The sequence below is a fragment of the Plecotus auritus genome (genome assembly GCF_963455305.1).
Source record: "Plecotus auritus genome assembly, chromosome: 8".
NCBI lineage: Eukaryota > Metazoa > Chordata > Mammalia > Chiroptera > Vespertilionidae > Plecotus > Plecotus auritus.
In genome coordinates, this window is record NC_137782.1 from 133214637 (window position 1) to 133336810 (window position 122174).

A 122174-nucleotide genomic window follows, 5' to 3' on the forward strand; every position below is an offset into this window, starting at 1 on the left:
GCTACATTATAATTTAAGTAGGCTTTTGTAGGAGGGCCATTGTTTACAGAACTCTTTGTAAAATGGTTTCTATGGAGAAATGAGTTTCCAAGATGAAATTTAGAATCCTTGGCTCCTACTTCTGCTGCTTAGCAAGAAAGGAAGCAGCCACTACTCTACCATCTCAGGTGTCAAGGAACCTTTTCTCAACCACACCCCGGAGCAGAGGGCTGGCTGGCATTCCTGCTTTCTCCTGGGTACAAAAAAAAAAATAAAGGATTCTGGGAAGAAAAGTAATTTATTTCCCATGCAACCCCGTCAATCTGGGATTCCTGAACTGGTACGTGTATGTTTATGTAGGAGGAGTGATAGTTGTTTCCTCTAAATCCACATTAACAAAAAACAGAGACATTACTTTGGTTTTAAATGACTCTCCATTTTAATTGGCATTTTCTTCCTATGTATCAGAGTATAAAATTAAACACGGTTTCCAGTTGACATTAGTCAATCCTGTATAATAAAAGGCTAATATACAAATCAACAGAAAAGCAGAATGACCGGTCGCTATGACACGCACTGACCACCAGGGGGCAGAAGCTCAATGCAGAAGCTGCCCCTGGTGGTCAGTGCGCTCCCATAGGGGGAACGCTGCTCAGCCAGAAGCCCTGAGCTGGGCTTGCTGCTGGCAAGTGCAGCAGTGGTGGCAAGAGCCTCTCCTGTGGGGAGTGGGCCTAAGCCATCAGTCGGACATCCACCGAGGGCTCCCAGACTGCGAGAGAGCACAGGCCGGGCTGTGGGATCTCACCCCCCCACCCCTACCCCACGCCGAGTGCACGAATTTTGTGCACCGGGCCTCTAGTGTAATTATGAATAAGAATGGATATTTTGAGGTAATTCTGCACTGGAATACCTTAACCTATAGGAATGATAATTTGTTTCTTCTGCCATCCTTAAATATGTGAATAAATGACAGTGGTTAATCCTTCAAGAATAAGGCAGAGTTCTCGATATCACAATAATTGATGTTGTGTAAAATTTCCCGTGACATTTCTAACTTAAAGATAATTGTGGAGACATTAAAGCCCGAGGCTGCTTATAGTCCAATATGACTGCAAACATTTCTTTCATAAAAATTTCTTGCCCTTTTCTTCCTACTTAGCAGCTTTATTACCATCCCTGAATTGTTTCTTTTTCCTAACACTAAATATGGGGAAATTTGAACATTTCACTTTCAATCTTTGTTTGATTCCTTTCTTTTTAATTGAAGTATTGTCCTTAGAAATACAATCCTTTCTAACCTGCACTTCCAGCTTCTACTTGGGTGCTTACACTGGGATAGCTCATCAGTAACTTAAACATAGCATTTTAAAATCATATTCACCTCTTTTCACTCAGCAACCAAACCTCTTCTGATTTCTCTATTTCTTAAAGGGTATCATAGTTTCAGTCATCCAAATAAAACTTTTTATCTTTGGTGTCTCCCTCTCCCGTTCCCCAGGTCCACTAAGTTGCATAGTCAGTCCATTTTTGCTTCATGTCTATTTACTCCTTTCTTTTCTCTGTCATTGCTACTTCTCATTACCTCATGCCTAGCTGTTACTGTAGAAATAAGTATCTCTGTCTTCACTGTCTTTCCCTCCAACTTATCAGACATAATACTTCCCAACAATCATCTTTTGGTTGCTAAAATAATCCACTTATTAGAGTAGGTCTTTTGTCTTTACTTATCTAGTTACTTAAAAACATGTATGCTTTTGGTAGGACATTTGGCACCTGTTTCCTCTCATACCAAGTTTTACACCAAAAGTTAATGGAAAAAAACAAAAAAAGAGAATAACTACTTATCACTCCCCCTCCTTTTGGCCTTAGGGGAAAAATCTGGGTATTAGGTGCATTTTTAAAAATATTTTTTAATTGATTTTAGAGAGAAAGAAAGGGAGATAGAAACATCAATGAGAGAAAAACATCAACATCAATTGGCTGCCTCCTGCACGCCCCATTCTGGAGATGGAGCCCCACAACCTGAAACCCAGGCATGTGTCCTGACCAGGAATAGAACGGGTACCTTTTGGTGCACGGGATGATGCTCAGCCACTGGGCCACACCAGCCGGGCTAACTGTGCATTTTAGATTTACCTATCTCAGCAGAGATGCAAACTGCTACCTGCCTGTATTTTATGTAGTATAACACAAAGCTGAGAGAATGTAAGTGGCAAACTCTGGGAGATTTATAGGATGAAAAGGAACAAGTGGACTGGTCTTCTGTCTCTTGCTTTTGGTCAGTAACAGAGGCTACAATGCCTCCTGAGTTTCTGATTTAATCAAAATAGACACTTGTTGAAGGATTATAGTCTACATTGGCTCAAGTTATGACAAAAGTATGACAAAAGTACAGTAAGATTTACTGTAAATCCACTGCATTCCATACATCTCAAATTCCTTCTTAGTATTTAATCCTTAGCCCAAATGATTTGATTTTCACTGAACATGTTGGACATACATGAACTCAGTTACAGTGATCATCTCTGAGAACTGGAGTTGAGGGAGAGGAAATTTTTTAAGTAGTAGTTTTATAAAAATGAACATGTTTTAATTTTACGATGAAAACGAATTAAAAATAATATACCTAGAAATGTCACACACTTAGCTTAGGGACTTTTCCCTGTTTTGGAACACATCCGTTTCTAAACAACGCCGTATTTAAGTCAAGAAACTTAACTGGTGGAAGCAACAATGTCATTTCTTGGATACACTCACAATGTGATATATTTTGTTATCAGTCTGAGTTACTTCTCTTATTCATCCTGACACAAAAACAAAATAGTTCTTAAAGGGAGAGGGGCCACGAAGGGGGGCGACTAGGGCACATCATTGAGCTTCTATTAGGAAAAACGAGTGATTATCATAAGGAAAAATAATTAGAACAGAAAAAGAATAAAACTCCCATGTAAGGAGCTTGAACAGACTGCTGTAAAAACACTATGGCTTTTTATAAAACGATTCAAAGGAAGGACCTGTCAATAAGGAGTTTCTGACCACTCAAAAAAAATTCGTTCCCTCTCTCCCACTTACACCGGAGACGATCAAGATTTGAAAAGGAATAACTGGTTAAAACGGTTGCGAAGTATTTTCTTCACTATCCTTATCACACTCCTCCCGTCAGCTCTTTTCTTTTCCCTGAACATGACTTTCCCCCTTCCGCTTTTCTGGACTCCATTTCCCATTGTAGTCTGAATTTTCTGGGCATGGCCTTTGGCACCAAAGTGGATACAGCCTTACGAAAGGAACAAGTGGGCGTTTTTAAAAAACAAACACTGCTGCACCCTTCAAAAGGCAGCCCGGGAAGGCTAAGGGGAAATGCCGCGCGGGAGAGAAAGCCTGGGCGGGAGTGGGAAGCAGCCCTGGGCTCGGCTGTCCTGAGGCTCCCACGCCTCAAGCTGCGGCCAGCCTTGGCTTTCCTCCCGGCCTTTCCAGCCCCGCTCCCGGTGTGCCAACCCGCTCCTGCTGGAGCGGAGGCCTGCGAGCGCCGCAGCGGTGACAACGGCGTAGCTGCGCCGAGCCGTGGGTCCACGTCTGCACACCGATGGAAAGATACCCGTCTTCAGGAGCAAAATGACTCCCTCCAGCCCGAGGGTTTGGCTTTTTCTCCCTCTCTGGTGCGGTGTCTGGGTGGTTCTGACACGAAAAGGCCCCTCATCTGCTCCTCCTCCCCCACGAACCTCCCACTCCCGAGGCCAAGCCCCCCTCCGCCCGGGGATCGCGCACCCCGAGCACTTCCTCCCTCCCAGGGAACCCTCGCATTTCCTCCTTCCCCTCTCCGCCCAGCCTCCCCCGCCCCCTCCTCCCCGGACAACCGCCTCCAGCCACATGACAGGAAGGGCTTCGCCACGCAACGTCACCGACGTCCGCGACCCCGCCCCTGCCCTACCCCCGCCCCGCACGCAGGGGGGGCGGTGGCGGAGGGGCAAACGCGTCGGCGCGCTCCGAGCTCCCCAACCAGAGCTCGCAGAGCGCCGCGGCCGCCGCCGCCGAAACGCGCGGGTGCCCGGATGTGCGGCGCTCGCGGAAGCCCCACCCCCGCCGCCGGCTCCGCGTGCCCCCGCCCTCCGCCCCTCTGCGCGCTGCTTTCCCCTCCCTCTCCCGCCCTCCCCCTTTTTCGTGCCTGGAGGTTGCGGGTCAGCGCGAGCCACTGCAGTGAGTCCGTCACGGCTTCGGCGTGAGCTTGAGCGCGAAGCTGCAGCCCGGGAGCCTCCTGGCCCTCGCCTCCATCTCCCGCTTCTCTCCGCCTCGACCGCTGCTCGCCGCCTCCCCTCCCGCTCTTTCGGTTCCTGAATCTCGACCTTAATTTTTCTTCTCCCCCGCCCGCTCCCGCGTGCCCAGTCACCCCGTCGGCGCGGGCCCCGCGGCGCCGCCTCCCCTCCCCCAGCCCGCACCCCCTCCCCCGCGGGTGTCCCGAGGGCCGCAGCAGCCCCAGCTGAACGCAGCTGGGCCGCCACCGCCGCCGCTTCCTGCGGGAGCCCGTCTGAACGCCGACACTCTTCTCCGTCCGAGCCAGCCGCCGACCGCCAGCAAAATGGTGAGACCTTTGCTTCCCCCGTGCACCAGCCCTCCCCCGCGCGCCGCGTCCAGGGGCGGGGGCGGAGGCGAGCCCCGACGCCCCCGGCGGGCTTCCCCCGCTGGAAAATTCGAGAGACCCGGCCGGGCTGGTGCCGCGGCGGGTCCGAGAGCCCTCGGCGGCCCGGGTGCCCCGGGGGCGTAGGGCTGGTGCTCCGCGGCGCCCCTTCCCTCGGGGCCGCCGGGTTCCGCCTCTGCCTCGACCCCCACCCCCTCCGGCTGTCGGCCTGGTGCAGTCCCCTGGCCGGGGCGCCCCGCAGGACTTGGGTCGGACCCTCCTCCATGTGGAGCCCCCTTCCGCCCCCAGACTCTCTCAAGTTCGGGGCTATTCCGAAATCCTGTGGAAATAAAATGTGACAAATGGCTCTTTATATAAGACCCACTTTCTCTCCAGGGCTGCTCTTTCTCCCACTCACACTCCATTTTCAAGCAGTGAGTCTTGGCAGGAATCCTGCCGCTCACTTCCCCCTCTCCTGTCGGTGTTGATTTCGCTGCTGTGTGCAGCCTGACGGGGTTTCTCCCGCTGCTGCTGGTCTCCGCGCTGGCGAGCCGGAAAGGGCCAAGGTGTGGATTCACGAAAACAAACCCGAGCTCCGTCTTTGCTAAATGGGGATGCCTGTCTTTTTTATGCTGTCTTCCTGCCCAGGGTTTTTTCGTTTTCTTTGTTGCCTCGTCAAGTCTCTCTCTCTCTCTCTCTCTCTCTTTCGTGGTGGTTGTTTTTGAATCATGGCGATTTAAATTTGTCTTTCCTTACCCTCACAGTAATCCCTAGGTAGAATTCCCTGCTGTAGTGTTTCAAACCGACGCTAGGGGTGTGTCTCCCCGCCTCTGTCACTGTAGCCAAGAAATCAACGACGCCCTTTTAGCCCGTTACCGGTTCTCTCGCTCCGGGGTGGCCGGTGTAGTTTCCTTTTGTAATCAAGGATTGTGTACAGGGCGGCAAAGGCTCGCAGTGCTTCCCCAGGTGTATCAGAGATTCGAACATGTGATTGGGTTTGCTCATGCTTTTTTCTAAAAGTCTTTCAACAGTTTGGCACAAGGTTTTTAGAAGGATGTGGGGTAATTTCTTGCACCTTTTCATTGTAAATGCATTTCATCCTGTATGTAGAATTTAGGTAGTATTTCAAAATAGAGCGATGGGTTAGTGAAGAAATTCTGTTGATTGCAACGTAAACTCCATTTGGTGTGATTGTGTGTGAAGAAAGTGACATTAAAATATTCAAGTAAGTCAGCTTTTATTTAAAATACAGGTCAAGTGATTTAAGTTCACTCACTAGATAACTTAAAATCCAACCTAGGAGCAGACTTAATAAATGGTTAGTGATTTTGATACGCATAAGTTTTTCCCAGACAACTTGGGAGGCTTCTCAGACAACTTTGGCTCACAAGAATTACAAAAATGTAGGCTTTTCCAGAGTGTTACAGAAAACATCTTAGTTCAGAGTCATTCATATACAACTTCCTTATACATGTATTTTTACTCAAAGGTCAGGATCTTGAAGACCTTTGTGAATTGCAGTGAATGTTTTTACCTGTATTTATAAACAGTAAGTTTTCAGGAACAATCATCTAGCCTTTTGTTGTTTGTACATTATATAGCAGAATGATCTAGTTTGCAAGAATTTTTCTTTCTTGTAGTGTATTCCCCTAACAGCCTCCCTCCCCCCCGACACACACCTTTTTTTTTTTTTTTAACCACAGGCTGAATTTGGGAAATCTTCTTTTAGCTCTTAAAGCTATCTTCCCTGTACCCAGTGTTTCCTCATATTTTAAAAAGATTTTGAGATTTACCATACAATATTGTTTTCTTCCAGATCATCATTTCCCTCTTCTTTCAGATTTTCTTTTCAATATTTATTTTCTGTTTACTTGCCTCTTTTTTCTACCATCCTCTCAGTATTATCTTAGGATCTACATTACTTGTTCTGACAGTGGCTTCCCAACTTTAGTATTACTTTGGTCAGCTGAACATAACACTGGTTTCAGATTGGCAAGGCCAAATATCTATAGCTCAGCTCTGCCATATGGGATATTAACTCAAATGAGTTGGGCTTTGGAGTGATCTGGTTCATTTTTCTAGCATACAATTCACTCCCTTTGGAAAATCTTTATAATTCTCACTGGGTATCATGAACATATTTACATTTATATTTTTGTCAACATTTTAATTTATGAATTTATGAGTATCAGTGATTAATTAAGGGGAAAGTAAAAGGCTTATAAGGTTGGATTGAAACAGTCAAGAATCTTGACAGGTACTAATTTTAGTTGCTGTCTTAAAAGTACTGTACTTATTTTTCTCCTGAAAATTAAACCTCTAATTGAGGGTGTTTTTTTTTATTTTATTATTTTTTAAATCCTTACCTGAGGATATGTTGTGGTGTTTATTTTGTTTTATTTTTATTTTAGAGAGGAAGTGTGCGCGCGAGAGAAAGAGAAACATTAAATGGTTGCCCTGACTGGGAAACAAACCTGCAACCTTTTTTCCTTTAGTGTATGGGACTACACTCCAACCAGCTGAGCCACCCATACAGGGCTCTTGTTGAGTTTTAAACTGCTGAGCATTTGGGGAGGAATAGTGATAGTGTATATGACTACAAAACAATGAGTACTGACCTCGGGAATTTCCCCCAAATCACTAAGGGTCAGTTGCCTTTGATAAAATAAATAGATGCTATTGAAATAAACATATATCTTCACAGTTCTCTAGGTAGGCAGGTATAGTTTTAGGGTACTTAAGTGTTACATGTAAAGAAATGGAAAAAGAATAAAATAAATCAAATAGAAGAATGTTTAGGTTCCTGTGATTAAAAACAGTCTCTGAGTAATTTTTAAAGGAGTAAATTTTAAGAAACCTCCTTTTCATATATCAGAAATAGTTTTTACTATGTGCTTAGTATAATTTAGAAATATGACCAGACTTTTTGTATCTGTTGTTATTAGACTGGGTAATATGAATTTTGTTTTGGATGCATATATGAGCCTCCTAGTACATAAGAAATTTGCTACTTTAAATTTTGTTACGTAGAGCAACCTTGCATATAATAATGATCTTATGACTGTTTTTCAACTTTTTATTAAAATTATTGCCATGATACATAAATAGAATTCAAAACACATTTATTACTGTTTACATGAACTGTAATTGTACACCACATATTCTGTCTAGTTCAGATTCTCTCACAAAGAAAGAATAATCATAAAAAAAATCAAACAACATGTCTTATGGCCAGCAGAATTAAAATTCACATCAATCTTGAAAAAATTTCTCCACTCATTATATTTAATTTTCTCATCATAGTGGATGAGAAAATTAAAAAGGCTCAGAGTTCAAGGTAAAGAAGCTGACTTAAGGGTAGGTCAGTAACCAGGGGGACAGACCACTGTGGGAGGACCAGGCATCTGTCATAGGTAGTAAGGCAAGCGAAAGTACCAAGTAGTATAAGGAAGTCAGCTTAGGCCAGAAGGATTAAGCAAGTCAAACAGACTATGGGCCCAGAATATGGGCAAGCATCAGGGATTCAGTCATCTTATATAATAAAAGGCTAATATGTAAATAGACGGAATGGCAGAACGACTGGTCACTATGATGCACACTGGCCACCAGGGGACATACCGCTCAGCCAGAAGCCTGGCTGAAGGCTGGCAGGAGCCTCTCCCGCCTCCATAGCAGTACTAAGGACCCCTCAGGGAATGTCTGCCTGCCAGCTTAGGGGAGTGAGAGGGTGCAGGCTCCGCTGAGGCCCCCCCCCCCACCCCATGCACAAATGTGGTGCACCGAGCCTCTAGTATTAACAAATACTTGGAGATTTTGTCTGTTGTTCACTGGTTATTGTACTTGGTTGTAGAGGATAGTAAATTGATTAAGGCAGGTTTCCTACCTTCATTTATGTAGAGAACATAAGGCAAATGCCAGTAGATGTGAAAAAAATTAGAATGAGTGATCATATGAATAATATATACAAAGCCCAGTAGAAATTGAGGAAAAAGCAAGATCAGTTTCATTTGGGGTTAAGGAAAGTTTTATGAAGGAGGTGACAATTGAGCTGGGTCTAAAAAGATTATTAGGATTGCAGTAGGCAGAGTTGGAGGCAGCTAGGAAAAGACTTAAAATCTAGGAGATAGGAACAGACAACATATTTGGAACACTGATCCTCAAAATATGGTTCCTGGACCAACAGCATCAGCAGCATCTGGGAACTTGTTAGGCTCTGCACTAGACAACTGAATTTAAAACTTGGAATGGTGCCAAGCAGTCTAGATGTTATAGATCTTTTAGGTAATCCTGATACATGCTAAATTTTGAGAGCCACTATTTAGAGAATAGCAAGGAATGTATTTAAATTTATTTGAGTATCTTTTATGTTTGCACTATGTAAACATAAGACATAATTGTAATTTCCAGGGAACTTAAGTAGAGTAAATAAACTAAACATGGGTGCCATAAAAGCACATGTCAGGGAAGAGACAATGTAAACTGGGGTGGGAATGGGGCAGGGACGTGAACGTCACTCAAAGAAAGCTTCTCTAAAAGAGATGGTGTCTGAGCTGAGTCTTAAAATGATGAGTATTTAGCCAGTGGGAAAGTTGGCTCTAGATGAGAGTTTGATATTTAAAGCTATGAAGGCATAAGATATTCAAGCCTGTTCAGCGTGGCTGGAGAGTAAGGGTTTAGGGTAGAAGGGAGAGAGAGGTGGTCAGGTAGATTGAGTCAAGATCATGGGGGAGAGGTTTGCATGTTCTGTGAAGAAATTCACATTTTTTCCTTTAGGCAGTGGGAAGCTATTATTTTTAAGCAGGAGAATGACATTGTCACATTACAGTAGTTTCTCCCCTTTTCCCAGGGGGATACTTTACAAGATCCCTAGTGGATTCCTGAAACCACAGATAGTACTGAACCCTATATACGTAAGTTATGTGAGTGTGGTCTCTCTCTCACAACCAAGACTGCTACTAAGTGACTAATGTGCCGTAGCGTATATAGTGTGGACACTCTGGGCAAAGGGATGATTCAATCCTAGGAGGGATGGAGTAGGACTGAGCAGGGTGGTGTGACAGTTTATCACCCTACTCAGTATGGTACCCAACTTAAAACTTATGAACTGTTTCTGGAATTTTACATTGAACGTTTTTAGACTTTGGTTCACCACAGGTAACTGAAATCGAGGAAAGAGAAATGTGGATGAGGGGAGACTACTGTACTTTTTTTGAGAGATCAGTTAGTTGGTCATGTGGATAATAAAATAGGATAGATGAATCTGGATATGGGGACTAATTAAGAAATTACGGTAATTCACGTGAGAAATCAGGACTTGAAAGGAGGTAGTAACAGTGCATATGGAGTGGAGATCTAAGAGACATTTAGGAGGTAGAAGAAAGGACTTGGTGACCACTGGATTATGGGGAAGAAGAGGGGTGAATCCTGTTGTGGCTTCTGGCGTGGGTGATTGGATAGATGGTAGTGCCATGCATTCAGCAAATATTTGAGCATTTACTTCCATGGGAAGTGCTATCCCATCCTCAAGAAACTTCCAGTGTGCTGTGATGACTGGATTCATCATCTCTTTTCTTGTATTTTGGTAATTAACGTGTAGAATGCTAAACATTCTAAGTTCAGTGGGACAAGGTGCTGTGAAATATTAACAGTGCCTGCTGCATAGATACAATGGCCCAGGTCACAGCGGTCGGCAAACTGCGGCTCGCAAGCCACATGCGGCTCTTTGGCCCCTTGAGTGTGGCTCTTCCACAAAATACCACGTGCGGGCGCGCATGTACAGTGCGATTGAAACTTCGTGGCCCATGCGCAGAAGTCGGTTTTTGGCTCTCAAAAGAAATTTCAATCGTTGTACTGTTGATATTTGGCTCCGTTGACTATTGAGTTTGCCGACCACTGGCCCAGGAGATAGCAGAAGAAATCTGATAGCCTAGCCATAGGAAGAGGCAACATGTTTGAGCAGTGATTCTCAAAATGTTGATCCTGAGCTGTTGATGCAGCATCAGCAACATCTGGGACTTGTTAGAAATAACACTTTACCTAGAAGATATAGGACAATGAAATTTGGGAGAGTGATGATTTCTGTTTTGGACATGTTGAATCTAAAGTAGTCATAGCTCATCTGAGTAGATATGGCCAACAGGTAACTGGCTCTCTATATCTGAAGCTCAGGAGAGAAATCTGGGCTTGGATTAAGGATTTGAGCATTGTATTAATATTAGATAGTAGTTGAAGCCATGAAATTGGGTGACATCCTATAAAGAATATAAAATGAGAAGAGTTCAAACCTTGAAGAACTTTGCATTAAAGAGTCAGATAGAGGATGAGAAACATGTGAAGGCTGTCTGAGAATAAATAGCTAGAGGGATAGTTGGATAATTAGCAGAGTGATGTCAGATCTGAAGGAGTCAGATATTGCAGAGATCAGGAAAGAGGAGAATTTAAAAGTGTCTTTAGAAGGGATCAGGTAACTTTGGGAACAGTACAAAAAACCCACACCATTTTGTACTGGTAGTAAGAAAAGCCAGGATGCCGTGAGTTGAGGAATGGGTGGTGGCCAGACATTGAGTATAAACTGTTCCTTGAAGTTTTGACTACTAGGAGAGAAGATGAAAGCTACAGTTAGGTTTGAGTAATTATTTTGAGGTTAAGGGAACAAGCCAGGAAAGAAGGTGTAGTTGAAGATTCAGAGGGATAAAGATGGAATTATTGATAGTTTGAGCAAGAAGGTAGGAAGGCATATAACTCTCCTTAGACAAGATTTTTCTCATCTGTTAACATGAGAGGGAAGGAGATAAAAATGAAAGCTATTATAGAGGACATAATCTCTGTTAAGGTTTGGGTATTGAAAATAAGATTTCAAGGGGTTTTAAACAAAATGCAGAGGCCTTGTCTTTGTCTTTTCATTGTTATATTCCAAATACTTGGTATATAATTGGTGGTAAGTAGTGTTTGAAGAAGGAATTGTGAATGAATAAATGAAATAAAAGAGTAAGTGCTGATGAGATAGTGGAGGCAATGAGTATCAGTTTCTGTTTTTGAGACATTTGTGAAAAAAGGAATAAAGAAAAATTAAGTGGTTTACAGTTGGAGTAAGTTTGTTTTGTGTGTGTGTTTCTTTTTTTAGGATAGGCAATATAGGTATTTAAAATTAGAAGAGAAGCCAGGAGAGGGAGCTGTAATAAATGATGATTAATAGAATGAGCCCTAGAAGTGGTAGAAAGAGGGATAAAAGGAAAGGAGGGACTTCAAAAGAGAGGGCAGAAATCAGGGTGAGGAGAGTTGGCCATGGCAACAGATGTTTTAATAATGGAGTTCATACCAGGTGGCCTAAATCACCTCAGTAACTTGAGATAGTTTGAGACAAGATTAACTGCTGAAGTTGAGATTGAGGCTGAGGCAAATGGGGTGAGATTTAGGGTGAGGGGTATGGAAAAGGATTATAATATCAGTTTTGGGGGATTTGGTAGACAGTTAACAGGGTATTAAGTAAATATTATTAAACTAGAGGCCCAGTGCATGAATTTGTGCATGGGTGGGGTCTGATTTTCCTGCCCCGATGGGGGCCCATGGGGCCAGGCCGGCAGGGGGAGGGGCCTTGGGCGGTTGGCTGGCCCCACCCCCAGTCAGGGCCCAGATCAGGCTGGTTGGCTGCTGCAGTGCGTGTCATAGCCACAGGTCATTCTGGTGGTCCTGTCATTCCGGTGGCAGGTCCTTTATACACACACACACACACACACACACACACACACACACACACGTATACACACACGTATACACGCACACACACGTACATACATACTAGAGGCCCGGTGCACGAAATTTGTACACGGGGGCGGGGGGGTGTGTCCTTCAGCCCAGGCTGCACCCTCTCCAATCTGGGACCCCTCGAGGGATGTCCGACTGCCCAGATTGGGCTTAAACGGGCAGTCGGACATCCCTCTCACAATCCGGGACTGCTGGCTCCCAACTGCTCGCCTGCCTGCCTTCCTGATTGTCCCTAACCGCTTCTGCCTGCCAGCCTCATCACCCCCTAACCACTCCCCTGCCAGCCTATTTGCCCCTAACTGCTCTCTCCTGCAGGCCTGGTCACCCTTAACTGCCCTCCCCTGCAGGCCTGGTCACCCCTAACTGCCCTCCCCTGCAGGCCTGGGTCCCCCCCAACTGCCCTCCCCTGCTGGCCTGATCGCCCACAACTGCCCTCCCTTGCAGGCCTGGTCCCTTACAACTGCCCTCCCCTGCTGGCCATCTTGTGGCAGCCATCTTGTGTCCACATGGGGGCAGCCATCTCGTGTGATGGTCAATTTGCATATTACTCTCTTATTAGATAGGATAGAGGCCTGGTGCATGGGTGGGGGCCAGCTGATTTGCCCTGAAGGGTATCCCGGATCAGGGTGGGGGTTCTCTTGGGGCATGGGACAGCCTGGGTGAGGGGCCTGTGGTGGTTTGCAGGCCGGCCATGCCCCCCGGCAACCCAAGAGGAGGCCCTGGGATCTGGGATTTATTTATCTTCTATAATTGAAACTTTGTAGCCTTGAGCGGAGGCCAAGGTAGGCCAGGGCTTTGGAAGCTTGGCTTTCTCTATCGCCGGGGGCAACTCAAGCCTCCTGCTCTCTCCAGCTCCGTGGCTGCTGCCATTTTTGTTGGGATTTATTTATCTTCTATAATTGACACTTTGTAGCCTGGAGGTGAGGCCTGGGCCAGCCAGGGTATGCAGAAAGCTTGGCTTCCTCCATTGCCGGGGAAACTCAAGCCTCCTGCTCGCTCTGTGGCCGCAGCCATCTTGGTTGGGTTAATTTGCATACTTGCTCCTGATTGGCTGGTGGGCTTGGCTTGTAGGTGTAGCAGTGGTTAATTTGCATATTACTCTTTCATTAGATTGGAGATAGATAGATAGGTAGGTAGATAGTAGGTGGACCAAGATGAGGACAACCGTGGGTCAGTACCTAGGAAATGAATCTGGGAAACAAAAGTTTTAACAAGAAAGGAGCTTACTGCCCAGCCAGTGTGGCTTAGTAGTTGAGTGTCAACCTGTGAACCAGGAGGTTGCAATTCGATTCCCCGTCAGGGCATATGTCTGGTTTTGGGCTCGATCCCCAGTGTGGGACGTGTAGGAGGCAGCCAATCGATGATTCTCTCTCATCGATATTTCTCTCTCCCTCTCCCTTCCTCTCTGAAATCAATAAAAATATATTTTTAAAAAGAGCTTACTGCTTTGTCTTTGCTTTAGTAGCTTCTGAGCAAATTACATGGGTCTAAAAGGAACCATTTTCTGAGTTCAGGGGGAAACATAATTGTAGATTGATGTTATTAAGAAAATTTTAAAGTTCTTTAGGCACTATTCATTTGCTTTAAAAATTAAACCACATTGAAAAGTGTAAAATGGAAAGTAAATCTTTTCTGGTCACTCCCTTCCCCTTGTATTGAACACTGTTGTGTTTCTTGTATATTCTTTCCAAAAGGGAGCTGTTGTTTTTCTCTCCACTTTTTTAAACCTATGTCTGTGTGTGGATTTATTAACTTTTTTTATAATTTAGTTTTTATTTAAAAAATTACAAAAGGTCAGACTTGGAGATTTTAATGATGCCGTGCTCTAGTTTACTCATTACAGTCAGTTTATTTCAAGGTTTTTAATTGTATTTCAAATGTAAGCATTAAGTCAACAACAATTGAGCATAATTTTTATAATCAGATAACAGTTTCATAATGATTGAAGTTGTTACTTTAAAAAGGGTCTGTACTGTAATAGTATTCTTATGAAATTACTCATAGGGATAATAATATTTTACTAGAACATTGTACTTTTTTCACTTAAAACCTTACTAAGGCTTAACTACATCAGTAACAGTTTCTGAATATAAAAAGAAAACCTCAGAAGTGTAGTGGATAAAGCATCTATTTTATTTCAAGCTTGTCAGATTAAAACTTCTTCCTCACTTTTAACCTTCCAAATAATTTCTTCAACAGCCTACAGGAGTGGTTGGCAAACTCATTAGTCAACAGAGCCAAATATCAACAGTACAACGATTGAAATTTCTTTTGAGAGCCAAATTTTTTAAACTTAAACTTCTTCTAACATCACTTCTTCAAAATAGACTCGCCCAGGCCGTGGTATTTTGTGGTAGAGCCACACACAAGGGGCCAAAGAGCCGCATGTGGCTCGCGAGCCGCGGTTTGCCGACCACTGGCCTACAGCCACTCTCTCTCTGAGTTTTCTCCTTGGACTTCCTCTTTGTGGTCATGAGTTTGACAATATAATTAAAGCTAATGTATAAATCTGGCACAGGAATAAAATTTTGAAATGAAATGTGACTAAAATATGTTTCTGGGTTTGTCTTTGGTTTTTGTAGTCTTGTACTATAAAAAGATTTAAAACATTTGAAGATTTCTATAGGAAATGCTTTAAAATTTAGCACTGATAATTCAAGTTATAGGTTACTTCCTCAGAGCTTTTTTTTTTTTTTTTTGGTTAGTTACAGCCCTTTCTCAAGAGTATCATAAGGAGGGCCATGCTAATAGTCCTATTGCCATCCCCAAAAAAACCACATTTCTGTAAATGAAATACCACTTTGATTTGCTTTCCTGGTAGTATTATTAAATTCATCTGTGCTCTAGCCAGGTCTTTTGTCTTTTGTAAACAATGCAGAGTATTTTTATTTGTATGTTAGTTTTAGGCATATATTTTAACACCTGGCCACAAGAGAATGAAGCACAGCAACCTATAAAAGGATCAAACCTTTACCACTAGCCTTATTAGAGCTATTAGCATTTAAAAAATATATTGTTAAAATTGATTTTTAGAGGTAGAGGGAGAGAGAAAAGCATTGATGTGAGACCGAGAAATGGCTTGGCTGCCTCCTGGACACCCCCTACTGGGAAATGAGCCTGAAACCAGGCATGTACCCTGACCAGGAATCAAACCAGCAACCTTTCAGTGCACAGGACAACACCCAACTAACTGAGTTACACTGGCCAGGGCATATTAGCATTTTTATCCTTTTTAAAATATATATATATTTTTATTGACTTTTACCGAGAGGAAGGGAGAGGGATAGAGAGTTAGAAACATCCATCAGCTGCCTCCTGCACGTCCCCTATTAGGGATGGAGCCCGCAACCAAGGTACATGCCCTTGACTGGAATCAAACTCGGGATCCTTCAGTCTGCAGCTCAACGATCTATTCACTGAGCCAGACCAATTAGGGCATTTTTATTTATTTTTTAGAAAACTTTTTTTTCTGTCTCTGAGGTTAGTTTTTTTTCTTTGCTTAATCCCTTCACCTTTATCACTCAGCCCTCCAACTCCAATCCCCTTTGACAACTGTCAGTCTGTTCTCTACCTATGAGTCCGTTTCTATTTTGTTAGTTAGGTTCCACATATGTATAAGTGAAATAGTATGTTAATTATCTTTTTATTTATTTTTTATTTATTTATTTATTTATTTTAAATAAATCTTTATTGCTCAGATTATTACAGGTGTTCCTCTTTTTTTCCCCCATAGCTCCCCTCCACCTGATTCCCCACCCCACCCCATGCCCTTACCCCCTGCCACTGTCTTCATCCATAGGTGTAAGCTTTTTGTCCAGTATCTTCCCGCACCCCTCACACCCCTTCCCCCCTGAGAATTGTCAGTCCACTCCCTTTCTATGTCCCTGATTCTATTATATTCACCAGTCCATTCTGTTCTTCAGATTTTTTATTCACTTGATTTTTAGATTCACTTGTTGGTAAGTATGTATTTGATGTCATTTTGTTGTTCATAATTTTTATCTTTACCTTTTTCTTCTTCTTCCTCTTCTTAAAGAACACCCTTCAGCATTTCATGTAATCCTGGTTTGGTGGTGATGAACTCCTTTAGCTTTTTCTTGTCTGTGAAGCTCTTTATCTGACCTTCAACTCTGAATGATAGCTTTGCTGGGTAGAGTAATCTTGGTTGTAGGTTCTTGCTGTTCATCACTTTGAATATTTCTTGCCACTCCCTTCTGGCCTGCATAGTTTCTGCCGAGAAATCAGCTGACAGTCGTATGGGTGCTCCCTTGTAGGTAACTAACCGTTTTTCTCTTGCTGCATTCAAGATTCTCTCTTTGTCTTTTGCTCTTGGCATTTTAATTATGATGTGTCTTGGTGTGGTCCTCTTTGGATTCCTCTTGTATGGGGTTCTGTGTGCTTCCTGAACTTGTAAGTCTATTTCACCAGGTAGGGAAAGTTTTCTGTCATTATTTCTTCTAATAGGTTTTCAATATTTTGCTCTTTCTCTTCTTCTGGCACCCCAAAAAATCGGATGTTGGTACGCTTAAAGTTGTCCCACAGGCTCCTTACACTATCTTCATATTTTTGGATTTTTTCTTTTTGTTTTTCTGGTTGGGTGTTTTTTGTTTCCTCATATTTCAGATCTTTGGTTTGATTCTTGGGGTACGTTGGTCTACAGTTGAGTTTCTCTATATTCTTTATTTCAGACAGTGTATGCTTAATTTCTGACTGGTCCTTTTCCATTTTTTTGGCATTCTCATTAAGGTCCTTGAAGGTCTCATTAAGCTCCTCGGAGGTCTCATCAAGTTTCTTGGCGGTTTTTAGAAGATTCTTGAGTAACCTTATAAATGTGGTTCTGAACTCTATGTCGTCCATTAGTTTGCTTTCCTCCATTTCTCTCATTCGTGACATGTTCCTTTGTCTCCGCATTTTGCTGCTTCCTTGTGTTGATGGAGTGGCTTTGTGTGGTAGGTGACCTATAGGGGCCAGTAGCTCAGCCTCCCCAATCACCTGAGGTGGACGCCTTTGGTACACCCCTTTGTGGGCTGAGTGCAAAGTCTTTGTGTAGTTAAGCCTTGATTGCTGTTGGTACACTGGGAGGAATTGACCTCCAGGCCAATTGGCTGTGAGGACCCGCTGTGTCTATAATGGAAGAACTGCTGCGCTGGAGACACGCTTATGGTGCAGGACTTGTTTCAGTGGGGCTTTGGTGCTCACTGAGTCTGCCTCTTGAATGTGTCACTTATGGATGTGAGGAGTTGAAATCTGGTGTCTCACACTGACCACTAGGTACACTGGCTTCTGGATCTCCACTGGGGTGCAGGTCAGCTACTGTCTGAGGCCACCCAGCAGGCGCTACAGCAAGAACTACAGTTTTCTCCTCTTTGCTTGGGGTTTGGAGGTTTTGGAGCTGTCTGACCCGGGCTGCAAGTTTGCTAGGTTAAGCTGCGATAGGGCAGGCCATTCATATGCTAAAGCCGCTGCTTGGAGCTTGGGTGGGTTCCTAGATTGTGCAGGGCGGAGTCTCAGGGCGTGACTAGGCTAGGGCGTGGCAAACAGCGATGGCTGCCAGTAAGCCCGCTCTGCGGCTCTGCGTCTCCGACCCGTGTCCCCGCGTCCTGTGCCCCAGCACAATAAACAATTGTTCCTGCGTGCAGCCCTGCAAGCAAGCCTCCCTCACTTTCCGACCCCACCGCAGACAGTCCAGCTTCTCCCCGTAGGGGTTTGGGTCCCCCGCGTCTCCCCAGAAACTGGAGTTCGGAGTAATCGGGAGCTTATCTCCCTTCGGGTTGAAAACAGCAGCGCTCCCAGTCACCCGTCGCCAGCCCGATTTGCGCGTCTCCGTACCTCAGCTTTTCAGCGCTTGTGCACCCCTCAATGCTGTTTGCTCTTTCCTTCTAGTTGTAGAACTTCCACTCAGCCAGCTTTCCGGTGGTTCTGGGTGATAGACGTTTTGTCTTTTAGTTGTAGTTTTGAAATTGTTGTGCAAGGCAGCAGTTTAGGTGTTTACCTACGCCGCCATCTTGGATCCTCCTCTAATTATCTTTTTATTACTAGTTTATTTCACTTAGCATAATACTCTCCCATTTTAATTGATTCTTAATCTGCCTAGTTGCAGGGATGATTTTCTTTCATATCCTCCTGAGTTGTGATGCCACAAGTAGAGTTATATTTTAGGCATGCAGTAAGCTGGCATCCTCTAGTATTTATTTGTAAGGCACTCTAATAAAAATAGGAATGTCAGGAAATATAAGTGGTAATAGGTGAAATCTGTCATTCAATGTATGTTTATGTTGCAGCTACTTTCCTAATAAGTAGAATTTTGTAATTACAAACTAACTCATGATAATTTTTATTCAGTAGTCACTAGCTACCTGTGACTTTAAATTAAAATGAATTAAGTGGAATTAAAATGAATGGAAACTAAATAAGATTGGAAGTTCTTCAGTCACAACAGCTACATTGTAAGTGCTCAGTAGCAACTTGTGGCTAGTGGTTATTGCATTAAGGTAGATAGAGAACATTCCCATCTTTGTAGTATGCATCTGCATTTTACTGAAACTTAGCTTATTATGTTGACAGTAATCTTATAAAGCAGCATGAGATTTGGAGTTGGAAAGATTGGACTTTAGATTCTGATTCTGCCATATATTAGGTATGTGACCATGAATAAATATCATAAACTCTCTAGGCATTATTTAGTACATTATAAATGTGAATAGCATCTCAGATTGTGGTGACAGTAGTGTCTGGAAACCCAGTAGGTACTCATTAAATATATTCGGTTCTTTATTCTTCTTACTTGACTTATTTGTAATGTTGGATATCGTTGGAAACACTTGAAATTTTCTCCTCCTAGGCCCTTTTAAATATGATCGTATTATTTTCCCATATATTATAAAACTAAAATACTTGATACAGCCCATAGACTCTAAAGGTTCTACCTGTGGTTTACTTCAGCTCCTTCCACATGTTCCTGCTTTCTCTTTATACTTGAGCCACTATGTATGTTTTTCTGTTTATTCTGCCATCTGAGCCTTTTTTTTCTTAATTATTTTCTTTATTGATTAAGGTATTACATATGTGTCCTTATTCCCCCCATTGCCCTCCATCCCGCCCCCCCACTCATGCCTTCACCCCCCTGGTGTCTGTGTCCATTGGTTAGGCTTATATGCATGCATACAAGTCCTTTGGTTGGTCTCTCCCCCTACCCCCACCCTCCCCTACCTTCCCTCTGAGGCTTGACAGTCTGATCGATGCTTCTCTGTCTGTGGATCTGTTTTTGTTCATAAGTTTATGTTCATTATATTCCACAAATGAGTGAGATCATGTGATATTCATCTTTCTCTGACTGGCTTATTTCGCTTAGCATAATGCTCTCCAGTTCCATTCATGCTGTTGCAAATGGTAAGAATTCCTTCTTTTTACCACAGCATAGTATTCCATTGTGTAGATGTACCACAGTTTTTTAAACCACTCATTGCAAGGGCTATATTGGAGTGCCTCGCAAGTCCCTCATGTTAGGCCATTTTATGTGCCTTTTTATGTCTTGTAGCACATGATTAATCAGTTTGTAGGTGTTTAGTTGTTATCTGTCTTCCCATGATTTAATGTGAGCTCACTGAGAGTGGGCCTTAGTTGTATTGTTCTTTACTCTTACTAGTATATACCCCCTGCTGCCAGCCTAGGCCCCTACATATTATAGTAATTATTTGTTTATTCTCACAGTTTTATCACATCTTCTGTACTGACTAGTGACCCATTGCGTGAAATTGCACGAGACCTGGGACCCCTCCCACTGCGCCCCCTGCTCTCCTCATGCCATGGGACCGCTCTGAGTCCCGGAGTCCCACCCTGCATGGCTGGTGTGCTGCAGGACGGCCCCGAGTCCTAGAGTACCACCCCGATGCCCTGTGCACTCGGGGCCACGGAAACCCCGGCAGAAGTTGCACGAAGCAGATGCTGCCCCCGTTGTGTGCGTCACCATCTTGTGATGGTGTTATGGAGTGAGGGTTAATTTACATACTACCGCCTTATTATATAGGATGGTTCATATTTTGAGACCACATCATTATCTTCTGCTTCAGTCCATGGATCACATTTCTTACTGGATTTTTATCTAAACAAGGTTATCTGTAAGAAACCAAACTCAACATAACTAAAACTATACTCATTATTGTCTCCTTACTAGTGCTTCATTGTTCCCTAGTTCTTCTTAATGGAAACCCTATCTCTCCATTCACTCCTTTCTGGGAACCTGGCATTCCTTTTTCTTCCCTTTACTACTACCTAAGTCTTTTTTTTTTTTTTTTTTTAATATATTTTTATTGATTTCAGAGAGGAAGGGAGAGGGAGAGAGAGAGATAGAAACATCAATGGTGAGAGAGAATCATTGATTGGCTGCCTTCTGCATGCTGAACGGGAATTGAACCATGACCTCCTGCTTAACTACTGAGCCACGCTGGCCGGACACTATTACCTAAGTCATAAGCAGTCATTAGTTGCAGTCTGTACTAAAAGAGTAAAACATAGAAACATGGCCTTCCTGCTGTGAGGGTAGGAAGAAGCTCAGTCATTTACTTCAAGGACTTTTGAGACATTACAGTCTGGCTCACATACTGTTGATGAAGAAGAAAATAAATGTATTTATAATGTTCCCAGCATCTTAGTGCTTTGTGCCATGAATTAGTGGCAGCAGAATCCAAAATATACTAATACAGTTGAAAGCAGTGAACTGAAGAATGCAGTACTGTATTATATCCATACTAGAGGCCTGGTGCATGAAAATTCATGCGCTGGTGGGGGGTGTCCCTCAGCTCAGCCTGCCCCCTCTCACAGTCTGGGAGCCTTCAGGGGTGGTAGGCGACTCGGCGATCAGGGGAAGGCGACACTCCATCACACCTCTGCTGCTGCCATTGCCGACAGTGCAAGCCTCGGCCGGCCCTGGGCGGCTGGGCAGCCGCCATCCGAGGCTTGCCTGCACCTTGGGCAGGCCCTGGGCGGCTGGGGGCTGAGGGGACTGGGAGCCGCCATCTTGTGGCTGTGGGCGCTGCCATCTTTGAGGGCGTGGTGTTAATTAGCATATTCCCTCCTTATTGGCTGTGGGCACCGCCATATTTGCAATGGCGTGAAAGTCAATTAGCATATCCCCTCTTTATTAGATACTAGTGACTCGGTGCACGAAATTCGTGCACATTAAAGGGGGATTAATTAGAGGAAATAATTTAATATTGCTACTTGCCCTTTCTCTATAATAGAAGTGTCAGAGATGAAAGAAAATTTAATATTGCTACTTGCCCTTTCTCTATAATAGAAGTGTCAGAGATGAAAGAAAATTAGTAAAATGTATGTGAATACCTTTCTCCTGTCAGAGTCTGGGGCACACCATGGGACCCAGAGTCAAGTCCCCGCCCACCCACATGCACCTCAAAATCGCCTGAGACCCAGACCCGGCCGGCCTCCCCCCCTTACCCCCCACCCCCGATTGGGCTAGATCCAGACCTTGCCAGGGCGTAGCCTCCCGTCCCCTGGCCCGGTGCCAGGACGGGGGTCATGGCCTGAGGTCCCCCAGCCCAGACCAGGCAGGGGGGCGTGCCTTCAGGTCCTTCATCAAGCCCCACCAGGTGGGGGACACGGCCTGAGATCCCCTGTCAAGCCCCGCTTGGTGGGGGGCATGGCCTGAGGTCCCCCGTCAAGCCCTGCCAGGCGGGGGGGGGGGGGGGCTCAGCCTCAGGTCCCCCGGCCCAGCACCGGGAGAGGGCCACAGCCTCAGGTCCACAGTCAAACCCTGCTGGGCGGGGGCGTGGCCTGAGTTTCCCCAGCCCAGCACTGGGGGTGCACCTTGAGGTTCCCCATCAAGCCCCGCTGGGTGGGGGGCACGGCCTGAGGTCCCCTGGCCCGGTGCTGGGGCAAGGGGCATGGCCTGAGGTCCCCTGTCAAGCCCTGCCGGGCAGGGGGTGTGGTCTGAGGTCCCCCCGGCCTGGCACTGGGGCGGGGGGAGCAGCCTGAGGTCCCCTAGCCCAGCACTAGTACGGGAAGCGCACCTTGAGGTCCCCCATAAAGCACCGCCGGGCGGGTGGTGTGGCCTCAGGTTCCCTGACCTGGCACTGGTGCGGGGGTTGCGGCCTGAGGTCCCCTGTCAAGCCCTGCCGGGTGGGGGCCGCAGCCTGAGGTCCCCTGTCAAGCCCCACGGGGGTGTGGGAGGGTGTAGCCTTAGGTCCCTGCTGATTGCTTGTTAAGGCTCCTTATGGGAACTTGGCCTCAGCTGTGAGTGCAACCATCTTTGTGACGGAGTGATGGTCAGTTAGCATATTCCCTCTTTATTAGATAGGAGGAGGATAGCCTACATTCTTTCTCTACTCAATTTGGCCACGTGTTAGTGTTAGAAAAATTAATTTCACTATTTCCCCAGATGTTTGTGCATTTTTCCTTTTTTTAATAAGTTAACTTGAAATATACCATATTCTTTTTCCTGATACTTCCATTGGTACCTTTAAAAAGTTCCATACTTATTTGGTATATCTTTATGTTAATATGCTTATTAGAGTTTTTGTTGGTTTTGTTAGTACTCTGGTTACTGAGTTGCTTAAGTTTTGAGTGTCTGCTTCCAACTCCTTTCCTTAAGCCATGTTTTTTTTCCCCATTTTTTTTATTAAGGTATTATATGTGTACATATCTTACCAGTGCCCCCCTCTCACCCCACTCCCATACATGCTATGTTATTTTTAATGTTAAGAACATGAAGTTTTTTCAGGAACATAAGTATCATGTTATAGCAAACATGTCCTTACATTTAGATGCCAAATGCCTCTTGAATCAGCTTCTTTATTCTCATTACCACTGGCATTGTTGCAGTTTCATTTACTTCTCATCAGGACTGTTTTCTATAACCTATTTGCTCTTTTTGCCTCCAGTTTTTTCCTTTTTCCTTCTATCCTTAGTATTAGCACCAGAGTTTTTCTTCTGAAGAGGAAATCTAGTGTCACTATTTAAAAGTCAGTGCTACTAGAATTAATATTCTAGAATTAAAAAGTTAAGCTCCTTTCATGGCACTCATGTTCTAATCCTTATTTCTGGCTATCCTTATGCTATATCCAAGTCCTGTCACTTGGTTCTCAGATGCCTCATCCTTTTTCACTTAGTGGTGCCTTTTTTATGTACTTTTTTCCCACCTCCCCCAGGCAACTAATAGCCATTTGTAAGTAACTTATATTATAGTGCATCATATATTTCATTGTGTTTAATCGCCTTTCCTCCTAAACTGTGGGCTCCTTTAGAGCAGGGGATGTGTTTTTATTTATCTTTGTAAAGCCAGTTCCTATTGTAGTGTCTCATGGAATTTAAATGTAAATGATGAATGGGTGAGTAGGCCCTTGTCCTGCTGGTTTGGGAAACCAACAGAGGTGCAACTGAGTTAAGTTATATTTATCATCAGCACTGTAGGCAAAAATGATAAAACTGAAGCTGCCCTACTTCAGGCACATCGTGAGAATGGGGATTCTTTGGAAAAGATAATAATGCTGGGAAAAGTAGAAGGCATCAGGAAAAGAGGAAGACCAAATAAGAGATGAATTTATTCCATAAAAGCAGCCATAGGCCTGAATCTGTATTAGAGGCATTATAAGGTGCTAGATTTATTCTGGTCACTCTGCTTGCCCAGTTTGAACTTAACATGTAGCAGCTATTTGGGCATTTTATAATTCATTGTAATTACTCATCAAATAGAGTTGTGTAATGTCAAACAATTATTTAAGTGCTGAAAGAATACTGATATCATTTTGTTCGTTATGTTGCTTTCAGTGAATTTTTTGATACCATGAGATATAATATGATGTGATGAAACATGTATGAAATATAGAATTGGAAGATCTATATTAGAGTAACCTGCATCTATAAAATGGCCACAAGACTGCCTGATTTAGAGTTCCTGTGGGTATTGGGTAAGATAAAGTGCAAAATTCTGTTTAAATTTCTGAAAATCAAACTACTAAAAAGTAGTATGTAGTATTCTTGGCAGATCTAGGTTTCATATACTTCATTCTAATTTCTGTGTAGCTAACAAAGTAGAAAATATGTCAATGTTTTGGGTGACAAGTAACAGAATACCCACCCAAAAGTGGTCCAAAAATAGGGAATGTATTATTTCTTAAAATGAGAAGCCCATAGCCAGAGGTGGTTCAGCTGTTCATCAGTTTCATCAAGGACATAGGTTTTGGTTTACTTTAAAGCTGGGTATATCAGGAGAGAGTTGATGCAATTTCATATACTAGCATCTGTCTGAAGAGATCACTTCCTCAAGTTTTTCTTGGCTTTACAAAGATGAATGAAAACACATTCTTAATAGCCAAAAAGAAAAGAAAAAAAAGGAAACAGTCTAAATGTCCATCAACTGATGAATGGATAAATAAATATGATATACCCATATGAGGAAATAGTTTTTGGTAGTAAAAGGAAGAATTTTCTTGTCTTATAGCAGGTTTTTTCCTTAGGTCCAATTGTATTCTTCATGTGTTCTTGTATACCAAAAAAAGATAAAATTCCTTATTCTGGTAGTTAAGTTTTTGTTTTGTTTCTCAATTTTATTGAGAAATAATTGACATATATCAGTATAAGTTTAAGGTATACAGCATGATGGTTTGATTACCACAATAGGTTCAGTTAAAATCCATCATTTCATGTAGATACAATAAAAAGAAAAGAAAAAATTTTTTCGTGTGATGAGAACTCCTAGAGTTTACTTTCTTAACTTTCCTTTATGTCATATGGCAGTGTTAACTATAGTCATCATATTGTACATTACATCCTTAGTACTTATTTATCACATAACGGGAAGTTTATACCTACAGGGCAGTTAAGTTCTTAAAAACTGGTTCTAACTTACAAGAGGTTAGGCCTTATAGAAAGTAGTAAAAATAACCTTCAATGTTTTATTTCATACATTGCACAATATTTTATTTGGTACTCTGTTGAGATTGTAGGCAGTGAAAATTACATTTGGCGTCTGATGGTATACTTTATACTGTACCTCTTCCCTCACCAATTCATAACTATTACCCTTGTATTGTCAGTCTTTTCACAAAAAGTATTTTCTGTACCAGGTTAACCATAACCAAAATTCTGCTACCGTTCAAAGGATATCATCTGCCATGCAGCCCCTTTAATTGAGGGAAGTCTGCTCATTTTAAGTTAGGGGTGGGTGGGAGTTGTTGGCATTGTGTTAGATCAGGAGTTGGGAAACTTTTTCTGTAAAGGGCCAGATAACAAATATTTTAGGCTTTGTGGGCCATACAGTCTTGCAAATTCTCACCTCTAGCATTGTAGACAATACATAAACGAACAAGCAGCTATAGACAATACATAAACAAGCTGTGACTGTGTTCCAATAAAACTTAAAATTACAAACACAGGTGGCACATTCTTTCTAAAAGCACAAACAACAAAAGATTAAAGATAAATTGAATATCACCAAAATTCACAACTTAAGTACTTCAAAGGACACCAAAAAAATGAAAAGACACCCACAAAATGGGAGAACATTTTTGACAATCATAGATCTGATAAAGGACTTCTATCTAGAATCTGTAATAATAAAAGCATAATATGCTAATTTCTGAGACGTCCTTCCAGACAACCTTCCAGATGAAGCTGAAGCAGCAGGGGCCGAGACAGAGGCAGCTGCTGTGATGGCAGGGACCGAGCCCCTTTCACGAATTTCATGCATCGGGCTTCTAGTATATAAAGAATTCTTAGGATTCAGGAACAAAGACACACCCAACTAAAAAATGGGTAAAGGATCTAAGTAGACATTTCTTCAGAGAAGATAAACTAATGTTCAATAAGCATGTAGAAAGATGCTCAACATCATTAGTCATTAGGGAAATGCAAATCAAGCCACCTGAGATACCATTTCACACCCATGGCTATAATAAAAGATAAATGTTAGTTAGGATGTAGAGCAGGGGTCCTCAAACTTTTTAAACGGGGGGCCAGTTCACTGTCCCTCAGACCGTTGGAGGGCCGGACTATAGTTGAAAAGAAAAAAACTATGAACAAATTCCTATGTGCACTGCGGGCCCGGGACGAGTTGGCTGCTAAGCAGGACAGGCAGCGGCACCCGGCGGGCTGGATAAATGTCCTTGGTGGGCCGCATGTGGCCCGCAGGCCGTAGTTTGAGGACCCCTGATGTAGAGAAATCAGAGTCCTCATAAGATTACTGTGAAAAATGCAAATGTTGTAGTTCAGTGGTCGGCAAACTCATTAGTCAACAGAGCCAAATATCAGCAGTACAACGATTGAAATTTCTTTTGAGAGCCAAATTTTTGAAACTTAAACTTCTTCTAACGCCACTTATTCAAAATAGACTCGCCCAGGCTGTGGTATTTTATGGAAGAGCCACACTCAAAGGGCCAAAGAGCCACATGTGGCTCGTGAGCCGCGGTTTGCCGACCACTGGCCTAGTATTCCTAAACAATATATACCTGCAAGAAATGAAATGAAAAACTTACACATGAATGTTAATAATAACATTACCTTACTAGCCCCCCCCCCCCAAAGGAAGCAGTCTAAATGCCCATCGGCTGATGAATGGATAAATAAATGTGCTATATCCATACAAGGAAATATTTTTTGGCAGTAAAAGTATTGATTCTTGCTACTATATAGATACACCTTGAAGTTACTCTGCTAAGTAGAACAAGGAGCACACAATGATTATATGTAACTAGAGGCCCGGTGTACAAAATTCGTGCATGGAGGTGTGTGTCCCTCAGCCCAGCCTGCACCCTCTCCAATCTGGGACCTCTCGATGGATGTCTTACTGCCCATTTAGGCCAGATCCCAGTAAGATTGGGCCTAAACGGGCAGTCGGACGTCCCTCTCAACAATCCAGGACTGCTGGCTCCCAACTGCTCGCCTGCCTGCCTTCCTGATTGCCCCTAACTGCTTCTTCCTGCCAGCCTGATCACCCCCTAACCACTCCCCTGCCAGCCTGATTAATGCCTAACTGCTCCCCTGCCAGCCTGTTTGCCCCTAATTGCCCTCCCCTGCCAGCCTGGTCACCCTTAACTGCCCTCCCCTGCAGGCCTGGTCCCCCAACTGCTCTCCCCTGCAGGCCTGGGTCTCCCCCAACTGCTCTCCCCTGCAGGCCTGGACCCCCCCCCCAACTGCCCTTCCCTGAAGGCCCGGTCACCCCCAACTTCCCTCCCCTGCTGGCTTGATCGCCCCCAACTGCCCTCCCTTGCAGGCCTGGTCCTTCCCAATTGCCCTCCCCTGTTGGCCTGATCGCCCACAACTGCCCTCCCCTGGGTCTCCCCCAACTGCTCTCCCCTCCCCATCTTGTGGCGGCCATCTTTGACCACATGGGGGCAGCCATCTTGTGTTGGAGTGATGGTCAATTTGCATATTACTCTTTTATTAGATCGGATAGAGGCCTGGTGCATGTGTGGGGGCCAGCTGATTTGCCCTGAAGGGTGTCCCGGATCAGGGTGGGGGTTCTCTTGGGGCATGGGACAGCCTGGGCGAGGGACCTATGGTGGTTTGCAGGCCGGCCACGATCCCCGGCGACCCAAGCAGAGGCCCTGGGATCTGGGATTTATTTATCTTCTATAATTGAAACTTTGTAGCCTTGAGCGGAGGCCTGGGTCCGCCAGGCAGGTGGAAAGCTTGGCTTCCTCCATTGCCGGGGAAACCCAAGCCTCCTGCTCGCTCCGTGGCTGCAGTCATCTTGGTTGGGTTAATTTGCATATTCGCTCCTGATTGGCTTGTGGGCGTGGCCTGTGGGTGTAGTGGAGTGATGGTTAATTTGCATATTACTCTTTTATTAGATAGGACTAGAGGCCCGATGCATGAAGATTCATGCAAGAACGGACCTTCCTTCCCCTGGCTGCCGGCACCACCTTTGCTCCGCCAGAGTCACCTTTTCGCTTAGGCCTGGAGCCGCCTTTTCACTCTGGCCTGGAGCCACCTTTCCACCGTCTCACGCTGTCCAGAGGCCTGGAGTGGCTGGGGTGGTGCGGAACACCTGTATCGTTGCCATGACAATGACACAAGCGTCCCGCCCTGCCCCAGCCGCTCGGTGCCTGCGTATGCAAATTAAACTTCCATCTTTGTTGGTTTAATTTGCATATTCCTGATTGGCTGGTGGGCGTTGTGAAGGTACGGACAATTTGCATCTTACTCTTTTATTAGTGTAGATGTCCAGAATAGGCAAATGTATATATATATAGAGAGAGAGAGAAAGAGAGAGAGGGGGGGGGGGAGAGAGAGGGGGGGGGAAGAGAGAGAGAGAGAGAGAGAAAGATTATTGGTTGTTTAGGATTGGGGTGAGGCAGGGAAATCAGGAATTACTGCCAGTGGATGCAGGCTTTCTTTTGGGGTGATGAAAATGCCCTAAGTTTGGTTGTGGTAATGGCTGTACAACTCTGGGGGATGTAACACATAGCATGATGACAGTTAATGATAATGTATTGCATATTTGAAAGTTACTAAGAGAGTAGGTCTTAAAAGTTTGCATCATGAGCCGTAGCCGGTTTGGCTTAGTGGACAGAGCATCAGCCTGTGGACTGAAGGGTCCCGGGTTCAATTCTGGTCAAAGGCACATGCCTGGGTTGTGGGCTTGATCCCCAGTGGGGGGCATGCAGAAGGCAGCCAATCAATAATTCTCTCTCTCATCATTGATGTTTCTCTCTCTCCCTCTTCCTTTTTCTCTGAAATTAATCAAAATATATATTTTTTAAAAAGTTTGCATCACGAGAAAAAATATCTTTGTAGATGTATGGTAACAGATGCTAATTATAATTATTGTGATCATTTTGCAATATATACAAATACTGAGTCATGCTGTACACTTGAAACTAATATGATGTCAATTATTATCTCAATTAAAAAAGATACCACACAAAAAAAAAACCCCAAGAGGGTGTAGGCCTGATTTGGCCTGGGGCCATAGTTTGCTGACCCTCTGCAGTCATTTCCTTCTACCTGACTGCACTTTTCTTTATTTCTTCTCATTGCTATCATCTAACATCTTTCTAGATGCTCTAGTTTTTCATTCAGAATTTAGGTTCCTGTGTCACATTTTCCTACTAGGTTCCACCATCACTTTAAGTCGTTATGGTCATCCTTGTTTTAGTGTTACCTGACCTCCATTTTACTAACCTACTTCTGTCTACTTCCACTATTCCTGTGGCCATAGTCAAGATGGTCTCTTACCATTATCCAGCACTGTTCCACTGCTAGGACTTCATTTCCTCTGTTTTGAGATTATTTTCTCAATTATAATGATTTAAAATGCTATGTCTAGAATTTTCTGTTTTGTTTTGGGATTATATGTGTTTTTAAATTAAAATATAGTACCAAATTAGTATTGTCCCTACAGAAAGTTATTGGATGGTTTTCATGTAATAATATTTTATATTTTCCATCCCCTTACTCCTCCTCTTCTCAGTTGTCTCCACCTATCTCATACCCTCTTACTGTCATGTTTCTGTGATTATGACTACTGTGCTAGATATATGAACAATACATTTTAAGTTGCTGTGCCAGTGTGAGTTGGCAGTGACGAACCACTTGAATTTAAGTGTTCTAAGATGAAAAGAAAATGGCTCCAATACCTTACTGCTTTTCCTGTATAATATAGAAAGGGGTGTGGCTATATGATATACTATTGGCAAGAATACTATGGGAATTATATTAGCTTGAATTCAAATTTGGTCTCTGCCACTACCAGCTGTGAGACCTTGTGCAAGCTGCTTACCTGTAACACCCTTGTTTATCCAGAACCGTGGTCGGCAAACTGCGGCTTGCGAGCCACATGTGGCTCTTTGGCCCCTTGAGTGTGACTCTTCCACAAAATACCACGGCCTGGGTGAGTCTATTTTGAAGAAGTGACGTTAGAAGAAGTTTAAGTTTAAAAAATTTGGCTCTCAAAAGAAATTTCAATCGTTGTACTGTTGATATTTGGCTCTGTTGACTAATGAGTTTGTCGACCACTGATCCAGAAGATTGTTTGGAGGGTAAATGAGATCATGTATGTAAAGTCTGTAACAGAGTGTCTAGCACAGAAATGTTTTTTAATTTTCCTGTATTCAGTGAATTTTCGTTCGTTCCATTTGTTTGTATTCACAAAGATAATTTTTAAAGATTACTTTCTAGATCTATCAGTTTTTATCTTTTAAAAAAAACCATTAGAACTAGACAAAGGAACAACACTTATTGTATTACACATTTAGTTTGAACTAAAGTAAAGTAGTTACTGATACTTAAATTAGGCCCTAACCTGTTTGGCTCAGTGGATAGAGCATCAGCCTGAGAACTGAAAGGTCCCAGGTTCGATTCCGGTCAAGGGCATGTACCTGGGTTGCGGACACATCCCCAGTAGGAAGTGTGCAGAAGGCAGCTGATCGATGTTTCTCTCTCATTACTGTTTCTAACTCTATTCCTCTCCCTTCCTCTCTGTAAAAAATTAATAAAATATATATTAAAAAAAGTTTAAATTAGTATATGTGAAATGTCTGAAGAATTTTGGGGCTTTGTGTAAATAATTGTTTTAATTTGAGGAAAAGTAATTTTATTGTTAGAATAAAACCAGATAATGAGAGCTAGCAGGTGTGCTTTTTTTACATTGTTTTTTTTAAGAGCTCTCTGCTTTAATAAAGCTTTTGGCATGTGTCTGTTGCTTCTAGAGAGATATTTTGTACCTTTGGGAATGAAATCTTAAATCATTGGCTTTATTAATTGCTTACAGTGTATAAGTGCGAGTATCCCCCCCCCCTCCCCCCCACGTCCTGCATGGTTCAGGGTTCAGGTTCAGGGTTTGGGCTCTGGAGGAGGCCGCACGCAAATGAAAGAGACTAGACAAGAAAGTATAAATTGGGGAATATTGGGGGCCAGGCAGGAGCCCAACTCAAGGGGAAGGAGTCCACTCTCTCTGGCCTTGCTATCCCTTTTATTCAGATTGTGGGATACACCCATAGCCCTTAGGCAGGCAATTCCAATAATAGCCAATCAGCAAGAATTTACATAAAACTCGCCGAAACCGGTTTGGCTCAGTGGATAGAGCGTCGGCCTGCGGCCTGCGGACTGAAGGGTCCCGGGTTCGATTCCGGTCAAGGGCATGTACCTTGGTTGCGGGCACATCCCCAGTGGGAGGTGTGCAGGAGGCAGCTGATCGATGTTTCTCTCTTATCGATGTTTCTAGCTCTCTATCCCTCTCCCTTCCTCTCTGTAAAATATCAATAAAATATATTAAAAAAAAAAGAATTTACATAAAACTAAAAGTTGCTTTAACTACCTTTGTCTCAACTAGACAGTGGGTGCTTGGCTCTGACCTTTCAGAACTTCAAGGTTGACCAGCCTTCCGGGTTGGGTTCCTTGTCCACACCTCTCTGCTAGTGAGGACAATGGGCGGCTTCCAACATATAAGCACGTTGTAGGATATCATTCTTAACCTTTTTGGACAACTACTCTGTCTTTTAAGAGTTTTCTTAAATGTTGGAAGCCTCATTCCTGGAAAAATTGTGGGTTGGCATAAAGAAGATGGTTAATTGGCAAATGGATTATGTATAAAGTTCATATACCAATTATTTGGAACTCAAAACATTTTTTCAAAGAAATTACAAAGATGGATAATAAAGAGTTACAAAAGCATACTTTGGTGATAATTCAAATATTTTTATATATATATTGTTTATATATAATGTTTTTTATATATTATGCACTGAAGGATAGTGAGAAAAAGTGCTTTGCTCTCATAGAGCTTACAGTGTAGTAAGGTAATCATAATGGGAAACTGATTCTTTAAAAGTAACTCCTCTTTGCTTTTAACTTAAGTCTAGTTAAGGTAGAATCTTGTTCTATCCACAGCCACAGTAGTTGTGTGAATACTCAGAAAATATTTTTTTCTGACAGAGACCCAGAATAATTTGGTCCATCTTTGTGTGTTCATAAAATAAGGAAGTACTTACAACTGTGTGTTAACTAGGCAGATCATTTAAAAAAATGCCATCCCTTAAAGTCATTTTAAAGATAGTTTAGTAGGGTTAGTGTTGGTAATTACTCTTACTCTAGCAATATGCATGACTTAGAGTTATCATTGACCAAATTAAAGTTATACTTTGCTTTTAATATTATTTAATGAGAATAATTATTTTGTTCCCTTTGTGACTCTTAACTCTTTCCCTACTTAAACTTTTTCTTACATGATTTCTAAAACTATATTAGAATATGAAACATAATAGAACCAAAGTAATGTTTCATTATAGTATAAGAAAACTTAAAGAATAATATAGATTATGATAAATTCATAATAGAGGATTAAACTATTAGACTAGAACCATATTCTACTGATTCTCTTCCAGTACTTAGTTATTCACTTGGTATTTGGTGAATTTTTCTTGTATTAGTTTTCTACTATTTTTATTTCATTTTCCATTTTTTATGAATTCGAGTGCTGATCATTTCCAAAGTCATTTTCTAATATGATCTTTTTATTTATTTATTAGTGCGCCGGTGCACAGATTCATGCACATTGAAAGGAAATTAATTAGAAGGTGGCTGGTAGGGTGGGACTGTGTGAGATGGGCTGGACATGCCCTGGAGCCAACCTCCTATGGTCCCTCCCCGGCCGGCTGGCTGCACCTGGGGTGGTGCTGAGGCTCAAAGGCCGTCTGCAGAGTGAGTGGGGTCCCTCGGCCTGGCCTGTAGGGATCGGGCCGAAACTGGCTCTCCACCATCCCCCGAGGGGTCCCGGATTGCAAGAGGGCAGTGCCCAGGTGACGCAACCTGGAATCGGGCTCCCTTCTCTCTGGTTCCTGGGTGCGCATCACCTGAGAACCACTGCTGCCAAGTCACTGCAGCTCCTGCTTTGAGCGTCTGCCCCCTGGTGGTCATTGCGTGTCATAGGTACTGGTTGAACAGTCACTTAGCCTTTTATATATATAGATTGATTTTTAAAAATAATTCTTTATTGTTAACAATATTACATATGTCCCGTTTTCCCCCCAATGACCTCTTCTGGCCCTCCCCTCCCTACCCCAGGCCTTCACCACCCTATTGTCTGTGTCCATAGATTATGCATATATGCATACGAGGTCTTTGGTTGATTGCCTTCCACCCACTCTCCCTCCCCTGCCTTCCCTCTCAGACTCCATTCTCTGTTCCATGCTTCCATGTCTCTGGATTCACTCCGTTCATCAGTTTATTTTGTTATTTAGATTCCACATATGAGTGAGATGATATGATACTTCTCTTTCTCTGACTGACTTATCTCACTTAGTATGATACTCTCAAGGTCCCTCCATGCTGTCTCAAAGGGTAAGAGAGTCTTCTTTGTTACTACTGTGTGGTATTCCATGGTATAAATTGCCACACCTTTTTTATCTACTCATCTGCTGATGGGGGCACTATGTCTACCTGGAAGCCCATGGACCTCTACAGTTGCAAAATTATATGTTTGAGGAACCAGAGAATATGCAGTGTTTATTACTTGGTTATGCCTAGCATATTGCAGTGCACATGGATGGGCATTTCTCCCTCTCCTTCTCACTAATGGTTCTGTAAAAGGGTATAAATAGCAGGCTCTTGCCCTCTTTACATGTAGGAAAATGTTTCAGAATATTAATAAGCAATATAAAGATACAAATTCATATAGTAAAAATTAATTCAGACAGCTCGGTAAAAATAATCAGGTGTGCTCAGAATTAATAATAGTTTAAAATAAGATATGATAAATTAGAGTACATTAAAATTAAGAACTTTTCTTCATCAAGTGATACCACTAGCCATTCTAACTAAAAGGACCTAGGGCTCCTTGGAGAAATAGCTAATTTCAGGACTGGAGCAGAGAAAGCATAATGTCTGCTTGGAACATCTTGTGCCAGGACATAATGAGGTCCCAGAGAATGATGGGGACATGTTAAAAGGACACAGGAACCAGACTGAAGGGAAGGACTCCCAATGGCCAAATGTGGGACAATTTAAGCATCAAATTTGATAATGATAATAAAAGATTATAACCATTAAAATAAAATCCATGAGTCCACAGAAATGGAGGAGAAAAGAAAACCTTTCCCTACAGGAGAAAGCCAAATAATAAATGTTGAAGAAATGAAAGAATTAGAAATCTACCATATGGCAATTGTATGAGCTAATCTATTGCTCCATGACAAATTACCCCAAAGTGTAGTGGCTTAGAAAAGTACACATTTATTATTTCACAGTTCCTGTGGGCTTAATTGGGTTCTCTGCTTCATGGTATGTCAGAGGCTGAAATCAAGGTGACAGCTTGGGTTTGGGGTGTCATATGAAGGTTTGATTGGGGGAAGGATGCACTTCCTCACTCACTGATTGTTGGTGGCATTCAGTTTCTTGTGGGCTGTGGACTGCAGGCCGCCCTCAGTTTCTTGCTGTGTTAGCTTTATTAAAACATGTAAGCTAAGAAAGTGACTCTTGGCAAAATAGTAGTCCATCTTTTGAAACCCAATCACAGAAGTGATACTCCCTTAATAATGTCATATTCAGTTGGTTAAAAGCAAGTTACACAAGAGAAGGGGATTGATTGTACAAGGCTGTGAGTACCAGGAGATGGGGATCATGTTAGAGGCTGGCTATACCAGCAGTCATCATAATGTAATTAACTCAGATAAGAATCATCAATAGATGTTAAAATGAATGGGCAAAAGTTTTAGGAGTAACTTGGATATTTACATAATCTAAAACTAACTTCCCATAGGATGCTTATTAAAAACAAAGGGGAAAAAACAAACAAAAGACATAAACAGAGGGGAAAATTAACTTTACAGTGGAGAAACCTGGCAGACCTTAATTAAATAAAGTTAACATTACCAGTAAGGTGAAAAATCAGCATTTTCTGCTTCCTGATATCAGGAAAGAACATACTACCACCTCTATGATATTTTACCTGAAGGGTATAATCTGAATCTAATCAGGAGGAAGTATCAGGCAAATCTATTGAGGGACAGTCCACAAAATAACTAGGCAGTACTTTCTAAAAAAAAATCAAAGTCATGAAAGACATAAAACAGGATGAGGAGGTAATTGTTTCAATTTACTATTTGGAATTAATGCCAAATAGAGATATGACAATCTATACTAATAAAAGAGTAACATGCTAATTGACTGTACCTTCGTGACACCCACCAGCCAGTCAGGAGTGAGTATGCAAATTAAACCAACAAAGATGGCGAGTTAATTTGCATGCACGGGCGTTCCGCACCACCACAGCCGCTTCGGGCCTCTGGGCAGGGAAGGTGGAAAGGCGGCTCCGGCCAGAGCGAAGGCGGTGCCAGCAAACAGGGGAAGGAAGGCCCATTCTTGCACGAATCTTTGTGCATTGGGCCTCTAGTTGAATATAATACATAATCTAGGATTTTTACTTTTTTGCTATAAAGAATGCTATGGGACATATTTATGTATTATAGGGTAATATAGAGTAGTATTATCGAACCATAATAGAATATTAGCACTATTAGAGTAGATCCATAGTGTACTGGTTCTGTTGCTATATTGTTTTCTTTTTTATTGGTGAACTTCTCTTCCAATTCTTTAAATGTGGATATCCCCTATTCGCAAAATTTAAATCAGATCTTTAAGTTTGATCAGCCGTTTTTCTCAGTAACACTAAAACATCATTTGTTTTATTCACTGTGTTTAAATTTGCACTGATGGTGCAAAACCAGTGGCTGGTAATACCAGTGGTTGGCAACATACTGAATTAGTGGTCCTTGTGTTCTTCACTGCCATGCAATTGCAGTTTTAAAAAACTCCAGCTTCATGTAAGAATATCCTTGGTAAAGCAGTAAAAAGTATGTTATTACATCTAATCATTGTGTGTATACTGTATATCTTAGCATTCCGAATAATAGAATTTCTTTACAAAGCACCACTTCTGAACTTAAGATGATTGTTTTGAGAAAAAACAAGTATGTGATTTTCAAATTGAACTAGCTGTCTTTTTCATAGATGACCAAAACTACTTGAGAACAACTGACAAAATCTGGTTATTCACATTTGAATATTGGCAAACATTATGAGCAGTGAGCCTGTCACTTCAATGAGAACAATTGATAGACATGAAACATAAAAAAATAGAAAATTTTAGCAAATAAATAGAAGATATAAAGAACTGAAAAATATAATAACTGATACAGTGGCTCGGTGAGTGGGCAGAATCGAGCAGCTAGAACAAAAGGAAATGCCTAATCTGAACAACAGAAAGAAAATAGATTGAAAAGAATTATCCACAGAGCCTCAGAAAACTGTGGGATTATAAAAAAGATTTAACGCTTGTGTCATTGGGTTCCCAGGAGAGAAAGAAAGAGGACAAGGTTGAAAAAGTACTCACGGAAATAGTGGCTGAAAATTTCCCAAATTTGGCAAAAAATGTAAATCTGCAATTCAGGAAGCTGGGTGAACATTAAACAAAATAAATCCATTGAAATTTATACCAAGATACTGCAAAGTTAGACTTCTAAAAACTAGAGACAAGTTAATGTTGAAATCAGCACAAGAGAAATGAGATTTTGTATAGATAGGAGAAACAGTTCAGATGACAGATTTCTCATCAGAAACCATGGGAGTCAGAAGGAATTGACACATTTGTCAACTGCTGAAAGAAAAGAACCAGAACCTTCAGCCCCAAACCCTATTTCTAGAGAAAATACTCTTCTGGAATGAAAGGGAAATCAAGACATTCTCAGATGAAAGAATTAAGGGGATATGTCTCCACCATACTTAGCCTAAAAAATTGCTAAAAGAAGTTTTGAAAAAAGAAAAGAAATGATAAAGGGATCTTGGAAAGAACAATTCGAAGTGTAAAAGTTTGGCTGAGTACAATAGATTTTTCTTATTTTGCGTTTTCTAAATTATGTTTGACAGTTAAGCAAAAATTATAACACTTGTGGTTCTAACAGTATGTAGAGGAAATATTTAAGACAGCTATAAGTGGGGAGGGTAAAATGATGACAGTAGTATTCTGTGAAAAGTTAAGTTTATATAATGTAATACTTGGAGCAACCACTAAGAAAACTACATAAGGAGATATACTTAAAAACACTAGGTAAATCAGAAAGGGATTTCCAAAAATATTCAAGTAACCCACAGGAAAGCAGGATAAAGAAACATAGTACAAAAAGGAAACAAATGGCATATTAGCCCTAACATACTCATAACATTAAAAATAAATGGTCTAAATATACCAATTAAAATACAGATATTGCCCAAGTAGATTAAAAACATGACCCACCCCTGTGATGTCTACAAGAAATTTCAAACATAATGATATAAGCATATTTAAATTAAAAGGAAGGAAGATGTACCATGCAAACATGAATCCTAAGAAAGCAGGAATGACTATATTGATATCAGATAAAGTAGACCTCAGAGCAAAGAAAATTACCCAAAACAGTAAATGGCCATTATATAATGACAAAAGGATAAATCCATATAGAAGACATAGCAGTCTTAAATGTGCTTGCATCAAACAATAAAGCTGCAAAATACCAGTATATGATGCAAAAACTGATAAAACTGAATGGAGAAAAAAGACATGTCCAAAATTATAGTTGGAGATTTCAACACCTGTTTCTCAACAAATGATAGAACAATTGAGCAGAAAATCGGCAAAAATATAGAAGCATTCAATAACAATCAACCACTAGTATATAATTGACGCTTATAGGACACTCCACCAAATTATGGTGTATACCACCTTTTCAAATGCCTACAAAACTATGCCAATAAGCTATATACTGGGCCATAAAAACAAACCTTAACAAATATAAAAGAATTGAAATCATTCTGAATGTGTTCTCTGACCACAGCAAAATCAAATCAGTAATAGAAACATAACTAGAAAAATCTCTTAACAGCACAACTAAATAATCCATGGTTCAAAGAGGAAGTCTCAAGGGTAATAAAAATATTTTTAATTGAATGAAAATAAGAATGCATCCAATTGAAGTTTGTGGGAAATGGCTAAAGCCATGCTGAGAGGGAGATTTATAGCACATCTTAGGAAAGAAAAGTATCTCTGGTTATCTGAGCTCCTACCTCAAGAACCTTAAAGCAAAAAGCAGCCTTGGCCAGGTAGCTCAGTTAGTCAGAGAGTCGTCTTGATATGCAAAGGTTGCAGGTTCGTTCTCCGGTCAGGACACACATACAAGAATCAACTAACAAATGCATAAATAAGTGGAACAACAAATTGATGTTGCGCTCTTCCCTCTTTCTCTTCCCCCTTCCCCTCTCACTATCAAATCAAAAAACAAGCAAACAAAAATCAAATTTTACCCAAAGCAAGGAGGAGGAAGGAAATAAAGGGGAAAGCAGAAATCAATAACATTGAAAACAGAAAAATAGAGAAAAGTCAATGAAAGAAAGAGCCAGTTCTTCAAAAATATCATTGAATTGACAAACCTCTAGCAAGATGGAGAGGAATAAAAGAAAGAAATTACAGTATCAGGCAGGAGTGAAATGGAGGATATCACCATAGACCTTGCAGACATGAATACCAATAATAAGGAAATACTAAAAATAACTTTGTACAAATAAATTTAACAACTTTGATGTAGTGAACCAGTTCCTTGAAAAATACAAACCTCAAATATACTACATCTCACCCAATGTGAAATAGATCATTTGAATAGCCCCTATTGCTTTGATGGCAAAAAAAAAGTACCCCCCTCCCCCGTAGATTCATATTCCCATATCATTACAGATGGGTAAATCCTTAACAAAATATAAGCAAATAGAATTAACCAGTATGTAATTTTGTAGAGATGCAGGGCTGGTTTACTATTTTGAAATGCAATATAAATAATCTGCCATATTAACAAGCTAAAGAAGAAAAATCACATGATTACATCAGTTGATGGAGAAAAAGAATTTGATAAAATTCAGTACCCGTTAATGATTAAAAACTCCCCTACTAAGAAACAGTTATACAAAAGGAACTAACTCAGTTGGATAAGGAACATCTATAAATACCTACAGCTAATGTATACTTAATGGCAAAGACCGAATGCAGTAACAAGGCAAAGGTAATATGCTCTTATCACTCTTTAAACATAGTGCTGAAAGTTGTAAGCAGTTCAATAAGGTACGAAAAGAATACAAAAGGTATATAGATTGGAAAATAATAAAAATTGTCCCTATTTTCAAATGACATGATTGCCCATATAAAAAATCCTGAGAAATCTACCCAAAAAAGCCCCCAAAATCCCACACACCATAGAATTAATGAGTTCAATATTTCAGCATACAAGATAAACATTAAAGAATCATAATTAATGTTGAGTAGTAGAGAAAAATAGGATTGGTTAGGTTATTGGATATTTAATAGAGATGTTTTAAACTATAAAGTTGAATAATAGGTATGATTATTTTAGGCCCCATTATGCAATAAGATCTTTAAAATAGTTAACATATACCTTCAAACATTTGTTAGATGAGTTCAAGCAATGGTGTAATTTTGGCAGCATTTATTAAGCTAGAAATTTTTTTCTTTTAATATATTTTATTGATATTTTACAGAGAGAAAGGGAGAGGGATAGAGAGCTAGAAACATCGATGAGAGAGAAACATCTATCAGCTGCCTCCTGCACACCTCCCACTGGGGATGTGCCCGCAACCAAGGTACATGCCCTTGACCAGAATCGAACCCGGGGCCCTTTAGTCCGCAGGCCGACGCTCTATCCACTGAGCCAAACTGGTTTCAGCTAAGCTAGAAATTTTTAGCTTAATTTTTTCCCTCCTAAAATCACGTGAAAAGTACAGTTTTTTACTTTTGTTGTATTGGGAAACTAGTCACTTTTTAAAGTAACATACTGTTTTAATATTCCTGCCATGCAATGAGCATCATAACTAATTCTTATAGAGTCTCCGCAAAAAAAAAACATTGTCTTTTGCCAGATTTGTTGCTCGAAGGTCATGTTTGGTTTATATTTCCAACAACTTGTGCTTCTGAGGTTTATTGCCTTTTCCTTTTTCACACTGACTGTTGTACTGGCCTGTGAAAGAAAATAAAAAATAAAGTATACTCTACAGTATTTGGGAAACTTTTTGTCTCTTGGACCAGCAGGGTCTTTTAAGGAGTTTCTGTGTTCTCTCTCCCTATCTCCCTCCGTCTTACTCCTCCTTCCATATTTAAATATGACTAGCATCTTCTTTAGTAGTAAAACAACTTAATACAGCTAGAAGGACGGACCCCTTGTACTCATCTAGTCTAAGTTTCTTATTTCTTCCACTAGAGGCCCGGTGCACAAAATTCTTGTACCGGGGAAGGGGGGGGGCGTTCCCCAGCCTGGCCTGTGCCCTCTCACAGTGTGGGAGCCTCGTGATCAATCACCCCAAAGAGGTAGGCCCTGCCCACCCATCTGGGGTTCCTCGATGGATTGCCCCAAGGAGGTAGGCCGGAGCTGGGGTCCCGCCTCTGCACCGCACGGAGCCATGGGACCTCCAGCCTCACCGCACAGAGCCGGGAGACTCGCCTCCGTGCCGCGCATGCAGCGTCAAGCCCCTGCCCACCTGCGTGTGCATGCAGCCCTACCCACTGGTGCGCGCCTCCTAGTGATCGCTCATTGCGATGTGAAGGCGTCATGGTGTGAGGGCATGATGACCACATAGGCTTTTATTAATTGGATGGAGAAGTCAGCGCCTAGAGAGATGGGTACTTGTGGACTCCAACGCTTAATAGAGACACGTGTCCACACAATGCTGTTGATATCAGACATTTCTATTTTTTGCTTTTGCCCTTTGATCTTTTCACTTTCCCCCACATTTTCATATAAGCTTTATTGTTAATAGCCCAAATAAGAAACAATCTAAATATCCATCAACTGTCAAATGGACACACAAGCTGTGCTGTCTTTAGATATGGAGTACTACTCAGTAATGAATAGAAAAGACTACTGATACACACAATAACATAAATAAATCTCAAAAGCAATATGCTAAGTGAAAAAAGCCAGATACAAAGGTTACATACTACATGACTGCATTTACAAATACTAGAAAAGGCAAGCTACAGTTATTGAAATACCAGGGGTTGTGTGTGTGATGGGGTGGGAGGGGAGTGTGTTCAATGCAAAGGTTCAATGCACCTATCCACAGTTTCATACTTGGTTTTCTAAGAATAAGGGATATCTGTTCTAGAACAGTTATTAAGGTGGTCATTGAATTTTACCATAGGAAAAAATTGATTTTGATTGATTTCATTATTATGATTCAATGAATTGGGAAGTTGGCAAGCTTTATCTTTCAGCAGATAAAGACATTTGGATATATCTAACTTTTTCTTCAAGTCAATATTGTTCAGTATTTTTAAATTCAGCTTTGGTACATACTAAGTCAGTAAGAATAGAAAAGTATTTTCTAAAGAAAATTTCTGGCAAAGAAATAAATATTTTATCTTATTTTGTTTAGAGTTACTTTGATCTTAGAGTGTCAAGATATAAGAGAATAAAAATAAAATTTATAAGTGCATACTGTAAAGTTTAGAATGTTATCTAAGGCGTGCTGTCAGAATATTTAGATATTTATCTTTATCGAGTAGACTTAAGAGATGACAACATTGTCTTATTTGGTTATAGGCTCTCCTTGTGAACTATAAATATTATTTCACTGTTAAGAGTACTGCTTATTTAAAGTGTATGTAGAACCAAATGCTCAATAGATGCTCATTATGAAAAGTGAGCTTCAAGGAAAGTGAAAATCTAAAGTTCTTTAATAACTAGAATTTTAAGAATTTCTTGAATCTGGCAATAACGCCCTTAATCTAACCACGTTCTTTAACACATTGGTGCTTAAAATGCTAATTAATAAACCAAGTTCCTTAAGGTTATCTAGATTTTTACATGCACCTATAAAATTCTTCCTTGAATAAATTTAGAACATTGTTAAATCTGGCAGGGGATATCAAAAGATAAGACAACTGCTGTCTTCACAGAATTTAAAATCTGAGAAGGGGACTAAGTAAAGGATGAAAGAATCATGGTGGTAAAGATTACTATTACTAAGTTTCTGGTTTCTCATGGTTCTGCAAGAGTAATCTGAAAAATATATATTTGCTACCTTGAAATGTATAGGTATCTTCTTAAAAAATATATTTTTTTGAACTGTAAATAATAGTATGACGGAACTATATTATTATTTTAAAGAAAGTGGTATTTTTATCTTAACTAAAGACTGTGTTATGAAACAATTCCATTATACTTGGGACTCCTTGTTGAGTCTTAAAAAATCAGCTTTGTTGAGATATAGCTTACATATAATAAATTTTAAGTGTACAGTTAAAGTGTCTTAACATATGTATATCATTTTGTAAGCACCACCACAATTAAGATGTAGATAATTTCTTTTACCCTAAAACAGTGGTCGGCAAACTGCGGCTTACGAGCCACATGCGGCTCTTTGGCCCCTTGAGTGTGGCTCTTCCATAAAATACCACGGCCTGGGTGAGTCTATTTTGAAGAAGTGGCGTTAGAAGAAGTTTAAGTTTAAAAAATTTGGCTCTCAAAAGAAATTTCAATCGTTGTACTGTTGATATTTGGCTCTGTTGACTAATGACTTTGCCGACCACTGCAAAAAATATTAACCCGGTACACCTTTGCATTGAACACACTCCCCTCCCACCCCATCACACACACAACCCCTGATATTTCAATAACTGTAGCTTGCCTTTTCTAGTATTTGTAAATGCAGTCATGTAGTATGTAACCTGTGTATCTGGCTTTTTTTCACTTAGCATATTGCTTTTGAGATTTATTTATGTTATTGTGTGTATCAGTAGTCTTTTCTATTCATTACTGAGTAGTACTCCATGTCTAAAGACAGCATAGCTTGTGTGTCCATTTGACAGTTGATGGATATTTAGATTGTTTCTTGTTTGGGCTATTAACAATAAAGCTTATATGAACATATGTGTATAATAAATCTTTGTGTGGACGTGTTTTCATTGCTGAACGTTAGGTTAAACTTAAGAATCCACCACTTTTTTTTTCAAAATTGCTGTACCATTTTGAGTTCCCATCAGCAATGTATAAAAATTACATCTGTACTCCACATTTTCACCAACACTTGGTATGTCAACATTTTTATTTTTAGCTACAAATACTATATGTCTGCGTGTTACTTTGTTTAAAACAATACCTATTATTTCATAGTTCTGTAGGTCCGAGTTCAGCAGGTTCTGTAGGTTCTCTTCAGAGTATCACAAGGCTGAAATCCAGATATCAGACTGAGTTCTCATCTAGAGGTTCTGGATAAAGTTGTTTCCAAGCTCTTTTAGGTTATTGGCGGAATTTAGTTTCTTGCTCTTTGGATTAGGTCTCTGTTTCCTTGTTGGATTAGGTCTGTTTCCTTGTATCACTGTCAGTTGGAGACCACTCTCAGCAGCTCCTAGCCTAGAGACTGCCCGCATTCAATGGCACATAGCCTACTCCATCTCCCTTATGTTGAATTCTCATATTTTGCATCTCTGACTTCGCTCTGATTTTAAGACTCTTATGATTACAACAGACTCACCTGAATAATCTTACCATAAGGTCACCTGACTTGAACCTTAAGTACATATACAAAATTCCTTTGCAACAGTACCTAGATTATTGTTTGAATAACTGGGAGGTGTATACCAGGTGCTAGGAATTTCAGAAGGCCATCTTAGAATTCTGCCCAGCACAAAACCATTTATTTGTTGTACGTTTTCAGCAACACTTCACGTGTTGGCATATTTTAGCCATATACATACTAGTTGCACATATCATGGTAGTTTTAATTTGGATTTCTCTGATGTCTAATGATGTTGAACATCTTTTCACGTGCTTATTTGCTGTGTATAACTATTGTTGTTAAATGTCCAGGTCTTTTGTCTTTTTTATTAATATCCATTTGTTTTAGCATAATTTGTTGTGAGGATTGACTGAGGGTGTCTGGATATGTGACCCTGTGTGGATAATTCTTTAAGTAGATAGTGTAAGTTTTTCAACATTGTTGATTTAAAACATTTTTGGCTTCTTAGTCTTTTGTATTTCCATATACAATCTTAAAATTGATTTGTTGACTTCTTCAAAATATTTTACTGGGATTTTGATTGGGATTGTTGTTGTTTTTTATCAATTGATCAGTATGTAGAGAGCTGTCATCTTAACAGCTAGTCTTCTGATCTGTGAACATGATATAGCTCTGTTTTTTAAGGTAATCTTTGTCAGCTATCTTCAATAGCCTTTATTGTACAGTCATTACATATATTTTATTAACTTTATCTCTAAATATTTTGTATTTTTGATGATTTTCCTAATGGAAGTGATTTCTTTCTTTTCTTTTCTTTTTTTTTTTTAAATATATTTTATTGATTTTTTACAGAGAGGAAGAGAGAGAGAGTTAGAAACATCCATGAGAGAGAGACATCGATTAGCTGCCTCCTGCACGCCCCCTACTGGGGATGTGCCCGCAACCCAGGTACATGCCCTTGACCAGAATCGAACCTGGGACCCTTCAGTCCGTAGGCCGACGCTCTATCCACTGAGCCAAACCAGTTAGGGCTGGAAGTGATTTCTTAATTTCCTTTTTCTGTGTCAGAATTTCTTGCATCTTGTCTTATTGTACTGGTGCAAATATCTTTATCTTGTTTCTGCTCTTAGATAGAAGGCATTTAGTGTTTACCATATTAAGTGTGATGTTAGCTGTAGGCTTTTTGTAGATAGCCTTTATAGATTGAGGAAGATCCTTAGTTTGTTGAGTTACTTTACCATGAGTGGGTGTTGGTATTAGTCAATGCTCTTATTGTATCTGTTAAAATGACTATATAGTGGTGTGTGTTTTTTTATTTTGTAGTGAATTACATTAATTTTGAATATTAAACCAACCTTTCATCGCTGAATAATTCTGAGTTGATCATGATGTTTTCTTTTAATATTTTTTCTGGATTTAATTTGCTCAAATATTTTTAAGGGTTTTTATATTCATGGTCATGAAGAAATATTGGGATATAGTTCATTGGGTTTTCTGTGTTTGTTTTTTGTGAAGTGTCATTTGATTTTGGTATCAGTGTAATGATGTTCATAAAATGAGTTAAGAATTAGTCCCTTCTCTTTTACCTTCTGAAGGGATTTAACGTAGGATTGGTATGTTTTGGAAATTCAAATATATGCTAGAATTGACCAGTGAAGCCATATGGTTTTTTTGAGGGAAGGTTTTTTTTAACTCAAATTCAGTTTAACAGCTATAGAGGTGTACAGTTTTTCTCTTTTTCCTTGACTCAGTTGTAGAATCTTTCAAGAAATTAATCTATTTTATCTAAGTTATAAAATTGATTTTCATATATTTAGAATATATTTTATATATTTAGAAAAACTTATTTAAGTTTTTGGTTTTATTAATTTATCTTTCTGTTTGTTTACTTTCTATTTCATTAATTTATTTTTCCCCCTCTCCCCTTGCTTTGGGTTTAATTAATTAATTTTAACTATTATTTTAGTTTTTTAATGTGGGAACAGATCATTATATTTTAGATTTTCTTTGTAAAATAGTATTTTCTTCAAAGCACTGCTTAACCTGTATCTTGTATTCAAAATATTTTCTGATTTCTCATCATTTCCTTTGTGACTTATAGCTTATTAGAATTTCCAAATACTTTCATAATTCCAAATACCTTTCTACTTTAATTCCATTGTAATGAAAGAATATATTCTGTATATTTCAAACCTTTTTAGTTTATTGAGAGTTTTTTTGAGGCTCAGAATAATGTTGTCTTTGCCAGTGTTCCATGTGAACTGGGAAATAATATTCTGTTGTTTTAGGACCTGTTGATTGATAGTGTGCTCAGATCTTCTGTAACTTTACTGGCTTTTTTTGGGGGAGGGGGCAGGAAATGTCTACTTTTTTCTGTCAGTTACTGTAAGAGAAATGTAAAAATCTAATATGATTATTTTCCTTTCAGTTCTCTGCTTTCATTTATTTGACGCCTTATTAAGCATATATATATATATATATATATATATATATATGTGTATATATATATATATGTGTGTATATATATATATATATGTGTGTGTGTATATATATATATGTGTGTGTGTATGTATGTATATATATATATATATATATATATATATATATATATATATATATATATGGCTCTTGGTACTCAATTACTGTGTGTGTGTGTGTGTGGTTTTTCCTCACACATCCACACAATTCTGAGACACTAATTGGGTGCCCTACAGTTTAACCTCAATTCTGACATTACCTGGAAATCGCACCTTATTCCACAAGTTACTAGCAGGGTCCTCAAACTACCGCCCGTGGGCCACATGCGGCCCGCCAAGGACATTTATCCGACCCGCCGGGTGCCGCTGCCTGTCCTGCTTAGTAGCCGACTCATCCCGGGCCCGCAGTGTGCATAGGAATTTGTTCATAGTTTTTTTTTAAAGTATAGTCTAGCCCTCCCAACGGTCTGAGGGACAGTGAACTGGCCCCCTGTTTAAAAAGTTTGAGGACCCCTGAAGGCTCAGTCCTACAATACTACACCCTTTTCGCCAATTGCAAGTCCAGGTTGTTACCTGGAGTTCTAGATGTTCAACTGGCTATGGATTGAAGGTTTCAAGGACCTCGTCTTTGGGTTTAATTAATTTATTAGAGCAACACTCACAACTCAGAGAAACATTTTATTTACTAAATCGCTGGTTTATTTTAAAGGAGCTAACTCAGGAACAACTAAATGGAAGAGACCCATAGAGCAAGGTACAAGGGAAGGGGTGAGGAACTTCCATGTTCTCTCTAGGTGTTCCACTCCCCCTGCATCTCCACATGTTTACTAACTTGGAAGCTCTCAGAACACTGCCCTTATGGGTTTTCATAGAGGCTTTATTATATAGGCGTGATTGATTGAACATTGGCCATTGGTGATTGATTCAAAATCCAGCCCCTCATGCTCTACTTTTAAATAATGTAATGTTTTTCTCATAGTGTAAGATACTGACAATATACATCACATTTGTTCTGCTGTTGTCAAAGAATTTACTTCTACACATTATATACCAAATAATGCATTGTTAATATGACACAATGTGTTAAATAGTTATGTTTTAAAAACCTTTAAAAGTGAGGAAAATGTCTTTTATATTTACCTGGATAAAGCATTTTACCTTAATATTGGAAAGATATTTTTGCTTGGTATAAAATTAGATAGGTTGAGGTTGAAATAACCTTTTGGATATATGGATTTGAAGCTTAGGAGAGAGAGATGAAGCATTCAGTGATGGTAAAATTCTGAGGAGTCCTAGTCAGGCTATTCCTTGGCTCTTAGTGGATGCTGGCTAGCAGGGAGTGATATAAGATGGATGATATAATTTATAAAGAATTGATGACACTGTAAAGGTCAGGGGGCTAGAGAAATAAGGACCTGGTTTCGAAGTCTTCCCTGAAATTCATATAAGTCTTTTGTCATCACATACAGAACAATTATAGCATTAATTATTTTTTAAAAACTCCCAATGGTAATCCTAAGTATTATTATATTCTTCTTGGAGCCTTGAAAGAAACATAATTTTAGGTTGTGTGTAATAATATTTTTTTTAAAGTGTATTTAAAAATTTTAAGCATGAAAGAGTATGGTAAGAATTTCTTCCAACTTTTGTATATATTTTATATTTAAAGTGACCTAAAATTAAATTAACAGGTTCTGGAAAAATTGCATTTACCTGCTATAATTTTCAGTTATTGGCAAAATGATACAAATTGAAGATACTGATTTGTTGATAAACTCTTTTAGACCCTAAATTACGTAGAATAAGAGATACTTCTCAGAGTGTACAAGCTAGCCAGACAGATTAAATTGTTTTTTCAGAAAGTATTCAATAACTTAGGGTAAATAAGTATATACAGGGGTGGGCACAAGTAGGTTAATAATAATAAATACAATAATCTATATAATAAAGAGGTAATATGCGAATTAACCCTCACGCCCTCACAAGATTGCTGCCTACAACCAGGCCGGAAGTGGGGTTAGTGAGGGACAACCAAATGACTGAACAGCAGGCTGCGTGGGACGACAAGGCCGGCGGGGGGGCTGTGAGGGGTGACCAGGCCAGCGGGGGGGAGGGGCAGTTAGGGGCGACCAGGCAGGTGAGCGATTAGGAGCCAGTGGTCCAGGATTGTGAGAGGGATGTCCTGGATTGAAGAGGGTGCAGGCTGGGCTGAGGGGGACCCCCCCCCCCCATGCACGAATTTCATGCACCGGGCCTCTAGTTACTAAATCCTATCTAATAAAAGAGTAATATGCAAATTAACCGCCACTCTGCCACACCCACAAGCCACGCCCACCAGCCAATCAGGAGCACATATGCAAATAGACCCAACCAAGATGGCTACGGCCACAGAGAGCAGGAGGGAGGCTTGGGTTTCCCTGGCAATGGAGGAAGCCAAGCTTTCCGCCTGCCCTTGCCGGCCTAGGCCTCCACTCAAGGATACAAAGTTTCAATGATAGAAGATACATAAAACCAAACAGAAATGGTGGCAGCCACAGAGCTGGAAAGAGCAGGAGGCTAGGGTTGCCCCCGGCAATGGAGGAAGCCAAGCTTTCCGCACACCCTGGCCGGCCCAGGCCTTGCTTAAGGCTACAAAGTTTCAATTATAGAAGATACATAAATCCCCCAAAAAATGGCTGCCGCCACAGAGCAAGCAGAAGGCTTGGCTCCGCTCCAGGCTACAAAGTTTCAATTGTAGAAGGTAAATAAACCCCAGATACCAGAGCCTCCACTTGGGTCGCCAGGGGGCGTGGCCAGCCTGCATACCACCACAGGCCCCTCACCCAGGCCGCCCCACACCCCAAGGGAACCCCCACCCTGATCCGGGACACCCTTCAGGACAAACAAGCTGGCCCCCACCCGTGCACCAGGCCTCTATCCTAAAGAGTAATACGGATATTGACCATCACTCCCAACACACAAGAAGGCTGCCCCCATGTGGACACAAGATGGCCAGCAAGGGAGGGCAGTTGGGAGGGACCAGGCCTGCAAGGGAGGGCAGTTGGGGGCGATCAAGCCTGCAGGGGAGGGCAGTTGGGGGTGACCAAGACGGCAGAGGAGGGAAGTTGGGGCGACCAGGCCTGCAGGGAAAGGCAGTTGGGAGGGACCCAGGCCTGCAGGGGAGAGCAGTTGGGGGGAACAAGGCCTGCAGGGGAGGGCAGTTAGGGCTGACCAGGCCTGCAGGGGAGAGCAGTTGGGGGGGACCAGGCCTGCAGGGGAGGGCAGTTAGGGCTGACCAGGCCTGCAGGAGAGGGCAGTTAGGGGCAAACAGGCTGGCAGGGGAGCAGTTAGGCATCAAACAGGCTGGCAGGGGAGCAGTTAGGCATCAATCAGGCTGACAGGGGAGTGGTTAGGGGGTGATCAGGCTGGCAGGCAGAAGCGATTAGGGGCAATCAGGAAGGCAGGCAGGCAAGCAGTTGGGAGCCAGCAGTCCTGGATTGTGAGAGGGATGTCCGACTTCCCGTTTAGGCCCGATCCCACTGGGATCGGACTTAAACGGGCAGTCGGACATCTCTCAAGGGGTCCCAGATTGGAGAGGGTGCAGGCTGGGCTGAGGGACACCCCCCCTCCCCCATGCACGAATTTCGTGCACCGGGCCTCTAGTAAATAATAAAAGAATAAACTCTCTTTCACCTACTCACAAATGTAAACCTACTTCTGTCCACCCCTGTATTTAAATGTTAATCCTATTGTACACTTAACATCAGTATTAGATTGATGGTGAGTAGAATGCATGGTATGCAATTTTATCCCTGAACTTTAAAAACTCAATTTGCATTACCTTAAATTCTGTGGACTTTTTAAAAAAGATCTGAATGGCTTTAGTTTGTTTTTTGTTTTTTCCTCACCAAAGGATATATTTTTGTAATGATTTTAGAGATAGGGGAAGAGAGAGACATATGTATAGAGAGAGGAACATTGATAGATTGCTTCCCATAAGCACCCTGGTCTGGGATAGAACCTGTAACCTGGGTATGTGTCCTGACTCAGAATTGAGCCAGCAACCTTTCGGTGTGCGGGATGACTCTCCGACCAACTGAGCAGGGTCATCTTAATGGTTTTTGCTTCATGTGAATATATTATAGTTGGATTTTTGACCATTTTAGATTTAGAACTACTCCTGGTTCCATTACTAATCAACTGGTTTAGTTATCAAGACTTTTTTCAATGTAAGCATTGGCTTTGGTCTGTAGTTTTTCTAGACGCAGGGGTCCTCAAACTTTTTAAACAGGGGGCCAGTTCACTGTCCCTCAGACCGTTGGAGGGCCGGACTATAGTTTAAAAAAAAAAACTATGAACAAATTCCTATGCGCACTGCGGGCCCGGGACGAGTCAGCTGCTAAGCAGGACAGGCAGCGGCACCTGGCGGGCCAGATAAATGTCCTTGGTGGGCCGCATGTGGCCTGCGGGCCGTAGTTTGAGGACCCCTGTGAGCATTTTTCTTCCTAAATAAATTTCATGTAGAATCCTAGTATAAAAAACAAATACTAGTGGTTTTATATTTCTTTATAAGTTAGAGATTCAGATAAATTGTATTAACTTAGACCCTAACCATGAAATAAGATGTCCCATAAAAAGAAAAATGGGAATTGGCTGTCTGACATTGGATCCACTTCCCTGCTAATATAGAAAATTATATTTCAATGCAAATATAAACTTTTTTAAAGAAATTTGTACTAATGTTGTGTAACTAATAACTTTTTTTTTTTCTTCAGGGAAATGAGGCAAGTTATCCTTTGGAAATGTGCTCACACTGTAAGTCAAATATTCTTGTTAATTTGTTTTATACTTACATATTTCTTTATATGTATATATCATACACTTCTATATGTTTGTGTAGCAATGTTAGCCCATGATTATTTAAAATGGGTAGTGAATTTGACTGATAGTCTTAATCAGAATAGAGAAATTTTTTTACAGACTTTTTTATTATTGGGATCTGCATTATGCTATAGTTACAAATCAAACCTCAAATATCAGTGGCTTAACTGAACAATTAACTTATTTATCTTGTGTTGACATAAAATAAAGTACTTGTTGAAGGCAAAACTTCGGTAGTCCAAGTAGCTATTGCAAAAAAATCTTTTTGGGGAGAATGAGGAATTTAAGAAGTATGGGTGGGCTTGTTATTTCTGACTGTATTGGAGAATGTAAAAGCAGAACATGACACTGTTAGATGTCGATTCAAGGATCAGTCACAGGACCAAAAAGTTTTTTGTGTGGAAGGGCATTGATGTGGGAGAGGGAGATCCTGATAATTGGAATGGAGACATTTGGTAAATTTAGATGTCATGAGGAGGTCACAGAACTCGGAATCATTCTAAACCTTCCTTGCCCTTTCCATCCATTTGATGGAGCTGCTCCTGCCTTGTTTGGCGACCTCTTACCTTGCAATGAGGTACCTCTTCCTTTTTTTTTTTTTTTTTTTTTTTTCATTAAAACCACTTTCCTTATTGCTCATTGTTTCATTAGTTTGCTTTCTTTTCCCCAAACACTTGTCAATTTCTTTCATTCTCATCAACACCTTTGCTTGCTTCTGAGCTCTGGGTAGAATGCTCTTGTGTCAAGTTTTTGTTTTGTTTTAACCATTGATAATTTACTAAAAAGGTTGATTTAAATATCTGCAGTGGTGTCTTAAGCCTTGACTCCTGGATCAATACTATTGGAAGTAATATATTTAACAAGCTGTAACAATCTCAGAAGGTTTAAACAAAGTCAATGACTTGCTTGTGGATCCTTATCTGAAATGGATCCCAAGTCTTAGAACATTTCCCACAGGGAGTTTTTCTTGTGGTTCTTAGAGTCTTGGTGGACATCCAAAGTGGTCTTTTCACTTTTCCTTTGCTCCTCTGATCAAGCCTGCACGCACCTTCTCCAACGACTACAATGCAGCTAATTAGAGTAATTCTAATTCAGTGAATTGCCACATCTGGTTCCATGGATATCTTTCCTGTATCTTTTTTTTTTTTTAGAATATATTTTATTGATTTTTTTTTTTACAGAGAGGAAGGGAGAGGAATAGAGAGTTAGAAACATCGATGAGAGAGAAACATCGATCAGCTGCCTCCTACACACCCCCTACTGGGGATGTGCCCGCAACCAAGGTACATGCCCTTTACCAGAATCGAACCTGGGACCCTTCAGTCCGCAGGCCGACGCTCTATCCACTGAGCCAAACCAGTTAGGGCTCTTTCCTGTATCTTTAAAAGCCATGGCTGTGGCATGGTTTCCTGATGGATTTATTCCTCCATGAGAGCAAACAGTGGTGAGTCAGGAGCAGAAGCCAGTGGAACAGAGCTGTGCTGCAGCTTCAACCTTGTCTTCCTCAAAGAGTTGTATCAAGTTCTTTACTGTAAATATTTCTCTCTTTTCCACATCCAGCGCGTGGAGAGAGCGATCCGGTTCCTGAGTAGGGGCGGCTGGGAATTGAGAAAATGAAAGAAAGAGACAGACACAGAGATAGAAGGAAAGAGCTGGGACCAGGTGGGACCACTGTCCTCTGACATGGGCAGGGACAGGAACAGTGACTCCGAGCCCATACAGCGTGTTTATTTTATACAGTGAGAGAAACAGGAAGTTTTACTAAAAAGTCAAGACAAAGGAGATTATGCCCATTCTTGCTTGAGTGGGCCTGAGTCGAATTCATTCCTGGTGCTTGACTGGATTTAAATAACAAAACCCACCCACTGGCACCTGAGCTGAAGGTCAAGCTGAGAACACTTTTGCCTTTTGGCAAAGCGTGTTTCCACTGGACTCAACTGACAATAATTAAAGAAATGCCCATGTGCCTTCCCAGGCGCTCTCTACACTTTACTTACTTGACTTCATTGTCTTTTAACTCTTAGCATAAATGTCACCTCTTTGGAAATGTTATATTTCCTCTCTTCAGAATCTCTCAGGGGTAGTAAGTACCCTGTTTCTTTCCTTGTAGCAAAGAAATTACTTGTTTTTATTCATCCATTTTATCTTCCATTTTGTAACATAATTTTTTTTAATGAGTGATACTATTATGTATGACCAATTACCCAGAATTCTGCCATTTGAACTACTACATAAATTTTATTGTACTATTTCTTCTCAAGCTTTCCTTTATGAATTTCTTACATAATTATGATCACATTCAGATGTATATTTTAATATAAAGATATAATGTTGCATCTAGCATATTGTAAGAATTGACCTAAACGAAGCCTGATTATAACTCTGTATACTACTGCCTATCGGCCTCTTACAGAACAAGTTTGTTGGAACCCTATTATAGACGATAATGGTCTTCTGAATTTGCTATCACTGCCTAACCTATCTGAAATATGGTCAAACTAGAGTTGTTACAAGCTAATGCTTTAGGTGTTACCTAGATCTAGAATTCTTGTTTCTGGCAAAGTTAATATGTCGGTATTATAGTTTCTTTAGAATCAAAAGGGTTTGCTCTCAAAATTGTACCTTGCTACTTTGAGTATGTGACAGTCATTTTTTTTTTTAATGTCAGGATCTTAGTTGTTTTTTTTTAAATATATATATATTATTGATTTTTTTTTTTTTTTTTTTTTTACAGAGAGGAAGGGAGAGGGATAGAGTGTTAGAAACATGGATCAGTTGCTTCCTGCACACCCCCTACTGGGGATGTGCCCAAAACCAAGGTACATGCCCTTGACTGGAATCGAACCTGGGACCCTTCAGTCCTCAGGCCCGAGGCTCTATCCACTGAGCCAAACAGGTTAGGTCGTGACAGCTTTCTTGCTAATGGGCAAGAAGGAGATTTAGAAGTCTAATTAATTAGGCTTCACGCTGCAAATGGAGTTTAGATTGAGTTTTGGAAGTATTGTACAACTCTGATTGGAATGAGGTACTAGGAAATTAGTTTTTGTTTCTTGGTCAAGGAACAGAGGTCCTTAGTATTTCCCAGGTCCTTCTCTTTTCTCTTCTTTTACCTGGTTACAAAGAAAAATATATTAGGGCAAAAGGCAAGATGGATGGCCTTCTGCACATCCAGATGGCAAAAGCCAAGTTTTTTTTTTTAAATGTGGTATTTGAAATAAATGTCATACACTGTTAAAGCTCTTTCGGTTTTATCCTCAGAACTTAGTCTTCTTTCTTATGATTTCATCTATGCTTAGTGAAACTGTTGAACCTTGTCAGGAAAGGTTTATACTTGTCAGTGAATATTCAACCAGCAATAAATCTATATGACTTATTCTGTTAGTATGTAGTTTTTTTTCCCCTCTGTTCCCTACTTGGTTCATCAGAATACAATGTACTTTTGTGTATTTTACACATGATTTGGATTAATTTCTCCAAAATGAACTTGTCCACATTAAAACCCACTCTTTTTCCTGCCATTCATACATTGTAAATTTTTTTTTCTTATTTACAAAGCTCTTCATTATTGGAAGAGCTTAATGTTATCTATATATCAGAATGTTAAAACCAGTCTTTGAGGCACTTCAATAGTTATACTTCCCTGTTTGGGTTAAACCCTGTCATGCATTCTCATTCCTTTAAGACCCAGTTCGATTCTATGTTCTCAGTGAGGCCTTATATAATTGTCCCAGCTTTCATTGGTCCTTCCTGTTCTTTAAGTAGTTATTGTCTGTTTTGTTCTTTTAGTATTTAATTGTGCTACTTTTTAAAAGGTAAGGTGCTGTCTTTGGCCCATGACACAGATAAACACCCACAAAGTGTTTATGGTCTAGCTACTGGAAAAAAGAGAAACACATATATTATTATAGTGGAACTAAACCTTTATGGAAAACAAAAACAAGGGTCCCAGGGAGGGGAAATTATTCTTGGTTAAGGAAATTAAGAAAAGCTTCACGGAAGGACTGACTTTTGAAATTGTTTTTGAAAGCTGTATTAGTTTTCAATACTGATTAATTCTTACACTTGTCTGGTCATTTGTCCCTTTCTTTCTCCTTAAATTGTATCTAGATTTTCATCATCCTATCCAGACACCCTGTATAGTCATTTTCAATATCCTACTTTTACTCAATTTCTCTCCTAATTCTTAAGAAAACTGAGACCATTTTAAGTGTTAACCTCATTACCTCCAACTCCCCCTACTTTCCACTCCTCCCCGCTACACACAGAAACTTTCTCAATCTTATGCTCATGCTTAACTAATTTCTTAACTTCAGTGTCAGAGTTTGTGTTATAACCCCTTATTCTAGGTCAGCCTCCTTGCTTGTGCTTTGGATCTCATCCACTCTCATCTCCAGGACTGTATTTGGTTAGGTTCTCCCTGTTTTTTCAGCTGCTCCATTTCTCTTCAGTTTATAGACATGATTCTTCCTTGATCCTGATCCTTCATGCACCTCCCAGTTTTTCTCCATTCTTTCTCATATTTGTGCTTCTTAGAAGAGATATTCAGTTATTTCCATTTCAGTATTTCTGCTAATTTCATGGCCTTCTATAAACTGACTTTTATTCCCTACTATTCTACTGAAACTGTTTAGGTCATTTTATTGACATTGCATGATTGCTAAATCTGATGGATTCAAAAACCATATACAATCATTTGTGATGTTTGGGGAAATTTGAGCATTGATTACTTAATATCAAGTAGTTATTCATAATTGTAGGTATGATATTACTGTGATTTTTTAAAAAAAGTGTTTTTTTAGAGATAGATAATAAATACTGACCAGTTACAAGGAAATGATGTCTGGTAGTTGCTCTCAAATAATCAAAATGGATGTATAAGTGAAATAAAACATCTCTTGTAGTAATGGTCAAAGCTAAGTGATACATAGGATTCATTATACTAGTCTGTCAGCCTTTGTGTTTGAAATTATTTTTTAAGTCTTTTTAATGAACGTAAAAATAGAGGGGTAAGTAACTAAGAGTAGTATCAAGGAGAAATAATTATAGTTAAATGTGGCATGTAACAGCAAGCTTTAATAATAATGAGTCTGGTTGAGTTAATAATAACCAATAAAGGAATTGAGGCATTGACAGTGGAAGCATAAGTGCAATACCTGGCATAAAGCAGATGCCGAGTAAGTATCTCTTGACTGAATAAGCTAGTCAGAGCTCACAGATGAACTAGCTGTGTTAGATAGACAACTAGTTGGGTAATTTTAAAGGCTGTACCTTTAGGAAAACTCTGTAGTTACCAATCATCACACTTATTATTTGTTTCATGAATAATAAAACAAATGTGCCAGGCACTATTCTAAGCATTTCACATACGTCAGTGTTTTTAATCTTCATGATAGTCTCATGAGAGAGTTATTATTACTTTATCCATTGTATAGAAGAGAAAACAGAGGCAGAGAGATCTCAGTCACACAGCCGCAGGTAAAGGAACAAAGTTATGATTTGATCTCAGGCAGTCATGCTCCAGAGTCATATTTTTAATACCAATCCTATACAGCAGGCGTCCTCAAACTGCGGCCCGCGGGCCACATGCGGCCCGCCGAGGACATTTATCCGGCCCGCCGGGTGCCACTGCCTGTCCTGCTTAGCAGCTGACTCATCCCCGGCCCCCAGTACGCATAGGAATTTGTTCATAGTTTTTTTTTAAACTATAGTCCGGCCCTCCCAACGATCTGAGGGACAGTGAACTGGCCCCCTGTTTAAAAAGTTTGAGGACCCCTGCTATACAGCCTCTCTTATAATGTTACAAGATTATGTTATGTTTGTTTACACATGAATTATTTTAGGCAAACTGGACTTGTCTAAGACCTAGAGGTATTCTCTGAACCCCCCACTTCTCAGTTCAGTGTTCACTTTTCATTGAGTTAAATTATTCTAGGCCAGTGATCGGCAAACTCATTAGTCAACAGAGCCAAATATCAACAGTACAACGATTGAAATTTCTTTTGAGAGCCAAATTTTTGAAACTTAAACTTCTTCTAACGCCACTTCTTCAAAATAGACTCGCCCAGGCCATGGTATTTTGTGGAAGAGCCACACTCAAGGGGCCAAAGAGCCTCATGTGGCTCACGAGCCGCAGTTTGCCGACCACGGTTCTAGGCCATTGTGACTTTGTTTCTGTCTGTTAGCTAACCTGTCTGGACTATAGTGGAAATGTATACTCTGTTGGGGTAATTTGCTCAGAGTTGAGACCTTACTTGTAACTTGGCATGATGACTTGGAAAAGTGACTCTGTAAGATACTACTTTAGATAGTTTAAACAGAGAACTAGATTGGGGCACAGTTGAAAGTATAAGTTGAAAATTATATTCAGCTATTACTGTTGATAAAAACCAGTATAATTGTGAATGGTTTTGATAAAATGAAGTACAGGGCCTGTTGTTTTGTAGACTGAATGTAGATGAAGGACTGATAATAATCTTTTATCTAAAAAGATTTCTCAATTTTCTTTGATTAGAAGGTGACCCCAGAAGAGCTTGGCAGATTCTTAAGCAATGTTTGCTTTTGCATAATGAAGTATCTATAGAAACCTTGAAGACATCGTTAGCCATTAGGATAACTGCTCTAATTTTAAGTAAACAACCTCATATTCAAGCAATTTTTTTTCTGATTTGAATATTTACAAGTGACTTGAAAATATAGAGATAATTGACTTTGTGCTGTTAATTTCTGCTGTCAGTCAGATTAGATGGGTTTTTCTTTGTTGTGAAAATAAAACTTTTTCAGAGAAAAACTTAATCTGAACTTAATTTGACTTCCTCCTTCACATCTGCATTACTTTGTTTCCTTTTTTAAATGGGACTAGATTAACTCCAATTTTTAAATAATGTGTGTTCTAACGAGTAATATCAATAAAAATTCAGTTTGAATGTGAACAGATACAAATGTTCTTAAACATTTTTAAGCTAAAATGCCATTTATTATTTAAAAATTTTTTGTCATTAACTTTGAAATTGGTATGTACATTTGTCACTTTAGATTAAAAATCTTCATAAATGTGTCACATAGTTCATGCTTAAACAATCTGTCTACCAACCTTGATTTATCATTTACTTAGTAATTTGATGATCCTAAATTCTAATTTCACTTAGTTCACTGAGAATTATTACTATTCTGCTTTCTTTCAGTAAAGCTTTAGAGCTGGAAAGAAGAGAGGGATGATTGGTTTTCTAAAGTTTAGTGCATGAACTTTAACATCTAAGCTTTGAGTTGTTACCTTATTTTGCTCTTACAGTGCCTTTTGTTAAATACCTGGATTGTCTACTATATTCTAAATATTTCAGGTTTTTCGGTCCATACTGACAAATTTTGATATTATGGCAGCACTTATTAATTTCTAGATTCAGCAGTAAAGTCCATGACATAGTATTTTAATAGTCTACCACAAATTTGAATAATTTTATATTTGTGACGTAGAAGTCAGTTTTTTTAAGCTGGCAAAAGCTTAGCTAATCATTTAGCAAAATTATAAATTCTTGGCTCTCCCTCAGAATGTTAGAGCAAAGAATATGAAAAAAATATGTAAGAAAAGAAGGACTTGGGACAAATACAGAGAGTAATAGCATTTGTCTAAAAGAAATTTAAGGAAATATGTTAGCTAAAATAAAAGCACAAAAAATCAGTAAAATAGTGGGTGAAAATTTCCCTTTCCTGAAAAGTCAAACCTAATTGAAAGAGCATTCTGTTAGTCAAGAAGGTTAGATGAAAAAGACCTACATTTAGTCTCAGCCTATTTTATAATTTTAAAATTACAAGAGTAAACCCTGGCCAGTGTGTTCAGTGGTTAGAACATTGGCCCATCCTCCAAAAGGTCGAAGGTTTGATTCCTGATCAAGGGTATGTACCTGCGCTGCAGGTTTGATCCCTGGCCCTGGTTGGGGTGCATATGGGAGGCAACCAATCAATGTGTTTCCCTCTCCTTCTCTCTTCTTAATCCCTCCCTCTCTACCTTCCACACTAAAAATCAATGGAAAAATATCCTATGCTGAGGATTAATAAAAAACAATAATAATAATAATAATAATAAGATAAAATAAAATTCCAAGAGTAAAAAGACAACCCACAACAGGGGGAAGGAAATAAGCTGCCTAAGAAGAATAGGTGTCCACTGGCATTGGATTTCTTAGCAGCAGCAGTAGGTATTAGAAAACATGTGCCTGACTGGGAATCGAACTGGGGACATCTTGGTTCATGGGTCCATCCTTAACCACTGAGCACACTGTTCAGAATTTACTCTTGTATTGTCTATAAATTATTGTATTATTTTCCATACAAGCAACTATAAACCTGCATTTGCCCCATCCTGAATATATATGATAGAAGAGATTCTTTATTTTACTACTTTGTATAATATAATTTAAATTGAATACAGAGGTATTTTCAACTATTTAAAAAGCTCTCCCAAAGGTATCCTTACAAAAAGTAGACTAATAATATGTGTTTCAACTTGACAAAACTTATGAAAATGAGTATCTATCTGAGTCACAAGATGAGTCAAGAGAGTGAGGTTTGTTTTTAATCCCCTTGCCCATCTGTTTTAAAGGGAGTATGATACCAAGCAGTAGGAAAGAATCTTTGATGAAATTTGATGCCAAAAGTTGGAAATTTGTTCTTTAATATTTAACTTGTACTAAGTGAAGATCTGAAACATTTAATGGTGCTGCCAAGATGGGTTTGATCTGTTTTAGAGATCCTAATTTTTAGAAGATTGGTAAATGCTGATATTTCAAAACTTGAGACCTTCATACTTTAGGATATGTTTAGTTCTTTAATACATCTAGTCTGCAGTGCTGGCAAGTGGGAGTGCTGATTGACTGCTTCTGTGGCGACAGTAACAGCCAAATAAGTCACTGTGTTCCTTCCATTCCTAAAAGAGGTATATTTTTCATTTGTTTTTGAAAGCTAGCTTTCTTAGATCTTGGCTTGTGAAAATATTCATGGCATTGCCTTCTAAACTAGCCACTTAAGAATATTTTAATTGTGTAGGTATAGATTCCTTCATTGGTCAGCTAGTCCCAACTAGATAAGAAGTACTGAGTAATGTAGGGTGTCTTACTCATCATTGTAATCCAAGCGGGAAGGGATGGACAAAAAGGAGGGAATATATGGGTGGTTGGAGAATAAATGTACTGCCTTCTTAAAGAAGCTCAAGGCGAATTTTGGCTGCGTGAGGTATGTGAGAATGGTATGAATAGGTGATTAGATAGAGCTTGTTCCCTTCAAGTCATACTTCAGGTTCTTTTTAAAAGGCCAGTTACTGGGGCAGGGTGCGGACACCCACGGCAGCTGAGTGGGCAGCCTCAGGCTCCGAACGTTGCAGCGGCGGCGGTCGGAGTGAGTCGACTGCGGCGCTTAGCGCCATGGACTCGAACCCCAAGGTGTATGAGCTCAGCAGTAACCTGCGGCTGGACTCTCGAGCCGGCGCCCGTCCGGACGCCCTGCCGAACATGCCCCTCAACATGAACAATTATGCTAACAAGAAGAGTGTAGCAGAGAGCATGCTAGACATCGCCTCGCAGCTGAAGGCCATCATCAACCAGGGCCCCGGCTTTCGCTCCTTTGTTCCCCTGGTGGTCCTCATCTCCATCTCCCTCATGCTGCAGATTAGTGTGGGCGTGCTGCTCATCTCCCTGGTCAAGACCGACCTCAACAACCCAGCCAAGCACGCCAAGTTGGAATTCCTCAACAACCTGGCCACTGGCCTTGGCCTTGTCTTCATCATCGTTGTGGTCAACATCTTCATCACTGCCTTTGGCATCTAGCACCTGTAGTGGACCTGGGGCCCTGGCAGTAGGTCTCAGATGCCCTGGACTGTGCCTGGCCACAGCCACACAGACCCCAGAAACTGCCTCAGCCTTGGGGCCCACCTGCCTCTCTGCTGCACTCCCTGAAAATGCCAGAGTCAGGACTAGACTGGAGAACAGTCTGGCCAGTGTGAGTCCTGCTCCATCCTTGGCTCCTCCTCACCCTGAAGCGGGGGCAGCAAGGCCCAGAGGCAGAATTAGAGATCACCAAGCAGGACCATGGCCAACACAGACACGCAGCAGGTTTGAGGAGGGGCAGTTAGGGACTAGGGCCAGGCTTAGTCTTGGGATATTTCTAGAAAGACAGGAGATGTCGCTCCTCAGCCAACCCTCCTGCTGGGGGACCTGTTGCCCCTGCCTTTCCTAACCTGGTACAATGGACCACCAGCTCCTGTGGCACTGCCGTGGCCGTGGACCATGCGCACACCTTCCACCAGCCCCACTTTTCTAAGCACATATGACCAGTAAAATGAATGCTTCTGCTGTGCAGTTTCCAGCACCAATCCCCTTCCTGGGCCTAGGCCCTGCACCTGCCCCAGGCCCGGCCTGTACTGGTCTCTCCTCCGGTCAGGGCAGTCATGGGGACATGGTTGACACCTCCGGTGCCTTCTCCAGTCAGGTTTCCATGTGGAGACCAGGGTCTTGGGTCTCCATTGCCCCAGTGTCTTTATTTTTATAGAATGGTTTAAAGAGCTCCCGTAGCCCTTGCTGGTTTGGTTCAGTGAATAGAGCCTGTGGACCAAAGGGTTCTGGGTTTGATTCTGGTCAAGGACACGTACTTTGGTTGCAAGTTCATCCCCAGCCTGGGCCCTGGTTGGGGCTCCTTCAGGAGGCAACCAATTGATATATTTCTCTCACATCAATATTTCTCTCTGTCTTTCCCTCTCTTTTCCTCTCTTTCTAAAAATCAATGGGAAAATATCCTCGGGTGAGGATTAAAAAATATATAAATAAATAAAGAGCTCCCATAGCCCAGGTCATACTCTGGGTCATCATTTGCTCTATTGGGAGCCTTCCCGCAGGTGTTTCCCCCCCCCCCCCATCCAGCTGGGGCTCCAGTGAGTGATACAAACACACTGTGCTGTCAACAACTTTAGCTGTAGCCTGGACTGCGGCTCAGTTGGTAGGAGCGTAGTCCCGATATGCCAAGGTTGCAGATTGAATTTCTGGTCAGGCACATACCCAGGTTGTAGATTCAATCCCCAGGGGAACGAGTACGGGAGGCAACCGATGGATGTTTCTCTCTCTTCCTTCCTCTCAAAATCAATAAACACATACCCGCTGGTGAGGATTGAAAAAAATAAACTTCAGTTGAAAAAAGAAAAAAATCAGTTGTTGCCCCACGTGTGGCTCAGTGGTTCAATATCGCTCTATCAGAAGGTCATGGTTCAATTCCCAGTCAGGGCACATGCCAGGGTTGTGATCCCCAGTAGGGGGCGTGCAGAATGTAGCCAATCAGTGATTCTCATCATTGATGTTTCTCTCTCTAACTTCTTCTCTGAAATCAATATATATTAAAAATATATATTAAAAAATAAAATAGTCAAATGATTAAAAAAAAAAAAAAAAGCCAGTTATTGTCAAGTTAAAAGGTCATCACTGTCATGTTGCTTTGCCTTTGAGGAAGGTTCACACTACTCATCCAGAACAGGTATCAACTAGTTTACAATATTTTGTAAGATAGTTAAAGCAGAAGAAAGTGGGTAGATTTTAAATGTTGCTTTTTAAGGATTTTTGCCAGAGTGTGTGTTAATGATACTCATAACAACAGGATATACAGTTAATAACACTGCCTCCCTCCTTTTTAACTAGAAAAATTGATAGTGGTTTCATAAATGGAGAATTCAAGGAAGGACATCCCATTAGAGGATTTATAAGGAAATGGAGGCATAAAATTTATCGTCCAAGAATTGTGCCAAGAGTATTGTAGCTCAAGTAAAGGTAATGGAGAAGAGAAAGATGAAAATTTAAATTGAGGCTAAATATTGTCAAGGACTTAAAGAGTTTTTTTTACCCTGTTTGTATTAGTAAGCCACTAGAAATTTTTAAGCACTAGCAATTGGGCTGAATATAACCTTTAGAAAGAGTGCTATTGACAGTGAAAAAGGATGGATTGAGCCAATATATATTTATTTGATGGTTCATGATTTTTATTCTTGATATTCGTAATATTCCTTATTCATTCATCAAGACTGTGGAATACTGTCTTCTGGATTACTGGTGTTCTCCAGATAATCTATATATATAAAAGCCTAATGTGCAAATTGTCCCTGGGGGAGTTAGACCAGGAGACCGACTGCTCGCTATGACATGCACTGACCATCGGGGTGGCACAGAACGAAGGAAAGCCCCGGCCAGTAGCCAGGGCAGGGAGGCCCCGGTCAGCAGCAGAAGGCTCTGATCGGCCCTGATCACTGGCCAGGCCTAAGGGACCCTACCCATGCATGAATTTCATGCACCGGGCCTCTAGTTAAAACATAATCCTTCAAGCACTTCATTTTCAGTTTTATAATGTAAATTGTTATTCATGTCCCTATCTCAGTAAATGGAATCTCACAGATAGTTTCCATAAATATATGGCACTGCATTTCTACCTTTCCCCCATCTCCTCCCCCTCCCCCCTCCTACCTTCCTTCCCAGTAAAAAATAAAATACTAACACGCATTACCTCTGGCATTTGTACCATAGTTGTTCACTTAGTAGCCTTAAACTTCAGCTGTGCTTCCTATTTTGAGACACAGGTTCTTGGGCATCTGCTTCAGCAGAAACTAATTTTGTAAAAATTAAGTAATGAACCCAGGGTATAGTCAGCATTGTTAATTGCTATTTTGCGGGGAGAGGTGGTAAATAAGAGAAACTGTCTTTGCAGCTTGTTCATTTGCACCCTTGTTTCCACCAGATAACAATGTTAAAAAGCCTTGGAGTTCTTGAAGCCACTGAAGATGCTGTTACTTTCTCTTAAGAGAGATATTTGTTGTTAGAGTTTTCATATTTTACTTAGACTTTCTCTTTAATTTGAGAGAACTTGTTCCTGGTCCCTTTATAATATATCAGGAAAAAAACCTTATGAACCAGTGATAATTCTGTGCTCTACTGACATCCCTCCTCTTCTTTACCAACTGCCTATGAACTAGTTTATATTTGGAGCAGCCCCCATACAATGTACAAGGTATACAGTGTATACCTTAGTAGTACATATAATTATAGTTCTTACTCCACTTTAACATATTTTCAGATTTTAAAAATACATACTTTAGCTTTGAAGATGCCATAAATACTTGAACTTTCAAAACAGTTTGGAATCTCAGTCTCTAATATTGTGGACCATAATACATGTATACATAATACATAATACATGACTGAGAAGAGGGGCCTTACCTGATCATGTTAGGACTCTAATCTTGGACTTTCAGCCTCCAGAACTGTGAGAGATAAGATTCTATGGTTTATAATCACCCACCTTTCCCCTAATACATAATACATGACCATAATACTCATGGGCAGCATAACATTTAACTTGTTAGTTTTTTTTAATGGTGATTGTATTTAAATTTTTATATAATTGTATTGTTTCTATTAAGCCAAGATCAAAATTATTTGTATGAGTTAGTTTTGCTTTTTAAAGGAATGAAAATAATAATGTTATTTAGAAGACAGTGAAGAAATCTTTTTCAAGAATGCATATGATACGAGACCTAATACTGAATTGTGATAGTACTATTTTTTGTTAAAAAAACAAAGCAAAGCTGTGTTTTATTTGCTTGTACTTACAAAGAAAATCTCTGGAAGAATATTCAGGAAACTGGCAACATTGCCTCCAAGAAGGGGAATTGGATATCTATAGGGTGGGATTGAAGGGAGGCTTTGAATTTTGAACCATGAACTATCCTATATAATAAAAGCCTAATATGCTGAGTGTCTGGTTGTCCGGTCTGCCATTCAACCAATCAAAGCTTAATATGCTAATGATATGCTAAGGCCGCTCAACCACTCGCTATGATGTGCACTGACCACCAGGGTGCATACAGTCAACTGGTTGACCAGTCACTATGACGTGCACTGACCACCAGAGAATAGACCAGCCTTGGGCAAACTACGGCCCGCGGGCCGGATCCGGCTGTTCTATCCGGTTCTCTTGCTCTCCCCTCCGCTCCTTTACTTTGAATTTATATTAGTTCACACAAACACTCCATCCATGCTTTTGTTCCTGCCCTCTGGTCCAGTTTAAGAACCCATTGTGGCCCTCGAGTCAAAAAGTTTGCCCACCCCTGGAATAGATGCTCCGACAAGTAGGTTAGCTTCCTGCTGGGGTCTGGCTGATTGGGACTGAGTGAGGCAGGCCAGACATGCCCTGGGGCCCTCAGCCTGGCCTGTGCCCTCTCACAATCCAGGTTGAGTGACCCCCCCTCCCCCGAGTGCACGAATTTTATGCACCGGGCCTCTAGTTATAAATAAAGTGAATCTTACAAGTAGGAACCACCTGACTGCCATGATCAGCTTAGCATTGTCAATCCTATTTAATATATTGGTGTACTCAGCATGTAGTTGGCTCTCTGTTATGGCAGGTGCAGAGAAGCAGAAGGGTAACCAAATAAAAATATTTATGATGTACTTTCTCTGTTAGAAGGAGCTAGTCAACAGTATATGTAGTTCTTTTAATTAATTTGGAAATTAAAGTATTGGTTAACTCTGGATTTCCCCCCCCCCCCCAAAAAAAAGTCATAAAATCATTTTGTGAATCATGCTATTATTTTTGTTTACTTTTAGTTGATGCTGATGAAATTAAAAGGCTAGGAAAGAGATTTAAGAAGCTTGATTTGGACAATTCTGGTTCTTTGAGTGTGGAAGAGTTCATGTCTCTGCCAGAGTTACAACAGAATCCTTTAGTACAGCGAGTAATAGATATATTCGACACAGATGGGAATGGAGAAGTAGACTTTAAAGGTAAGAAAATAGTTTTTAACACCACAAGTTATAGTCTTAAAGCTCTATGTACAAAAATGTTTAAAAACTTTTCTTAAATGTATTTATATTACTGGTACTTTTATAATAATACAGTATGTTAAAATCTCAAAATCTGTGGTATATGAACCTTAATGAACTAAAAATCATTCTCAAAGGATCAAATTGTTTTTATAAGGTAATTTAAACAATGAGATTTATTATTTTCTTTGTTTTTAGAAAATTAGTCTCACGTGAGGGAAATTTACCACATTAAAAGCTGCATTTTTTAAAATCTTTTTTACAGAAGGAGACTTATACCAAATCAGCAGTAAAAAATAAACTGTAGTAATAAGAATATGGATATTATCATAAAATGATTAATTTAGTTAATCTAGATTTCACAAAGACACTTGGCAGTGCTTTTGCTGATATTAAAATGATGCATAATTTTATAATTTTATACTTGATTCTATACTTAAAAGTAATTAAACATTTCATTTCACTGTGTATAATCTTTTTTAAAAAGGCCCTTTTAATAGTCATGTTAAAAGAAGAAAGAGTTAAATAGTTTGTGAATATGTTTTTGAATGTCATGCTCTGTGGTACTCAGAGAAACTTCAGGTTCAAATTTTTAAAAAATTAGAAATTAGTTGTTGAAATTTCAAGTTTGGCATTTTTCATCTTAAACATTGCTAAGTAATATTTTCTTTTGCAGCAACAATATATCCTTTTGTGGGTATGTAAGCTTTTTGTATATGTATTGAGTATGTATTATTCCATATAAAAAGTTGAAACTTCAGCTTTGTAAATGTTTTCTTATTCAGAATTCATTGAGGGAGTCTCTCAATTCAGTGTCAAAGGCGATAAGGAGCAGAAGTTGAGGTGTAAGTATTTTTCTTTGCTAAGGTATTCTCTCTCTTATACCAGTACTACCCCATACTGCATTATAAACTCCTTTTAAAATATTCTAAAAGATATCTTTTATTCTCAGTCCTTAGTAGACATAATAGAAATTTTACATTCTGTAGAAAATCCTTTAGGACATTTACAACTAGTACTTTTTAATAGTGTGTCATTTTTGCTTTTTAATTGGATAGAAGGGAAATAGAATTCCCTTCTATTGAAAATAACCATATAAATAACATATCTTGGATAAGAGATTTTAAAAAATGAAAGTGTGTGAGAGTAGTTTAATTTAGTTTACACATACTGTTTTTAGAAATATTTAGCCAGAAGTCCACTATTCTGTGAACTTAATTATAGTGAACTTCTGATAGCCTCTATTGTAGTGAACTTCTGATACCTTTTTAAATTATTCAACTCTTAACTAGGGACACGGTTTATTCAATAACATTTCTCTGAAGCACAGGACATATGCAGGCATCCTTTGCAAATGAACTCTTGATTCATTTTTACAGAATGAGACTTAGAGTAACAGCAAGTGCTATCTTTTGTTGAGCTTTTACTATGTATCAGGCTCTTTTAAGCAATTTACATGTGTTATTTCATTCAGTACTCTGAAGAACCTGGGAAGTAGGAACTGTTTTTAGCCTAAATTTTATATGTACAGAAACTTAATGCTTATTAGTAAGGTTAAATAAGTTACCCTAGCAGTGGTCGGCAAACTGCGGCTCGCAAGCCACATGCAGCTCGCGAGCCACGGTTTTGCCGCTCTGTTGACTAGTGAGTTGGCCAACCACTGCCCTAAACTATACTAATTGGCCCAAGCACCCTTGATTCCATTGCTCACCCTCTTAACCAGTTAATGTTAAACTGCACTGAAGGGCAACATCTGTGTGTAGAAAGGAGCCATCCTCACAGTTACAATTCTAGATGTTTGGCAACTTAACAGTTTTCTTTCTCATTGAAAATATGCCCTTATGATTGCCTTATACTTGTCATTGATTTTTTTCCTTACTCTTTTTTTAGTTGCTTTTCGTATCTATGATATGGATAAAGATGGCTATATTTCCAATGGGGAACTCTTCCAGGTGCTGAAGATGATGGTGGGGAACAATCTGAAAGATACACAGTTACAGCAAATTGTAGACAAAACCATAATAAATGCAGATAAGGATGGAGATGGAAGAATATCCTTTGAAGAATTCTGTGCTGTAAGTACAAAAGATCTGATCTTTAGTTTTGAAAACATTTTAAAAACTACTTATATAGAGAATTCCTTGTAGTTATTTTGCCTAATTGCTCCCAAAGTTTTGAAGTGTTTTTTGTTGTAATTGTTAGTGAATAACAGTGATTATTCTGAAAAGTTAATACAGGGATGGGCAAAAATAGGTTTACAGTTGTATGGAAAATAATAAAATAATTAACAAATAATAATACAAAAATAAATTCTGTGTTTTATGTAGTCACAACTGTAAACTTACTTTTGCCCACCCCTGTATTCTCAGTGATTGATAACATGCCATAAGACCGGTACTAGTAACTTTTTCTAATTGTTGGTAGCTCCACAAATTAAAATTTATGTTTTTTTGAGGTTCATTTAAAAATAAACATGCTTCAAAATCCATTTTTTGGGAAATATGTGTTCGTGACTTTCAGCTAGAATCCAGAAGCTTGGTTTCATGAGGGCAACAGAGATGGAGTTCCTGTCCATCTTAAACTCACCAATTAGGCAATGGAAAGGGTGATTCCCTGCTCCTTCAATTTCCACACTATTTAATGGGTAGTTCTTATGTTCAGGGGCAAGGGCTCTACTGAGGTGAGGACTACAGTCAGGGGAGCCCTAGAAAACTAAATCTAGGTTGGGATGGGCAACAGTTAAGCTTCCAATTTACTGCTTTTCTTCAGTAGATCCTGGGATTTGCCACCACTCATTGCTTCTAAGTAGGCTTCTCTTCTCTACTTCTAATGCAAAGATGTTAGCTTTTTTGTTATAACTGCAAGCTAGAGGTAATAGTGAATCCAGAAGAATGACAAAGGTAACAAAAAGTTTTGAAGTTTTTCAGTGACACTGGATGCTTTTATAGGAAGGTATTTCTTTTCCCTTTCCATTTTTTATTTAGACCATACAAGGAAAAACAAATAACTTTGATTGTATGTTATATAAGGACTGAAGTAGCTACTTTGTCTTTAAGTAGAGGTTCACACTATCCTTTATCATCTCAAGGGAATACTATCTGCATTTTGTTTCAGAAAGTAGGATAGTGCTCCAGTTAAAGAACAGGCTGGGTCTTTTTGGAAGAGTGTTAGGCTTGAGACTTGAGATTTTGAACTCTTGCCAGGTGGTACTGCTACAGGTGTTTGCTATCCCTTCACCATTGCCAAAGATCACTGAAGGACTCAATTGGATTGGCCTCCAGTTGAGTAGGACATGAAGTCAGGCTGGTAGTGGCATCATAGAGAGCAGCCAGTTTTCAAAGGAAGGAAAGAAAAGAAGAAATCCCAAGCCGTGAGGAAACAACACAAAAATGGAGACCTCTTCCTTGAGTGATAAGGAAGGCATGTATATAAATGAAGAGTACTTACATTTAGTAAATAAAAAATATAACCTAAGCCCAGCTGATGTGGTTGTTGTTGAGCATTGACCTATGAACTAAGAGGTCCCTGATTCCATTCCCAGTCAGAGCACATGCCCAGGTGTGGGCTTGATCCCCCAGTAGCAGGTGTGCAGGAGGCCACTAATCAATGTTTCTCTTTCATTGGTGTTTCTCTCTTTCCCGTTCCCTTCCTCTCACTCTAAAATCAATAAAAACCTGTTTTTAAAATGTAACTTAAAATTACATAGAAATTACCTGTGATGGAAGGAAATTAAAATATATTTTAGTTATAGAAATACTATTTACACTGAAGATACAGCTAAGCTTTGAGTTCATTTTCCAGTATTTTTGATAAACTGCTTTTATTTGTGTTTTTGAGGGGTATAGGTCAGGAATGGAGAAAAATGTTTATTTTGTGTTTTAAAACCTTTCTGAACATTGACCAAACCCATAATTTTGGCTTCATTGAATAATCTTTGTATTCTGATTTCTCAAGCAATGACAGTGAAAGAGGTGGGAAAAGCTATTTTAAAAGACCACATATACTATATGTAGCTACTTTAAAACTTTCAGAATACTCAAGACATATACAAATAAAATTTGTAAATTAATGCCGGTGGTCTTGATCCGGCATCTAGAAGGGTTCAGGAAATTTGGAGAAGGTGCTGTGCGTAAATTACTCAAGAGTCCAGAGACGAAACATAATTTTGAAAGGCATTATAGGGAGTCAGAGGAGCTCAGTTAAAGGAATTGTTATCCTAGTCTCAGGACCCCTTGCTATTTGTAACACAAATTGTCCTAAGGCAAGGTAGAGATGTACACATCAAAGGGTAGGGTTTCTACAGAATCCATTGTCAGATTGAAAGAATTACCTCTGGCTGTTCAGGTGTTTGGCCAGGAGGAGGCAATAACATGTAGATTAAGATTCCCTAAACTGTCTGGCAGCAAGCAATCATCCTTTTCAGGTTTGGGGAATGCCTTTAGCCATTCCCAACAGGTGATAACATATGTGACTCAGCCCTTGTTGAGTCCCCAAGTTCCATCAACCTTTCAATGAAACACTTGCAATTATGACATGCTGGAATTGGCTTCCGGCAGTAATAATTAGTGACAAGATTAAAGTTGATGGATTTAACGTCTATATTCAAAGTTGCTTCCTCTCAAAACTCCAATGAAATTAAATGGATTAAGAAGAAAAGATTATGAGTCCCCATGGACAAAGTGAAGAGCAGAGAGGATAGCAACTAGATTTGGCAACTTATAAGTGAGTAAACTGATTTAGCAGACAGGAGAAAGTATGAATTCTAAGCTGTCAGCTTGGAAAGCTGAGAAGCAACCTGGTATATAATGCTGAAAGGGCCAGAAATTGGTGTCACAAGATAACTGTAAGTAGGGGTAAAGGTGAGGTTCAAAACAGGAAAACTGCTTAAAGTTTAAGAAGAAATTAGAACACTAGATCTGCTTCCTTACTCTGTTCAGACTCTCATGCCCTTTAAGTGGGAGATTGGAGGGGGTAAAATAGAGTCTCTAGGCAGGGAAACACAAGACATAGATGAGGGTGTGTTTGTGCATTTGTGTGTTGAGGAGTTAAGTGAAGTTAAGCATATTTGCATTTTGAGAACTCCAGCCTTCTTCCTGACCAGGCTCCCTGCCAACTAGACATACTCTCCAGTCAAGAGAGGAAAAGCCCTCTTGGGGAAATCTGATCTTCCCAAAGCAGATCACTCAGTGTACCCATAGTCAACAGCCTTACCATGTACTTGAAGTTCCAGTGTCCTTTCTACAGAAGCAGAGAGCCAAGGGTCACCAGACATGAGAGGAAAACTTCTAATGTGGAATATAAAGATGAGGCCAAGCCCCAAAATGAAGCTTGGAAAAACTTTTTTGCTAGTCCAATAAAAACTTTAAAAGCAAAATGAAAATCTGTCATTATCCTCAGGGACATAATATATTAAATCTTTGAAACAAAAACTGGATAATATTTACAAGAACTCTTGGAAATTTAAACTTAGAGATTCATTTCAGGAGATTTAACACCTAATTGCCAGGTGTTCCAGAAAGAAAATGGAGGGAAGGAAGTCATCAAAAATGAATCAAGGATAATGAATCAAAAGTAATGAGTTTCCTGACTGAAAGGACTCACTAAAGTACATAGCATAATATATAAAAATAATCTGGACCTAGGCACATTGTCATGAATTTTTAAAACGATGGAAACAGAGAAGTGGTTCTACAAATTTCCAAAGAGCTGGGGTGCAGGGGTGGGGGAGGAGCTTCGTACAAAGACTCAAGAATCATAGTGCCAATTTCTTAGTAGCGAATTAGAAACTAGAAGACAATGGAGCATTGCCTTCACAATTCTGGGGATTAGTTATTTCCAAACTATAATTATCTACAAACTCAAACTACATGGAAGAATAAAGACTTTTTCAGGTATGGAAGGCCTCTGTTTTTGGGAAACTACTGGAGGATGTGCTCCCAGTGAAGTAAAGTTATAAATCAAAAAGAAATAATGTGGGATCCACGAAACATAGGGTCCAACATGAGAAAGAAGGAAATCTCTAGGATGGTGAAGGGAGATTCAGAGATGACGGGCCTGGATTGCAGCAGGTTGGAAAGCTCTGGGAGTGACTTAATGACAATAAAATCGATAGAATTACATAATATAGTTGAATGTATTTAGAACAGAAGTTTGAGATTGAATTAATGATAAATGCATAGAAAACCCAACAAAGGAAAAGAGCAGATAATTAGCAAAACAAATGTTGGGGGGGGGTTACAGTAAATGCTTCTGTTGTAAATAGTATTAAATAGTGATAATTAAAATACTCAGTTTCTGTCTAATAAAAATGAGGTATAAAAAAATGAGGTGGGAAGTATAAATATGGGATAGGAGATAGATGGGAGTGGTTTGTGAGAAAGAGCTAATAAATCTTCTGTGCTGGGAATTCAATGAATAATGCTTATAACTTTGAATACAATAAAAGACAATGTAGGAATGTTATTTCAAGACCTGTAGATAAAACTGAAAATGATTACCTAATAAAAGGAAATAGAGAATGAGGGCAGGGTAGCAAACTGCTGTTTACATAGCAGAAGTTGTAGAACTAATTGATTTTAACATTATTCAGGTAAACATTTTTTAATCAGTAAGTTTAAGTTAAAAATTAAACAGATGTCACTATAAATGGCAACATGAATTAATCTCACAAACAATGTTAAGTGAAACAAGCCAGACAAGAGATTTGATTTGTAAAAGTGTAAATACTTTTTCTAAATAGTGTACTTTTTAAAAAGTAATATATGAAAGACCCAACTAATCCATGGTGGTAAAGGCATGAGAGTGGCTAGCTACCTCTCTGGTGGGGCAGGAGGAGGGAGATGGCTGGTGCAGACAGGAGGTTGATTCTCAGCATAGTGATCTGGATGCTGGTTACTTGGGTGTTTACTCTGGGAAAAGTCATCAAGCTATGAACATTTATGACTTAATGCACTTTCTTTATGTAGGGTATACTTAATAAAGTTTATTCCCCAAATAATAATAATACAGATAATTACATGATTAGATTTCCATGTTAGTAGATGAGATGTCTATAAGAACTTTATATTTGATTCCATGGTAAAATAATGTGCAGAAAATCTTACTTACTTGGTACTTTTTAATTTTTCTAAAATAGACTGAGAGTGAAGCCCATACTTGATTTTCGAGCACAACTCTTATGGTAACATTTGGTTATCATTTACTCTAAAAATACTAAGGGTAGGGATCGGCAAACTACAGAGTGGACCAAATCCTGCCTGTGGCCTACTGTGTGCATCTTTGAGCTAAGAAAGTTTTTGTTTTTGCACTTTTAAGGGGAAAAAGAAAATGCAAGAGAAACTATATGGTCTACAAAGTCTAAAATATTTACTATCTGGCCCTTTACGGAGTACGTTTGCCCACACTCCTGAAAGAAAGAAGCCATGAAAATTCTAACTAGAGGCAATGTAACTTTAACAAAAGAAAAAACACAGCTTCTGGAAATGGTTAAAATAGTATGTTTTTATATTATAGTTTTAATAAAGTGCTTAGACTAGTAAAAAGGAATTTCTCCAACATGGCTAAGCTTGATTTGTTCCATTGCAGGTTGTAGGTGGCCTAGATATCCACAAAAAGATGGTGGTAGATGTGTGACTCTTTTTTAAAGAGTACCACCCAACACTTTTGCTTTCTTCTCCATCTCTGAAGATCTGCTCAAGACGTCCAGCAATGCTCTCTGTGTATTTAAATGGAAGTATTTTTCTCTGTGAAGCCACATTTTCCAACATGAGCCTCATGAAGCCAACTAAGTGTTATTGAACTCTTATTCTCTCAATAACTCCGTGTAGCACTTTAAAGTCTGAAGGACAGCAACATGAAAAGAGCATATCAATGTGGTGAAGAAAGGGAAGGGGTTGGCTTTTTAATTTATTTTTCTTCATCTTTTATAACAAGAAAGTATCTATATATACATATGTAAATATTTATATATAGATATATGTAGCTTTCTATATGTGTAGTAGGTTGGCTTTAATTTAATATACTTGATTCAGAAACAAAACGATAGAGTACAAAAGTGCCAAGCAGAACATAAAACATCCTTACTTTTATTTCACACAGTTTTTTATATAGGTAGAAGATTGTACAATTTGAGCCGGGTGATAGGCCAGCTACTTTCTTTCCTGTGCTTTCTCCTTTGAGAGATTGACAAAGCATTTGTTAACGTCCTATTATTTTCCTTAAGTACATTTTTGTAACAAAGGAGTTTGTAACTTTATTTATACCTATGAATATATTTCCAGGGACTATGTCTCATTGCTGAGCAGCTTTTATTACATCTTTGCTTGAGGAGAAAGTATAGTCAGTGCTACTGCCAAGAGCTCATTCTTGTGTTCATATAGTGCCTGCACAAAGCTTATAGCTGCTTCATTCTGTTACTTCATAACTGGGAGCCATTACATTTATTAAATGTCCCTGAGTACATGTAAGTTTCAGTTGTGATTTCATACATAAAGGCCAGAAGCTATGTGAGGCAATCATAATTTATCTTTGACATTACTTAATGAAGAGTACTTGCATATTCAATTGTTTTATTACGTGGGTAAATAACTTGTAATTAAACCTAAGTTTGAACTGCAAACTCCCCCTCTGTGTTTCAAAAGACTTGCAGCTAATTTGAAACTTGGGTGATATTTAAACTGCATGTATGTATCTAAACACCCAACATGTATTTGTGACTTAAATGGGAGAAATCTTTCTTACGTGTATGCCACAGAAGAGAAAATTTTTATCCAAATTCATACCTCTTAAATTTCTTTACCATAAGGCATAAAGAGTGCATGAAAATTTTCTTCCTTGATTTGCTCATATTTGTAATGGATAACTTAATAAATTTGTGTGATATAAAAGTAGTGTATCATGTTCCACCACTTGTTATTGTCCCTTCCCTTTTCTGCAAAGGTACTGTTGGCTGGAAGAAAATGTTATGGTTAGCTTTCTAGGACAGTAGTCTTTCCCGATATAGATTTTCAATAAAACTGGTTTTATAGTCATGAGTGGGAAAGGGCAGGTTGAGTCAAGGTGAATGAATCTTAAATTGGGCGTACCTGCCTGCTATTGCTGTTCCTTCAACTGAGTGCTGCACATCATGGGCTCTGTCTGTGAGAGAAAAATCTCGGTGCTTGGTGTCCTTGCATGACATGGAGTTTTGCATGTAGATCGATTTAAAATGTACCTCTTGTTTACATAATTTGCATAATTTTAAAAGATAATGTTGCCAAACTTTGGAAATGTTAATGTTCAAACTGAAAATCTCCACTACATGTAACTTTCTTCCTCTGGATCAGTACGTGGTTTATAATCCCAGCCAGTGGTTTGATCTGTTCCAGTGTCAACTGCCATGTGCTCTGCTTCAAGGGGGAACTAGTCTTTTGTGAATTTTTTGTACATAAGTATTTGTTACAAATATTTTAGCAAATGCTTTCTATTTCTCTTGCTTGTGCATATCTTGGCTGGCGTTACAGAAAAATAGTGCAAACATTATTTCCTTACTGGGGAATGAGGGTTTTTTTCTTTCTTTTTTTTTTAGTGTGTGTGGGTGGGGGGAGGGTGGTTTATGTTGAATGTTTAGTTTTTCTTCTGCATGAAACATCATGTTGTGGGATCTTTAGAAAACTTCATACTGTATGAATAAAAAAATAAAATATTTGGAACCTGAGTGTATTCACACTGGTCTCTGGTGGGCTTCCACAGCCATTAGTCTTCTTTTCATTCTTTTGGATTTTTAAAAAAACGGGTAAATTGATGTAATCCAGAGGTAAAAACAAATCTGCTTTATCACTTCTAGGTATACACCCTGAAGTTAAAAGCAGGGACTCTAACGGGTGTGCCACAGTCTTTCCACAGCAAGGGTTTGCTAACTACTGTTCTTTAGCCTCAGGCACTGGTGTTTATTTGTATACCCACAAATACGTTAATAGCAGCCTCATCTACAATAGCCAAAAGGTACAAGCAATCCAAATGTACCTGACAGATGGTATACATACAAGGGAATATTTAAAAGGAAGAAAATAGATACATGCTACAACAAGGAGCACCTTGAAGACATTATATAAAACTAGAGGCCCGATGCATGAAATTTGTGCACGGGGCTTGGCCCTCGCAGCCCTGGCTGCTTCAGCCAGCCCTCGCAGCTCCAGCTTGGTCCAGATTGTCCAGACGGTTGTTTGGCTGTTCAGTCTAATTAGCATATTAGCTCTTTATTGTATAGGACTAGAGGCCCAGTGCATGACAATTCGTGCACTTGGAGAGGGGGAGGTCCCTCAGCCCGGCCTGTACCCTCTCACAATCTGGGACCTCTCGAGTAATGTCCCTAGGCCTGGCCTGAGATCAGGGCCTATCGGGGCTTTCCTCCCCGAGGCTGCAGGTAGCTGGCCCCGCCCCCACCAATGCCTCTGCTTGCTATCTGTGCAGTGCTGTCCCATTTCCCCTACCATCAGTGGCTTACCGCTGCAGGCAGGCAGATTGGGGTGCAATGGCTTGGCTGGCCTGTGCCTCCCTCTTTCTTTGCTAGGGGGCAGGGCCAGCCCTACAAGGGGCTGTCTGCCTACCTGATCACCCCTAACCACTGCCTGATTGCCCCTAACCGCTTGCTTGGGGCAGGGCCAGCCCAGGGAGGGGCCGTCTGCCTACCTGATGTACCCTAACCACTTACCTTCCTACCTGATCACCCCTAACCACTGGTCTCCCTACCTGATCACCCCTAACCCCTCTGCTTGCCTGCCTGATTGCCCCTTACCACTTGCTTGGGGGTGGGACCAGCACTGACTTCCGGTTGGTCAGCCTGAGGTTGTTACTGGTCGTTACGACCCAGAGTTTTTTATATATTAGGATAAGCAGTTACAAAAGAACAAACACTGTGTGATCCTACTTATATGAGTTCCCAGAGTTCTCAAATTCAGAGAAAGTAGAATGGTGGTTGCCAAGGGAGGAGGAGGAATTGGGGAATTAGTGTTTCATGGGTACAGTTTCAGTTAGGGAAGTTAAGCTTCTGGAGATGATGGTGATGATTGCACAATGTATACTTAAAAATGGTTAAAATGGTAAATTTTATGTGTTTACCACAATTTAAAAGTGCACAAAATTGTGAAAAAGCATCTCAATCTTTCTGGGTAGTTTCCAGGACTTAAATATTGTTCAAACTCATGTGTCTTGAAACATTAGTCCTTAGTCTTCAAAAATTCCCACAAACTCAAAAATCTCATTGCATTACAAACATTTAAAGTCCTTTGCCACTTCAACCTTTCACTTTCCCTGGGCATTATAAATCTATCAGCTAACCAGATCAAATGAGCAATTCCTTGTTCTCAAAACTCCTACAGATTTACTTTGTGTATTTGACCAGATTAAGTAATTAACATTTCCACAGGAGCATTTTACAAATTCTAGGATGGCTATATACATTGTCACTGTATACTTTCAGTAATCTAACATTAAGCATGCTGGCCCAATCTTAACATGCCTGAGATCAGGAAAGTTAGGTCTCTTTCCCAGATTCTTGATGAACATGAGCTTTCTTCTCTATCCTAATTCTAGGTAGCATGAGTATTGGAACCCAAATCTTCTGGAATGACTAGGAGGAAACATCTAGGCCTCCTCCCTTACCAGCCACTAAGAAAAGACTACTCATGTCCATTCTCCAGCTAAAATATAAATTGTTAGTCAGAAATTGTGCTAGATACTAAGTAGGATGAGAGGCAGACACTATAATTACAGTATAGCATGACAAATGGCATAGAAACATAGATACCATGGCTAAGGTTTGAGGTGTTGATTTAGTGATAAGATCAACTATCACTGTGATAATCAGATTTATTTAATTCCTTCTTCGTTATTCCCATTACAAGAATTGAGTTTCCTCTACATTTTGTCTCCCTTTCAAACCCCAAGTAGTACTGCTCCCTCGGAGGTACCCAGAACTCAAGGTGCTAAATCAAAATTCAGTGTCCCAAGTTTACAAATGAAGAGATTTGCTACCATCGTACATACTCTTCATGCTGCTGTGTCGCCAAAGGATAAAAAATTATTTGGGGTGGGAAATTTTTCCAGCAATTCCTCAATGGATTCCCACTAAAATATGTAAGTATATCCAATCCCATACAATGTACCGACTACATTGTAACAGTGGCACATGTAACTGATATAAATGAAACAGAAGCTGAATACTTTTCTTGTTCTAACATGAACTTTATAGAGTTCATTTAAAAAATGCGTAAGCTGAATCATAATATTTAACTAGGCAGACACTAGTTAAAACAACTATTACACTTGTAGAACATATTTTCTTAGGAGTAAAAACATTATTTTACCATATTTTACTTAGAAGAAATAAACCCAACTTATGTACTTATGTGAAAAATAACATGTCAACCTTGTTTTGTGATAAAAATTTTTAATTTTACAAGTGGCAAAATAGGTAGAAAGATTAGCTTTTTGGTTCACACAGCATAGCCAAACTGCTGCTTATGACCTGATTCTAATAGTAACATCACCAGTATTGAGGGACATGATTCAGAGAGGTTTTCTGGGTATAGTTCTTTAATTACAACTCATAGGGAAAAAATGTTTATAAATCTATAATTTTTTTTTAAAATATATTTTATTGATATTTCACAGAGAGGAAGGGAGAGGGATAGAGAGCTAGAAACATCGATGAGAGAAACATCGATCAGCTGCCTCCTGCACACCTACTGAGGATGTGCCCGCAACCAAGGTACATGCCCTTGACCGGAATCGAACCCGGGACCTTTCAGTCCGCAGGCCGACGCTCTATCCACTGAGCCAAACCGGTTTCGGCTATAAATCTATAATTTAAAAACATAAATTCAAATAGAAAAATAAGAATATTCCCTCCAAATAAGAGAACTAGAAATTATGCATGTAATTTAAAACAAAGTAAAATAAATTAATGTTGAAAGTATAATAATGGTATGAAATTTTGATACTTAAGTTATCCTCAAAGCTGTTGAATGAATACTATCGAATCTGTGCTTTTGGGTTTATGCTTCTGGCTAAGAACTGAAGAACAGAGACTGAGGTTTAAAGTGACCGAAAATTCTTCACATGGTTTCTTGGGACCACTTGTAAGCTCTTCTTCTCTACAGTCCAAAGACAAGAAAAAGTCTCTGATTTGAAATCAGAATCGATCTGCTGCTCTGCTAGCCACAGCTCGAATATTGCCATAAACCTTTGATGGAGGATTTCCTGTAGAGGAAACAAAACAAGCTTATTTATCTGTAGAATTATACTCACATATATAGAAGCTACATTGGAAATGGTCTACAAAACTCTAAAAGAAAAGGAACGTTTTCCATTGGATCTATCTTTAACAAAAGGCCTAAAAAGGAAACCATACCCAAATATTCTCCAAAAAATCCATTTGAAATCCTAAGAGCCAAAATATTTAGGAAGGAAGCTACTTAGACCTAGGCACCAAGGGAGAATTTCCAGTGTTTTCTGAGTAAATTTCTACACTCCCTGTAACTCCTGTACGAGTTACTGATTCTACTGCCCTGTGGGAAATGGGACCAAGTGGATTAAGTTGATTGGTGCTGATCAGCAGCTCCCTTTTTGTTGAACTTAACATATGGTGTCATTGCCTGATGCTCTGGAATGGCTTTTCTGTGCACATCATTCATCAGGGAAAGGCAGTGAAGATTTAAGCAATATAAGCCAATAAATCCTTTCTCTCTAGCAGACAGGGAATCCAAGCAAAAAGATTCTTTCTTTCTTCTTCAGGTTCTCATTTGCCTGCCCCCAAGAGTCTCTATTGCTATCTTGAACATTTCTCTAAACTGATGTGCAAATCTGGTTTATTCTAGATCCTCTTTTCTTTTCAGAGAAAATACAAAGAAATAAACTATTACCCAGGATGAGGTTGCAAATGGCAGTTCTTGCCATCTTGATGTTTTGGAAAGAGCCAAGGATATGAACTTTCCTGCAAGAAAAAGTGAGACAAGTTAGCAACAAAGCACATTTCCTTAACTAAGTCTTATAATCCAGAAATGAAAAATCATAGATACAGATTTCTAAGTAAAGGCTGTGATGATGGCTGCACAACTCTGCAAATATGCTAAGAACCCAATTTGAAAGGGGGAATTTTATGGCATGTGAATTATGTCCAAATATAAAAAATATTAGAAAATACATACACTAAACATAAAAACAAAACTAAGACATTAGATTTTGGGTAAATAATGACCACCATCCAAGAACTAGTAAGTGCTTTCTGTGTGTTAGAGCTTCATACACTTGTTCTCCTTTAATCCTCACAGGAGAATCACTAGGTAGATGCTATTACCGTTTTACAGATGAAAAGGTTTATAAGAAATCTGTCCAAGATTACACACTGGCAGAGCCGGGATTATTGATTACCCAGAAATGCAAGAAATACTGTACTTAATTAAAACATCTTTGGATTTCAACTATATAGCTTTCTAAGATTATTTAAGTCTCTTCAGTACTCACTGAGAATCACCCAGACCATTTTAATGAGAGTTCCTTGCTGAACGATTTAAAAGATCTAAAGAGAGCATTCTGCCTTTTCAACTCATCTTCCAAAGTGTCAGTAAACCATGCAAAATCGGCAGTGGGAACATCAAGCAGAACCCTCTCCCCCCCCCACAGGCTCAGGTATTTCTGAAATGGGGGTAAGAGTGAAGCTACAAACAAGAAAATCAGTTAAAGTCTATTCAGGATGATCCCCAGGTTTTCTTCCCCATTCCGTGCAAAAGGCAACCACCCCTCCGTAACTCTGACAAAGTTATTGGGGGGAGAGGGGAGTTGTTTATTGGAGAAGGTAAAAAACATGGGTACCAGGCTCAGCTGAAGAAGTATCATGTTATAAACAGGCAATGTCAAGCAAACATTTGCACACTGTCTTCCCGAGCTCCAAAGCCTGGCAGCAGGTAATACTGAACACTGGTCTAACAAAACCCACAATGCACAGACAGGATGGGGAAGAATAGTAAACTGGATTGTGAGAAAGGTTGAGTGTGTGGGGTGGAGGGGGGGAGGGGTGAAAGAAAGCTAAATCCTCATCATTTATAGTAGATAGTCAACAGTGAATCTGAAGAAAAAAAAAAAAAAGAAGCTGGCATATAAATAAGATATTTGGAAATACAGAGATAAATAATTTTAAAAAATTCGCTAAGAGTTGAAATTGACTCCTCTAAAGAGGAGGAAGTGGAGGTAGGTAGTAGAAATTTTGGGCTTTGTAAAATATGTGTATGTCTAACTGACAAAAATAAAATTCTTTAAAATAAAGCATGAAAGATGAGAACACAGAGACAGCAAGAATATATAAAGCATCAGTAGTTTTCCTACTAAAACAAGTAATGGGGCAATAGTTGGAATGGAATGGAGGTCTCGGGACATACAGGCAACATGACTTCCTATCTGACATATCTGCATTATATGGAGCAAGTAGTTTTTAGTTTTCTATCTTGCTCACATTATATTTTACCAGATTAGCAACTCATCCAAAATAACACTTAGAGGTGCATAACAGTCCACTTTATGGCAAGATCATAATTAATATAAATTGTTCAACTTGTGGATTTCCAATTAGCCTATTTGTAGCAAAAACTACCAGATAGTACATTAATTTTTAGTCGTAATTCAATTTACAAAAACACACACACAAAAGATCTAAAAAGCAATTAAATAGCAACATTATTCATAATAGCATCAAATTGAAAGTCCCAATGTCCATCATCTGTGGGTGGATAATCAAAATGCAATATATCCATACATTGGACTGGTACTTGGCAATAAAAAGGGATTACTGATACATCCAACAAAATGGAGACTCAAAACAACATGCTAACTAAACGAAGCCACATACCGAAGACTACAGACTGTGACTTTCTAGAATAGGCAAAACCACAGTGACTCCAAGTAGATCAGTAAGTGCCTGGGTATGGTGCTGCAAAGGTGCACGAGGAACTTGTGGGGTGATGGAACGGTGTGAGTGAAGTGGGCTTATAGGACTAGGACCTCTGCCCAAACTCCCTGAACTGTATACTCAAAACAGGTGAATGTTACTGCACGTAAATCATACCACAATAAAGCTGTTAAATTATTTCAACGAGTACATTTTTTTAGTTAACACTTATAAATACAAGATGTACTATCCATAATATGATTAGCAAACCAGTTCATTTTTAGCTTTCTAAATTAACAAGTTTTTAGGGCTATATTTTAACATATGGTATATATTTCACAATTTTTGAAATTTCTAGTTCAAAAAAACTTTTCCCCTGGCTTCCTACTCCCAACTCTAGATTCAATTCATAAAAGATCAAAATTATAGTACACCTGTCCTCAGGTAAAGAGGGCCACCAATGTATTACTATAGTTATTCTTTAAAGGACAGAAATAGTTGAGCCGCTCAGTTTAGAGCAAAGATGAGACGATTTCAAATAAAATTAATTTTGGATTCAGTAGCAGGCAACTGCTTCGTCTCCGAACTTTGTGCATTATATAATCTCTGAGCCATCTGCTAATAATCCCAACCTGGCAACAAGAGCACCTTCAACCTCACGGAGGGGTAATCCCAGCCTGACTTCCTGCACCCTTACGTTAAGCTGGTCTCATCTTATTTATGTTCCCATATTACTGTTCTCTTGTTTCTGCCCAATGTGCACTACTCACCTTCCTTTTAGGAAAGGCCTTTATATACGTATTTTAAAGGAAAGTCTCACAATAGCATTTAAAACATCCACTCCTTGCTCTCCTCTACTGACTTAATAGATTCCCCTGAGAAACTACATTTTCACCTGTCCTGTAATTCCTTTTAATACTGGTTCCAAACATTACCTTCATGCTAACTGAGAAAAAAACACTATAATTTCTAAGATTTCCCTAATTTAATCTGCTTTCAAAGTAGGTATTCATCCAGAACCATATGCTGACAAAGATTTAGTGGCAATCCTATGCATAAAATACAACTTTTATGACCTTCTGAGAGGTAATTTTATCTTTATGACCAAACAAAAGATCAAATGTAAATTACAACAATTTTCTCAAGATCACATACTTACACATCAGCTAGAACTATCCGCGTCCGTGTCACGTTCTCTATGGTGAATTTGGTTTTTCCTCCTTTGCCAGCGATTCTCCCTATTGCCCTTGACAGGTGGTCTCCCTTTAAAGGCTTCACTAAATGAGAAAAGCAAGACCTCAAGAGGCGAGCCATTCCAGTACACCACCCACTTCTACATAACGGATAATCTTTAATGCAATTTCCCTAACAGACATAAAATATGCATTTTTTTTAAAAAGCTGCTAATAATCAACTGATGCTTTAGGAAAGTTGAAAAACACAATATACAAAAGGACAGTATTTCATTACAAAAGACCGCCATACACTCACCATCTGTAATTTCAAAAGACTCTAAGAAGAGGTCATCCAACCTAATGAGCGCAAGTGCATCCTACAATATAAAAATGAATGCTGTGAAGCCCTTCCATTTAAATCCCTGAGAATGAGTGTTAAGCTAAAATTCACAAATTGTGGAACTAGAAAATTCATATTTAAAAAAAAGTCCCAATTCATTGAAACATTCATTGTATTTTTCAAGCCCCTATTTCAGATGTCATGAAATCACTCACCTCTACCTGAAACCCGAGAATAAAGGCTTTCACAAAATCGGCGGCTTTTGTCAGAGCGCTAACATCCTTGGTTTCTTTACAAGTCTGTTTTAAAAGAGGCACACATTACAGGTGGTGATGAAAAAGATACTATTCTAATAAAATACTAGGAATGACCTTTCCCTTTATTGTCATTTCCTTCACCACCATCCTTCCCCCAGTGTATTCTCCATGACCCAGTTTTTGCTGAGGTAAGTACTGTTTAACTTGCAAAATAAAACTTTCCCAACTCCAGAGGTAGACAGTTCCACCAAAATGCTGTCAAATGACTGTACTCCATCCAAATCTGACTTGGGTTTAACAGCAAGATCCCTTTGGCACAGCCAGAATGCATGCACGCTGAAGAACGTCCACAGATCAGCCCCTCATCAAGGCCCAAGCCAGTAGTCTTATCTTTCAATACAGTCTTCCCTGCAAGTTGTGATCTAATCTCCCAACTTTAATCATGTATGTACTAATGTTTCCCACAGCAACAGCTCCAGTACGAACTACCGAGAGTGGTTTAAGCAGGGATCCTGCCCTCAAAGAGTTCAGTCAATAACCACAGAAACAGCTATTCATAAAATGCCTACCACTGTAAATGACATGCATTATAAAGGTGCTTTCTGTACTACAGCTCTAAGCTTCATGACAACCCTAAGTATTAAGTGATATAAAGACTTATGTTCGCCCTAACCGGTTTGGCTCAGTGGATAAAGCATCGGCCTTCGGACTCAAGGGTCCCAGATTCAATTCCGGTCAAGGGCATGTACCTTGGTTGCAGGCACATAGCCAGTAGGGAGTGTGCAGGAGGCAGCTGATCGATGTTTCTCTCTCATTGATGTTTCTGACTCTATCCCTGTCCCTTCCTCTCTGTAAAAAAATAAAATATATATATTTAAAAAATCGCTCTACTCCTTTTAAAAAAAAAGACTTATGTTCGAGGCAACTAAAGTACTAAAAGGTAAAAAAGATTTGAACATAAGTCTGATTCCAAAACTGTTATTTCCACTATCCCACATAAGCTCACAATCTAATTGAGGAGACCACATACTTGACAAATTTGAAACCATACAGGGTTGTATAAAACTAGACCCTGTATGAGTCTGGTTTTAAAACTGGATCCTATCCCAATCCTAAACATGACCTTGAACAAGTCCAATAAATACTCTAGGTCTTAAGTTCTCTCATCATAAAATAAGGGGGCCAGGGTAGGAGATCCCAAGAGGTCCCCACTAGTATCAAAATTCACTTATCAGCTTGATGACTTTGGCCAAGATACTCCTTTGACCCTCAGTTTCCCCACATCCATAGATGGGGATATGTCATCTACCTAACAGGGCTGTCCTAAAGGCAAAAATGATGTAGTATGTGCTAAAGCACCACTATGTGTCTGGCATATAACAGCATCAACAACTCTTAGTGGAACCCAAACTGAGGGTGCTGCAATCCATATGACAGCTCAACATAATAAAGGTTTAGGCACTGAAGGCATGACTGAAAAATGGACTGATCATAAAGGAGAAAGGACTTGAGCTAGATGCTAAAAGATGAAGGGAACTGAGACAGGAAGACAAAGGGGGTAGGAAAGAGAGGATCTTCGTCATAGAGGAAAGCCACCCATATGTATGGATATAAAAATGTTCAGAAAGATGGTGGGACAAACTTGAGACTGGGACTCCTATTTGAAAGGCAAGTTCAGTCAGAAACTTAACTCTTGTGTTTCAGAAACACTTAAGATACCGGGTCATCATAATAAAAGCAGTGTGGTCTGGGGAAATTAATCTGGCTTGGCATAGAGGATGGAGTGGTGAAGGATGATGTAAAACAGTGAAGCAAGGGAAACCTATAAGGAAACAAGAAGTTATGGCATGAAGCTATGAAAACCTGAATGAAAGTGGCAAGGAAGTCTACTGTCAAGTTCTCTATTTTAAACTTTACCAACTATTTAGAGTGCCTCTCAGCTTTATTCCATTATTCTAGTCCCTCAGTGGAGATGAGTCTATACCAGCCCTGATGAGAGTATAACAATCCTCAAAAAGACAGATTATAATTAACTTTGGTCTTTGATTCTGATACAAAGTTGGCAATCAGAAAAAGATCAAAGTCAATTAATTTTGATTGTCGAACCACTGGGCTGACACCATAGGAAAAAAAATACACATGTGTAAGTACCGTATATGTGTGTGTGTAAACATATATATATATTTACATACATACCTATATATATATATATATATATATATATATATATAATTTATACTTATTTCTAAAATACACCTTCCCCAAATACCAGTAAAATATATAGTGCAGCAAGTACTTCAGCTCATTATTTACAAACTTGTTTATGACAACCTCTTTAGTTGGCCTTTTCTCAGTTCAACACAGAACATTATAAAAAATATACACAGCATAACCACTATTTGGGTATGATCTCAGGCTCAATTTATGAACTCAACTAATATATGTGTTAAATGCAAACTCACTAAATTAGAAAACTGGGAGAAAATAATTTAACAAAATAAGTTCCACTGAGGAAAGTCTATTCACGCATGTTCATCCCTGTATATTTGGAAATGGTTGGCATTCTCCATACCCTGATTTCTACATTTCTCGATTTCAAGTTAAAGCGTATCTGAAGTCCCAAATGTTCTACAATAGGAGTAAATATCTTCATCCAATTCTCTTTTAATGGTGTGTATCTGTTAGCTGGGACTGGAATTTTCCTTGTTTCTTCTTTCCCATCCTGCAATAAAAGAACACACAATTCAGATGTCTGAAGGAAGGGGGGTGGAGCTGTAACATGACAACTGACTTAAAAGCTTCCTTTCTCTTAACGAATTAAACGTCAGCGGAGTCACTTTTGCAGCTTCAGAAGAGCCCATGCAGCTTCACCATCACCACCGACTTGGCCTACCCCTGGTCCCTACCCAACTCCCGTCCCGGGTCCCGCCAGTACCAGGAACCCGTCCCCGGAGAGGGGCGGGAACACGGGCCTCTTCGCCGGCCGGGCCTCCTCGGTGTCCATGCGGCTCGCGTCCTCGCCCTCCCCCGCTGCGGACAGCTCCTCCGCCTGCCTTTTCTTCGCTCTCCGGCCACCTTTGCGGGTGACCTGGATGAAACCGTCCTCGGCCACAGCGCTCTGTGCCTCCATTTCGGCGGCCATCCCCAGGAATCTCCAGTCTCTGCAGGCGTTTCCGGATGGAACACGTGCGCCGCTGCGCTGCGCAGGCGCACCACGTGCTCGCCAACCAGCCGCAGGGCTCCGCCCCGTTTTCTCAGAGGTCCCCACGCCGGGGACCTGAAGCAGGATTTTTGTGTGAGTTTGCTAGGGAGGGAAGGGGGCTGTCCTAAAATATGCCGTATTCTTATGGTCTCCCTCTGGCCCCGCCACTCAACGCCAAAGCATCTTATGACCTGGAATCTGTGTATGTGCTAAAGGAAATAGGTAAAGGTGATACCTAAGTTTGTGCCACCGGTGAAGAAAAAGCTCGTAGGATTTCAGTAATGCATCTGGTATTATCTGAGACAACTAAGTCCAACTGGTAGGGCGTCAGGGGGCGTGTACGGCGAGCGGAAGGGACAAACTGTCCTAACTGTTTGGGGTCTGGTTTCCAGGTTAGGGGTTTGGCAGGGGCTGAAAGTACCCGTTGGCGGAGAAGTCGGCTGGACCATGTCGGCCTTCGAGAAGCCTCAGATCATTGCCCACATCCAGAAAGGCCTCAACTACACGGTGTTTGACTGTAAGTGGGTGCCCTGCAGCGCCAAGTTTGTGACCATGGGCAACTTCGCCCGGGGCACCGGCGTCATTCAGCTGTACGAGATCCAGCACGGGGACCTCAAGCTGCTCCGGGAGGTGGGTGCCGGGCGAGACGGCCCTTGTCCAGGATCTGGGAGTACCGTTGGGGGGCGAGTGCGAATTCGGAGCGTGGGGTCTGCATTACGCCAACGCTTCCGTCCAGTGTCCCGCAAAAGCACCGCTCGAGCCGCGTGGGCGGAGTGGAGTTGATCGCAGATGGAGCAATACTTCTGACGTACGTGCTTTTGCCCGAGCCCAGAGTTCTCCTCAGCGGGCGAGTCCGTCCGCGCCCTCCCGGCCCCTCCTCCAGCGGCCCCTGCGGTCCTGCGCGAGGTCTCGGGAAGTGACGGGACGAATCCGGGTCTAAATGCGAAGCTCTTCGGGGCAGTGCGCAGTTACTGGAGGGTCTGTGAATAGGGGGCCTTGTTAGTAAAATGCTTTTTCATGCAAACAGCCAAAGCTGGCGCCGGTTTGCCTGCCATGTAATTGCAGGAGATCCCCTAACTTAACATTTATTCTTTCCACAAGTATCAGTTGATTGCCTGGTATTCCCTCCCAGGCGTGTGAATGACAGTATCCCCAATCTCAGGGAGTTTTCTTGGGAGAGAGAATCGGTTAAATAATCAAACCAATAATGCATAAGTACAAACCAAGATGAATTCTCAAACAAAAGAACACGGTTCTATGAGAGTAAAAACAGCCCCCTTTCTTCCTCGCTGAAATCAATAGTAGAAACTAACTAGGCCAAAGTAAGAGTGAAGGACGAGGTTTCCATAGGAAACGGCCTATGCGGAAGCTCAGCGATGGGAGAAAGTCTCTTCTTAAGAAACAGGAGTGGTAAGCAGGGACCAAACGTTGCAACACCTATACGTCATTTAAAATTTATGCCTTTCTCCCCCTAAGATTAACGACATCATTGAAGGGCTTTAAGCATTGTGTGGCATGATCACGTTTACAAGTTTTGAAAAGCTCATTAGTGAAAGAATTTAAGAATCACGTTAACTAACACTTTTTATACCTGTTTACAGTTTTAAAAAGTGCCTTGATTTGGGTTACCTGGAAAAAATGATCATACTCAGGTGTTTAGGGTTGTAATAGACTACAGGGAAGGTTGACAACTCCAGGGATCAAAAGCTATAGAGAGAATCTGCTTGGAGGAGTCAGAGGTTAAACTGGTAAGTAAAGGATGAATACAGTTTCGATAGGAAGCTTAGATTAGAAGGTAGGCTGGGCTCCATCCCACTTTAAATGTCTATGCGTGTCAGTTTTCTTGTTCAGTTTGTCTTCTCTAGTCAGGGACTCAGTAAATATGGCTTGTTCTTTTGTCTGTTTCCTTAAGTTGTTCACCACTTGGCCCCAGTCACCTGTTGCTGTTCTAAGGTCCAGTTCAGATTATTTGATTTGTGAAGTCCCTTCCTGATCCCCACACAAAGTAACCTTTCTTACATTGCATTCTTGTGGTATTTACTCTCTGTGCCTGAAATATATCATTCTGTTCCATTTATCTCTAGATTGTAAGCTCCTGGAGAGTAAGGATGGTGTGTTTTTTAAAAAATATATATATATATTTTTTAATCGACGTTTTAGACTGAGAGGGCCAGGGGAGAGACTGAGAGAAACTTCAGTGTGAGAGCTGAACATCACTGGGTTGCCTCCTGCACGCCCCCTTCTGGGGATTGAGCCCGAAACCCTGGCGTATGCCTTGATCTGGAATCAAAACCAGTGCAAGGGAGGACACCCAACCAACTGAGCCACGCTGGCCAGGGCAGTGTATTTCTTTAATATGGTATGTAAGGAGCAGTAACTCAATAAATTACTTGTTAAAAGAATGAGTAAGTGGCCCTAACTGGTTTGGCTCAGTGGATAGAGCGTCGGCCTGTGAATTCAAGGGTCCCAGGTTTGATTCCGGTCAAGGGCATGTACCTTGGTTGTGGGCACATCCCCAGTGGGGAGTGTGCAGGAGGCAGCTGATCGATGTTTCTCTCTCATCGATGTTTCTAACTCTCTGTCCCTCTCCCTTCCTCTCTGTAAAAATTCAATAAAATATATTTAAAAAAAGAATGAGTAAATGGATGTCTGTAAAGGATATAACTTGGCTAATTTATTTTTTCCCTTTAAATTTTATTTTGTATTGGTTTCAGGTGTACAGCTTAGTGGTTAGATAATCATATACTTAGTGTAACTTGGGTAATTTCAATATTGGTTTATTGATTATACAGTTGGGGTCAGGGGTTTAAACAAATGGGAAACATTAGAATAGCAGAAAGAAATTTAAAGGTGAAGTATTAGGAACAAATACCAGTCAAAGCTCAACCAGAGAGCATCTCCAGACTTGTGATTTTTTTTTTATAAGACTATGATTTGTATACATTGCAGGAATACACTTGTTCCAAAAGTGAAATAGTGCTCTTTGGTCTTTTCTAGAATTTCTAGAGGATTCTAACGAGTTTTTCAAATAAATTTGCTTTTTAGCAAAAGTAATGTCTTAATGATAGAACATTGTAGAAATACACAGGGTGACCTCAAAAATGTATACACACTTCGAATAATTATAAAGGCAGTGTTTATTAAAATACATTTCATTTTCAAAATGTAATAGAATCAGCTGTAAAAGTGTCTATACATTTTGGGGGGGGGGGGGCACTCTGTAGATAGGAAAATTAACATCACCCGTGATCTCAACCCTAGGAGTAACCACTTTTTCTATTTCACCTGTATGTAGGGACTATTCTGAAGAAGGACCAGAACTATTTGATTGATGAGTTCTTTCTCCTAAAGAGCCTGCTGTCTAAAGAGGATAAAAAAAATGGGAAAGCATTTAAGAATTTACCTTGTATTTGGCTGTGATGATGCAATGTGAAAGAATATAGATTAAGTACAAGTTCAGTGATTCTTAACTCTTAACGTGTATTGTTGCTGTTTGTGTGTGTGTTTTAAGATATTCATGGCTTGGTCCCACCCTTATAAGTTCTGATGCACTGGGACTCTTGCTTTTAGACCTGGGTGAGGTCTGGACATCAGTATTTTTTCAGCTTTCACCAGATGATTCTAATGAGTACCAGGGTTGACTTCATTGGGGCTAGATGAATTATTTTATTACAATATTAGGATACAGACTTGATTCTATCATTGTGGGATCACCTCAAGTCAAAGCCTGTGCATACAAGACAAAAAGGAAGGAAGAAAGTGGATCTTTGTTCGTGCCTTCCTTATGTTATTACTGAAGATAGATGGGAATGACACCAAGGCCTCCATATACAGTTGAGCGGTTTGTTGCATCACCCATGGATGTTTGGTCAAGAGTACGAGAGCTGAAATCTACCTCTTTCATCAAGCCTTACCCCTGAGACTTCATCAACCTGTAAAAGGCACTTTTTTTCTAATTGGCACAAAGGACTGGGGGTAGCCCTGAAAAATAGCAATATACTTGGGGATGTTTACACTTTAAACTTTAGTAATGAGCTAATACAGCTCTGCTTTTTAGCCCCTGTGGCACTGAATTCACTACTTGTTAGCATTTGGTTGGCTAAATCTTTTAATGTTAATTAAGTAGTGCCAGGGTGTGGAGGAGGAAATACTGACAAGCTGTACTAGACCCACCCACAGACAGAACAAAAATAGCTCTCACTAGAATTATCTATCAGGGGCTTCTTTAATCATGTTAACTTATTGTAGCAAAGAGAACCAACATCTGGGTCAAACAGGACCATCATGGATGGTTATTTCCACTACCATATAGCAAAAGTTAATATATACTAACTAGAGGCCCGGTGCATGAAATTCGTGCACTGGTAGGGGCCCTAGGCCTGGCTGGCGATCAGGGCTGATAAGGTTCCCTGCCTCCCCGCCTCTTCCTTCCCTCGCTCCCTCAGCAGCCCCCCACCACCGCTGGTTGCCCACCATGGTCTGCGCTGCCCCCTGGTGGTTAGTGCACATAGCAAGCGGTCGAACTCCTGAGGGGACACTTTGCATATTAGTCTTATATGTATATATATAGATAGATAGATAGATAGATAGATAGATAGATAGATAGATAGATTAGAGGCCTGATGCACAAAGATTCATGCAAGAATGGGCCTTCCTTCCCCTGGCTGCCAGTACCGCCTTCATTCTGACTGGAGCCGCCTTTCCACCTTCCCACACTACCCAGAGGCCTGGAGTGGCTGAGGCAGTGCAGAATGCCTGCGTCGTTGCCATGGCGACAATGCAAGCATCCCGACCCCCGGCTGCTCGGCGCCTGCATATGCAAATTAACCCACCATCTTTGTTGGGTTAATTTGCATACTCACTCCTGATTGGCTGGTTGGTGTCACGAAGGTATGGTCAATTTGAATCTTTCTCTTTTATTAATGTAGACTAGAGGCCTGGTGCACGAAATTCGTGCATGGTGGGGGGCTCCCCTCAGCCCAGCCTGCACCCTCTCCAATCCGGAACCCCTTGGGGGATGTCCAACTGCCAGTTTAGGCTCAATCCCGGGGATCGGGCCTAAATCGGCAGTCAGACATCACTCTCACAATCCGGGACCACTGGCTCCTAAATGCTCACCTGCCTGTTTGCCTAATCGCCCCTAACTGCCCCCCTGCCAGCCTGATCACCTGTAACTGCCTCTGCCTGCCGTCCTGGTTGCCCCCAGTTGCCCCCTCCCCCCCACAAGCCTTGTTGCCCTGAACTGTCCCCCCCCCCCCCCCCGCCGGCCTGGTCACTCCCAACTGCCCCCCTCTGCTGGCCTGGTCGCCCCTAACTGCCCACCAGCCTGGTCGCCCCTTATTGCACCCCCTGCTGACCTGGTCGCCCCCAACTGCCCCCCTGCCGGCCTTGTTGCCCCTGACTCCCCCCCCTCAGCCTGTTCACCCCCAACTGCCCCCCGCGCCAGCCTGGTCGCCCCACGCAGCCTGCTGTTCAGTCGTTTGGTCGTACCTCACCAACCCCCCTGCTGGCCTTGTCACCCCACGCAACCTGCTGTTCGATTGTCCAGTTGTTTCGGTCGTGATGGCCCCTGGCTTTTTATATATTAGGATATGAGGTGCTCCCCATGGCCTCCTAATGCTCTGAGTCCCTGGCACCATATTCTTGCCCATTAGGGCCCACCTACTTCTTACTGAGAGGGCTGTCTTCACTCTCTGCCTCAGACTGTGGGAGCCATTACCCATGACTTAGAGCTGGAGAAACCCAAACCCGCTATGAAACAAGTGGGAGGAGGGAGTGTGGAGCTGTTTCATCAGTTGGCATAAGCTGGAGCTGTGGATTAGTTTAACCATAGAAATTGTGTTCTCACATTGATTAGGTGTTGTATCACTATTACAATGTATCACTAGAGGCCCAGTGCATGAATTCGTGCAGCAGTCGGGTCCCTCGGCCTGGCCTGTGGGATCAGGCCGAAACCGGCTCTCCGACATCCCCTGAGGGGTCCCGGATTGTGAGAGGGCGCAGGCCAGGCTGAGGGACCCCACCAGTGTGCAATCAGGGCCAGGGAGGGAAGCAGGAGGTTGGCCAGCAGGGGAGGGAGCGCGGGAGGACTCCAGGGCATGTCCGGCCCTCTCACTCAGTCCCAATCGACCAGACCCCAGCAGCAAGCTAACCTACTGGTCGGAGCATCTGCCCCCTGGTGGTCAGTGCACGTCATAGCAACTGGTCAACCAGTTGACTGTCTGCCCCTGGTGGTCAGTGCACATCATAGTGACTGGTCAACTGTCTGCTCCCGGGTGGTCAGTGCACATCATAGCAAGCGGTTGAGCGGCCTTAGCATATCATTAGCATATTATGCTTTGGTTGAATGGCCGACTGGACACAGCCTATTAGGCTTTTATTATATAGGATTATTTCAGGTACTTTTGTTTGAAGGAAGGAGCAGGTGGGGAAGACACGTGATTTGAAAACTCCTTTGTTCATTGACAAACATTCTCAGTATTGTCCCATTGTAAGATACTCTTCTTTATAAAATTGGAAAAATAACTGAAATAATATCAATCTAATACAGTGAATAACTGATGTTATCTTGGACAACCTATGCATTATAAAGAAAGACAACATTCTATGGTTCTGTGCTTCTCATCAGTATGGTCCTTTACAACCATGTTCTTGTAGATGACTAGTTTTTTTTTAATCTTTATTGTTGAAAGTATTACATATGTTCCCCTTTTTCCCTCATCGACCTCCTCCAGCTAGATAACTAATTTTGTTTAGGACAATTCCAGGGAGGCTGTGAATGCTTTGTTTTATACCTGGCTACATAGTAACTGCCAATTTATCTAGATCCCAAACCATGAGAAAGCTCAATAAGCTGAGAATTTCCAAAGCTTTGTACCATATAATGATGTATTTTGAACCATGAAAGGAAAGTTTACAGTTTGTGTGAAGTGAATTTTCTTTTCTTTTTGTTTGTAAGTTGCTATGTATACCCTATATGGCAATGCCCAGCCAAATGTTGAAAGTGGTAGGGAAATTATTTTTTAAATTGTGTGAAGCAGGCCCACCTTAATGGGAGGGATGAAGATTGGCACAGAAACTGAAGGTTTACAAGGGGAGATGCCCTAGCAACTGGAGAATTCTGTGTAGGGAAAACAGTTTATCTGGATATATTGTTAAGTGAAAAAAAAAAAAATCAAGTCAAAGGCCAATATATGATGATCCTCTTTATACTAAAACAAACTTATGTGTGTTTGTAAATGTATAGAAAAAGGTTTCAAAGGATGGGGATTACTTCTGGGGAGTATCAAAGGAAGACTGACTTTTTGCCCTTTTGTCTTGTTTTGTTTGAATTTTTAGAGAGAACTGTATTATATAAACATTAAGAATAAAAAATATAAAAGTTGTAGACACCAAATATGAGGAATAGTTTTACCATATTGAGGCTGACAGTAAATGGAAGGTGATATTATAAGGCCAGAATATAGTGTGGGACAGGCATCAACTAGTGGCCTTATCTGATTATAGATTGTCCAGAGTTTCCCAGCCAAACCAGAAGGAAAAGCAGACTTCAGGAGGGCTGTCAGTGACCTGGGAGGTGAAGTTGGGGTCAGTGGGGACCTGGAGAAATTAGAAACATCAGGAAGTAAACGAGTAATGAAAGTTCCACAGCGGTGGGAGTAGGTGAGAGTAGCATAATGCATGTGTATATGTAGGAGGAGTCAGGTAGGAACTGATCCTGTAGTCCCCCACCCCCATTCATGGTTTTGTTTTCCACAGTTTCTATTACCCATGGTCTGAAAATATTAAATGGAAAAGGCAATAAATAAACATTCATAAGTTTTAAATTGCATGACAATCTGAGTAGTGTGTTGAAATCTCATGCCATCCTACTCTGTCCCACACTGGTAGGATGGCATGATGTATATGCTCCCTGCCTGTTAGTCACTTAGTAGCTGCCATGGTTATCATATAGGTTTCAGCACCACAGCACTTGTGTAAAAATAACCCTTATTTTTATTAATGCCCAGAGCCATTCACATAACTCTTATTACAGTATATTGTTATAATTGTTCTATTTTATTATTTAGTTACTAGAGGCCCGGTGCACAAAATTTGTGCACGGGGGGGGGGGGTCCCTCAGCCCAGCCTGCACCCTCTCCAATCTGGGACCCCTCGAGGGATGTCCGACTGCCCGTTTAGGCCCGATCCCAGGGGATCGGGCCTAAACGGGCAGTCGGACATCCCTCTCACAATCCCAGACTGCTGGCTCCCAAATGCTCGCTTGCCTGCCAGCCTGATCACACCCTAACTCCCCTGCCAGCCTGATTGATGCCTAACTGCTCCCCTGCCAGCCTGTTTGCCCCTAACTGCCCTCCCCTGCACGCCTGGTCCCACCCAACTGCTCTCTCCTGCAGGCCTGGGTCCCCTCCAACTGCCCTTCCCTGCAGGCCTGGTCCCTCCCAACTGCCCTCCCCTGCAGGCCATCTTGTGGTGGCCATCTTGTGTCCACATGGGGGCAGCCATCTTGTGTGTTGGAGTGATGGTCAATCTGCATATTACTCTTTTATTAGATAGGATAGAGGCCTGGTGAACGGGTGGGGGCCATCTGGTTTGCCCTGAAAGGTGTCCCGGATCAGGATGGGGGTTCCCTTGGGGCGTGGGGCGGCCTGGGCGAGGGGCCTGTGGTGGTTTGCAGTCCGGCCACGCCCCCCGGCGACCCAAGCAGAGGCCCTGGTATCTAGGATTTATTTATCTTCTACAATTGAAACTTTGTAGCATGGAGCAGAGCCAAGCCTCCTGCTTGCTCGGTGGTGGTATCCATTTCTATTGGGATTTATTTATCTTCTATAATTGAAACTTTGTAGCCTTAAGTGGAGGCCAAGGCAGGCCAGGGCTTCAGAAGCTTGGCTTCCTCCATCACCAGGGGCAACCCTAGCCTCCTGCTCTTTCCAGCTCCGTGGCTGCCGCCATTTCTGTTTGGATTTATGTATCTTCTATCACTGAAACTTTGTAGCCTTGAGTGGAGGCCTAGGCCGGCAAGGGCAGGCAGAAAGCTTGGCTTCCTCCATTGCCAGGGAAACCCAAGCCTCCCTCCTGCTCTCTGTAGCCATAGCCATCTTGGTTGGGTTTATTTGCATATTCGCTCCTGATTGGCTGGTGGGCGTGGCTTGTGGTATAGCGGGGTGATGGTTAATTTGCATATTACTCTTTTATTAGATAGGATTGTTAATCTCTTACTGTGCCTGATTTATAAATTAAACTTAATTATAGGTATGTATAGGAAAAAACATAGTGTATATAGGGTTCAGTACTATCTTCTGTTTCAAGCATTTACTGGGGGTATTGGAACATATATCCCCCATTGATAACGGGGGACTACTGTATTTGGGCTGTAAACTCCTTGAGGGAATGGTCAGTCTTACTCATCTTTATGTCTTCTTCTGCCTAGTTCAGCTGTGGGCAAACTATGGCCCACGGGCCGGATCCAGCTGTTCTATCCGGTTCTCTTGCTCTCCCCTCTGCTCCTTTACTTTGAATTTATATTAGTTCACACAAACACTCCATCCATGCTTTTGTTCCGGCCCTCCGGTCCAGTTTAAGAACCCATAGTGGCCCTCAAGTCAAAAAGTTTGCCCACCCCTGGCCTAGTTCATTGACTTCCATATAGTAGGGACTCATTACTAGTAAATGTTGAATGCTCGAGTTGGGCAAAGCTATAAAGCTCTAGACTTGGATATCTTTATCTATGACAGAGGGGTAGTATTAGATAATTTCAAGGATCCTTTCTGTGATATGTTCTTCTTCATGTGACTTCCATAAGCCGCATGCTTTAAGTAGTGCATTGGTATATAGTTATTTTACTAATGTGATTATATATAATACTCAGAGCAGTAGCCTGTTAAATGAAAGGAACATGAAAAGATTGGCTAATCCATACTAATAGTGGTGCCTTTGGTACACACAGGTATACAAATCTCTATGATTGAAAAGGTCCCACAGAGAACAGGACATAAACATTCTCAGTTTAGAGGGTTCTGCAGGGAAAATTATGAAATACTCATAAAAATTTTTGTTCCTGTAGCCATCTGGAAAGAGCAATATCTTCATTATGTTCTCATTTCTACAGAGGATATTAAAAGAGAATACCACATTAAATGCAGAGATGTTCATATTTGCAAATGAATGGAGATGGTAGAGTTATCAGCATTTGAACATCTCATTAGCGAGATGAAAGGAAAGGCAAAATTAAAACTCATTCTTTTTGACAGTTACATACTTTTAAACTATAGAAGAACTAGAGGCCTAGTACACGAAATTTGTGTACATGGGAGGGTTAAGAGGGGCATCCCTCAGCCCGCCCTGGGCCCTCTTGCAGTCCGGGAGCCCTCAGGGGATGTTCGCAGCAGTCAGACATCCTTAGCGCTGCTGAGGAGGCAGGAGAGGCTGCCACCATCGCCGCTGTGCTCACCAGCTGTGAGCCCGGCTTCTGGCTGAGCTGCGCTCCCCTTATGAGAGCGCACTGACCACCAGGGGCAGCTCCTGCATTGTGCGTCTGCTCCCTGGTGGTTAGTGCGTAGCATAGCAACCAGTCATTCTGCTGTTGGATTGATTTGCATATTAGCCTTTTATTACATAGGATGACTAAAGGAAAGCATGATCATTTTTATCATAAGTTTTAATTGCTTTTTATATTACCACCTTATGTAAACCCTTTAATAAGGCTGTAAATATCATGATTATAAATAGCTGACATAAATAATATATCTTCTCTCCCTCCCTTTTATCAAGATTGAAAAGGCCAAACCCATTAAATGTGGAACATTTGGTGCAGCATCCTTACAGCAGAGATATTTAGCTACTGGAGATTTTGCTGGAAACCTTCATATATGGTAAGATTACTTAATTAGTGGTAAGACCTGAGATAACAGTTTCTTTGATAGTCTTATTACTCTTCCTGTGAAAGAGAATTCTAATTTATCTTTAGGCTTTAGGTATTTAAAATAATGTTATCAGTATTTCTACATATGCTGTTTGATGCTACTATTTAATAACTTGTATTTGTAAATAAAGGGTTATTCCCTTCCACCTTGAAGGATGCAATCTATAAAAATACACATGTAGCCCTAACTGGTTTGGCTCAGTGGATAGAGCAGGGGTGGGCAAACTTTTTGACTCGAGGGCCACAATGGGTTCTTAAACTGGACCGGAGGGCCGGAACAAAAGCATGGATGGAGTGTTTGTGTGAACTAATATAAATTCAAAGTAAAGGAGCGGAGGGGAGAGCAAGAGAACCGGATAGAACAGCCGGATCCGGCCCGCGGGCCGTAGTTTGCCCATGGCTGGGATAGAGTGTCGGCCTGCGGAATGAAGGGTCCCAGGTTCAGTTCCAGTCAAGGGCATGAACCTTGGTTGCGGGCACATCCCCAGTGGGAGGTGTGCAAAAGGCAGCTGATCGATGTTTCTCTCTCATCGATGTTTCTAACTCTCTATCTCTCTCCCTTCCTCTCTGTAAAAAATCAATAAAATAATTAAAAAACAATACACATGAATAACATGGGGGGAAATTAGATACTGTGTGCATTTCAGCAGTACATTTGACATTACAGAATGATACACTGAGCTTTTGTTTGTTTTAATTTTTTAATGTGGAGCTCCCAATTCATTTGAAGTTCTTTTAATATGTTAGCTAACATCTAAGCACAACTTTTTAGGAACACATCTGTTGAGCAAATCAAGATAAACCTGTTTTGAATCAGCAAAATCATAATTGTGCCAAATGCTTTTAATTTTCATGTTTTACCAAGAGTTATTTTCTTTTTTTAAATTTTATTTTATTGTTTAAAGTATTACACATAGTAGTACATATATCTCCTTTTTTTAGAGTTATTTTTTTATATTTAAATTAGAATTGAGTGAATTCAAAATTCTCTATTTTTTAGGAATATCTCTTAATCATCTGAAGTACACACTGATGTTCTAGAGAGAAACCGTCTTTCCTGCCTGTTTTCTAATGTGACCTTTTTGGATTTCTCACTTAGAATCTGCTACTTTGTAATTAAATTACTTTGACCTATTTATCTGTCTTAGGCTCCTAATATAAAACATAATGAAGCTATTTTAATTTATCCTTGCTTTAACTGCTTAATAATTAAGTTAGCATTTATTACAATGCATTAGTCCTCACATGCTATGTCATATACTTTCAAAGAAATTGGGAGAGAGACTTGTCTGAATATTATTTTAAAAAATAAATATATTTCAGCACAAGAATATAGAACAAATGTAACAGTTGACTTTCTTCCTAATAGAGTAGAACAGGTACTACTGACCTATTTTCATTGATGTCTTTTGTTTATATTTAAAAAATAATGTTTTTTAAAAATCTGTAAAAATAGTCTTTTAAGTAGAACCTCAATCCTGTTTAGTCTCCTGTTTCTTTCACAGTAATGCTATAAAGATAAACATCATGTCTAAACTAGGTTGAACTATCTCAAATTTGCTAAGTGAAATTTTACACATTTTGGCTCATAAGTTGGGATTACATCATGAAAAGCTATGTTCATTTTGTTTAAGTGTAAGTTATTGAAACCTGACTTGTTAAAGAGAAATGTGGATAGAAGCTCCAATAGAAAAGCAAAAGAAGGGGAGCAAGCGAGAAAAGGGATGTATTGCTATAACCTACTTGAGCCATTCATTATCCAGCCATCTCCTGTAGACTCAAGCACACGTAATAGTAGCTACTTTCTTGCATTTCTTTCTCTTAAATAGCCTAGAATTAGACAAACTTCAGCTAGTTTGACTCTCATATTTGTGACCAGCATGATGATAAACTGAAGAATACATAATTAGATGAAAAATCAATATGGAACTCTGAGAAAATAATAAATGATAAAGTGGAAAACGTGTACCTAGTACACACTATTCATATAATAAAATAGACCTCAGAAGATCTCAAGATGAAACTACCAAGGCCAACTTTGGAAACATTCTAAATCCTTTTACTTTATATTTAAAGCAGTAATTATCAGACTTCAGTCAGCAAAGAGTCCACAGGTTTGGGACCCCATCCCAGAGATCCTTATTAATGATGTCTGGGGAGGAGCCTGTGAATCCGCACTTATTAATAAGCAGACCTGGTAATTCATCTATGAAGAACACTAAGTAAAGTGGACATGGGTTTGAATTCCAAGTCGAATAATGACCATTCTCATTGAGGGCTTAAAAGATGCTAAAGTGGAGGGAAGAAATTGGGAGTATTTATATAAATTCATAGTCAAATCCTTATTTTTAAACAAAAATCTAAATATGGAATGCATTCTTACATTTTAGTAGTGAACTAAATGTTTGTAAGTAAGAAGCTGTCTTCTATTGTTTAGGAATTTGGAAGCTCCAGAGTACCCAGTGTATTCCGCAAAGGGCCATAAAGAAATTATAAATACTATAGATGGTGTAGGTGGACTAGGAATTGGGGAAGGAGCACCTGAAATTGTGACTGGCAGCCGAGATGGTAAGTCAAAGTATTTTATGTACAGTATTTTAATTTTTTTTAAAATAAATCTCTATACAACAGTATATCCTCTCTGTGTGGAAATCCGCAGTAACCCTTACCCACTAAATCTAACACTCTGCTTTTTTAATAGGCAGGTTTGATTGCATATCCCTAAAGTGTTTCATTCTTGAGTATTTTGAGATAGAGGAAAAGTACTTAACTATTTTAGTTTTGAGCAAATTCAACTACTAATAACCATAGTTTCATATGAACCTTGAAGGATTTCATATTTCTTTATCGGTTTTTGAGGCAGCTGACAATATAATGTGGGTGGCAGCTTTTCCTTTTTTAAAAAGCAGAATCAGTACTTGTGAAAATTGTCACGTTGAACACTGAAATTCTGTGATCCTTCCGCTGAGCATTGTAGAAAGCTCCAAGGACACCAAGTGCTTTTTGCCTTGCGGTGACTAAAAATGGACAAGTCTTAAAAGAAAAGAGAGGGGAATTTTCTGATAGTTACTCAAGAGCGGCTCTGTTTTTAAAATCAAATATTCTTTCCAACCCTAGAAACAATACAGAATATAGAAGGAAAAACAGCATTCAGTCCACCACACCAGCATAACTATTAGGTGTGCTTTTCTTTCCAGTCTTATATACAACAATGAGTAGCTACCAGTGTGTGTATGGTTTTATATCTTACTTTTTCCATTTAATATTTTGTCATATGTAAATGTTGCTGTTTTCATACTTACATTTTAATGACTACGTCACCTTCCATCCTGTGGAGGTGTCACAATGTTCTAACCATACCCCTGTTAATAAGCATTCAATTTTTTGTTTACCTCAAATTTTTGTTTATTGTTTTGGGAGAGTGACTTAAAAATAATAAATAAGTATCATTATGTATATAACTCTTTTGGAATAAATGTGTGTTGTGGCTTTTAAAATTTGCTGTCAAATTTTCCAAAGTATCTTTTTACCTTATCAGCTACAATGGAAGAAATAGATTTCCAGTCTACCCTATCAGCATTGATTTTCCTAATTTTTTAGGTAAAAATGGTACACCATTCCAACTTGTGTTAATTTATTTCTGTATAGTATTTATTTACCAGTTAATTTTGCTGTTTGAATTGTTTGTTTATGTTCTTTGTTCAAGTAACTGTTACAAACTTAATATAAATTTTATCAATTTGTATGAAGCTAGTGGAGTGATATATGTCTTGTCATATTTGCAGGAATTTTTTTCTCCTTAACACATCTTCTTAATCAACAATTTTATTTTATTCTTGGAAATAAATCAAGTGGAATAGTGCCCCCTTTTCTACATTTATTATCCCTCTTAAGGATTTTTTAAAAATGCTTTTCCTATTCTCTCTCAGGTACTTGCCTTTTAGCCATTTTATTACATGCATTTGTGTTTCTCAGAAGCAATGACATCATTTACTTAGCAGTCCTGTAATTTGCATTAAAATGAGGAAGTTGAAATTAAATTAAGAATTATTTGTTAATTTTTTAAAATAATTCTTTATTATTGGAAGTATTACATATGTCTCCCTTTTTCCCCCATTGACCTCTTCCAGCCCACTCCTGCCCTGTTAATTTTATTTAATATTTCCCTGTTCTCTATTGCCACAGGGAAATTAAACTTAATTATATGAAATAGTATTCTAAAACCCAATGTAAGAAATCGTAGATGTAAAAATTAGTTTATTCTTCCATATAAAGAATAATGTCAATAGTTATATGGGTAGTAAGGAAATAATTTAAATGGCACTGGTATTATTCTAAGTAACTAATACATTAGTTTTAGGCTTAAGCAAAGAAAATAAAGTGTGATTTGAATTGCATAACATCTGTGTTTGCCTTGTCAATCATACCGTGTTGATAATTTAGGAACAGTTGTTGGCTTTTCTGTATATCTATTTGGAAATTTACTAGTAAGTCAGACATATGGGTTATATCTCTGATATTAAGTACAACTTACCCACTTAGAAGTTAGAAAAATGTGAATATTTTTTCAGGTGTTATAACATCTATAATATTACCATGTATACAGGAAGCCATAGGAAGAGAATACAGAAAAGAAATGCCATTATTTGCTGTTGAATTTTGCCAGTGCACTTTTATGTATGGCAGGAACTGTGAAGGTGTGGGACCCAAGGCAGAAAGACGATCCTGTTGCTAATATGGAACCCGTACAGGGAGAAAACAAGAGAGACTGTTGGACTGTGGCGTTTGGTGAGTTATTGAAGAACTCTTGGATTTGAAGTATCCAATGGTAAAAGCTTCAAGGAATTCCTGGTGGTCTGTTCATAGTCTGTGGATTATTCTGGCAGTTTATTGAGGCAAATAGACATGGTGGTTAATGTCATCCTCTGAGGCCTGGGTTTGAAGTCTCATGGTCTACTTATTGGCTGTGTGACTTATTGGCAAGTTATGAAGCATCTCTGTTTCTTGGTAGCTTCATTTGTAAATGAAAGTAATAATAGAATTTACTTAATAGTGTTGTTATGAGGATTCAAAAAGTTAATATATGTATTGTGCTTAGATTATTAAGTGCTCAAAAATAATTTGCTGTTACTGTGTACTTGTGTTTAACTAGATAATATTGACCCAGTAGGAACCAAATGCCAGTAATGGAGCTAAGTAGAGCCTCAAGGGCAAATGGTAACCTTACAGATCTTACATTATACTCTCTATAGAGTATGTTTATTTTCTAGAAAGTAGTTATACCATTATGAAATTATTTCTTATAAATTTGACAACTGTGTTTCTCTGTTAATATATTTAAAGTGAATGCTGGTTTTGTAGGACTAATTGATGTTTACCCTGTATCTTGCTGAGCACCAAAATTAAAATAATTTTTGCTAGTAAGAGGTATAGGCCATATTTAGTTTTAAATGTCTATTTTATTTCCCTCTTTTCTTAGTATAATCCTATGTAGATAACAGACATTAAAAGTAGGATTTAACAATACATGTGATTTGTTCAACTTTTTATGTTATTTTAAAATTGCACTGTTATTTAATTAGAGGAAAGTTTTAGACTTTCACTATAAAAAATAAATTGTTGTATGGGAATTACTATGTGTGTATATTTTGTAAGCAATTATATAAACTTAAGACATATGCTTGGGGAGAAATTTCAGGGTTAGTATTTGGAATCATCATCTAAAACTTGGTTTAATAATTAAAAAGTAATTACCTTTGGGCTCATTAAAGCCTTTCATCATTGATCTAAGGAACATAAGTACAATTTTAAATATAGGTGCTTAAGTTTAAAAAGAAAATCCATTGATTTGACAAATTTTTATGAATGCCTAAGAGACTCAAAGCGGTGGGCATATAAAGGTTAAACAGATGTGTTATCTGCATCAAGATGCTTATAGTTTAGTAAAGAAGACATGATATCTACATTAATTATAGTACAGCCCTGGCTGGTTGGACTCAGTGGATAGAGCATTGGTCTATGGACTGAAGGGTCCCAGATTCAATTCTGGTCAAGGGCACATGCCTGGGTTGTGGGCTTGATCCCCAGTAGGGGATGTGCAGGATGCAGCTGATCAATGATTCTCCCATTGATGTTTCTCTCTCACTCTCTCCTCTCCCTTTCTCTCTGAAATCAATAAAAATATATTTAAAAATTTATAGTACAAGGTAGGAGTGATAAAAGGTCATGAGAGACATGGACAAATGCAGAAGGAATCCCAAGAGAAAGATGACCAGGGTGAGGGGGCATTTTTGACCAAAAGGACATACAGAATTTGAACCCCTGAAATTGGAAGGAAATTTCAAGTATAAGGAATAGCTTGAAAAGTGTCCAAGTATGTAGAGGAAATACTGTAGTGGTAGAAATTGCTTTAAAGATGGCTCATACCCACAGCCAGAGGTGTTTAGATGGTCTTAGAAGTCAATAATATTCTCGCATATCCCTTCACTATAAAATGAGCTTTAAAATAACTATATCAAATACCAAATTAATAATCTGATGTCCTGTCAGGATCGGTAACATGAGATTCTACCCAATGTGATTTTGTAAAATCTGATTCAGTACAAATGATATGCATTGGTTCATAAAATTATTTTACCAGCCTTCAGATTAGCATTTATAAATATCTGGAATGTTGTCTTGATCTGTAGGTAATGCGTATAATCAAGAGGAACGTGTTGTTTGTGCTGGCTATGACAACGGTGATATCAAACTGTTTGATCTCAGAAGTATGTCATTGCGGTGGGAGACAAACATTAAGAATGGGGTAATGTACATTTGGATTCTTTTATATTTATTTATGTATGTATGTATGTATGTATGTATGTATGTTAATCCTCACCTGAGGATATTTTTTCATTGGTTTTTAAAGAGAGTGGAAGGGAGAGGGAGAGACAGGGAGAAATATTGATGTGAGAGAGACACATTGATTGATTGCCTCCTGCATGCACCCTGACCAGGGCCAGGGAGCCTGCAACCAAGGTATGAGCACTTGACCAGAATTGAACCTGGGACCCTTCAGTCCGCAGGCCTATGCTCCATCTACTGAGCCAAACCAACTAGGGCCATTTGGATTATTTTTAATTTCTCTGAGCATGTTTTCACCTACCTCTGAACTACTACAAAAGGAAGGTGATTCTAATAACTCATCTCAGTACAACCACTCTACCAGTGGTTCTTAACCTTTTGGGGCTCTGAGCCCTTTGAAAATCGTGGACCCTCTTTTGGAAAGTGAACACACACCCAGATGTGGTATGGCAGTGCTGGTGAGTCGCCAGCCCCTGTTGCGGACTGTGGACATTGTGCATTGCGCGTTGTCATATCAAAATGAGCACATAAGAGGCTTTTTTCTGCGAATAGGAACCCTAAAATAGTAATAGCCTTTCAGATTTTAGGTTCCTGAGTTGTATGCCTCTCATGAGCAATGTAGCTCCTTCCTGTTTCCTAAAGTCAGCCTTGACTTAACTGTGCACAATAATTGGGGAACTCAGGATAGTTTGATCTTATTAACCAAGAAGAATTTTTTTTTATGGTTTAAAAGTTTTTAATGTATTGATTCCGTTTAAATGCTTTCACATGAGCTAATAATTTTAAAGTTGTTTTACTTAGCTTAAAATAACCTACTGAATAATATTCATTAGACCATCAATAATAAATATTCTGTATTTTCAGGTATGTAGCCTGGAGTTTGACAGAAAAGATATAAGTATGAATAAGTTAGTTGCTACGTCTCTGGAAGGAAAGTTTCATGTTTTTGACATGAGAACACAGCACCCAACCAAAGGTTTTGCTTCTGTTTCAGAAAAGGTAAATCTGAGGGGAATGCCTTTCTATGAAGAGGAATGTTCTTAGCTTGTTTTAGACTAATAAATAGAATTAGTCACCAAGGTGCCTTCCAGGTCTTTATGGGAAGGGAGCTATTTTTAATAAATTCTTGTGGGATCTTGACAAGGTTTTCTCGACAAAGAGTACTTTCAGAAAGCTTATCAGTTTTAGACTTCTTGATTATAATAAAGGCCTCAGTTGGATAGGAATCTTATTTTATAGTTTAAGGAGCAATCATAGGAAAAGTAGCTGATGACAAGTATGTGATAAACATACTAGCCTTGCATTTCCTAATAAATATATAATATTTGTATTTATACCTAATTATATACTCATAGGTGTATACCAATATACACCTTAGTATAATACTAATTATATACTTTTCAAAATATATCAACATATATATATAGTCATTTAATCACATTTTATTTTATATTCCAGTTTGTTATATTAAATAAAATTATTTAAAGTGTTAATCACTGTGATTGATACATAGTAGGTGCTCAAAAATGTATTTATTCTTTTATTCACACTTATATACATACATACTTTGCCTTGTTTGAATAGTATTTGTCGAAGCTTAGAAGGAAATGTGGTATTACAATGTTAGAAAAATAGATGAAGAAAACAGGGCAAAGGGAAAATACTTGTTAAAATGGTGTCAGAAGTGAGGGGATTGCATAAAATTCATGCTGAAACATCCTCTCATTTGCAAGAGATGGGTGAGAAATGTGAGTCTGAGCTTCCTCCGTTATAAAAATAAAGGTCGGTTACAGATTTGTAGTTTGCATGAGATTAAAATATATAAGTTTTTCAGGAAATAAAAATTCACTCCTTTTCTCACTCTAACCATGGATTCAGTAGTACTTCCCAAATGTTCCTATTTTGTCTTATTATTACAGCAATTATTATTGCATGTAAATTACTGCCACTGCCTGATGAACTAAATTCTTAACAAGATAAATATATTTTTTAATATTGTTTTGACTTCATTGTTTCAGAGTATATTAAGTATCTATCAACATAAAACTCTTTACTAAGTTGTTTTATATACAACTGCAACATGTTTCTTATTAGCTATAAATTATAGTGTTATCTTCAAAATTTTTTTCTTACATTTAGTTAATCTAGTAATTGCTTAGTCTGACAAATAAATGACTGTTGTATTTTAAGAGGTCATATCTCATCTTGGTTTGGGGTTTTTTTATCATCTTCCAGCTTAATTTGTTTTTAAACTACAAAACAAAATTAAAATAAGTTTTAAGAGCTTGAACCTAATCACTTGAGGACTCACACACTTAAAGTGTATATTTTGAGATGTGGGTTTTTTTTGCAGTTTTTTTCTTTTAAGTATAACAAGTCTCCTTTTTTCCCAATTGACCCCACCTCTGAGGGAAAGCCCCTACCGCCCCAGTATCTGTCCATTGGTTATGCTAATATGCATGCATACAAGTCCTTTGATTGATCTCTAACCCCCCTCCCCTCCCCTGCCTTCTCTCTGAGGTTGGATGGTCTGTTCAGTACTACCTTGTCTCTGGATCTGTTTTTGTTCATCAGTTTATGTTGATCATTATATCCCACATATAAGTGAGATCGCGTGGTATTTATCTTTCCCCAACTGGCTTATTTTGCTTAGCATAATGCTCTCCAGTTCCATCCATGCTGTTGCAAATGGTAAAAGTTCCTTCGTTTTTATAGCAGCATAGTATTCCATTGTGTAGATGTAGATGTATATTATGACCATAAACACTGTACATAAGTCCTTATGGCCCTTATTTTGAAAACCAGACAAGTCCAATAGTGTAGATTGAAAATAAAGTTCTGGGAGCTTTCAGTTAAATTTTATTCTGTCTGTGGGAACTCTCAGTACTATCCACTCAGTTTTGCTGTGAACCTAAAAAACACTAAAAAATAAAGTTTATTTTTTTAATATATATATATTTTTTATTTCAGAGAGGAAGGGAGAGGGAGAGAGAAAGATAGAAACATCAATGATGAGAGAGAATCATTGACCAGCTGCCTTCTGCATGCCCCCTTCTGGGGATTGAGCCTGCAACCTGGGCATGTGCCCTTGGCTGGAATTGAACCTGGGACCCTTCAGTCCGCAGGCTGACACTCTATCCACTGAGCAACTGGCTAGGGCAATAAAGTTTATTTTTTAAAAGTTCAATCTATCTTTATTTTCCCTTAGGAAGAAGTATGTGGTTTGTATTTTACGTTTCTTTTGCTCTTCAGAGTGAGCTGGAGACATAAATGTATGAAATCTATTTGCATAGTTTATATGGTACTATAAACTTAGACTTTTTTTTCTTTTTTTTTTTTTTATTAAGGTATTATATGTGTACATATCTTACCATTGCCCCCCTCACCCCACTCCCATACATGCCCTCACCCCCCAATGTTTTGCATCCGTTGGTTACTCTTATATGCATGCATATAGACTTTTAATCTGATAACACATTAAAAAAAAAATCCAGTACAACTTTGTTTCATAAAGCAATAAAGAAAAATTACGTTTTTTTCCTGATTTCTGATGGGTTCTTCTAAATCTTTGGAGCTATTATAAAGAGAAGGACCAGAAAAATAATTACTTTTATAGCAGTTGTTGAAAAGATAGAAGAAAGATTTCTTTATTTGCAGTTTCTCTTCCAGGGCAGTCTTTGTCATACAAACTTATAACCACGTTGTGTGCCTCTCCTACTGTTTAGGCTCATAAATCTACTGTATGGCAGGTCCGACACCTGCCCCAGAACCGAGAGCTGTTTCTGACAGCAGGAGGCGCCGGCGGCCTCCACCTCTGGAAGTAGTAAGTCTCTGCTCTGCACCCGGCTCGTTTTTGGGTCACTTGTGGGCGTGAAGTAGGAATAGATTGAACTTTTTCCCCTTATTTTCCTCCTCTGACTTAGTTCATTTTGCTATGATTTTAAATTTTATTGTATTACATAAGTATTATTTTCTAAGCATTTTAAAAACAAATTTACTTCTTTTACACATACTAAATAGTAATCTTTTGACTCATTAAATATGTTTGTTATTTAGTTGTCTTCCATATATTGTAGTGCGGTCAGGGGCCAGGAACAATTCTTTTCATAGATTTGAAATCATGGATTTTTGCTGTATTTTTTTTTTTTTTTTTAAGGAAAACTTTCTGCAAAAGCTTTTGTGAAATATTATAATCGGGTCGTTAGAACACTACCTCTAGAAGATAGGAAAAGGGTTGAAATTGTTAGTTTTAGATCCTAATAATTCAGTTGCCCAAGTTCAGATAACATCCTTGTGATAGAACCAGAACAGAGCCCGAGGGCCCTGATTGATATCCAGGAAAAGCCTTGTCGTTGAGTTTGCTTTCTGCATACCATAGGCATGGTGAGTGACAGGGAAAGCTTACCATGCACTGCGCTCTGAATCCCAAGGGCCTGAAGGTGGAGTTACTAGTAGCTGCTCATTTAAAAGGCCTGATAAAAACTACATTAATGGTTCTCTTCTTTCTGTAAACATCACCCAAGGGGGAAAAAAAGAAATAAACACAAGCCATAAATGAAAGATAATGTTTGAAAAAAGAAAGAAAATAAAAATACCATCTTTAATGCTTGTGGGACTTTCACATTTACAAAATACTTTTATTTTTTTTAAATATGTTTTTATTGATTTTAGAGAGAGGGGAAGGGAGAAGGATAGAGAGATAGAAACATCGATGAGAGAGAGATATCAATCGGCCACCTCCCGCATGACCTTTGGTGGGGATTGAGCCCACAGATGGGGCATGTGCCCCTATTGGGAATCAAACTGGGGACATCTTGGTTCATGGGTCAGTGCTCAACCTCTGAGCTACACTGGCCAGACCACAAAATACTTTTCTGTTTATTAGCTCCTTTTAGAAGTTAGAAGGGGTTCTAAAAAATAGGGCTACAAAAGCATTTAGGAATATAGCTGACCAAAAACCAGGAGTGAATGCTTTAGATCAAAACTATATAGTTTCTGTGAATAAAAATCAGAGGGAAAGTGTTGAGAGATCTGGGAGAATGCCTGGTAGATAGGTTATTTGGTAATTTCCCTTTTCTCAGCACTTTTGTCCATTGTTCCTCCCTGACTGTTCCAACCCGTCTTTCCTCTGGGATAGACTCTGCAGATCCCTCTGAGCCGTGCAGCGGCACCTCACTGTTCGACCTGAGGACCAGACTCTTTAGGCTGCTAACTGGAAGCACTGAGTCCAAGTTTTCTTGGCAATCCACACGTGGAGTTGTTTTCCTTATGATATGCAACCATGTTTGTAGCTGGAATTTTTGACTCTTGTGGATTTAATTAATACCAGTGAAGTTGGGTCGGTATGCAATTAGAAATTTGTAGCTTATCTCAAAATAAACTTGAACCTTTACCATAACAAATATCTAGTCTAATCTTCAAATTGGTTTGGAGCTTTGCTCTCAGGTATTATACCAGCAAAGGAGATCTGGTTTTTGCCAGTCTCCCTTGGTAGTAATTCCATTAAACTATAAATATTTCTTAAGCACCTAACCAAGAATTCCTAAGGTAACTCATCTAGTCATTTAGAAATTGTTTTATGAATGAATGGCCCCCAACATGCTGATTTTTTTGTTATTGTTGCATATTTTGAAAATCTCAAAACTTTAACAGTCTGGAGGGTTTGAAAAGTCTTTGTTATTTATTAAATACTATATTGCTGTAGCCTTTGCCAAGAGATACGAAAAAAAAATCTGTTGGCTATCAAAAGGAATTGTAGGGTCTGAGAGGAAGAAAGAACAGTAGGTTATCTACCTATCACTTCTTGTATTTCTGCTCTGCTTCTCTGTTGCTTTATATCCTGAAACTCCTGGCCTTTCTTAGCATTTATAAAATACAGGTAGTATCATAGTTGATACCTCACAGGCTTTAAAAGGCCTTTTAAGGAGGAGCAATACCCTAGTATTTCACTAGGAACACATCTTCATGCCAAGAGGGATGTTTCTTTTCCCCTCTCTCAAATTTAGCCCAAATAGTATTTATAACTTGTTTGCTTTCAACTCTTCTTATTATAAATTTATATTTTCAGCTGAAAGAAAATCACATGGTTCAGAATGGCTTTTTTTTGCGTTTTGAAGCAATGATGTTTAGGTCTAAAATCTCCTCCCAGCAGTACCTGCTCATAGAGTGGTATACAGAGGTCCTGGGATCTGGCATGGAGCTCAGAGAATGGGTGGATCAAGTGTCTGCCATCCATTCTGGAAGTGTTTGGACGGGTTCTGCAAATGGTAGTTGCAGCTTTTGCCTTTACACATGCTGTATCTCTTTATTCTTGCTTTCAGCGAATACCCTGTTCAGCGGTCAAAGAAAGATTCCGAGGGAGTAGAGATGGGAGTTGCGGGTTCGGTCAGCCTTTTGCAGAATGTTACGTTGTCTACCCAGCCCATTTCCAGTTTGGACTGGAGTCCGGATAAAAGGGGCCTCTGCATCTGTAGTTCATTTGATCAAATGGTGAGAGTACTGATTATTACAAAACTCCATAAAATTTGATCTGAAGATTTTGGACTTTGAAACCTTCCAGCGGAACACTCAGAGAATTTAGAATGTGCTCTGCATCCTCTGACTCTCCTTGGACAAGGCTGGATTTGACTGATGAAAAAGGCCCAGATGCAAACCTCAGGCTCGCCTCTCTTGGTGTGGAATGCCCAGCGGTGAGTTCCAGCCACCTGGATGGTCACTGGTTTGCTGCTGCACAGGGGGCACCACGTTCTCCAGAGCCAGCTTTGTTCCTCTCCCTCCATTTCTGATAAAAGTTGGTACTTGTCTATATTTCACCATATTTACATTTGTTCTGTGTCCCCAAATTCCATATTTTATAATAAACACTTGTGTTGCATTTCAGTGTTCACAAGGTCATGGTAGGGATCACTTCATTTGGTTTAGGATGGTTTGCCTTGGTAAAACTACTGTGAATTAACCTTCATAAATATACTCAGAGCTTTCACAGTCACTCAGTTTCAGTACAAAACATTACTTCACAAAATAACCATAGTGTGCGGTCAAAATAGATTTGGATAATGTTTAGCAGTGTAACTCATAAAATGAAATACTGTGATTTTCAGAGACCTCTTTTGTACCTAGAAACGGAATTAAATTAGTGAGACTTTCCATTGTTGACTATGGTAAGTGATGTTGAGATGTTCAAGTTTTGGGGTTTTGTAACTTTACTTTTTGTCAAACTTTTTAATATATTTTATGAATAAATTTTTGTTTTTGAAATCTATGGTAGATCTGATTCTTTGAACTTAGTAGTAATAAAATAAACACCATCACTTCTTTTGCTTTATAAATGCTTAATAAGTACCTCTTATTCACTTTGTTTCTTCACTGTTCAGATCTTTGGCTAAGCTCAGAGGTATTAATTGTATCACACTTTCATTAAGCCTACCCTCCCTCCTGCATTCAAGAGACAGAGCACCTAAAACATTCGTAATATATGAAATTCATGTGATTTCAGGGGTTCTTGGAAAGTCACTTGTTTGGAATATTAAATTCAGAAAATTAACTAAAAAAAAACAACCCCAGAATCTTGGATAGGACAATACTATGGACATAATTATGAAAGTAAAATTAAATTGAACTTTAAAAATACCTATCCCTGCTTTTTGTTTGGTTTTTATTTGTTTGTTTTTAATCCTCACATGAGGATTTTTTCCCCATTGATTTTTAGAGAGAGTGGAAGGGAGGGAGAAAGAGGGAGAAAGAGAGAGAAATATCAATGTGAGAGAGATACATGGATTGGGTACCTCCTGCATAGGCCCAGACAAGGGCCTGGCAAATACTTGGAGTTTTCAGTTACACTGAGACACTACTGTTGTTATCTGCCTGACCACTTTCAGTGAATTGTCTTCCCCTGGAAGGAGGCACTCTCCTAGGTAAAGACCCTGTGATGCCCTGACCTCTTGTGGGGAAATGTGGGCATTGCAAACCTTTCGTCACAGAAGAAAATGGTTTTTGTCTTTCAAATGCAGCTGGCAAAACCTTTCCTGTTCATTTTACTGTAGGCACACACGTCAAATTGGGCCTCAAGAAAGACATTATCTTAGAGAAGGTTCTTCCCCAAATGGGAGTGTTTATGAAAAGTAACATTCTGTATGTGATAACACTTCAAAAGTCGTATGATTAGCTTTATTCTAGATTCAACCTTATTTTTAGTGCACCATGAGAGATGACTTCCAGGAGGAAACATTGGACTTTTTATAAAGTGAGGAATTATCTTGTACACTAAAATAGTATATATGCCTCCACCTCCCACCACCGATTCATTCTATAAGTTCTGATTATAATATGAAGTAGTATTTCTCAAAGTAAGGACTTCTTTATACCACCACCTAACTTCCTCTCCCCCACCACCTTCCTTGCTCTGAATTTGCATGGGATATGGTCATTGTTTTTTCAAGCTATTTCTGCACGAACAAGTCAATGAGCTGGCCTCCCATCTAACCTTTTGGCTCAGTGGACCACACAGCTAAAATAAGCAACACAAACAGTGTGGTCAGAGACTCACAACTCTCCCTCACCCAGGAGGCTGAAGGCACGCACACTTTCTGCTCATTTTAAATCTTCAACTTTTCTTATGCTTAGGAATGCTCACACTGGGTCTTTTGTAGCAGATTGGAATGTCAGCTCTGAGAGAGCCCTTGCAGTCCAATGAGCCCAGAATCCCTTAGAGACAGACTCAGGTGAGACAGACTCAGGTGCGACATTGCCTGACCCCCTATTCCAGCACTCTTCTCCCTGTGCCACCTAAGGAGTCCACTCCACACTCCATTCTGCTTCCCCCTCCCACTCCCCCTCGCCCCGAGGAGCAGGGCACTCTCAGTCTAACTGAGCCAGAAACAGATCAGGTGCGCAAACAACACCACAGGTCAGAGGCGATAAGAGTAAGCAAATAAAGGACCAGGGAAGAACAGAAGCAGCGGTTTGGCTTTCAGCACCCTGCAGATAAACAAGTGTTTGATCTGGGCTGGGCACAGCCCCTTATCTGGTGAGAGATAACATTCACACTCAGAGGGCTCTGGAACAGGTTTGGAACCCTTTGCTTGCTGGCCTGGCCCTCACACTGACTGAGCCAGGGCTCCCACAATGGACCAGGGGAAATTGTTACCACCCACCCAGGGTCCCTGAACTCCTGGGAGATCACAGAACCTGAAGAAGACAGACCCAGGAATCTGAGAAGAGTCTACTTACCCACTAAGGGCCAATGGGGCTGCAGATTTCCCAAACCCGTTAGCAAAGCTCGGTGGACAGGAGAGACATCAGTGGCCTCACTCTTTCTACTCTGCAGGTAATTGAAGAGAGTGGTGAGGAGTGGGACCAGAGGGAAAGCCGCTGGCACATCTCTAGAGAGGCTTGACTGAGAGAACGTACATAAAGATAATCCTGACAATAGCAGCTAATATTTCCTGAGCACTCACTCTGTGCCAGTCACTATGTTAAGTGTTTCTGCTGCTTTATATTCTTTGATCTTCACCATGAAACTCTGAGGTCAGTACTATTGTAGACCAGTGGTCGGCAAACTCATTAGTCAACAGAGCCAAATATCAACAGGACAACAATTGAAATTTCTTTTGAGAGCCAAATTTTTTAAACTTAAACTTCTTCTAACGCCACTTCTTCAAAATAGACTCGCCCAGGCCGTGGTATTTTGTGGAAGAGCCACACTCAAGGGGCCAAAGAGCCGCATGTGGCTCGTGAGCCGCAGTTCGCCGACCACTGTTGTAGACCTTTGCAACTGAACAACCTCCGAGAGGCTAAGCTGCGTGCCAGGAGCCCCACCACCGCTGACAGGCATAGAAACATGGTTTGTCCATCTCTAATACTCAGACTCTTAACCTACATATTTTTAATATATAGGTGGCAGCTGTTTGATGCATTTTCCCAATCAGTTTTCACTACTTTAAGGTCATAAATCCTATTGATTTGGAAAGGATTCTGATGAAATCAGGAGAGAGCATGGAAGCACTGAAGAGGGAGGGATGGAGAGACCCTGGGTGGTGGCCTGGCAGGGGCTGGCACTGGTTCCCATCGCAGCCGCTCCACAGCCCCATTGTCTCTCACTGTGCTCCCCCACGGCCACTCTCCTTCCCCAGAGCCCCATTTCAGCACACAGTAAAGATGACATTTGCCAGCCTCCCTCTCAGCTCGATGTGGCCACCACGGGCTGTGAGGATGAACCTGTGCTGCAGGGATGGCAGAACCAGGAGGTGAGGAGCCTGGTGCCTGACGATGTGGGGGCCACCAGGCCTGCCCGAGGCCATTCACCTGCACTGCCTCTCCACAACTGGCAAATGAGCTTGTTTCTTGTTGAAGCCAGTGATAGCTTGTACGCACGGGTACGTAGCCTGACTGCCTTTTCCCCGCTTCTTTTTACAGAGGAGGAAATAGGCTCAAAAAGAGTAGGTAACTTGATCCAAAACCATACAAACATTATCTGGCAGAACTCAGACTTGAATTTGTCTATTTGACCTCTGAGTTTTTTGTCTTTCCTGGACTGTCTATATTAATAAAAGCAATAGGGACACGCACGTACATTGTGCTTTGTAACTTGAAGATGTTTTCTTATGTGTTAGGCACTGTGTATGGTTGGGATTTGGGAGCTGCAAGCATCAGAAATAGACTCTAGATAACATACTAAAGCAGACTCTATTGGGAGGATGTGCGTGGTGTATCAGAGAAGCCAGGTCACTAGGGATTTATTATAGGGATTTGATTTTAGAAAATCATGGGAGCTAGTGAAGCAGCTCTGTAAGGCTGCCATCCACAGGTCCGATGCTGGAGCTCGGAGTCCACAGGGAAGACAGCTAGGAAGGAAGGTGAGTAGAAAGTGGGGGAAAGCCAGAACCAGCTGGGACCAATACATGCCAGCTGGGAACCACAAGAATGGGCCGAACCCCGGGGCCTCTGACCTTGGCAGCATAAATCAGGACATGTGCCTGGCTCAGAAGGAGGGGCCTGGGAAAGGCAGGGTCGTGGCAGGCAGGCAGGCTGCTGCCTCATGCTAGCCAGGTGAGCCAGCAGATAAACGACAGGTGCTTGACAGAGTGAGAGAAGTCTTGACCTGGGCTTGAAGGGGGTCGGACAGATCAGGGGAGGTTGCCTGGAGTGAGGATGCTGATGACGGGATGTGTGTGCAGGTCGGGGAGGAAGAGAGATGGCTCAGGAGAACAGAAGGACACTGAGCCTTTTTGGGTTCAAGACACAAGAACTTAGCTCACACTGGGTTAATTCATTAAAAAGAGGAGTGTGTGACAGTGAATTCCCGGGGTAAGGGATCTCCTGGGGTGGCTGAAGCAAGAGGCACAGCTCACACTGCTGCCAGGCTGTGCCCCTGAGCCTGCACTCTCTCCCCTATGGTCGGCTGCATCTGCAGGCAGCTCTCCCTGTGGTGGTCACAGTGCCAGGTATACACCATCCCAGGTGAGATACCCCAGTGGGCATGTTCCCTCAGCAGTCCCCAGCTGGCTGGACCCATGCCTCCCCCTCCCTGAGTTAATTGTGATGGCTAGGGAGAATGAGTCTTCTCCTTTTCAGGCCCATGGATATGCCCACAAATTCCAAGCAACATGGAGGCGGTTGGGGTGGCTCCCACAGCACAGTCAGGCTCGCGTTGTCACGAGGAGCAGGGCGCCGGCGGGTGGCGGCCAGACCAGCAGCCGCTTTCAGGAGGCTCAGTCCCAGGCCTGCTCCTCATGGGCTCTGGGTCTAGCTCCAGGTCGGCACCTGTAACTATAAAACGGACCCATCAAATGGGATAGACCTTCTGGAAACTGAGGCAGCCCCCCTCAAACCTAAAGGGCTATTGAGAGGAAACCAGCCAGGCCAGACGAGCAAGAAGATATCTAGAGCGAGAATACGGGAAACAGACACTGGGGCAGGTGCGGGCAGAGGCCTGAAGAGGACATAGACACACAGATGGCAACTCCCAGGGGTTGAGGGGGGGGGGGCATGCCCCAGTGGTGGCACATGTGGGTGCTGAGGAGTTGTTTGATGTTGGCCACAAGGGCATATACCACCGATGGATAGGTAGCTGGCAGAAGAGTCTACAATGGCCGCAGCTGCAGGCCTCAGCCCACAGAGATGCAGGGCCGGAGGCAGGCCTGCAGTTCTGCGCTGGGGCCTCCTCTCCTCTCAGTGCTGTCAGCCAGCCTGGGAAAGCCCCGGGAAAGGGGGACCTGCTGGCCACGGGGAGGTGGGCCCCTGGGAGAGGCTGGCCCCTCGGCTGGGCTGTTACTCACCAGGCCCCCGAGGCCCGAGGCAGGCACACTCAGGGGAAGCTGGGGCTGGTCCCCAGGGAAGAGCCATCCCTGAAGTCAAGATGGAAGGCACTCAGCAGCTGCCAAGGCACCTGCTCGGCACACAGCAGGCAAAGGCCTCCAAGAGAAGCCGTTGAAATCTACAGGCCAGTGCTGCCCCACCTGGAGGGACCACCTGTCCTGGGGGCCACTGGACTTCTAACGTGAGAACCAGAAGAGTCCCAGGTAGACTGGGGTGCGTTGGTCACCCTACCCCACCTCTTTAGGCTGAATTGTCCTCTGAGCCCTGGGGAGCGCACCAGGGCGGCCACAGTGTGTGTGAGGGGACTAGGACCCACAGGGCCAATTCAGATCTTGCCTGCTCACGCTTTGGTGGCCTTAAAACAAGGAGAGAAGCCAAGTTGTCTGCCCTCTTGTAGCTTGTCATGATCTTCAATGCCGGTGACACCATCTTGGCCATTGAATATGGAAGACTAGCAAGCTCAGAGAGGTGGCCCACCGCCAGTTCAGAGGGGAAGCAAAGCCCCTGCCCACCAGTCATTCACGGGCCAAAAAGCAGGGACTTCGATCACAAAAAGAGGAACAGCAATAATAAGATGGAAGGACTGGGGTTGGGGGGGCGCCGGGAAATAAAGAAAGCAGCTATGAATCGTTAGGCCCAACCTTCCTTGGGGCACGAGGCTCTTCCTGTGAATGTACTCAATAGATTCAGAGCCACTAACTTTTCTGAATATCTGCTGTGTGCCAGAGGAATTACCATACACCTTCCTTTTAAAAATATATATTTTTGTTAATGTCAGAGAGGAAGGGCGAGGGAGAGAAAGATAGAAACATCAATGATGAGAGAGAATCATTGATTGGCTGCCTCCTGCATGCTCCCCACTGGGGATCAATCCTGAAACCCTGACATGTGCCCTTGACCAGAATCTAACCTGAGACCCTTCAGTCTGCAGGCCGACACTCTATCCACTGAGCCAAACCAGCTAGGAGGGCACCATACACCTTCTTATGCTATTATTCCAACTCTAGATATATCATCCCCATTATGCTGATGAGCAGCCAGGATGTCCCTGTGTTCTGGAGCAGTCCCGATGCCGCAGGTATCAATGACACATTGCTCAGACATCCCCTGGGTTCCCCTGAGGTGACTGAACTTTGGCCCCAGTTGATTGCCATTTGACAAGTTCTACAGAACCTCATGCAGATTAAAAAGGAATTTTACTTGCTGTCCCTATTTGCCAAGAAAAGTGGGATTTGGTTTGGGGTCAGAACTCTTTTGTTGGTACTGCCCGTGACACCTGTCATCAGCAGGGTGGGGTTCCTGACATGGGGTAGGGTGAGGACCTGGTGAGGGAGGTGATGGCCACTACAAGGGTTAGGAGGGGTCCTGTGGGGAAAGGTGATCACTCCCCATCAGGGACAGGGACAGGGACAGGCCTGTTCATCTTTGGACGGCCACAGCATGCACATTTACTCAATAGCAAGTATGGATTGTTAGGCCAAACCAACCATAACTCAGAGCAGCAGTCTCTAAAGTGTGCTGTTTGTATTTATCACTGTAATAAAATTCTCTAATTGAAAAAGGCCATATTGACAAACCAACAGGAAATACATTGATTTAACAGCAGTTTGAAATGATCGATTCTACTGTTTTCTTATTCCATAGAGATGCTACATTATTTTCATCAGATAGGTCTCTTATTTCATTTCATTTATTTATTTATTAAATATATTTTTATTGATTTCAGAGAGGAAGGGAGAGAGAAATAGAAACATCAATGATGAGAGAGAATCATTGATTGGCCGCCTCCTGCACGCCCCCTACTGAGGATCGAGCCAACAACCCAGGCATGCGCCCTTGACGGGAATCGAAACTTCCCCGGCTGCTGCCATTGTATTATGTAATCGGTAGATTTGTGTCCCCCTAAAAAAGATATGTTGAAGTCTGTATTACTTAGGGAAACAGAGACACAGAACCAATATATAGAGATAGACAGGAAGAGATGACTCATGAGGGATAGACTCACATGATGATGGAGGCTGAGAAGTCCCACAGTCTGCAGTCAGCATGCTGGAGGCCCAGGAAAGCCCGTGGTATAGTTCCAGGGCCAACCCAAAGGCCTAAGAACCAGAGGAGCCAATGGTGTAAGTCCCAGACAGAGTCTGAAGGCCCAAGACCAGGAGCAACCACACCTGAGGGCAGGAGAAGAGGCTGTCCCCGCTCAAGCGGAGATCAAGTTTTCCCTTCTTCCATCTCTTTGTCCTAGTCAGGCCCTCAACAGACTGGATGATGTCCCCTGCATAGGTGAGGGTAATCTTCATTATTCTCTCTACCTATAGAAATGCTAATCGGAAACACCCTCCCAGACATTCCTAGAAGTGATGTTTTATCAACTATCTGGGCATCCTGTGACACAGTCAAGCTGACACATAGAATTAACCATCACACATCCTTCCAACCTTACAAGTTAGGTGCAATCACGAGCCCTATGTTGTAGGTGGGGAAACAAGGGCTGAGGGCTAAGTAGGTAGCTAGTGGTCCCCCAGCTATAAAGTGGGAGGGCCAAGATTCAAGCCAGCAAGTCTGACTTCAGGGCTGTGCTCTTCCCACTCTGCTGGGAGGCCCATCAGAGGTGCTGGAGTGCGGAGGTCCCTCGGAATCTGTCTCAGCTGACAGCTGGGCAGTAGCCTGGGCAGCCCCTCTGAGCAAGAATGACCTGGGGTGTGGGGCAGCTACTGGTGCAAATTTCTACCCTCCCAGAAAGTCTGGAGTGCGGCTCAGGAGTCTACATTTTTAATCCAGTGGTTCAATAGAAAAATCTGCAAAGTCTGCAATTACAGGATAAACTTGTTTTTAACTAATGTTGGTTACTAAAGGGGTTTTGGCACCAATTCCAACGTGAGGAGGGGATTTCCAAGCAATGCTCTGGACATCAGGTGAGTCTCCAAACAATTCAATTAAATTCTGACACTATATATCCAGAGATAGCTTCAGTTCCTACAGATGAGGGGCTCACTCCTACAAAACTGTCCCCTCCCGCCACGGCCCCACTTCAGACACAGTCACAAGGTTATTACCTGTACTTCTGACCTACGGGCTACAGATCAGAGGTTCCCACGACCCTGTCCTTGGGTTCAGTTCATTTGCTAGAGTGGCTCACAGAACTCAGGAGACCCCTTTACGCACTAGATTACCGGTTTATTATAAAAGGATATAACTAAGGAACAGCCAGATGGAAGAAATGCATAGGGCAAGGTTTGAGGAAAGGGTGTGGATTGAAGCCCCCAGACGCAGAGCCTGAGACAGGGGTTCAGGTGTGGGTAGTTTATTGAGGGGGTGCTCTTCAGAAACAAGCAAGCAAACAAACAAACAAACACATAAAAGAGGCAGGGAGCCCTCGTCAGCATGGCTCAGGGCTTAGAGTACCAGCCTGGCACCAAAGGGACTCAGGTTCGAATCCCAGTCAAGGGCACGCACCTGGGTTGCAGGTTTGATCCCTGCCCCAGTTGGGGCCCATGTGGGAGGCAACCAATTGATTTCACTCTCTCTGAAAATCAATGAAAAAAAAATATCTTCGTGTAAGGATTTAGAAAAAAATAAAATAAAAGAGAGAGAGGCAGGAAGGCAGGATAGGGAAGGGGGAAGAGTGAGCAAGGACATTGCATGAGGTAAAACCTTGGCCTCATCCATAGGATGGACCCTGGAGCAGTGCTTTCCAATAGATGTTACTGCAGTGATGGGCATGTTCTGTATAGTTGGCACTGTCCAGTGCAGTTACCACTAGCTACCTCTGGCCATTGAGCATTTGAAATATGGCAAGCTGACGAAGTGAATTTTAAATTTACATAGCTACATACGGCTAATGGCCACCATATCGGACAATGTAGTTCTGGAATATAAACCTCACGACAGAATTGAGGGGAGGAGACTGGCCTCTTGTGCTGTCATTGGCTATGGGCCACCCTGGCCTTGGTGGGAGGGTGAGGCAGGGCACAATTTCCCAGGCAAGGCTGGCAGGACTTCACAGAGTGGAGGGGGGTGTGCACTGGCCAAGTAAAGGGGAAGGAGCGCACCAGAGCGCCCACTAGAGGTCGTTCTCACCTGGGTCATCCTGTCATCCTATTGTCATCCAACTTCATAGATTTCTCCAAGAATTGAATTTTAACCATAGAATAACTCAAAACTGACAACTGGCTATGTACCTCATACAGCAGAACGACCTTCCTAACCCTCCACCCCCACCCTGAGCTATTGGTTCCTCTCGCCACCCCACTCTCAAATCTCTACGGCAATTCTTCTTCTGGTTTGGGAGTTTCACGAGGAGGGTTATGATCTTTTGCATAAGTACACAGTAGGAATTTTTCTGTAGACTTATGACTTTTAGCTGTTTCAGCCACAGAGCAGAAATCTTTTGATTTTACAATATCTCCTATAATCTTAGAGACAGCTAGCACAACAGCTCTAAAAAAAATGAGAAAAGAACAAAAACAACTTTGCCTTTTCTACACTGACATGTCTTAGATATGAAGTTATAAATGAGGAAACCCGGGCTCATGTTTTATTTATACCTATTGCACATGATTTATGGTGTTGATACAACCATTCAGCTTAATTTATGCAGAAATTAACTTTGGTAGAGATTAATTTTGGATCTATGGCACCTTCCTAAAGTATATTATCTTTATTCATAATCTTGGCTTGCAGACAGAGATGATAGTGAATAAAAAAAAAGACGTAAAATAAAAACAAGATCATAAATAAAAAAAGAAATAAAGCCCTTAAAATGAGGATAACAAGTTGTTTTTTAAATTAGGATACCTTGGAGTTCACTGATACAGCCAGAATTTAGAATTAATCTAACTGTCCTTTCCATTGAGTTTAAGCATTTCAGTAGAGAGTTTTATGTGAAAAGTCATAAAAGAGAAGGAAATAAAAACAAGACCTTGTATATATTAATATATTTATTATTTATTTGTGTTTTGTTTTTTTTTTTTAGAGAGTAGAAGGGAAAAGGAGGGAAAGAGAGAAACATCGATGTAAGAGAAAACATTGAGCCCTAGCCAGTTTGGCTCAGTGGATAGAGTGTCCACCTGCAGACTGACGGGTCCTGGGTTCAATTCCGGTCAAGGGCACATACCCAGGTTTCAGGCTCGAGTGGGGGCATGCAGGAGGCAGCGAATCAATGGTT

At 40.6% G+C, this 122174-nt stretch overlaps 3 protein-coding genes across 4 annotated transcripts; 2 read left to right on the forward strand and 1 right to left on the reverse strand.

Annotated features, from left to right (window-relative positions):
- Nucleotides 1–3916: 3916 nt before the first annotated feature.
- Nucleotides 3917–75759, forward strand: PPP3R1 (protein phosphatase 3 regulatory subunit B, alpha). The gene is made up of 6 exons (XM_080685418.1): nucleotides 3917–4555; nucleotides 51087–51126; nucleotides 65817–65993; nucleotides 66818–66877; nucleotides 67923–68107; nucleotides 73617–75759. Exons 1-6 carry the CDS (start codon nucleotides 4553–4555, stop codon nucleotides 73662–73664), a joined length of 513 nt encoding a protein of 170 aa, XP_080541544.1. The 5' UTR covers nucleotides 3917–4552; the 3' UTR covers nucleotides 73665–75759.
- A 2103-nt stretch (nucleotides 75760–77862) lies between these two features.
- PNO1 (partner of NOB1 homolog) lies at nucleotides 77863–86928 on the reverse strand (the record flags this gene model as incomplete). 2 transcript variants are annotated; one of them, XM_080683216.1, is made up of 7 exons in its annotated part: nucleotides 86659–86928; nucleotides 86296–86445; nucleotides 83682–83765; nucleotides 83443–83503; nucleotides 83111–83228; nucleotides 79934–80004; nucleotides 77863–79271 (listed from the first exon to the last, which is right to left on the reverse strand). In XM_080683216.1, exons 1-7 carry the CDS (start codon nucleotides 86863–86865, stop codon nucleotides 79204–79206), a joined length of 759 nt encoding a protein of 252 aa, XP_080539342.1. In that variant the 5' UTR covers nucleotides 86866–86928. The 2 variants fall into 2 exon arrangements, with proteins under 2 accessions (XP_080539342.1, XP_080539341.1); XM_080683215.1 differs by lacking the exon at nucleotides 77863–79271 and having other exon boundaries at nucleotides 79857–80004.
- A 325-nt stretch (nucleotides 86929–87253) lies between these two features.
- DNAAF10 (dynein axonemal assembly factor 10) lies at nucleotides 87254–111953 on the forward strand. Its single transcript, XM_080686262.1, has 8 exons — nucleotides 87254–87555; nucleotides 97696–97796; nucleotides 100284–100414; nucleotides 102533–102634; nucleotides 104536–104651; nucleotides 105557–105691; nucleotides 108418–108515; nucleotides 111013–111953. The coding sequence occupies exons 1-8, from the start codon at nucleotides 87373–87375 to the stop codon at nucleotides 111218–111220; spliced, it is 1074 nt and encodes a 357-aa protein (XP_080542388.1). The 5' UTR covers nucleotides 87254–87372; the 3' UTR covers nucleotides 111221–111953.
- The last annotated feature ends 10221 nt before the right edge of the window (nucleotides 111954–122174 follow it).

What these genes read in the sequence shown, in the direction of transcription:
- PPP3R1 (XM_080685418.1), top strand. An exon ending in TTTGGAAATGTGCTCACACT is followed by an intron (nt 51,127 to 65,816) that starts GTAAGTCAAATA and finishes GTTTACTTTTAG; the next exon opens with TTGATGCTGATGAAATTAAA. An exon ending in TGGAGAAGTAGACTTTAAAG is followed by an intron (nt 65,994 to 66,817) that starts GTAAGAAAATAG and finishes TTTCTTATTCAG; the next exon opens with AATTCATTGAGGGAGTCTCT.
- DNAAF10 (XM_080686262.1), top strand. Translation starts at nt 87,373, where the DNA reads ATGTCGGCCTTCGAGAAGCCTCAGATCATTGCCCACATCCAGAAAGGC. An exon ending in TGTGACTGGCAGCCGAGATG is followed by an intron (nt 100,415 to 102,532) that starts GTAAGTCAAAGT and finishes TATGTATGGCAG; the next exon opens with GAACTGTGAAGGTGTGGGAC. An exon ending in AGACAAACATTAAGAATGGG is followed by an intron (nt 104,652 to 105,556) that starts GTAATGTACATT and finishes CTGTATTTTCAG; the next exon opens with GTATGTAGCCTGGAGTTTGA.